A 144,179-nucleotide genomic window follows, 5' to 3' on the forward strand; every position below is an offset into this window, starting at 1 on the left:
GTTGTTCAATCTGTATATTGAGCAAGCAGTAAAGGAAACAAAAGAAAAATTCGGAATAGGTATTGAAATTCATGGAGAAGAAATAAAAACTTTGAGGTTCGCCGATGACATTGTAATTCTGTCAGAGACAGCAAAGGACTTGGAAGAGCAGTTGAATGGAATGGACAGTGTCTTGAAAGGAGGATATAAGATGAACATCAACAAAAGCAAAACATGGATAATGGAATGTAGTCTAATTAAGTCGGGTGATGCTGAGGGAATTAGATTAGGAAATGAGACACTTAAAGTAGTAAAGGAGTTTTGCTATTTGGGGAGCAAAATAACTGATGATGGTCGAAGTAGAGAGGATATAAAATGTAGACTGGCAATGGCAAGGAAAGCGTTTCTGAAGAAGAGAAATTTGTTAACATCGAGTATAGATTTAAGTGTCAGGAAGTCCTTTCTGAAAGTATTTGTATGGAGTGTAGCCATGTATGGAAGTGAAACATGGACGATAAATAGTTTGGACAAGAAGAGAATAGAAGCTTTCGAAATGTGGTGCTACAGAAGAAGGCTGAAGATTAGGTGGGTAGATCACATAACTAATGAGGAAGTATTGAATAGGATTGGGGAGAAGAGAAGTTTGTGGCACAATTTGACCAGAAGAAGGGATCGGTTGGTAGGACATGTTCTGAGGCATCAAGGGATCACCAATTTAGTATTGGAGTGCAGCGTGGAGGGTAAAAATCGTAGAGGGAGACCAAGAGATGAATACACTAAGCAGGTTCAGAAGGATGTAGGTTGCAGTAGGTACTGGGAGATGAAAAAGCTTGCACAGGATAGAGTAGCATGGAGAGCTGCATCAAACCAGTCTCAGGACTGAAGACCACAACAACAACAACACTGCTAAGTATAATACTTCGCCATTAAATGATTGCAGACAATACAAAATAATACTGAGAGAAAATCAGTGATAGGTGAACATGTCTCATAAGTTTTTCTTGCATGTGGTACCACTTTGTCTTAGAAAGAGGGGCGTAATCGTCTTACAAAAAGCCAGATGTTAAACAACCCATCGCAACAACTACTGTATGCTACTGTCACAAGCAGTCTTGGTTCTAGAGGTGCCCACAAGTATCCATGTTAACAGATATACTGACCATATAAATCAAGGTTCGACATTACCTCGGAATGAGGTTGGTTTTTTGTCCAGACAAATATCGTGGCAGTGATCGCTGGAGTATATAGTATCACAGCAAAACTGCACTTACACGTCGCCGATGGACAGTCTCGTAATAAAATAACCCAATCCAGAAAGTGATTCGGCTCAGGAAAGTGGTATGAAACCAGTATTTGCGAATCCCTCACGCCACCCCCAGCTAGATATTTCTAAAGTATTATACCTTGATGATATGTCAGACATTTAGTGATACATCCACTTGGCTATAGGTGATGGTGGATTGAGAAGGATCACAAACAGCAGATGTTATGCTGACTAAGGTCATAAGAAATTTAGACTAACTTTTGAGATATCTAATGCTGCGATATCCGCTAGAAATGCTGTCTGGGATTTGGAATCAAGTCTTTCCATTCTAGCACATACCTGCATTGGATAATATGGAGAAGACTTTTACTGATTACAGCCTATAGTGAATCATATTTCTGGCACCCCCATATCCCAAAACGAGTCACCTCTCTCGAACCTATCTGCTACAGTAATATTCCAGCCTTGTTTTAGATAGTCCCAACGCATCCTGCAACAGCCCTTCCATAATCTACTCTACCACCCTTGCAGCCTTACGCGTGTTCCAATGAAAATTGGAATTGAGTAGAAGTCTGAGGAAACTAATGTACCAACTTCTGCGTACTGTGTAGTAAGAAGCTAAGCTGCGACAGGACTGTGTTTTGACCATTCAATGGAAATGGAAACTGAGAGAATGACGAAGATTTTTGCTACTGCACTTTGGTGCGCCCAAAATCCACATATGAGTACTACAGTTCCACGTCCCTTCAGATATATCTCCCTAACATGATATCTTCGTTATTCTGTACCATCCATCAGAAAAAAATTACGAACTATAAAAGCTCAACTAACTTCATTCGATAAAGAACTAGATAACATTTTTATTGTATCTCTCTTCTCCCATACATCAGAAACAAATACTGCATGTGTGCAGGCATGGATCACATGTGCCGACCCTATTAAATATACAGGTATAGATCAACTGCAAAAACCATTTTAAAGTTTCATCACCTGTACTCTAAGAGAATGATCGTATCCTGCAGAATATAATGTAGGTCGCAAGGGACGCCCCCGGTGGCCCTGTGTCATTGTTTGAAACTTTATTTTTTTCTGCTCTAACACACTTTTTATCCTGCCAAACATTTTGTTTTTCTGCCACGACGTTGATGTCCGTGTAAGGTTCTAAACTGACATTAAAATGTTCTGATCCACTGCCTCTCGCAGATTACAAGGACATCTCCACAAAGTACCTTTATCCAAGACGTCGCACTGTGACGCCATTGACGTCATCAAGGTGGCTGCTGTAACGTCAAGTGATGACACAATTGACGTCATTCAAACATGCCTCTGAGCACTATGGGACTTAACATCTGAGGTCATCAATCCCCTAGAACTTAGAACTACTTAAACCCAACCAACCTGAGGACATCACACACATCCATGCCCGAGGCTGGATTCGAACCTGTGACCGTAGCAGTCCCACGGTTCCGGACTGCAGCGCCTAGAACCGCGTGGCCAAAACGGTCGGCTGACGTCATTCATTAAGATGTTCTGATCCATGGTTTCTCGCAGACCACAACAAGGACATCACCCCAATGAACAGTTATCTAAGAAGTCGCACTGTGACGTGATTGACGTGATTCGACATGGCTGCTGTGATGTCAGGTCATGACACAATTAAGTTTATTCAAGATAGCTGCCATGACGTCAGCTACTGACGCGAGTACCGTTACTAAAGATGGCTCGAAAGTGCCACACCACCCTGCCAAGCCCTCCTGGCGTGAAGTTTGAACTTTGGAGGGAGGATAGGTCAATTGGGCTACCTCTAGACGTCGTTTGGCGTAAATCAAATTGTTACTGCTGTGACCGTAACACACCACACACATTGGATGAGCTTAAATAAAAGTCATTTACAACATAAGGAAATTGGAAGAATTTTTCGGCGTTGGCGTAGGTTTCCAAACTACATTTAAAGTTGTCTGTCACACTGACGGAATAGCTAATGGCTGTGCATTCCATTGCGATTTATTCCTCATATTGCAGTCATATACGCAATCACTGCTTCGGTGCTAGCTTTCGCCAGAAAGTGTCACTCCTACACAAAACTCTTTCTCCAACTAAAACAAGCATTGTCAGTCAGTCATTATGTTGTAACCAACAGCATGCCAGTGGAAAAATGGGATGGAAAAGACATCACCGATGTACTGAAATAATAAGCATCACAGTTGATACTGTGAACAATTTTAGCAATTTTACAATACTTTCAACACCACCCAATGATGTTACACCATGTTTCCCAATTTCAGTGTCATAGATAAACCACCCCTTCTCGACTTTGTGACTATCATTGCGGATGTGGATAGATGACTATGCAGTTCGTCCATTCATTGTTTATTATTAAACACCTACATCATCAAACTATATCAGACAATGCTCTACACTTTTCTAACACCTCGAGCACAGTGCTTAATTTACAATCTATCTCTATGCTTATGGGAGTCACGGAACATTCTCGAAATTTTAGGGTAAAATTAGAGACTAAGAGACCCCCCTTACACTGTCATTGACCAGTCCACCCTGCAGCACCGTTACCGATTTAATCTGCAACCGACCAGAAGTAGACTACGGAATTCCATGTCTCGTGAATGAATGGAGTTTGCCGAGTTCTCAACCATCCAAGTGCTCGAGATTTGTCCAGATGCGCCTATGTCGAGTAGCTTATCACTCCTTATCGATGTATAGCAACAGATTTGAATGCGTCATGGTGTAATAGCAGATAGTTAAAGGGAACAAGAAGCGGATGATTTATATGCACGATGGAGCTCCAGGTGGATGGAATTCGACACATTGTTATGTAAATCAACCAAGCTATCGATTTTAAAATATTATTCCAGAGTCTATAATCAGTACCTGAATGTTGTTTGTAAGAGAGAACATAAACACAAGCACTCCTAAGGCTACAACTTTCTACACTTAAAACGGGCTATAATGTTACATCGCTTGCGTTTCATTCCTATCATAGTAAGGAATGTGCGTTGTTAATATTCCAATGTAAGATATATATTTCAAGTGCATGACATACAACCTTCTTCCCGGTTTCTGTACGATAAAGTATGTTATCGAACCGTAAAAAAAAAAAAAAAAAAAAAAAAAAAAAAAAAAAAAAAAAAAAAAAAAAAAAAAAAAAGTCACAACCGTGATGAGGTGTGACATATTCCTCTAAACGAACAACGATTTTTGGGTTGTACTCCATCCCCCTGTCGCATATTGGAAGTAAAATCGAGACTTCTTCTGTATAACTAAGTTAGCGATGGGTAGTTGTGAGGCACTGCAATCCACTGCAATCCACGTGTATACGTATACCCGACAGAGGTGCTGTTCACTGAGTTATTGGCGGAATGGCTTGCAATTTTCACATGTACGACTGTACTGCTATGTGTTTATCTGTTCCCTTGGCAGAGATATTCCCTCTTACTAACGATCATTTTATATACGGCTGAGCAGGCATAATATAGTTTCTGAACCATGATCGGATGTGAACAGTGGATGCAATACACCAGTGGAACGCCATATTGTGCTCATATCACACAGAGCCAATGTTTTAAGGCAGTATTTTTTCGTTTTAAACCTCGATAACATAGTTTATTGTAGAGAATCCGGGAAGAAGGATGGTTGTAACACCCTTGAAATATATTTCTTACAGGTGAATATGAACAGCGCTATATTCCATACGACTGATATTTCGGAAATGCAAGCGATCTAATATTATAGCCCGTTATAAGTTCAGAACGTTGTAGCCTTAGGAGTGTGTGTGTTTATGTTCTCTATCACTAGTAGTTTCAGATACTGATCCTAGACTCTGGAATAATACTTTAAAATTAATGGCTTGCTTGATTTACGTAACAATGTGTAGAACTCCATCCACCTGGAACTCCATCACGCAAAAAAATTATCCGCTTCTTTTTCCTTTTAACCGTCTGCTATTACATCATGACATATTCAAATCTGTTGCTATACATCGATGAGGAGAGATAACCTCCTCGACATAGGCCCATCTCGGCAAATCTTGTGCACTTGGATGGGTGAGGACTCGGCAAGCTCCCTTCATTCATGAGACATGGAATTCCGTAGTCTACTTCTGGTCGGTTGCAGATTAAATCAGTAACGATGCTGCAAGACGGGTTGGTCAATAACATTGTAAGGGGGGTCTCTCAGTCTCTAATTTTACCCTAAGACTGCGAGAATGCTCCGTGACTCCCATAAGCATTGAGATAGATTGTAAATTAAGCACTATGCTTGAGGTGTAAGAGACATGTAGAGCATTGACTGATATACTTTGATGATGTATGTGTTGTATAATAAACAATGAATGGACGAACTGCATAGTCATCTATCCACATCCGCAATGATACTCGCAAAGTGGAGAAGGGGTGGTTTAGCTATGATACTGAAATGGGGAAAAATGCTGTAGATGTTGAAATTAGTGTGAAATTGCTAAAACTGTTCACGCTGTCAACTATGATACTTATTATTACACTATATCGGTACTGTCTTTTACATCCCACATTTGTGTGAAGTACTGGAAATACTATTCACATAAAAACAAAAAAAGGTTACATATGTCTAGTCGTAATGGAAGGATAGATTGGACATGGTGAATTGTGATTTCAGCGCATTGAGGAGTAGATCCGATCGTAATTGGTAATAGATTCAGTTCGTAAACAGCTGCACAATGTAGTAATGCAAGTGTTAACTGGACCTGCTATAGTGTACAAACAGGATGGGCAAGATGGCTGTAACAACATGTCCCCTCATCGGCACCCCTATGTGTACCCTTGCATTTTCCTTGTTCTATCGATAGTGATGTTGATTACAGTACACCAACCTTGGCAGGATACAGCACCCTCCAGAATCGCTGATTTGAAGACTTTGACAGATAATTTCCTATGACTGACGAGAATCGTGACATATAGCCGGTGGGAGTGTAGGCTTACCATAATTTTTTTGGGCACTGTACAGTTATAAAAGATAACTGCACTGTTTGTGTAAAATGTGTATATATTGGAGTGTAATGTTAGTGTTGCTTATGTTGTGGCATCACCAGGGAAGATGAGTGTGTGTCCTATCGTGAGGGACATATAAATTCAACCCATTGATAACCACGAGCGTATGAGAGAGATTTTTATGTGGAAAATCACTTGCGCTGTAGATACTGAGATTCGTTCCTGAATCACAGCTGTCAGCCAGCAGCAGAAATTGTAATATTTCATTGTATTTACACTGGTAAATATGTTCCTGGCTCCCAATATTCTTGTGAGTCTTGTATGTATTTGATATCTGCAAACATCTTTTGTGAGGTTTCAGTGTCAATGCAATCTAGTGATCTGCAAAAAATAATTTTACCGCTTAAAGACTCTTCTGGAGAAAACAATGGCAGACGGTGCTCCCACACCGGCAGCAGCAGCAGTTTGAAGGGAAATGTCAGTGACAAACTGGCTGTCCTGTTAGGATTTCTAGGAACAATGCACCCTGTTCTATTCTGGGAAGCATTGGAACTTCTCTCTCGGCGCTGGACCCGCACTGCAGCAATGGTGCGTAGGTGAACACGTATTTTGACAGAAATTTCTCTGGTGTCATGTATGAAATAGATGCCACCACCTCATCCTTGAAGGGCCCAAACTGACACCTACAGATCGCTTGGCTGCTGACGACCGCATTGTCACTTCATGGGGACAGCCAGTGCATTCTGACTACTGGGGAGGCATGCAGAGTCAGCAGCGTCGAAGTTGGGTGTCGAATGGTGGGATGTGATGTTTAGTAGCGATCTTCTGTTTAAACTATATTCCATCGATTTCACTGACCAATAGGCTGCTGAGAATTAAAAAAAAACTACCCCATATTTGTGAAGAATATCAATTTAAAGAATTTGCATAAATTTTTTAATATCAATGTGGTGTTTGTTGTACAACAGTTGAGGGGAAGGTGTGGGTGAGTGGGTGACATGGAGCAGAACAGCAGGTTATGTGCAAACCAAACGGTTAATTTCCATAATTTGTATGTAAAACGCAGTACAATAGTTTAAGAGGGCGGGTGACAAAGAAGAATGCGCCAGAAATGGCATGCAAAAGCATGTGAACTTCGAAAAGTGTACCAGAAAATGGTGAGAGGACATAACTAATTATTTAATTTGGTATCAAAGGCGGTACAATGGTTGATGGAATGGGGGGTGACAGGGAAAACCACTTATCAGCACAATAGGTTAAGTGCCGGCAAATGGCTGAACATTAGGTTAAGACACTCAAAGTGCAGCACCAAAAATTAGGTCATGCAACATGTTTGTCCCATGTAATTACTTCTTACAAGACCTTCATGCATCCAAACAGCAGAGAATGATGACCAAGAGAAATCCAACACCCACAAACTGAATGTTTTATAAATAAACAATATACCTTTGAATTTCCTGTTATGAGATCCTTTCTCTCCACCAAAGAGACACCAATTTCCATATATTCCATACATTGCTGTGAATCCTACCTCAATTGTTGCAATAAACAATATTTCACACATTGTCTAAATTGTTTAAACAATACTCCATATCAGCAATCAATTTTCCTCCAAATGACCAAGCAACTGAGCTGTTTCCCACCAATTCCCAGGAGGGACTGTAGGAGGGGAGGGGGGTTTACCAGAGGGGAAGAGGTTAATTAATTGATCAATTTAATTAATTAATCAATCAAATTGATAAGAGTGAGAGGGGCTCTTCCAATAACTCAGACCTGAAAGTGTACCTGTAGCAGCGACACAGAGAGGTGGGTTGGAGGTTTCCTGAGGTGGAAGGGGAGTGGGAGGGGGTGTGGTGATAAGAGGTTAAGTACCTGTCAGTCAAAAGGAAGGATCCTTTTAGCAGAACAATATGTTAAGTACCTGTCAATCAAAGGAGAACAATAGGTTTACCCCTGAGAGCATACATACCTGTGATGTAGGCAACCCATACTAACAAAATTTGCTGATGCCTGCTTTCTTGTACTACTACTGACAGATAGTACACTGTGGTAAATTGCTTACATCATTCAGAGACTGCTTGACATTACAAGGTCATGATGGTTGCTTCCTGAAATACAGTGAGAACAGAAGTAGAACCACTCATTAAAACTATCCTCTGTCTCTTGATGAGATATAAATGGATCAAGTAGGCAATGGTTGGTTGGTTGTTTTGGGGAAGGAGACCAGACAGCGTGGTCATCGGTCTCATCGGATTAGGGAAGGATGGGGAAGGAAGTCGGCCGTACCCTTTCACAGGAACCATCCCAGCATTTGCCTGGAGTGATTTAGGGAAATCACGGAAAACCTAAATCAAGATGGCCGGACGCGGGATTGAACCGTCGTCCTCCCGAATGCGAGTCCAGTGTCTAACCACTGCGCCACCTCGCTCGGTCCAAGTAGGCAATAAATAAGTTGATAATGAAGTTACCGCTGACAGTACGAACAAAATGCACTGATGCCTGCTTTGCTCTACCATTGTTGGTCAGTAAATTATTGAACCTATCATTCTGATGGGCCAGACCAAGACATTTGTAGACTTCGTTTGTTTGTTTTTAGAGCTCATGGCTGATTGTTGGCGTCAGTCATCTAGTAGGGCAGCAGCAGCCGGCCGAGAAACAAACTGCCCCAGCGAAGGAACCAATTTTATCACATTTCACGAGTTCCTAACCATGAACGAATTGTATAAACTATAAGCATTCGGAGTTTAGTTTCTTGACTTCCTGCATGTTAATTTAAAATTTAATAGACACAGTTTTAGCGTTCTTATTGCGTTGGAAGGTACACCAATTTTGTGACATATTAGAAGTTCCTAATCAGGAGCGAATTATTTTGTATCAACTTTGTGCTTTGGTAGTTCAGTTTTTGAATCTCTGCGAGTTAATCTAATTTATTGGTCACAGTTCTTCTGTTTACTCTTATGTCCACAGTAGAGATATGTAGCCCATGTCGACTGTCCTTGTATTTCTGTGAAGTGTAGTTTTCCACCGCCCTTAGGATCAATTAGGAACTGTGAGGGCTGTGTGCAGATACGAGCTCTGTTGGTGAAACTTAGCTCTCAGCTGCAGGCTGTGATGTCTTCAGTTACACAGCTTGAACCTGCAGTGGATGGGCATCAGTGTTGTAGGCTGGCCATGCGGATCCAGAGGACATCCAACACATCTGAGTTCACCGATTGGCCCGCACTGGTGACCACCCCAGTTACTGCTTGCACTGATGTTGACGACGCACCTGTGGTAGAGTGGGAGGTCGCATTTGTGCGTGGCAGGTGCCAAAAGATTTCCCAGGGAGCTGAAAGTAACTCCCCAGGTATTCTGGCAAACAATTCCACGTTCTCTCTGAGGTTGACACTGTGCCTGAGCCAGATGCAGTCGCTTGTCCTGTTTTAGAGGAAATTCTCAACGTCCAAGATTCGAGCAATCAGAGAGAGAGTGGTATTATTGGTAGTTGGGAGCTCCAATGTTAGGTGCATTATGTGGCCCCTTACAGACATGGCTGGCAAAGAGGAGAAAAAAGCCAATGTGCACTCCATGTGCATACTGGGTGGAGTTATTGGAGACGTGGAAAGGGTCCTTCCAGATGCCATGAAGAGCACTGGATGACACCAGCTGCAGATGGTGGCTCATGTTGATACCAATGAGTGTCACTTTGGACTGGAACAGATTCTCCCTGGTTTCAAGCGTCTAACAGAAGTGGTGAAGGCTGCCAGTTTTGCTTGTGTGATGAAAGCAGAGTCCACCATTTGCAGCATAGTCTACTGGACCGATTGCAGGCCCTTGGCACAAAACCGAGTGGAGGGTCTGAATCAGAGGCTCAGATGATTCTGCGACCGTGTAGGCTGCAGATTCATCGACTTGGGCAATAGAGAAGTGGGGTTTTGGGTCCCGCTGAATAGGTCAGGAGACCATTACACGCAGGAGGCTGCTACAGGATAGCAGTGACTGTGTCGAAAACAAGAATAACGTAGATACAGGAACCAGCGGTATTTGAGCAGATAGTTTATGTGAGTTAGTAAGAAAAGATATCATTCTTGGCAACAGGAATAAACCAATAATTGGTACCTTTTACGGATCCCAGCTCAGATGATACAGTTGCTGAAAAATTCAAATGGAAGTTGAGTCTAGTTTCCTGCTTTCAATTTACGCTCGATATGATGTCAAAATACATGTTTAAACCCGGAGGTATGTATGAAACATCACCACAAATTGTGCTAAAAGCACTCTCTGAAAATTATTTCGAACAGTTAGTTCACGAGCCTACGAAAATAGTAAACGATTGAGAACACACGCATGCCCTCTTAGCACCAAATAATCCTGAGCTAATAACGAGAATCAAAAAGGATACAGGGATTAGTATACACAGGGTTGTCGTAGCGAGAATGAATACTGTAACCCCGAAATCCTTCAAAACTGAACGAAAAATATACCTATTCAAAAAAAACAGATAGAAATTCGCTTGACGCCTTTCTTAGTGACAATCTCCACTCCTTCCAAATAAACAATGTTAGTGTAGACCAGATGTGGCTGAATTAAAAGAAATAGTGTCGACAGGAATTGAAATATTTATACCAAATAAATTAACAAGCGACGGAGCTGATCCCTCTTGGTACACAAAATGGGTCAGAACACTATTGCAGAAACAACGAAAGAAGTATGCCATATTAAAACGAACGCGAAGTATCCAAGATTGTCGATCTTTACAGAGACTCGAAGTTTAGCTCCGACATCAATGCGAGATGCTTCCAATAGTTTACATATCGAAAACTGATCTCGAAACCTAACAGTAAATCCATAGATATTTTGGTCGCATGTAAAGTGTGCTAACGGCAAGACACAGTCAATAGCTTCTCTGTACGTTAGCAATGCAAATAATATCGACGTCAGTGCTGCGACAGCATCCTTTAGAAATTCCTTCACCAAAGAAGACGGAATAAATATTTCAGAATTCGAATTAAGAACATCTGTAAACATGAGTAACTTATAAGTAGATATCCTCTGAGTGTTGAAGCAACATAAAACACTTCACAAAAGCAAGTGTTCTAGTCCAGATGTGTATCAATTAGGTCTCTTTCAGAGTATGCTGACGGAATAGCTCTATACTGACAACCATACACAACCGATCACTCGCTCCATGATTGATCGGTACCCAAAGATTGGAAAGCTGCAGAGGTCACATCAATATTCAAGAAATGTAGTATTAGTAATCCACTAAACTACAGGCCCAAACCATTAACCTAAAAATGCAGTAGGATTCTGGAACCTCCGTATATTGTGTTCGAACATTATTAATTACCACGAAGAAAGATGTCTGTTGGCTCACAGTCAACAGGTATTTAGAACACATCTTTCGCGTGGAACATAACCAGCTCCTTACGTACACGAAGTATTGAGTGCTATTGACAAGGGATTTTTAATTGATTCAATATTTCTAGATTTCCGAAAGCCTTTTTACGCTGCACCGCACAAGCGGCTTGTAGTGAAATTGCGGTCATATGGAATGGAATATCATCTCAGTTATGTTACTGGATTGATTATTTACTATAAGAGAGGTTATAGTTCGTAGTAACTGACTGGAAGTCATCGAGTAAAACAGAAGTGACCTCTGGCATTCCTCAAGCTAAAGTTATAGGCCCTCTGCTGCTTCTTATCTATACAAGCGATTTATTAGACAAGCTCAGAAACAGTCTTAGGTCGTCTGCAAATGATGTTGTCGTTTATCGTCAAGTAAACTCATCAGAAGACCAAAACTAATTGCAAAACCACTTCTAAAAGATATCTGAATGGTGAAAAATTGGAAATTAATGCTAAAGAATGAAAAATGTGAGATCATCTACATGAGTGCTAGAAGGAGTCCATTGAACTTCGGTTACAAGATAAATCAGTCTGATCTAAGGGCTGCAAATTCAACTGACTACCTAGGAATTACAATTAAGAACTATTTAAATTGGAAATCACAATAGAAAATTTTGTAGGAAAGGCAAACAAAACAGTGCGTTTTATTGGCAGAACACTTAGAAAATGTAACACATTTACTAAAGAGACTACCTACACTACGCTTGTCCGTCCTCTTTTGGAATACTGCTGTACGGTCCGGGATCGTTACCAGATAGTATTAACAGAATACATCGAGAAAGTTCAAAGAAGAGTAGCACGTTTTGATTTATAGCGAAATAGGGGAACGATTGTCAAGAACGTGATACCGTTAAAACACAGACGTTTTTCGTTGAGACGGAATCTTCTCACGAAATGTCAAACACCATCTTCCTCTACCGAATGTGAAATTATTTTGTTGACGCCATCCAACATAGGGAAAAACGTTTATCAAAATAAAATAAGGGAAATCAGAGCTTGCACAGAAAGATGTAGATGTTCGTTTTCTTTCCGCGAACTGTTCGAGAGCGGAATAATAGAGAATTATCGTGGAGGTGGTTCGATGAACCCTCTGCTACGCACTTAAGTGTGTTTTCCTGATTATCCATGTAGATGATAACAACCTAATCCGGTTCTTAAACCAGTTAGTAGGCACTCGAGATGGGAGGTTTTCAGTAGAACAGATGCTTCAATGTAGAGCAGTATCGGAAGGAGCTGCAGCACATGATCAACATCATAAGCGACCCGTCCCCAGCCACCATGTTAGTACTGACTCTGATTCGCAACGTCTTCGTCAGCCGTAAGCAGAGAACCATTCGCCAATGCAGTCCTTCAGTACCATCGGGCTGTTTCACTGTTAGGACATGAGAAAATACGACGACTTAATTAAAGCACTTCCACTGCTGGTCTGCAAACAGACAGGCACAGAGGCGCTAGCTGATACGTAATTTCTTAAGCGAACCTATTGGTACACCGATAGGCGGCAAGGTTAAGCAGCACAATCGTGTAGACATCGCAGAAAGGCCAAGCAACGGCATATGACCTTGCGTTATATATCCATGCTGGTGGGACATAGAGGTGCTCATCTGTCCATACCCGGAAGCAATGTCATGGCATTAGGGTGTTATTAATCATAGTAAACACCCTCTGTTTATGGAACAGTAATGCACAGTCTGGCTGCAATCTCCACGATATAATTCTTCGTCAGTCTACAACATGCTAAGGGCTAGGTAGCAGCCAATGACAGTCTGGGCAGTTAGCTCTTCCAGCTCACGAGTCTAAATGTGCCCCGTAAGCTTAGGCTACACAGTGGGGAGTCATCTCCCATTATTATAGCTGCAGTGGACGTCTGTCTTGGAGGGCAGCTGCTCACAGCCACCACTCTGCACTACGGCAAGGTTCTAACCCAGTAGCCATGGCCACCTACTGGAATTCAGTGAACGTGAACTTGGCTAACACTGCTCACTCAGGGTCACATAGTGCTAACTCAGGTACGCATTGCTGAGTAAGGTAAACAGTGTCACCAAATCAGGACGCAGACGTCCAACCGCCCTCTCTTCGCTGCGAAATTCCTATGTCACTAACATAAGCAGTGGACTAATCGCCTGCTGAGGATGAATTCAGGCCACCGCAGCATAATGGCGTTGTAATCCAAGACCAAAAATAGTTTTTGTATCTTGCAGCGAAATTTCCTAGTTTCTCTTGGCCAACGTCAGCGCATCCGCAAAATCCCACTCCTATACACAGTAGCATCCCCACTCACCACACGTCCGTATAGCTTAATCACCGAAACTTTCTATTACAAATGTAATACAAGAATCCTCATTAATGTAATGGTCTACAATAAGAACACCTAGATAAACTAATCGTAGCATACATCGTGAATCATCTCAAATCTCCTGCGCAAATATTGTGAAAATGGAAAGTCCTGTTAATGTGTTGCATCGCAGGATAGATTTGTTGTAAGGGGCTTGTACTGTTAGCCAATAAACCGACTGTAAAAAATCAAGAGCATTTCTTGTGCAAACATACACTTTTTTTAATGGAGCAATGCTTATTGACATCAACAGGCTAAAATCAACAGGCTAAAATTAGGGCGTAATGGTATGTCAGTGGTGTTTGTTGCCAGATTTTCGTGCTGGTCGGTTACGGGTTGTCGTATTTTGGAAAGTTTCCTCATCAACACTTGGATGTGCCATTCTCCCCGCTTAGTTTCTGGGTACAATGTTGCTGTGTTTGCTTTCAGTGTGCTTGTGTGTTTCTTGAGTGCACTGCGACTTGTTAGTTGGTGTGTGGCAGCAGCAGCAGGAGGTCACGTGTGGATGATGGGGATTACCAATGCAGAAAATACCAACGTGCTTGTGGTGTATGGAGTGTGTAGGAAGAATGCAGTTCGTTCCTGTGCGATCTATGCAGCATGATATCTCAATAAATGTTAGCCATTTAATCAATTATTTATCAACCACTTCAACCAGTCACATGAAACTTGGTGTGTAACATCTACACAACGTAACAGAAGAAAATAAGTAACGACAGAAGAGTGGGAAATCAATGTTGCTGCTGCTATTGCTGTAGATCTGCACATTAGCTTCCGTGCAATTGCACAAGGAAGTGGTATGAGTTAGGCAGGTGTAATATGCATTCTCCATGCACGTTGGTTCCATCCCTATAACATCACTCTCCATTAAGAGCGGCATGGAAACGATTATGAGAATCGTGTTAATTTCTGTACATGATCATTAAGGCAGAATACTCCAGATGAAGCCACATTAGCCAATCATGGCCAGGTAAATCGTCGAAGCGTGCACTTTTGGTCTGTTGGTAGCCCTCATTTTCTTCGGCAGAGGGAGCGTTAGCGTCCGTGGAGTATAAACGTGTGGTGTGGCATAATGAACCATCAGTTAATAGTCCTGTTATTCACAGACGGCACACTGAATGCCCATAAGTACAGCAGCCTCCTGACACATCGTCTTCAAAGTATGCTAGAAAATGTTCCTCTGCAGACTAGGAGGAACTTGTGGTACCAGCATGATGGGTGTCCAGCCCATACTGGAAGAAGTACTACGGTGTGTCTTCATGAATTGTTTACAAATCGTTGGACTGGACAGAGTGGACCTGTATGTTGGCCAGTCATTTCCCACTTATGAAGACTGTAGACTTTCTCTGTGTGGAAAGCAGAAAGATGTTATCTACACGGACATTCCAAGTGCACCCGATGACATGCAACGTCATATTACTGCAGCCTGCTTGAACATCTCCAGTGAGACGCTAGCAAGCGAGCAGCAATCATTCCACATCAGAATGGATGCATGTATTGCTGCTGCTGGTAGTCATTTTGAACACGACCGGTGGTGGCCAGTTATCTCGTTATTATTCAGAATCCAAATAACTAGTGTATGCATTTGTGTTGTTCTTTAGTGTGTGCTACCACAGGTATTGTACGAGTGTCGGTGTAGAAATTTTTCAAAATACGATTGCTCGTGAACAACTCGCACTAGATTGCTATAAGAAATACCACTGACGTTCTAATCTACTTTACGTTTAATCTGGTAATGTCAACAGACATTGCTCCGTTTAAAAAAGTGTAAGTTTGCTCAATAAGTACACTTTCTAAGTATTATAACGGTGTTTTGAATGGCTAACAACACGAGCCAGAATCTATTCTAAGAAAACCGCGCATCAATGGCAGTTTCCACTTCCGTAATATTTAAGGTGCAAATGTTAGGTGTTTCACCCTGTAAATATGCTGTGTCGCTATAACTAGAACCCCAATTTTGCAAACAGGTGTCTGAATATAACAGTAGATGAGCAGAGAACGTTGTTCCCATAGCATATTTTTGCAATGAAAGTTTTATTCTCTCGGCAGAATACTTCGTGTTCCGCCGGCCGCCGTGGCCGAGTGGTTTTAGGCGCTACAGTCCGGAGCCGCGCGACCGCTACGGTCGCAAGTTCGAATCCTGCCTCGGGCATGGATGTGTGTGATGTCCTTAGGTTAGTTAGGTTTAAGTAGTTCTAAGTTCTAGGGGACTGATGACCATAGCAGTTAAGTCCCATAGTGCTCAGAGCCATTTTTGAACTTCGTGTTCCCGTATTAGCCACCTGTCCTAATCTGCTTCACTTCCTCTTCTGTCATTTCAACTAATGAGTGTTAAACCAAACCGAAGCAAAAGCAGTTTGACAAAGCTGTTGTCGCCTCCATAGCTGAGTGGTCAGCTCTGCTGAGCGCCGTTCTGAGGATACTGGTTTGCTCTCCGGTAGTAACAAAGGTTCTACTATGGAGGGGGGGGGGGGGGGGGGGGGGTAGACTGGAATGGGGCGCACACAGCTTCGTGAGCCCAGTTGAGAAGCTGCCTGATTAGTAGCGACTCCAGGTCATGGAAATCGATAAAGGTCGGAAAAGAATTGTGCTGACTCCACGCTCATCCACACTGCATCCATTGACTCAGAGAATGGTCGGTTGATACTGTTTGGCCCGCCAAGTCTTTTACATTTTACATTGTCTCTCTCTCATCTTAGTAGCCTTGTATCATTTTGGTTGGAATGTAATGATTTCCTTGGCAGATGCACAGTTGGTATCTTTTTGATGTGGACATACGACTTCTACATTTACGGTATTCACTGTCACACGTAAGAGTAGGCTCAGCCAGTACACTGTATAGTCTTAATGCTATTTCTTAACTCATACATCTAATAAAATACTACCTGATACAATCATTTACAGCATTATATTTCTGTATAGTCTGTACCACAACTGAACTAATTTTTTATATATCGGTCTCTGTCGTGATATATTTCAATTAATTTACATGTGCTATTATTTTGTTATTTATCACTATTCTTGCTCTTCTTATGTATTTCCCTTCAGTTGCCATCATTTTCGTTTTATTTATTGTTACAACAATTTCATAAGTTTGTAATACGTTACTGAATTTAAAAGCACTTCTTTGCAAAATGCTCTCACTGTCTACTACGAGACAAAAGGGTCATCTGTAAATAAAATAGAGTTAATAAATTTGTCCCTTTTGGAATATAAAAAAAAGGCTGGCGAGAGACCACATCTTCGGTTTACTCTTTGCTTTACAGTCAACAACTCTTTGTTTTTACTTATCTTATTGTTACCTTGCAGTGACTTAACTGCATTCATCGAATTTACGGGTACATTGTTGTCAGTGAGTATTTCCCATAATTTCATTCCGATTGCCTTACCATAGAACTTCTCACAGTCTAAGATGAGCAGAAATAGTGGCTTGTTGAACTCTTCTCTTTTCCATAAATTGTTTTAAAATAAATTTCTGCTGCAGTATAGATAAAAATTTGTTGATTTACATGTTTTCAATTGTGTATGTACATATTTCACGCTTACGATTTTTTTTGCGTTTTCAACATCCGTAAGGCACCCCTCCCCCCCCCCCCCCCCCCTCTTTTGCCCACTGGTGCAAACAAGTCCACCAACATTAGACTCCATTGACTCCATCAATTCCACACTAATTTCGCAACTGTGTTGTTTTTACATTTATCCCCCTTCAAACGTGTATAGGTTAAATTACTTCAGAGTATCAGCGTTATGGTTATATGACACCGTTTGTACACCCACAACCACTGCAAATATGTGTGGCATGAAATATTCTTGGCCCACAATACTTACACTCCTGGAAATTGAAATAACAACACTGTGAATTCATTGTCCCAGGAAGGGGAAACTTTATTGACACATTCCTGGGGTCAGATACGTCACATGATCACACTGACAGAACCACAGGCACATAGACACAGGCAACACAGCATGCACAAAGTCGGCACTAGTACAGTGTATATCCACCTTTCGCAGCAATGCAGGCTGCTATTCTCCCATGGAGACGATCGTAGAGATGCTGGATGTAGTCCTGTGGAACGGCTTGCCATGCCATTTCCACCTGGCGCCTCAGTTGGACCAGCGTTCGTGCTGGACGTGCAGACCGCGTGAGACGACGCTTCATCCAGTCTCAAACATGCTCAATGGGGGACAGATCCGGAGATCTTGCTGGCCAGGGTAGTTGACTTACACCTTCTAGAGCACGTTGGGTGGCACGGGATACATGCGGACGTGCATTGTCCTGTTGGAACAGCAAGTTCCCTTGCCGGTCTAGGAATGGTAGAACGATGGGTTCGATGACGGTTTGGATGTACCGTGCACTATTCAGTGTCCCCTCTACGATCACCAGTGGTGTACGGCCAGTGTAGGAGATCGCTCCCCACACCATGATGCCGGGTGTTGGCCCTGTGTGCCTCGATCGTATGCAGTCCTGATTGTGACGCTCACCTGCACGGCGCCAAACACGCATACGACCATCATTGGCACCAAGGCAGAATCGACCCTCATCGCTGAAGACGACACGTCTCCATTCGTCCCTCTATTCACGCCTGTCGCGACACCACTGGAGGCGGGCTGCACGATGTTGGGGCGTGAGCGGAAGACGGCCTAACGGTGAGCGGGACCGTAGCCCAGCTTCATGGAGACGGTTGCGAATGGTCCTCGCCGATACCCCAGGAGCAACAGTGTCCCTAATTTGCTGGGAAGTGGCGGTGCGGTCCCCTACGGCACTGCGTAGGATCCTACGGTCTTGGCGTGCATCCGTGCGTCGCTGCGGTCCGGTCCCAGGTCAACGGGCACGTGCACCTTCCGCCGACCACTGGCGACAACATCGATGTACTGTGGAGACCTCACGCCCCACGTGTTGAGCAATTCGGCGGTACGTCCACCCGGCCTCCCGCATGCCCACTATACGCCCTCGCTCAAAGTCCGTCAACTGCACATACGGTTCACGTCCACGCTGTCGCGGCATGCTACCAGTGTTAAAGACTGCGATGGAGCTCCGTATGCCACGGCAAACTGGCTGACACTGACGGCGGCGGTGCACAAATGCTGCGCAGCTAGCGCTATTCGACGGCCAACACCGCGGTTCCTGGTGTGTCCGCTGTGCCGTGCGTGTGATCATTGCTTGTACAGCCCTCTCGCAGTGTCCGGAGCAAGTATGGTGGGTCTGACACACCGGTGTCAATGTGTTCTTTTTTCCATTTCCAGGAGTGTATCATATGACCATAAGAGATAGAGAGACATGCTGAGTTCAAGGTAATGCTGCATCATAATACTTCAGTCAAAATAAGAAATAATAGTCCATATTATGTAATGCTTTATTTACCTGTGAACTGAAAAGCATGTGACTACTTTAGAAGATATACTGAGTACACTGGAAAATATATCAGGGAAAGAGATGCTCAGATTTAATGTTGAAGGGAATTTGACAAACCGACCACAGATATTCGTCAGCCTGAGGAAAACAACAAGTGAAAATACTCTCAAAAGAATAAATTTACTTGGTAAATTTCATATATATCTTACATAGAAGTGAAATTTTATTTACAGTAATTCAGCTTGACACAGGTTGTATATATATGAATATATGTGTATATAGACTGTTACACGCCGATTTCTTCTTAGGGCCTTCATTAGCTCCAGGTTGAAATTGTTCCTACACATTAAACCACATCCATCTTGTGGTGTTGGTGCGTACAGGAAACAGAATCCATTTTGGGTCACTAAAAGAGAAGGAAAAAACGATTATTGAGAAACAATGAAAGGTGTTCATTTTAATTTTTGTAGTAATTTTTCTTCTTTTGGATGTCTGAAATCACGCTCGTAAGGTTTGAATTGCTTCGATGTGTGTGCACTGCCTCGACAGAGACAAGCGAAAAAAAATCGAAATTTTTGCGATATACGGTATTATAAATCAGAAAATGTATTCTGGAGTGGAAAAGAGTTTTGATTTATTTTGGTAAAATTATATTTGTGAAGACTGTATTACAGGTAATGACTAAGATTGTTTTGATTGTGGCAGCGGTTTCAAAATGCAGCATTCTTGCTTCGTCAGATATCCAGATGAGGAAGATTTTATGCTTTTGAATTATTGCTAGGAGAGAGAAATTTATTTGAGAATTAGATTTTGGAATTGCGTGTAACGAGATTATATACACGTGAAGTTCAATTTTTGTAATTCTCAGATTACGTGATGTCAGAGAAAGCTTCACAATTTTTGAAATTTCATAAAACGTTATTAAGTCAAACGAAATGAGACATGAACTGAATTCATTTAAACCAGAATCACTGTCCACATCCCAAGAGTCGATTAATTTTCAATTTATTTAAAAACAATTATTAAAAACCATTAACCAAGGATGATAGTAATGTCTTTAGAGTACGCATTACACCTCTGCGTATCTCCGCAAATAAATTTCGCAACTCTTTTATCGAGAAACGTTGTAGCTACGAGAGCAGTTTTCACCCAGGTAAGACACACGGGGTGGTGAACAGACTCTTCCTTTCACTAAACTTCACAGGGACCAACTTTACTTTCGCAGTAATCAGTTTTCTTTTATCAAAGATAATACTCAGACTTTGTGATTACAATAAGTTCCAGATACGGCATGATTTTCTTGAGGTTTTCGCAGTTAAACTTAGCTATGCTTTCTCGCAGTTGAATTTGCGTCATCAACACAGCGTTAAGTTACCTACATAATCCGATTCTCTTTCACATCAACTTTCACTCTGATTCACAAAAACAAATAGAAAGAGATAACTTTCTCTTGGTTGGGCATCCGGGTGTCTGCTGAGATTTTCTTCAGGTTATCAGATCAAGCGTACTCCTCTCGAAACTTTTCGGAAAAAAGCAGCAGAAGTTACAATACAGACCATCAAGCACTTCATCACACAACTGTTAGCACGAATTCTTCGCAGAAAAACGATGTTGCACTTATGTTTCAGCACTTATTACAATAAACCTACAAATTAATTCAAAAAATTAAAAAAAAGTAATAAAATATTAACTAATATTTTATCAGGTCACATTGAAACGAAGTTACAAGACAACAACAAAATAACTGAGGCAAAATTACAAGGAAGTAACAAAACACTAGCAAATCAATTATCAAGGCACCATTAAACAAAATTACAAGAACACAACAAAATACTTGAAGCAAATCAAGAAGAAGGTAAAGTTTCAATGAGAAAGAAAATAGAATTAAGTAAAATGTCTACAACAACAGAAGAAACTGCCAAAACGCAGATACAATTACAATATCAGTTTTATCAGAGGGTGGCTGAGGTTGAAACAAAATTTAATAAAATTACAGATACAAACTGAAAACAGCAAACCATGTTACAGAAAATCTTTAAAATGTATTTCCAAGCAGCGCAGTCGCAAAACTGCAGCGGAAATCACAAAACTATGCGCAACAGTTACAGACTTTGGAAACAGGAACGATTCAAACTGACACCAGAGCAAAAGTAAAATTTGAAACACTGAAAGCACAGATTGATTAACTTTCAAACTTGGGCAATTCCAAGTAAACACAGACAATTACTTCGCAGACACACTACGATTAAACTATAACGTAACCGAAAAATTTCAATTTTAGAGCGTATTAAGAAAGAATTAATGACAGTAAACAAGCAATACAAACGTGAAATAAAAAGGTTAAGTACCTATCTAGTTGACATTGAAAAGCATTTGACAGACGACCAAGAGACATGTGTTTATAGTAAGAGCTATCACGGACGAGAAAAACATTAAATGCAAGAGCAACGCCGACTCAGACCTGAAAGATAATCTGAAAATCAATGCGAACCGTCATAAACGCATTTCGGCGACACAGTTTTAAAGACCTAACAACACGCGACGGATTTGACTACCAAAATTTTTTATCGATTAGAAAGTTTAAAATTTTTCTCAATGTCGTCCGTGACTTGCATCCCTGAGATTGGATCCAGGAGGTTAGCTTTTTTTTAACACCAGCCTGGCAGTAACACACAAGTTAGAATATCCTTGCAGCTGTTTGGAAGATGAACCTTTGGCACGAAAGCGGCTCACAGCAAGACAGTCCTTCTCTTGAGAGGAGTTTCAAAATGCATTTCTTGCAGCATACTGGTCAGAGATTACATAGCGTGGAAGTAAGGACAAACTCAACAGTTTGCCATATTTTGAAAACTCGCCATTTGCTAATTTAACGCATTTCTTCGAGTACATGGTACTGCTGAAACAACATTTAATAAAACCGTTCATCTAATGTGCTTTTGTGTTTCTAAACTTCGTAGATCTTTAGTTGTTTCTTTGTTGACAGGATACCAGAAAGAAAACATCGATGCATTCCATGACACTTTGAAATTGCTTGAGATTCAAGTATCTGAATGTACGTACAAAAACAGAAATATTTATCAGAACAACCACAATCAAAATGACAATAGCGATCAGGGACATTTCACATCATTCAGCGACTACAGAGACAGAAGGTACGGGAAAAAAACAGTGAAAAAACCAATATCAGGGAAATAAAAATTTCAATAGACAACCACAGTAAAACCAGCAAAAAATCCGAATTTTTATCACAAAAACCAGTGCTTTCGTAATTTCATGGGGAACATGAACAGTCTTCCACAGCAACATTGCAATTTTAAAAACACTTACCGACAAAGGAATAACAATTTGCATATGCGTAGCCAGCCAGCAACCATACAATCACAACTATCATGACAACAGACAACAAAATCACGATTCCCGAGAAAATGATACGAGAAATAAAAATTAGAGCCCACATCATAACTTTGTTTTGAGTGAATCGGACTGTCGCTACACCCATGACAAGTTAATTCTAATACTGCAGAACAGAGACTATCTGTACAAATAGTTCAAGTTTCGTTACCTACCACAGCGATGTGACAGTGGCGGACAACAGTGACTACAGGAAAAGTCTGCAGAAGATTCACACACAGAGACAGGACGATGAATTACCAGTCCTACTGACATTACTGAAAATATCATTTGTTTAGAAGACCTCAGGAACACATTGTTGCAGGATAAAGAGGAATCTCAAAAACAAACTTATCCTGTCATCAGCATAAAAATAGCCAAATATACTTTAAATGCAGTTTTAGGTCCAGGCTCTCCAGCTTCAGTAATTGGTGATGCAGCATTGAATAAATGTAATTCAGATTAAACTTGCCCTACTTTACCATCCCATAGAGCAAAAGTTAGAGGAGCTGTTTCAGATAAACATGTCAATGTAACATCCGAAACACAGTTACAATTTATTGAACAAGGTCACACTTCCTCTGCAAACATCAAGATAGTTCCACAACTAACAACAGAAACTGTGCTTGGCACGGATTTCTTAAACAGACAAAAAGCAATATTGGATTCTAGGAAATCTTATATCTTGCTACAAAATAATGATGCGCAGGTTACATGGCATTTTGAGAAGAGTTTTTCAATGGAGGAACAGGAGATAAACAGGCTACAGTATTTCACATCAAACAAGAACATCAATTAATTTTGCTAACTAATTCTTTTTCCTCCTTTTTATGCTATGTAGTACACATTTCTTAGCATAGTTATGTTTACGTACATGTGATTTTCTCAATAACGAGTGGATCATTATATATATATATATATATATATATATATATATATATATATAAAGTTAAATCATGAGCCTATGTAAGTGTAAATCATAATTGTTTCCTTGGATAAGGTATAACAGATTTATCATTCCTTTGTTTTTCTTCTACCCTATGTATTTCCGTTAATATAATGTACTTTACTATACAGATGTAAATGTGACTAATGATGAAACTTTTCGAACTGTGTGTCTCACGCAAAGATTTAGGTCAAACTACACTCCCAAAAATGATTCACCAACATTTAAACGAGTAGAATTGTGCAATGGAACAAAACTTTGAGTGTTGGAAGGTATCATCGGATACTGCGTTAAGTAATGGAATTTTTCTGGGGGCTGACTCACTGAACTGTGCAACAATTGGCTATTATATGACAAATGTTGTACAATACGCAATTGTGAAGCAGACACAGAATTTTTGTACTGAGCACTTGTCATAATAACTCAAGGTAATAACTGTAAGTGTGCCGTTTATGAACTTTTTTTCTTTTTAATGTATAATCTGTGATGGAATTAATTCTGAATTTATGATGATGAATCAGATGATTTTCTGACTTATGGATTGAGGTGACATGTTTTTTTAAGTTTTCAGGAGCTAAGGAATGATGTTACGGAATGTTAGGGATTATGTGATGATTTGTTTGTAGTCCACACTCTGAGCTGTTGTATTTTAGTAATTTTAGTCTAGAGCAGGAGACTTCTTATGAGCGATGACTAGATGTGTTGGGAAATTTATTAGTTTAACTGAAACATCACAATGAGAACTTTTGGCCTGTAACAATTTTTCTGTATGAGTAGTGATATTTATGAGGGATAACACTTCTGTTCATGTGCTTCACTTGACAAATGTTTGATTTTGCTTTTACTAACAACTCTTCTCTATCATTTAACTAGTTAATGACTTTTTTACTTTTTCAGCTCAGCTTAAGAGATTCGCTTACGTTTACTAACAGTTTAGCACAACAATTCTTTATCTTATTTATGGACAGTTCTGAGACATATTTCGTACCTCTTACTCTTTCTTGCATATGGGATATCCCAAGAATGCTTTTAGATGAGAGTGATTAGGTAGCAACTGTGACCACATTTCCGCTTTCATTTATTTTCTTTTTACAGGTACAACAATAATTTTGTGCTCAAAACTTTATTCCCTCATCCACTACCCTTCTAAACAGTTGCTCGAGCTAAAGGTTTTTATAGGATGTAATATGATTACTATGTACAGTATCTAAGAAAGCTTTTACTTTTGTAACTACTTCGACAGATATTTGTATGAAAACGCTACCATTTTTATTCTCAATTAATGTCGTTTATATACACAATGTTTTTCTCACATTTTCTTACCTAGGATACTGTGAACGACTTATGTAAAGAATTTCGTGTAATGTTAATATTCAACCTTTATGGTGATCTGTCAGCCTTAGCTGTATGTTGTGGACTGGTCTTGAATGCAGCCAAGTAACTCTTTCTCTTATGCAAACTTACTTTAGGTGATCGTTTCTGTTGCCATATGGTAACATACACACATTTCAGTTTTTATTCTACCTGATGTATTTATTATTTTGTAAACGCGTTTCTTATTATGTCTTTCGCTGAATCAGAACATTCATGGACTTGTATAGGCATTCTCTTCTGCCCTAAAAGACTCTTATGTAACGAGTGGACGTATTTTTACAACAACGATATATTAGTTCGCTTCAACTGGATTTATGCAATTATTTCCAAACATTTCGTAGAAAATTCTACGTTTTTGTATTACTATGGAACTTTACAGTACTACGGCCAGTGACTTTAGCTCTGAAATGTCAGCAGAATATTTATAGACCAATACTGCAGTCTCTGAGTCTGCCCATAGCTTACTCGCAGATAAACCAGTACAATAATGTAAATGATTTTGCACTCAATCGTCGACAAATCATGTTTCCTTCAATAAACATTTCGAAGATTTTCTTCAGTGGTGTACTGGGCACAATCAGGTTAACGGCGATTTTCACTGAGTACATATAATTCAACGATGGCCACGTAGCTTTTGCATTGGTGTATAAAACAGTAATTTTACCATATTTGTTTTATCACTGATGCTTTGAGCGCACTAATATTTAAGGACTGTTGGTGCTCCTGTGCACGGTGATTCAAACCAATTTGTTGTGGACTGTTTACACGCCCGCGCTCGATTTAAACCAGTATTTCAAGAACTACTAGTGCCTCTCTGCACAAAAATAGAAAACAGTTTTTAAATTATGAAACCTGTTATCGTTTTACACTATTTCCGGTTATCACTCTTTTACTTATACTTGTGCCATTTTTGTTGGAACTTCGTTAGTGAATTTTGCAATCTAATCTTTGTTAATTGTAGGCCTCATCCTGCAAAATTCTGGCCAAAGAGGCCGACGGACAGTGAAAAGTATTTATGTTAATTTTTGTAGGAATTTTTCGTGATTTGGACGTCTGAAATCGCAGTCTGAATTGCTTAGACATACTCGCGCAGCCTCGAGAGAGATGAATCATAGATCATCTTTGCTCTGCCAAGATGCACTTCAGAGTTATCTGGTGATCGCGATGAGAGTAGAGGAGAATGTAAGTTGAACTCTGTTGTTATATAGGAATAGTTCGGTTTTGGTTTTGCAGCAACAAGAGACAAACAATGAAGATTTTTGAATTATATTATGAATCAGTAGAAGATTTATTCTGGAGAGGAAAGAACTTATTTTAGGTTGATACTATTATATTTGTGAAGAATGGATTACAGGCGAAGATGAAGTTTGCATTATTTGCACAGCTGTTTAATAATGCAGTATTCTCGGTACGTCAGACATCCAGATGCAGAAGCTTTTTGCCTTCGATTTTTTGTTAGGATTTACGAACTTTGAGAGATTTATGGATTTCAGACTTATATTTTGAAATTATACATATGAAGTTCACATTTTGTAATTCTGGTTTTACTGTTACTCGAGTTTACAGACAGCTTAACTGTTTTTGAAATTTCATAAAATGTTGTTAACTCAAAGGAAAGGAAAGTGGAATTGAGTTCATTTAAACCAGAGTCATTGTCCACATCCCAATAGTCAATTAATTTTCAGTTTACTTAAACGGCATGATCAAAAATGATGAACCATGAATGATAGCCATATTTTACAGTACGAATTGCATCTCAGCATTATCTCTGTACTTAGATTTTGCGGTTCTGTTATCGATACGAGCTGTAGCTATGACAGCAGATTGCACCCAGGTAAGACAAAGTGTGTGCTGAACAGATTCTTCCTTTAGTTAAATTTCACAGGGACCAACTTTATTTCCAATTAATCAGTTTTCTTCTGTCGAGGTTCATAGATCTTGCGATTACAACAAGTTCCAGACAGAGAATGGTTTTCCTAAGATCTCGCAGTTAGATTTATCCATGCATTCTCTCAGGTTAATTTATATGACCAACAGTTAACATAAGCTACCTACAGAATTAGATTCGCTGTCAGATCACTTCTCATTATCAGTCACAGAAACAAATCGAAACACGTAACTTTCATCAAGAATTCTCGAATACAATGAGAGATACAGGGCAGAAAATAACAAATGCTTCTCAGACTCCATAGAGAGTATGTGTGGACGAGAGCTGGAAAGAGAGCTAAATAGTCACTCGCAATAATTAACTACAAAATAATGAAAGTCCGTCTTCGATTCCACTTCTATCAGTTTCCTACAGAGTTCTCATTACCTCCTGTGCAGTACGACCGAAAGTCTTAAATTTTCTGCATACGATAATTATCTGGTGTCATCAAGTTCGCATTTCTAATATCAAATGCTGTAGCGACGTTAGATTTTAGTACGTGACCATACAACAGCGTCTAAGTTGACGATGTTGTCTGATAATGTCACAACTTCTCCATCTGCAGCCGACAAGAATTTCCTTTCTTTGTCTGCCTCATTCCACGGACGAATTAGACCATCTATTGTCCCGCCTGTTGGTTGATCGTCCTGGCAGTCTTTTCCCTTGCGATGGACCATGTTTACAAATTTTAATTTCTCTTGTGGGGTTCACATTTACTTATTATCCATCCAGTTTCTTTTTCTTGTCGTCGTCCATTAATTTATATATTGTATTCCACACTGATCCCCTATAGATATATTTCTTCTCTTGTCATGCATGGTTACTGCTTGGATCTTCCTTAGTACCTACATTTCCTTTGCCATTAACTGTTGTTTTACATTTCTTTCTGTTTCCGCTCTTTTTTCTGCTGAATATATCACTGAAACATGCACTGTCTCCTTAATTATTTTCAGATTTTCCTCAGTTGTTTCTTCATGCAGTATTTTGCGTTAACAGAAGCTGATCACTTCTTAAAGTGACACACAATCTACTTCTAAATTACACTTTAAATGTGCTTTTCATGCTACCATACTCTATTGTTTTGTTGATGAGATTTCCATGTTATATTGCTTAGCAGGTAAACTGATTTGGTGAGCCAATTTTTGTAAATTATCTTCTCTATATGCATGTCGTATAACATTTACCACATTTTCTCTCATTTTATATCGTGGTTTCTATCTTGTGGCACCAGTTATATCGTCCGTTATTAAGTTAAACAGGAGTGGGTGTAATTAGTCCCTTTTATCTGCTATAATTTCGTCTCTCAGTTCTTTGTGTGTGTTAATTCTCGCTTTGTTAACTGTATATAAATTGTCACTAAACCTATTGAGATTCCCTTGCCAATTAAGGTTGGAATTTTATCCCTTTTCTGTTTCTATCGAAGGCTTTTGACAAGACGACACAAAACGGGTAGGGTGGGTTGTTGAAATCTATAGATATCTCCACAATCTTTCTTACAGCGAAGACAACATCTATTGTGCTTCTATTTTCGTTAAGTCCTTGATGTCCTTCAGCTATTTTCATATTCTTCTATATTCTATCTCTAATTACTGATGGTAACAGTTTTAAAACAGTAACTGTCTATTAACTAGCTATTACTTATTGATCCTTTCTTTATATGGTGTTGTTGCACTTCTTTGTTTCCATTCTAATGGTATCCCTAAATAATACTGTTAAATAAAATATGAATCTGTTAATGTGTTTGTCTGTCTACCCTCATTGCTTAAGATTTCTTAATGTTTAGAGTAATCTGACAATATTTTTCGTAGGCCTTGTTCATCTGCTCGTTTGTGAACATTCGCAACAAGAGTTCAGTGACGTCACCTATCTACAAACAACTGCTTGTTCTACCGACAGCCTCCTGAAGGGTACAAACGACATCTACAAGGCCATTAATGTATAGGCTGCGGTAGCCAAACAGCACACGCTAAAGGTATACCCATAACGATGAAATATATCGAGTATCTGTGTCTTTGGTACAGTTCTTGTAATCACCTGTGCCATTGAAGCCCATTAGACTGTGCTCTGCTGTCACGCTGATCAAACGACTTACTGGTGAAGACATCAGATAATGTCAGTGTATAAGTAGATATGTTTCTTTTGTGTGTGTGTGTGTGTGTGTGTGTGTGTGTGTATGTGTGTGTCTCTGTGTGTGTGTGTGTGTGTGAATTCCTAAGGCACTAAACTGCTGAGGTCATCGGTCCCTACACTTACACACTACTTAAACTAACTCAGACTAACTTATGCTAAGAACAATACACACACCCATGCCCGAGGGAGGACTCGAACTTCCGACGGGAGGGGACGCGCAGTCAGTGACACGGCGCCTCTAACCATGCGGCCATTATTTATCATAAGAGGTGGAGCCCTTCACACCCACTCCGACATGATGGCCAAGATAAAAGGTCTACTGCCATATCTGCAAAAGGGTTAGTTTTCACGAGAGTGAGGTCTCGCAGGATGTGGGTACTACGATGTTTGCGTACGTCTGGTTAAGTTTAACCGTTAATGCGCACCCATCTGGAGACAGATTGGGTCGAAAGTTGAACTAAGGTTAGCCGTTAGGAGGGCAGAGGTGAGGAAAGTGACAAGGCAAGAGCCAAGGGAAAGAAACATCTGCGATAGTTGGGTCGAGTTTTAAGAGCAGCGGCGGTTTTCTTGCTGTCTGCGACAGGTCATGCAAGGGTAGGCTTTGTTACTAGTGGGTATTATGCAGGTCGATAACTTTAACGTGTTGCGGTGGTGTTACTCTTCAGCTGCCACCGGGGGGTGACGTTGATCTCTCGAACACCGTCAGCATTCCTGTAACAGTTAGGTTCAGCATCGTCTCGTGTCCGATTGGTCATATATCAGATTCACAGTGTAGGGTAATGGCGGGTTATTTCTGCGTCAGCGTGCGAGCTTGTCGGTCTCCCTACTGTAGCCTTTTGACAGCTTTAATAGTAGCTGGCATATCCAGCCAAAGTTGCAGATATGCAGGTGCCTGGCCAGGTTGTCCCTTGTGGGTTTACGTTAGCTTGCCACCTATGGTTGTGATCATAGTTTCCCAGAATAAGGATGAAAGGGTTGTTCGTGTGTCTCGAGTTCCTGTATAGTCGTGTGTCGTGTTTTTTGAATACTTTCTTTAGGGTTTCAAGGCGGTATTCATTGTGAAGATCCACGGTGCGTGCGTAGCGTGGAGCGTTTCTATTAATGCGTACACAACATGTCATTCTTAACGGTTCAAAATCTGCAGATGTAGAGGTAATTTCGGGAGTACCGCAGGGAAGCGTGATAGGACCTTTATTGTTTACAATATACATAAATGACTTAGTTGACAACATCGATAGCTCCGTGAGGCTATTTGCAGATGACACGGTTGTCTACAAGAAAGTAGCAACATCAGAAGACTCGTACGTACTCCAGGAGGACCTGCAGAGGATTAATGCATGGTGCGACAGCTGGCAGCTTTCCCTAAACGTAGATAAATGTAATATAATGCGCATACATAGGGGCAGAAATCCATTCCAGTACGATTATGCCATAGGTGGTAAATCATTGGAAGCGGTAACGACCGTAAAATACTTAGGAGTTACTATCCGGAGCGATCTGAAGTGGAATGATCACATAAAACAAATAGTGGGAAAAGCAGGCGCCAGGTTGAGATTCATAGGAAGAATTCTAAGAAAATGTGACTCATCGACGAAAGAAGTAGCTTACAAAACGCTTGTTCGTCCGATTCTTGAGTATTGCTCATCAGTATGGGACCCTTACCAGGTTGGATTAATAGAAGAGATAGACATGACCCAGCGAAAAGCAGCGCGATTCGTCATGGGGACATTTAGTCAGCGCGAGAGCGTTACGGAGATGCTGAACAAGCTCCAGTGGCGGACACTTCAAGAAAGGCGTTACGCAATACGGAGAGGTTTATTATCGAAATTACGAGAAAGCACATTCCGGGAAGAGATGGGCAACATATTACTACCGCCCACATATATCTCGCGTAATGATCACAACGAAAAGATCCGAGAAATTAGAGCAAATACGGAGACTTACAAGCAGTCGTTCTTCCCACGCACAATTCGTGAATGGAACAGGGAAGGGGGGATCAGATAGTGGTACAATAAGTACCCTCCGCCACACACCGTAAGGTGGCTCGCGGAGTATAGCTGTAGATGTAGTACCACTTTTTTCTGCATTATCTGCGGGCGGCGCAGGCGTGTAGAAGCTGTGTATCCCAAGACTCTTGTATCATCATCATCATTAATGTTCTGCTACGTTAGCAGTTCCTTTGCGAGCGTTTTTTTTTTTTTTTTTTTTTTTTTTTCTCTAGGATCCATTGCTTCCTTCTAATATTGCTGTAGGCGCATACTTCCATCACACCATCCAGAATCTAAAATCTCTTCCTTTATTCCCTCCCCTTCCCTTCCATATAGCCCTCCAACACCGTTTCTACAACCCCGTACTTCCCTCTTAATAACTGTCCAGTCTAGATTCTTTTTCTAATTTACATTACATACAGTAACTGCATTTGCTGTCCCACCCATCTGATTATTTATTCAGTTTGTACTCTATTGAACTTTTTTATTCCATCCTCCACCATGTCCATATTTCACAGGCATTCAGGCTTGTTCTGTCTTTCGTCTTCAGTGTCTAGAGCTTCAGCAAAATACATAACCACACTCCATTGAAAACACTTTATTTTCCAGCAATCTTTAGTCACATTGCTGCAGAGAAATCTCCTTACCGTATAAAACACCTCTTTCCCCATTGCTGTCTTGGTTTCAATTTCTGTGCTGCTCATCCAGTCGGTTTCCCTCATGCTCCATACGTATTTAAAGCCTGGCATGTTCAAATAGTTCACCATGCAACATTGCCTTTACTCTTTTATTTCCAGCTAATGTCATTACTTTGTTATTTATTTTTCAAACCATTGCAAATGGTTCAAATGGCTCTGAGCACTATGGGACTTAACAGCTGTGGTCATCAGTGCCCTAGAACTTAGAACTACTGAAACCTAACTAACCTAAGGACATCACACACATCCATGCCCGAGGCAGGATTCGAACCTGCGACCGTAGCAGTCGCACGGTTCCGGACTGCGCGCCTAGAACCGCGAGACCTCCGCGGCCGGCAAACCTTTGCAATCACTATACAAAAATTCGCTACACTACACGTTTTACTTATTTTTTATGTACGTTGTTGTTTATTGTTCTTTTTCAGTCACTATTAAAAATGTCATGATTATGCAGGTGTGGGTAATAAAACGCGCCAACTAACAATAACGCCAGCTGTTGAGAGAAATGCAGCTAACGTGTAATTAGTGCTCACGCACGTCACTGTGACCCAATTTGAATATGCTGGTTGGATCAGCCAAAGGACTATTCTGCGTGTATCATGTCACAATGCACTTAATGCACTTCACGATTTCCACATTTTGCTCATATCAGTTCCTTCACGATAATTTCCAAAATATGTTACAGTTTGTGATGTTATAAACTCGTTGCATGAATGAGAATGAAGTTAGGCAGATCGCAAGTTCAATATGTCAAAGCCGTCGGGCCTGAAAAGTAGGCGCTAAAGAAGGTAGATGTTAGCGAGCTGGAAGGATGTGCTAAGTCCACGCCTGTGCTGGAGTTGGCGGAGATCGCTGAATGCAAGCAAGTACAAGATGGGACAGTGGCAGTGACGTATCAGAAAATTCGTAGGGTATCAGTAGTGGGTAGTAGCTTATGTTCTGATTGCGACAAGTACAGTAGGACACAATGAATAATGTTGTAGAAAGATATGACATACGTAAACTACCGATCTGGTACGTAATAAGCAAGTACACGGAGGTATAGAAAACGAAAAAACACAAGTATATACACGAGACAAAACAGTACGATTTAACTTCTAAAATGAGTGACACAAAAAGTTCTTATAACATTTTAACGATTTAGGTCTCATCGGATACCTGACGGTAAAAACATCTCCTATGTCCTCCAATGTACACGAGATAGCACCATACATGTTTGCCTTCCAGATTACAAACTATCCGGCATGTGACTACCATCTGCACAAACGACAGCCTGCAAGCACACTAGAAAGATCATAGTCTGTTGCACTTTTCGGACTGTCTATTATGGAATAAATGTTCAGCTGTCGTAAAATAGCTTGTGGACTTCTTGAAGATCGCATATTCGGTCCAGGACTCACAGCTGTGCTAGCAATAACTTCTTCAACACAATGTGGTGCAGTTGGCAGTCGGCTTTTCTCATGAGATATTCCCAAACCGCCATGTTCTTCAGCTCCGGTGTAGATAGAGAAACTCCCCGTATTCCTATAGTGCATCGGTACTCACGAAGAGCAGCAACACTACTGCTGTCGTTTTGATAAAATAGCTTTACTTGTAAAGCTTTGCTGATCTTGTCCACACCGATGTTGACTGCTGCAACTGTAATGTACGCTGATGCTTGTGTTTCAATGCTCAGTCGCTGTGCCACTGACAGGGCAAAGTCTGTACAATATTTCTATATAGTTGGGTACCCATACTATAAAGGGAATTACATCTGGACTGGCTCAGGTAGTGAAATTTTAATTATAAGGACCATGTACTAGTTCTGTTAGTCATCCTTCACTGAATGCAGGACTAGACCAGTGTTCAAAATTAGGATACAGCAAGAGAACTTTTAACAACATTGCCAAGCATCATTTTCGCACTTAAATTCGTCATGTATATTTTCTTTTAGTCATTTATTGTAAATTGTTGCTGTTTTATGCTTCCTTCAATTTTGTCGTAGTTCGGCTGCGTGTCGAGGCTGTATAGATTGTACATGTAAAGAAGTAATTTTAATAATAGCAATTACTTTCAGTGGTAGGGAGTTCTCTTCCTACGACATTGACTTTGACACCAAACGTATTTGCAGAATACAACAAAGTCACTACACCTTCTCAAAACTGCAGTACAATTTAATTGACTGCAGAAGAGTAAAACATATTTCAGTTCCCTACTACATTACCTTGTGATCAAGTATCAATAAAAGTATCAGAAAAAGTAAAATAAAATAATATAATTAATAATACAAAATAGTCAGTCAGAGAACTGTGCAAGATGTCACCAATCAGAATACCTGTGGAGAAACAGGAAACAATTTCCTATAGTACTGTCACTGTACATAGGTCTGTGGCACAAACCGTTGACTGGGCTACTGAACTGCCTGTTGATATAGAACAGGATTTTTTTCTGTGGCACTAGAGGGAGACGGGCTGTGAGCGAAGTGCCCCGCCACCTGTATCCCTCATTGCTTAAGATTTCTTAATGTTCATTGTAAGCTAACAATAGTTTTCCCAGTGCTTGATCATCTGCTAGTTTGTCTAAATTCGCAACAAGTTTCCAGTGACGTCACCGGTCTCCAAACAACTTCTTGTTGTACAGACAGCCTCCTGAATGGTACAAAAGTATTTATCTACAAAGTCATTAGTGTATAGGCTGTGGCTCACACTGTAATCACCTGTGCCCTTGAAGCCATTAGACTGTGCTCTGCTGTCATGCTGATCAAAAAACGACTTTCTCGTGAAGATATCAGATAATGTCAGTGTATGAGTACATATGATTCTTTTGTGTGTGTGTGAATTACTAAGTGACTAAATTGCTGAGGTCATCGGTGCCTACACATACAAACTACTTAAACTAACTCAAACTAACTTATGCTAAGAACAATACACACACCCATGCCCGAGGGTGCACTCGAACCTCCGACGGGAGGGGCCGCGCAATCCGTGACATGGCTCCTCTAACGACGGAGCCCTTGACGCCGACATGATGGCCAACACAAAAGGTCTACTTCCATCTCTGCAAAATTGTTACTTTTCACTAGTGTGAGGTCTCGCAGGATGTGGGTACTGCGATGTTTGCGTACGTCTAGTTAAGGTTAACCATTAATAAGCGCTCATCTGGAGACAGACTGGGTCGAAAGTTGAACGAAAGCTAGCGGTTAGAAGGGCAAAGGGGAAAGTGCCAAGGGAAGAGCCAAGGGAAAGAAACTTCAGCGATAGTTGGGTCGAGTTTTAAGAGCAGCGGCGGTTTCCTTGCTGTCTGCGACAGGTCATGCAAGGGTAGGCTTTGTTACTAGTGGGTATCATGCAGGTCGATACCTTTGACGTGTTGCGGTGGTGTTACTCTTCAGCTGCCACCGGATGCCGGCTTTGTTGTTTCGAACAGCGACAGCATTCCTGTAACAGTTACATTCAACATAGTCTTGTGTCCGGTAGGTCATATATCAGATTCACAGTGTAGGGTACTGTTGGTGGGTTGTTTGTGCGTCAGTGTGCGAGTTTGTTGGTCTCCCTACTGTAGCCTGTTGATCAGCTTTAATTGCAGCTGGAATATCCAGTCAACATTGTTGATATGCAGGGTTCTGCCGAACTTGTCGCTTGTGGGTGTACGTTAGCTTGCCACCTATGGTTGTGATTATAGTTTGCCAGAGTAAGGATGAAAGGGTTGTTCGAGTGTCGGCGTTACAGTCTGGAGCCGGGCGACCGCTACGGTCGTAGGTTCGAATCCTGCCTCGGGCATGGATGTGTGTGATGTCCTTAGGTTAGTTAGGTTTAATTAGTTCTAAGTTCTAGGCGACTGATGACCTCAGAAGTTAAGTCGCATAGTGCTCAGAGCCATTTGAACCATTTTTTGTTCGAGTGTCTCGAGTTCCTGTATAGTCGTGTGGCGTGTGTTTTGAATACTTCCTTGACGGTTTCAAGACGGTCTTCATTGTGAAGATCCACGGTGCGCGCGTAGCGTGGAGCGTTGCTAATGATGCTTGCGTACCACTTTTTTCTGTATGATCTGCAGGCGCGCAGGCGTGGAGGAGCTGCGTATCCCCAGACGGGAGCTACCTACGTCATCAGAGGCCGGCCACTCTGCGCGGCTTCCTTTTATGATGGAAGTCAAGAAACAGAGGAGCGGTGTGATTGTATGCTGAAAGACACTCTGTACCACTCCCTCATGATCTGTCTTTGTATCATCATCATCATCATCATCATCATCATTAATGTTCTGCTACCCTTGTGAGCGTTTTGTTCTGGGATCCACTGCTTCCTTCTAATATTGCAGTAGGCGCTTTCTTCCATCACATCATCCAGAATCTCAAATCTCTTCCTTCATCCACTTCCCTTCCATATACCCCTCTAACACTGTTTCTACAATCCCCTACTTTCCTCTTAATGTTTGTCCAGTCTAGCTTCTTTTTCTTATTTTCATTATATACAGTAATTGTCTTTGCTCTCCCACTCATCAGATTATCTCCTCAGTTTTCACACTATTGAGCTTTTTTTATTCCGTCCTCCACCATGTCCACATTTCACAGGGCTCCAGCTTTGTTCTCTCTCTCTTCCTCAGTGTCCAGAGCTTCAGCACCATATATAACGACACTCCATAGAAACACTTTATTTTCCAGCAAACTTTGTTCATATTTCTGCGGAGAAACCTCCATATCTTATAAAACACCTCTTTCCCCAATTCTGTCTTGGTTGCAATTTCTGTGCTGCTCTTCCAGTCGGTTTCTATCATGCTCCATAGGTATTTAAAACTTGGCATGTTCAAATAGTTCACCATGCAACATTGCCTTTACTCTTTTATTTCCAGCTAATGTCATTACTTTGTTATTTATTTTTCAAACCATTGCCATCACTATACAAAAATTCGCTACATTGTACGTTTTACTTGGTTTTTTATATACATTGTTGTTTACTGTTCCTTTTCAGTCATTATTAAAAACGTCATGATAATGCAGATGTGGGTAAAAAAATGCGCCAACTAACAATAACGCCAGCTGCTGAGAGAAATGCAACTAACGTCTTATTAGTGCTTACTCAAGTCACTGTGGCGGAATTTGAATATGTTGGTTGGATCAGCAAAAGACTACTCTGCGTGAATTATGTTACAGTGCACTTCACGATTTCCACATTTTGCTCATATCAGTTCCTTCACGACAATTTTCAAAATAGGTTACAGTTTGTGACGTTATAAACTCGTTGCATGAATGAGAATGAAGACTGGCAGATCGCAGGTTCAATATGCTAAGGCCTTCGGGCCTGAAAAGTAGGCGCTAAAGTAGGTGGATGTTAGCGAGCTTGAAGGATGTGCTAAGTCCACGCCTGGGCTCCAGTTGGCGGAGATCGCTGAATGCAAGTAAGTACAAGATGGGACAGTGGCAGTGACGTATCAGAAAATTCGTTGGGAACCAGTAGACGGTAGCAGTTTATGTTCTGATTGTGGGAAGTACAGTGGAACACAAAAAATAATGTTGCGGAAAGTAAACTACCGATGTGGTACGCCGGCCGCGGTGGTCTAGCGGTTCTAGGCGCGCAGTCCGGAACCGCGCGACTGCTACGGTCGCAGTTTCGAATCCTGCCTCGGGCATGGAAGTGTGTGATGTCCTTAGGTTAGTTAGGTTTAAGTAGTTCTAAGTTCTAGGGGACTGATGACCACAGATGTTAAGTCCCATAGTGCTCAGAACCATTTGAACCATTTGAACCGATTTGGTATGTAATAAGCAAGTACACGGAGGTATAGAAAACGCAAAAGCACAACTATACACACAATACGAGTCAAAAAAGTACGACTGAACTTCTAAAATGAGTGACACAAGATATTCTTACGACATTTTAACGATTTAGGTCTCATCGAATACCTGATGGTAAAACAATTTCCTGTGTCCTCCAACGTAAACGAGATATTACCTACCATACATGTTTGCGTTCCATAGTACAAACAATCCAGCATGCGACTACCATCTGCATCCACGATATCCTGGAAGCACACTAGGAAGATCATTGTGTGTTGCACTTTTCGGACTGTCTATTATGGAATAAATGTTCAGCTGTCGTAAAATAGCTTGTGGACTTCTTGAAGATCGCATATTCGGTCCAGGACTCACAGCTGTGCTAGCAATAACGTCTTCAACACAATGTGGCGCAATTGGCAGTCGGCTTTTCTCATGAGAAATTCCCAAACCGCCATGTTCTTCAGCTCGAGTGTAGATAGAGAAACTCCCCGTATTCTTATAGTGCATCGGTACTCACGAAGAGCAGCAACACTACTGCTGTCGTTTTGATAAAATAGCTTTACTTGTAAAGCTTTGCTGATCTTGTCCACACCCATGTTGACTGCTGCAACTGTAATGCACGCTGATGCTTGTGTTTCAATGCTCAGTCGCTGTGCCGCTGACAGGGCAAAGTCTGTACAATATTTCTATATAGTTGGGTACCCATACTATAAAGAGAATTACATCTGGACTGGCTCAGGTAGTGAAACTTTAATTATAAGGACCATGTACTAGTTCTGTTAGTCATCCTTCACTGAATGCAGGACTAGACCAGTGTTCAAAATTAGAATACAGCAAGAAAACTTTTATCAACATTGCCAAGCATCATTTTCGCACTTAAATTCGTCATGTATATTATCTTTTAATCATTGATTGTAAATTGTTGCTGTTTTGTGCTTCCTTCAGTTTTGTCGTAGTTCGGCTGCGTGTCGAGGCTGTATAGATTGTACATGTAAGGAAGTAATTTTAATAATAGCAATTACTTTCAGTGGTAGGGAGTTCTCTTCCGACGACATTGACTTTGACACCAAAAGTATTTGCAGAATACAACAAAATCACTACAGCTTCTCATAATAGTAGAACAATTTACTGACTGCACAAGAATAAAACATATGGTTGAAATGGCTCTGTGCACTATCGGACTCAACATCTGAGGTCATCAGTCCCCTAGAACTAAGAACGACTTAAACCTAACTAACTTAAAGACATCACACACATCCATGCCCAAGGCACGAATCGAACGTGCGACCGTAGCGGTCGCGCGAAATAAAACATATTTCAGTTCCCTAATACATTAGCTTTTGATCAAGTATCAGTAAAAGAATTTAAAAAGTAAAACACGTATGTTTCATAATAAAAATAGTCAGACAACTGTAGGAAACAATTTCCTATAGTAATGTCACTGTACATATGTCTGTGGCGCAAACCGTCGACTGGGCTACTGAACTGCCTGTTGATAGAGTACAGGGTTTTTTGATGCGGCACAAGAGGCAGACGGGTTGTGAGCGAAGTACCCCACCACCTGTCACGCCAGAAAAATCGCTGGTATCTCCTCCGATCTGCCGCCGTATTTTAAAACGAAGGCGGCTCGATATTTCGGCGCTCCACATGCCCGCCATCGTCAGGGGAACTCTGCTGCCGCTGAATCCTGCCGAAAACTGAGGTCACAGGTGCAACGGTGTCTTAAGCCGGGTTCACACACGCAACGAAAGTATCGCCACAAGTCAAGTCATTCCGAAGTGGCGCTGTGAGCTACCGTCCACACAGGACGCCACAAATTCTTCGTAATTGCGCAGTTTGCAAAATGGCGTCACCTGTCTCAGCTGATTAAACGGCTGTACATATTACTAAATAAGATGTTTTGGAAACATAATGAATGTAAAATATTACTTACCTAAGTGTTTCTCGTCTCTCTTGTCTCGACTAAATGTTTTAAGAACCGGTCTGCAGCCTCAAACCAAACAAGGCTGGGTTTATAAATACTGTCTGTAGACGCACCACTCTTAAGTGATTTCAGTACTTTTTTATGTTCATTCATGTAAGGATTTCGAATGCTTCGAATTTTTAATTTTGTTGTAGCTACATCAATTCCAGGTACATATTCACGCATACTGTTTACTATTTCAATTAATGCAGCATCTCTCAAATTTCTGTCTTTGTATGATTCGCTTTTGTGGTTCGAAAGGCATTCTCGTTCTTGATACACCTCCAAGAATCTCATAATTGTCGCTGTTGACCACTTTTTCGACATATTGATAGCAAACGCACAAACAAAAGCACTATCTACGAACGAATACGCACTAGAAATGTTTGAATCCAGCCGCAAAGTAGCAATCGAATAACGTTATTCGATTGTGGAGAAGGCAAAATGGCGCAACAAAGTAGAACCAAGATCAAATTTTTGTGGCGTGACAAAAGTTGCGCTTCTTAAATGGTGCCACCGAAAACTAGGAGTTCACACATGCAACTACAAAGCAACAGCAGTTCGCCATTAGCAGTGGCGATACTTTTGTTGCCTGTGTGAACCCGGCTATATGTACGCCATTGTACCGCACACAGTGTGTGCGCCGTCCACCACATTCGCTGCCCCTATGAGTCGGTTAGTGGCGGTGCTCCTAGTAGAAAAACGGCGGCAGTGATATATCGTACTCTTAGGCTCGGGCTTGCCGCACCTAAGAACATGGACTTTTCAGGTGAGATAGTACAGGTTTTAGCTTCGTTGAAATCTGGTTTCGTAGAACAGAGCGGATCAGGTTGTGGAAAGGGGCCAAGATCAAATAGTGTTAGTTATATTAGAACACACACAACTTTATTCCTTAAACAAATGCACAGTTTTCTCTTTAAAACAACAAGGATCAATTCACGGCTGAGGGCCCAAGTAACTTCTCCAATATAAGTTTAACTGATTCCTTCTAAAGCACCAGGATTTAGAGCAGCGGCTGAAGGCCTTACTTAAGTAAAATTGCAATATCTTCTCGGCTAAAGGCCGAAATAATATTTCAGACCAGCCAAGGAAAGTCTTTAAAAGCCAAGAATTTGCAAATTTCGGCTAAAGCCCATGTTAAGGAAAATCCTAATTATTTCTTCGGCTGAAACCCCAATTTTTTTTTGTTACATAATAAAAGAAAGGCGTTAAAGATGAGCTTTTACACTCTACAACAGAAAAACATTTTAAGAATACTTGGAGTATCTTGTCGGTTGAAGGCCCAAACAACTACTCAAGAATAATTTAAAACAATCTTAAGATAAAAATTTACAGAACAAGGCTGAATGCCGTTTCAAGAATTCAAGATAATTAAAGGGAAACTTTAGAGACAAGCATTTACATATTAAAGCCACAGATTCTGAAACAAACGCGGCTGAAGCCCTAAATATAGAGCAACAAGAATTTTAAATGAAGCACGGCTGAAGGCCTGAACTTAAAATAGTTGAGATGAAGTTCGGCTTTAGGTCATATACGAAACATAAAACAGACAACATTAATAAACGGCTGAAGTCCTGGCACAGTACCTGCGACCAAATAAAATGACAGTCACAAATAACAAAAGTGGTACTCAGGAGTGTTCCGAGGGTCGGCCTGGGGAAGAATCTGTAAGCAAGGTTCAGGTAAGACAGGCAGCCAAGCGTAACACTAAACAACCGGGTGGCAACACGACGTAAGGACGGCTGAAGAGCCAGCCAACAGCCTAATCAATTCCCTTCCCCCGGACACACTCCCTGCTCTATTTCAACCGACCGACTGACTACTCCAGTAACCAGTACGCAGAGAGCATTCATCTGCTCAGTGGAAATCACAGAAGCTACACACGGTTTCACGTAAACACACTTGCACAAGAACTCGAACAATCGTAAAGGCCATCACTGTGGAACAATAAGGACGAATCAATTCGACAAACAGAGAATTTCCACAAGCGACCGGTGACCAAATACACGTCGTCCGATGAGATGACCGATCCAGGTCGTTCCCACTAAAGTTGCGTGTGTCGGAAACGGTGGGGCGAGTCTTGGCTGTCCGAAGCTGACTGCAGCACCTGCCCGACTCAACTCGATGTCCGTTTGGAATTCGGAGACACAGCGACCCGGGCACACTGGCATGGACCCGACCGTGCACAGGTAACTCTTGCCCATTGGCCACGACATCTCTGCACAAGGAAGGAACCGACCCACGTCCGGCAAGATGACCAACTGACGAGGCCCAGAAACGGTCAAAGGACCAAATACACGTCGTTCGATGAGAAGACCAACCGAACGACCAACCAAAAGTCGTCTCGCTCCAATCTCCTTCTGCCGGACAGTTCATATGTGTCGCCAACGGTCGGCAAGAAATGGTTGTCCGAACCTCACTGGCGCGCGGTCCCCGACTATTTAGAGGAGATAGGCAATCCAGTATCAGAATTTAAGAGAGCTATAGAGGACTTAAGATCAAATAAAGCAGAAGGGAGAGATAACATTTCGTCAGAATTTATAAAGTCATCGGGGGAAGTGCCAACAAAATGACTGCCACCTTGGTGTGTAGAGTCTGGCGACATACAATCTGACTTCTGGAAAAATATCATCCACACAATTCCACAGATTGCAAGGGCTGACAGGTGCGAGAATTATCAAACAAATCAGCTTAACAGCTCACGCATCACAGTTGCTGACAAGGATAATATACAGAAGAACGGAAATGAACACTGAGGATTTGTCAGATAAAGGTCAGTGTTGCTTTCGGAAAAATAAGAGAACAAAATTCAAATGGCTCTGAGCACTATGGGACACAACTTCTGAGGTCATTAGTCCCCTAGAACTTAGAACTAGTTAAACCTAACTAACCTAAGGACATCACAAACATTCATGCCCGAGGCAGGATTCGAACCTGCGACCGTAGCGGTTTTGCGGTTCCAGACTGCAGCGCCTTTAACCGCACGGCCACTTCGGCCGGCCAATAATAGAACAGACAGGCAATTCTGATGTGGCTATTGATAACAGAAGCAAGACTAAAGAAAAACCAAGACACGTTCATATCACTTGTCGACATAGAAAAAGCGTTCGACAATGCAAAATGGTGCTAGGTGTTCGAAATTCTAAGACACGTATGGGTAGCTATAGGGAGAGGCGATAATATAAAATATGTACAAGGGAACAATAAGGGCGAGCTACCAAGAACGAAGTGCTGAGGCCGGCCGGGGTGGCCGAGCGGTTCTAGGCGCTACAGTCTGGAACCGCGCGACCGCTACGGTCGCAGGTTCGAATCCTGCTTCGGGCATGGATGTGTGTAATGTCCTTAGGTTAGTTAGGTTTAAGTAGTTCTAGGTTCTAGGAGACTGATGACCTCAGAAGTTAAGTCCCGTAGTGCTCAGAGGCATTTGAACCATTTTTTTGAAGTGTTGAGATTAGAAAGAGTTTAATACCAGGTTACAGTCTTTCGCACCGGCTACTCAGTCTCTACATCGAATAAGCAATGAAGGAAAAAAAGAAAGGTTCAGAAGTGGAGTTAAAATTCAAGGTGAAACGATTCGCTGATGATATTGATATCCTGAGTGGAAGTGAAGAACAATTATGTGATCCACATCAGATGACCACGGAATTGCGAATAATAACTACCATCAGCTGTAGAATGGAATGACAGGTGGTGAACCTAACATCAGGATTAATGGTCACCGAGTAGATCTAGTTGAGGAATTCTACTATCTCGGTAACCAAAATAACCAATGACGGACATAGCAAGGAGGATATAAAAAGCAAACTAGCACTGGTAAAAATGGCATTCCTGGCCAAGAGAAGTGTACTAGTTTGAAACATAGACCTTAAATTGAGGAAGATATTTGTGACAATGTACGTTCGGAGCACAGATTTGTTTGTTAGTGGAACATGGACTGTGGGAATACAGGAACATAAGAGAATCGAGGTATTTGAGAAGTGGTACTACACATGAATCTTGAAAATGTGATGGATTGACAAGGTAAGAAATAATGATGTTCTTCGCAGAATTGGAGAGGAAAGTAATATGAGGAAAACACTGACAAGGAGAAGGGCCAGAATGACAGATCATCTGTTAAGGCATCATGGAATAACTTCCATGCTACTAGAAGGGAGCTGTAGAGAGCAAAAGCAATAAAGACGGAAACTGGAATACATCAAGCGAATAATTGAGGATATAGGTTGCAAATGATCCTCTGAGATGAAGCGATTGGCACAGGAGAGGAATTCGCGGGGAGTCGCATCAAACCAACGAGAAGACAGATAACTGAAGAAAGAAAGAAGACACTACCACAAAAGGATTCTACAACCCTTAATGCTGCCCCTGCCATCAGTTAACGATCCAACATTACGGGACACTAACCTCCCCCGATGTAGGGAAGAGCGTTTTGTCGTCCATATACACTGTTGGCCATTAAAATTGTTACACCAAGAAGACATGCAGATGATAAACGGGCATTCATTGGACTGTATATTATACTAGCACTGACACGTGATTACATTTTCACACAATTTGGATGCATAGATCCTGAGAAATAAGTACCCAGAGCAACCACCTCTGGCCCTAATAACGGCCTTGATACGCCTGGGCATTGAGTCAGAGCTTGGATGGCGTGTACAGGTACAGCTGCCCATGCAGCTTCAACACGATACCACAGTTCATCAAGAGTGGGGGCTGGCGTATTGTGACTAGCCAGTTGCTCGGCCACCATTGACCAGACGTTTTCAATTGGTGAGAGATCTGGAGAATGTGCTGGCCAGGGCAGCAGTCGAACATTTTCTGTATCCAGAAAGGCCCGTACAGGACCTGCAACATGCGGTCGCGCATTACCCAGCTGAAATGTAGGGTTTTGCAGGGATCGAATGAAGGGTAGAGCCACGGGTCGTAACACATCTTAAATGTAACGTCCACTGTTCAAAGTGCCGTCAATGCGAACAAGAGGTGACCGAGACGTGTAACCAATGGCACCCCATACCATCACGCCGGGTAATATGCCAGTATGGCGATGACCAATACAAGCTTCCCACGTGCGTGCACCGCGATGTCGCCAAACACGGATTCGACCATCATGGTACTGTAAACAGACCCTGGTTTCATCTGAAAAAATGACGTTTTGCCATTCGTGCACCCAGGTTCGTCGTTGAGTACACCATTGCAGGCGCTCATATCTGTGATGCAGCGTCAAGGGTAACCACAGCCATGGTCACCGAGCTGATAGTCCATGCTGCTGCAAACGTCGTCGAACTGTTAGTGCAGATGACTGTTGTCTTGCAAACGTCCCCATCTGTTGACTCAGGGATCGAGACGCGGCTGAACGTTCAGTTTCAGCCATGCGGATAAGATGCCTGTCATCTCGACTGCTAGTGAAACGAGGCCGTTGGGATCCAGCACGGCGTTCCGTATTACCCTCCTGAACCCACCGATTCCATATTCTCCTAACAGTCATTGAATCCCGACCAATGCGAGCAGCAAAGTCACGATACGATAAACCGCAATCGCGATAGGCTACAATCCGACATTTATCAAAGTCGGAAACGTGATGGAACGCATTTCTCCTCCCTACACGAGGCATCACAACAACGTTTCACAAGGCAACACCGGTCAACTGCTGTTGTGTATGAGAAATCGGTTGGAAACTTTCCTCGTGTCAGCACGTTGTAGGTGTCGCCACCGGCGCAAACCTTGTGTGAATGCTCTGAAAAGCTAATCATTTGCGTGTCACAGCATCTTCTTCCTGCCGGTTAAATTTCGCGACTGTAGCACGTCATCTTCGTGGTGTAGCAATTTTAATGGCCAGTATTGTATCTCCTGAGGTAGAATATGTGACATTTAAAAATTATCTACAGAACAATTGGAATGCTGCCGTTCGAAGTGAAATCTATGTCGTTACCTGTTGGCACATCGGCGTTGACACCGTCAAGTATCCGGACGTAGAACTTATGGACCATCTGTTGTAGGCATTTATCCCAGGTTTATCAGACTGGGTGAGGGCTACTGCGATGTGGCATCCTGTGGAGGACTTCACGCGCCATGAATTGGCAAGAAGACATCATAACTGCCTACACAATTATACGTAACTAGGGCTTTAGTTCACTACTGATTCGCATTTATAACCCAGGTACGCTATGTCTGAAAAAGCTACGACGTGTCACTATTATCGCCTTTCCGCCAAGAAGGACATCTGTTGCATTTAGTTTCCAACTTTCGACACATCGTTTATCCATGACAACACTAAGTGAAACACTTATTCATTCAAATAGCCACTGTGAAAACATACAATGAGGTAACGAATGTCATGGGATAACAATATGCACGTAAACAGATGGTGGTAGTATTGCGTACACAAGGAATAAAGGAGTTGCACATTGGCGTAGCTCCTATTTGTCCTCGTGATTACTGACGCGCGGCAGTAGCTGGGGGAGTTTGAAAGCAGAATTTTGACTCGAGCTATACGTATGGGACAGTGTTCCGAGATCCACAGTGCAAACAGAGTGCCGAGAAAACCAAATTTATTGAATTACCTCTCACCACGGACAACGCAATAGCCGACGGCCTTCACTTAAAAATGGTTCAAATGGCTCTGAGCACTATGGGACTCAACTGCTGAGGTCATTAGTCCCCTAGAACTTAGAACTAGTTAAACCTAACTAACCTAAGGACATCACAAGCATCCATGCCTGAGACGGCCTTCGCTTAACGACCGAGAGCAGCGGCGTTAGCGTAGAGTTGTCAGTGCTAACAAACATGCAACACTGTGTGAAATAACAGCGCAAATCAATGTGGGACGTATAGCGAAAGCATCCATTAGGAAAATGCGACAAAATTTGGCGTTAATAGCCTATGGTAGAAAGCATCCATTAATGCGACACAATTTGGCCCTAATGACCTATGGTATCAAGCGACAGACGCGAGTGCCTTTGCTAATGGCACAACGGCGCTTGCATCGCCTCTCCTTGGCTCGTGATCATATCGGCTGGACCCTAGCGACGACAGGAAACGTGAACTGATCAGATGAGTCCGATTTCACTTGGTAAGAGCTGATGGTAGGGTTCGAATGTAGCGTACAATCCACAAAGCCATGGGCTCCTGTAGTCAACAAGGCAGTGTATGACCTGGTGATTGCTCCACAATGGTGTGCGCTGTGTTTACATTAAATGGACTTCGTCCTCTGGTCCAACTGAACCTATCATTGATAGTAAATTTTTATGTTCGGCTACTTGGAGACCATTCGCAGCCATTCATGGACTTCACGTTTAAATAACTGTGAAATATTTATGAATGTCAGTGCTGTCTGTGAGATCAGTCTGGAAAATTTGAGCGAATGATTTGGCCACCCAGATCACCAGACATGAATCCCACCGAACATTTATGGGACATAATCGAGAGGTTAGAACTTGCACCGGCAACACTTTCGCATTTACGTACCGCTATGGAGACAGCGTGGATCAGTATTTCGGCAGGGAACTTAAATGACTTATTGAGTCCATGCCGTGTCGAGTTGCTGCACTGCGCTGGACAAACGAAGATCCGACACAATATTAGAAAGTGTCTCATGACCTTTAACACCTGATTGTAGATCGTGAACTTCGCCTATTCACCTTACGTGTAAGAAAAGATTGTAATTTTGAGATTTGACAGTATGTGTACTACTAGATCATTTTTAAAACGGAGTAAAGAACTAACAAGCAGAAAATAGAAAAAAAAAACCACTTACACATCAGCTTCAGGTGGTTTATCCAAAACTTTCAGCATTGTGAGCCAATATTTTTCATTCGTCCCTGGCCAGGGTTTGCATGGGAAACTCCTGAAGCCTTTCTCCTGAAATAAAACACCAAGTATTAGGCACCTGCTGAAATGCGATGATAAATCTGTATTCGTTTCGTTTGGAACCAGTTGCTGATTAACTGTTCTATCAATTAAGGTAATGGAATTATTGGGGCAGTAGCTTAATGGCTGCTCACTACAAATTACATGCAAATATATTGTCGATGTACTTGTTGCTATAGTGGCTAAGAGTTGTTCTTGCGCTGAATTATTATAGTTCTTGTCTATTGACGCCAAACTTTGTGTTCAAACTGTCAACAAGATGAAGCATATCTGCATATATTGTTAATACCATAAAATCGTTGTACTGATGTACTTGCATAAGTCCAAGGGCAACTGAGCATTGCGGGTTCTTCCGCCTTTAGCGGCAGTTCGCCATTCCAATGGTCATGAGATGCCCCGAACTTCTCTCTGCTCCTTCACAATCTAGACAAAGTCGTTGGAAGAACGACGGTGAAGTTTTCAATGGGAAGAAGTCGTGATAACTGGTACCAACTGCCGGACATTCACAGGGGTTCACTGAGTATGACTGCAGATGTAGATCAAAAAATTTAGTTATTTGTCAAAGACGCTACCCTATACCACGGTGTTGAATCGGATGTCAACTTTGCTATCACTACACTGTACAATAATCGAGCCGTTCCCATTCGAAAAATTTCGCAGTGAGGTAAGGATGTAAGGGATGATAGATGGTGGATTGAGGGAGTGTGAGGAAACTCTGACTGGAAGAGGAGGAGATATGCAGGTCAAGCAAAAACTCTGAAACAGTCTACTTCTGGCTTTGTAATAGTTGATAGTTACGGAAGAAGACAAATCAACATTTTACGATATAATGTATATTTTCACTTATTTATATCGTATGACATTAGTTTAAGGGCAATATATGTCTCGGAAAGAATAGTGCAGGTAATGTACGTAGTTCGCCCACATTCATACTACTGACAACCCTCCAAGGTATTAGACATTTTAATCACCTTTCACAATACATGCAAGTGCTAATAAAACTATAAAACAACAGTATATCTCAGTTTCAGAATGATATTCATGTCCATGGTTACAACATTAGTAGAAAAAAGGAAGCGTAGCATCAGTAAAGACGACGGAATCGTCATAGAATTTGAACAGTATGATACATATCTTAGGCATAACTTAACGTGAATAATATGTTAGGTATACTTCGAGTGAAAACTTCAGGAATTTTGACTGTATCAACATTCAGACTCAATATGAAATACTCGAAACATCCCTATTGAAACATGTATGTATTCAGTACAGCGATGGCGAGGCATGACAGAATCTCTGACCAGAGAGTTATTTATCGTTGCTAGTCTGCGCTTGACCGCGCGAGAGTTCAGTTGCGAGTTGTACTCTGTCGTAGTCGTGTGTGAGGAGTCGGCGGGCGTCGACATGGGTCTCTGGTCAAGGTTCGGGACGAGGTATATTGTTAAATAAGGTAATGAAGCAGCATTGCGCTCAGCCAATAACATCTGTTAATTGTAATTAATTTGTTCAAGAAATGCCTCAATAATAATTTTGTTTTCAAAGCAATCGTTTTTAAGAAAATAATCATTCCAATTGAAACAATATTTCCTATGCTTTTCCTCCCTGAATCAATTTATCAGATTAATTATTGCACAGGGACTAAGGTCAGCGATGCTGCCCTATTATTGTGGGTTTAATGATTAATGTTCATTTCTTAATTTTTGTGTCGAGTTTACATTTGGGTCATTATTATCCTATAATTTTTGTGGGGACCAATAATTTGGCTCGTTTTCATTATCATAGACTTTTCCTTTATTTCTGCTTGGAGGTTACGTTTAGCACGATGACCATTAACATTTAATTTAATTATTTTCATACATTTCTGCGGAGAGGTTACACTTGGCGACATCCGGACCAGGATCGTATTTCTTTGAGAATCTTCTGAAAAGTTGTCAGATATCTGCTCTTATTTACTAATATAATTAGCATTTTTGCGCAACGTTTTTACTAATTTTGTGACTTTCTTTCCTCAGATCATCGGCAATTCGTTGCTCTTTGTTGTATTTGTGTTTGTTGCTTTTTGCATTGTCTTTGTCTCATTTGTGAATAATTGTGATTTGTGTAAAAATGCCGCGAAAAACTATTAATAGTGCATTGCGAGGTGTAATGAATGAAATTACCGACTTAAACAACTTCACCGATGGTACTTGTGACACGCAGTGTAATGATGACAATCCTGCGTTTACTGACAGTCAGTGCGTTCCAACCACTAATAATGATTTTTATCTTAATGATGAACAAACGAACTCAATTGTGTCCTCTGTTAATTTGACGACAATTGATGACGCGGGGCGCTCTGTTGCAATGAGCGCTGCCCAGCTTAACACACGCGGTTTGCAGGATTTACATGACGAACATACAGAATTTTTTAATGAAAACGAACAGTGTAATCAGAATGGGTCGGATTCACTTAATTCCGAGCGTTTTCAAGAATCACAAAATATCCAAATGGATACACAAAACGTCACAATTGCAGGTACACCATCAAACAACACAGAGAACAGAAATGCTAATAATGGCTTGGATCAAATTGTGGGACTATTGCTACAACAATTTGATGAAAGATGCTAACAACTTGATGAAATTAACGAAAAACTAGACAAAAATTCCAGACAACAGAATGAAAAACTAGACAATAATCATGAAGATCGGAAACAACTTAGTGGACAGGTCAGACAACAGAGTGAAGATAACAAACAAGATGACGAAAAACTCAAACAATATGTTAATGAAAAATTAGACAACAATTCCAGACAGCTTAGTGAACAAATTAGAGACGTTGCCGCGCAGTGTCATGATACTAAGGAACAGTTACGCGAGGAAATTGAGGCTTGTTCACTGAAAAGTAGCGAAGAAATTAGATCGGTTGCTCAAGAATTAAGGGATATGCAAATAGCTGCAACAGAATCACTCAGAGACGAAATTAGTGCAGTCGGTAAACAATACTCTGAGAAGGCAACACAATTACACGACGAGTTTAAATTGATGACAGCAGAACTTTCGCGCACAATGGATGCAAAGATAGACGCGAAATTCGAGCAACAGAACACTCAAATTGACGAACGTTTTAATCACCACATACAAAACAGTGATACGCGTTTCCGCAAATTTATACAGGATCAAAATAAAGTAAAACGTCAAGTCATGGAAACAATCACCACACAGAGACAGGAAGACAAACGTAAATTGTTCGCGAAAGGAAAAACATACGTAGACAACAATATTGCTACAGTGTCCGACGAAATTAATACCATCAAACAGTTGAACACAGAATTACGTGATGAAATTTCCGATCTTAGATCGAAAACAGACACACACACACAGCAGACTTTCAGACTGTAACAGACAGACTCGAACAATTAGAACTAACACAGGATTCCAATGACATCAAAGCTGACGTTAAAAAACTGAATGAAACCACACACAAAATGCAAAAACAGATTAATGCCTCTGACACTAAAACCGATGATCAGGTAAAAATACTGACTGAAAAATGTGATGAATTGGCCAGTCGTATTGACATTATTGAAAGTAATAATGACAGCAAATCAGACGATACTGCACCGATTTTGTTTAACCAAACACCTGAATTCAAAAATTTACAGCAGACAATCAATGAGATCGATTCGTCTAATAACACATTGCGTAGAAAACTGTCAAGTTTACAGCAAGAGGTAACAGAGATAAAAAATATTTCAGTTAATAACACATCACAGCAGACGCCACTTTGCAAACATTTGTCAGACGCACGCAGCGCGTATAATTTAGGTAATCTACAGAGAGTACGTGAGTTAGATTCAGAACAGTCACAGCCAAACAGATTCCCATACAATCCTGAACCTGTTCCATCATACAGAGACGATAATTTTGATTACAAACATTTTCTGTCAGTGAGAAAATTTAAAGTATTTAAAAATGACAGAACAGAGATTCACCCACTGGATTGGATACAACAGTTTAGCTTTGCTTTTCCACTGACTTGGCCCGTAACGCATAAACTTGAATTTATTTGCAGTTTTTTGGAATGCGAACCGGCAACTCATATGAGACCGATCGCGAGGCAATGCTATTCAGTAGAAGAATTTCAGAATGCTTTTCTGTCAGCATATTGGTTGAAAACGACACAGCGCGGAATTAAAGATCAGTTAATTAGTTTACCAAATTATGAGAACTCAAATTTTCCCAGTGTCACGCAATTTTTTGAGCACATGGTCCAACAAAACCGATACCTAAGTGAACCATACAGTGAATCTGCACTTATTCAATTATGTATCTCTAAATTACCATGATCATTAAGAGTGTCACTTCTAATGGGTCAGCAAAAGGAAAACATTTCGGCATTCAGAGATCTGTTACAGCTTCTGAAAGTACAGCAATCGGATTTTTCCTTTATAAACAAAAATTTTTCATATAATAACCAAGGCCAACAAAGTTACAGTAATTACGATCAGCCACGCAATTTCAATAGCAAAGCTAATAGACGCTTTAGGAACGACAACCACCAGAACTTTAATAGCAGACAAAATTTTGATTATCAGTATCGACAAAATTATCAGCTGGAACGACATTTTGGTAACAATAGAAGTTTTTTACGGCAACAGCATGTAAGTCAGCCGGTTAGCATACCTAACCAACAATGCAGTGTGTAAGGTCAACCAAACTTTAATGTTTCGCCGCGTGCACGTATAGTCTCAGCTCCAACAAATAGTAACGCACGCCAGCAAGGAAATAACTACGTACAGAAAACTCAGTATTTCAGTTCCTATCGCAATGCACCGTATAGGAATGACTATCACGATAGACGTAAAAACAATGAGCACAATTATCAGCGTATGTATAATAACAGTCGGTCTTACGAGCAGCAAAATGATCAGCAACAACATAGTCTCATGAATGAACCCGACAGTAGGTATCATCCAGAACGTAATACGGCTGGAAGAAATAACAGAACAGTTCAAATAGTCGAAATGCCACAGAATTGTCCTGAAAATAATAACACGTCAGATAGAATCTGACTAGATACTGTACAGGTCGCATCTTCCAGTAACACAAGCACTACTTTAGACACGCAGAATGTTGTTCAAGAAAATGTTATTACTTTTGACGACATCCGAGACACTCTTTTACAGGAAAGACCAGTTGTTCAAAAAACTGTTTCACATCCTGTCATCGAAATTAAAATTGGTTCATCGAAATTTTCAGCAGTAATCGATTCCGGGTCACCTATGTCAGTAATAAATGAAGAAACTTTCAACGCGTGTAACAAAGAGAATACCTATCCTACATTACCTTTAGGCAAAAAGAAAGTGAAAGGAGCAGTATCGAGTAAAGGAGTAGATGTTAAATTACAGACACATTTATCATTTTGTATTTGCAGGTCACACATTTCACTCAAATTTTTGGATTGGTCCTTTATTGACAACAGACGTTATTTTAGGCACGAACTTTCTGGTACAACACGACGCAGTTATTGATTTTCAAAATTCCTATTTAATGCTAAAGGATGAAAATGTACAATTGGCTTTAGAATTTCAGCACTCATTATCTGCAGAAGAACAAACAATTAATCGCACTGACGTCATTTCCGTATCACGTAGCATAGTCTGTAATTCCACATTGTTAACAGATACGTACGTACATAACTATAATACTCCAGACGAAGCTGACTATGACGTCATGCAGATGATTTCTGATAAAGTTAAACAAAGCAGTGCAAATACAGACGACGAACGGACGCAACTACACAAAATTCTTTTACAGCAAGCTCCAGTTTTCGACAACATTCCTGGTACTATGTCCGGATTTATGTATGAATTTCAAGTCAAACAGCACGACACATTTAAAGCAAAGCATTATCCCATTCCATATATCCACAGAGAACAGGTTAAGAAAGAATTGCAGGATATGCTTGACCAAGGAATTGTTGAACCGGCAGTTAGTCCGTACATAAACCCGTTACATATTGTAAAGAAAAAGGATGGCTCACTTCGCCTTGTACTTGATTCGCGTCACATTAATGACATTATTATTAATGTAACAGATCGACCACAGACACTAGAAGAACTACTACAGAAATTTCATGATACGGCTATTTATTCCACACTAGATTTGAAATCGGGATTTTGGCAAATTCAGCTTCATCCGAATTGCTGAAAGTATACAGCTTTTCTCTGTTTTGGTGACTGTTATCAATTTTGCAAATTACCATTCGGTTTAACTAATTCTTCTGCAGCTTTTATTCGCGGTTTGAACACAATATTTCCGACAGAACTTAAAGACAGGATCACGACGTACGTAGATGACATTCTTATTGCAGAAGCTAACTGGACTGAACACACTCTGATTCTAGAACAACTGTTACAAACTTTTCGTGCACAAGGACTCACAGTTAACCTCAGTAAATCGCGTTTTGGCAAAACTTCTATAAAATTTCTTGGACACGTAATTTCAGCAGCAGGCATTGCGCCTGATCCGGAAAAAATTCAAGCTTTATGTGACATTACTGTTCCTACAACGAAGAAGCAACTACGCAGTTTTTTGGGCTTAATTAACTTTTTTCGTAAATTTATTCATCACTCTGCTTTAGACACACCTGGATTACGCCAATTGACAGTTAAAAACACTATTTGGTCCTGGGATAAGCAAGCACATTCTGAATTTATGAACCTGAAACATGCTTTGTTGAATGCTCCACTTTTATCGCACTCAGATCTTACCAGAAATTTCTCCATTGCCACCGACAGTTCTAACACCGCTTTAGGCGTACATATTTTCCAGGAAATTGAAGAAGATGGCTCAACAGTAATTAAAAACATCGCATTTGCAAGTCGCATTCTGTCACCTGCTGAACGAAATTATTCCGTTACAGAACTGGAAACATTATGTGTTGTATGGGCATTTACGAGATTTAGGCACTTTCTTTATGGAAGACATACCACCGTTTACATAGACCATAGAGCTATACAATTTTTACTTTCAGCTAAATTCACACACGACAGATTAAGCAGATGGAAGCTTTATTTACAGGACTTTAATTTCACAGTTGTTCACATTCCCGGCACACAAAATGTTATAGCAGACGCACTATCTCGTTCTCTCAGCAACAGTTAGCAAGACATCGCAACCAACTTCTGCAAAGCAAATTTCAGCGTCATGTACATTCAGCAAGTTGCATTTGAAAATTTTATTTCGTCGTCATTACAGGACATAGCAAAAGAGCAAAACAAAGACAACGTGTGGAAAGAAATTAAACACCTCTGGCAAGATTGGAATAATGTTACGATTAGAAACCATTACACTGTACGCAATGACATTCTGTTTCGCCGCTTTCATCCTGACAGCAGCAGTTGGTTATTATGCATTCCTGACGAGCTTGTTAACAAATTGATATGGTATACTCATTTAAGTTACGCACATTACGGAGCCAGAAAATGTTTTCTTATACTGAGACAGGACTGTTATTTTGCCAACATGGAGAAACGTATACGACGAGTTTTAGCGTCATGCAAAATCTGCCAGAAAGCTAAGTCAGACACAACTTCACATATTCCTCCATTACATCCAATTGTATCTGTTGAATTGAGACATATGGCCGCTGTAGACATTTTTGGTCCGATTCCCAGAACTAATAGAGGTTTTTGCTACATATTTGTCGCTGTTGAACTCACTTCAAAATTTGTTACTTTCACTCCGTTACGCAAAGCTACTGCTAAAACAGTTTCGAAAGCATTTGTAAAGCATTTTCTATTTCATGTAGGGCATGTGTTGAAAGTAATTTCTGACAATGGATCACAATTTCGTTCTGCTATATGGACACGCATGTTACGAGCTAGAAACATTTCTCCGATCTATATATCCAAGTACCATGCTTCTTCGAACCCTTGTGAACGATTAATGAAAGACATTGGTAAACTGTGTAGAATGTACTGCCACAAAAGACATATTGATTGGGACACACACATATTCTCATTCCAAGATGTAATTAATTCCATTCCAAATGAATCCACTATGCTACCTCCGTCTGTTATACTGAAAAATGTTGAACCACCTAACAAAATTACAGAATTAGTAAACTTTCCTATATCTCGTCGATTACGACACCACGAAATAATCGACATTGCGCTGAACAACATCAAATGTGCCGCAGAGCGCCGGAGAAGACAGCAAAAACAGGTTTGTACACGCCGTGACTTTCACATTGGACAGAAAATATTAGTACGTACACACTATTTATCCAACAAAGGAAAAGGTAGGTGCAGTAAATTTGAACTTCTATACGCAGGTCAATATCGGATTCGCAGCATTCCTCATCCCAATGCTGTACACGTCGAAACTTTGGGAACCAGAAAATCCAAAGGCAACCACCATTGGTCAAACTTCAAACCTTTTATTGAATGAAGACACTTTATGATTTAACATGCTATAATGCCATTTTGCTAGTTTTATGATCACTTATGCAATTATATTCACATGACTACTTATTGATGATTATCGTATTTTTTCTTGGCAAGTGCCCGGCAAGGTAAGGTTAGCAGGTCGCTCTTCTTGTCGTTACATATCAGACTGTGCACATTTTTTTCCAGAGAAACTTACGTATCTTATGAATAATTATGCAATGTTATCTAGTAACATATTAATTTTATTAAATTTTCTCTCCATTAAAGTCTTTAATTCTCGCCTCTATTAACTACACAACATACAAGCTGAACACAACGAACGTCACATTTTGTCTTTCATAGGTATATACGATTGTTTCATGTTTTGTTTGTATGCACTATGAAATAGTTAAGATATAGCAAACACCAGTTGACTTTGACATTTTGCCTTATGATATCTCAACATCGTGACTACTTTACTGTTACACTGTGATACACTGAGTACATTTTTGCCTCTGAACACTATATAAGTTTTTCACATATTACGTTTTCTGTCATGTTATGCTGTATGCTTAATTATGTTACCATAAACCAGTCATTATTTAGCGAGTATATGATGTAAATGCAAGATATTCATCTTTATTCATCAATTTCAGAAAGAAATGATGCGTGAAAGCAATAAATTAAGCAAAATGGGAATTTCACCTTCGGAATGAACGAAAGAGAATGCAATACTTCGTGATGAAGAGTAAATCGATCAGAATTAACTAGCATTAACAAGAATATACTATACACATCGTAGAATAGCAGTCTTAACTAATTTTTTCTTTCAGAATACGAGGCGATTGATGCAGCCTATCAGACAGAAATACACATCTTAGTTTTAGTGATGAAATATGAGAGAAATAAGGAATAGTTGTATAATGAGTAATGAAGTGATTTTTTTGCAGATGATAATGAATGCTGATGAATAATGATGAAGAATATGCTACTATGGATAATGAAGTTTTTCTTTACAGGTGATGATAATAATCGAGTTATGATAATATAGATAATGAAGTGATGGATAATGAATTTTTTCTTTACAGATGAGGATAATGTGGAAGTTATGTATTCATGCTATGTAGTTATTTAAGTATTTGTTGCAGCTCGCTTTGACAGCAGGTGTTATATTGCATAGTATAATGAGTGAAGGTTTTGGAAAGGACAGCTATGGAACGCATTTTTATACACATTTCACTACCCGTTAATTCGAAGTTTACTACTTTTCAGCATAAAATGCGTTTCTTCTTTCCGCTTAATAATCCAATTTTTTATATATTTTTGCAGGAGAAATTATTTATGAGATTAATGTGCTACAAGCAGTTGTTCATTAAATCTATGTCATTTATGAATGTGATCACATATACTCTACTTGTTTCATAACCTTGCTACAGCTGACTCATGACGCATGACGTTACACATCTTCATTTGCAGCAATAAGTCAAATGCAAATATTATTATCCCTCAGCAATTAGTTATCGATCTTGTTTACTACAATTAGATTAATTATCCCATTTATTAACTCATGTTCTCTGTAAATGACTTCTGATGATTGTAATTGGGCTATGAATGCTAATGTTCTCTGTAAATGATTTCTGATGATAGTTAGGCAATGAATGCCAATGTTCTCTGTAAATGACTTTTGATGATTTGTAATTAGTCTATGAGTACCTATGTTCTCTGTAAAGCACCACATGAATATAATGACTTCTGATGATTTGTAATTAGGAAATGAGTGCTTATGTTCTCTATAAATCATTATATAAATATTATTATGTAATGACTTCTGATGATTTGTAACTAGGAAATGAGTGCCAGTGTTCTCTGTAAAGCACCACATGAATTAATGACTTCTGATGATTTGTAATTAGGAAATGAGTACCAGTGTTCTCTGTAAAGCACCACATGAATATAATGACTTCTGATGACTTATAATTAGGAAATGAGTGCCAATGTTCTCTGTAAAGCTCCACACGAATATAATGACTTTTGATGACTTGTAATTAGGAAATGAGTGCCAATGTTCTCTGTAAAACACCATATGAATATTTTGACTTCTGATGATTTATAACTAGGCAATGAATGCCAATGTTCTCTGTAAAGCAATTTATGAAAATTATTCTGTAATACTACATACGTGGTACAGAAATGTTCAATAACTGGGCACTGAATGCCAGCAACTACTAATGTAATTCCCAATGAGGACTAGTATGTGACTTAATGTCCTTCACCTTCTGGCCTAACTATCCTGGAATTACTCCAATATCCGTTGTCCTGTATATCCTCTTGATCATGGAGCACTATATTTGGTTTTGCACTAATTCTACGTTAGTGCACCTTACAAGAGCGTGGTGTTGACACGACATGCTGTTCACCACCGTGAGCGATGGAGACATTATTATGGTCCCACTGTTTGGTGTACTTAATGTACTGCCAAAATGATACCATGGAATATTACTACGACATTTCAGTGTCTTGGCTACGCTGATAAATACTTCTGGGAAAAGAACTTCAGATTGTTTCACTTGGTGTTGTGCTACAGTAGAAAGATATGGACTTTCAGTGCAGCTGCGTGCAACCTAAAGTGCTACAACCATGATGCAATCCTTCCCTTTCCTATCCTAATTCTTGTAAGATAGTGAAAATCATTTTTGCTAAAATGATTTGTATTCATGGCCTATACATTTTCGATTTGCTGATATATTCTGAACTATAGTGCGTGTGTACTTTTGTCATTTTTCTAACATGATCTCTACTCATTGTATGTACATTTTTTTTGCACTACAGTACATGTGCACTTATGTCATTTGTCAATGTGATTTGTAATCATTATGTCTATTTGTTGTGAAGAATTTTTCAGTGCATGTGCACTTATGTCATTGGTTAATATGTTTTGTGCCGAACGTCAGTGAGTGTGCACTTTTGTCATTTCTCAATATGATTTGTATATACATTTTTTGTGATTTGCTGATATGTTCTGAACTCATTGTATATATATTTTTTGTCATTGTCTGATATGTTCTGTACTCGGTGCATGTGCACCATATTTACTTCATGTTCTACATCTGTATATTCTCTGCTAGTTAAGAAAAAATTTGTTGCTCATGGCAAGTCCAAATGACTCACTATCGCTGCCAAATTTTTGCCCCCCCAGTGGAGGGTTATGAAACATGTATGTATTCAGTACAGCGATGGCGAGGCATGACAGAATCTCTGACCAGAGAGTTATTTATCGTTGCTAGTCTGCGCTTGACCGCGCGAGAGTTCAGTTGCGAGTTGTACTCTGTCGTAGTCGTGTGTGAGGAGTCGGCGGGCGTCGACATGGGTCTCTGGTCAGGGTTCGGGACGAGGTATATTGTTAAATAAGGTAATGAAGCAGCATTGCGCTCAGCCAATAACATCTGTTAATTGTAATTAATTTGTTCAAGAAATGCCCCAATAATAATTTTGTTTTCAAAGCAACCGTTTTTAAGAAAAGAATCATTCCAATTGAAACAATATTTCCTATGCTTTTCCTCCCTGAATCAATTTATCAGATTAATTATTGCACAGGGACTAAGGTCAGCGATGCTGCCCTATTATTGTGGGTTTAATGATTAATGTTCATTTCTTAATTTTTGTGTCGATTTTACATTTGGGTCATTATTATTCTATAATTTTTGTGGGGACCAAACATTTGGCTCGTTTTCATTATCATAGACTTTTCTTTTATTTCTGCTCGGAGGTTACGTTTAGCACGATGTCCATAAACAATTAAACACAAATTTCTTTTATTTCTGCTGGGAGGTTACGTTTAGCACGATGACCATTAACATTTAATTTAATTATTTTCATACATTTCTGCGGGGAGGTTACACTATGGTAATGGATTGTACTAATTTACGTAAATATTAGTGTCTACATTGCAGTAAAGTGGTTTAATATTTCATCTGTTGTAGAATTTCGGAATATCTAGCGCAATTGGAGGCCGATTTTACTGCATACAACAAAGCAGGTATGGAGTGAAATGCTTTCTTTTTGTGACAGATGGCGCTGTAATAGTCACAAACATATGGCTCACATTTTTATACGAATACTTGGTAACAGGTGGGTTTTTTAAATTAAAATACAGAACGTAGGTACGTTTGAACGTTTTATTTCTGTTGTTCCAATGCGATACATGTACTTTTGTGAACTTATCATTTCTGAGAATGCATGCTCTTACAGCATGATTACCTGTAAATACCACATTAATGCAATAAATGCTCAAAATGATGTCCGTCATCCTCAATGAATTTGGTAATACGTGTAACGACATTCCTCTGAACAGCAAGTAATTCGCCTTCCGTAATGTTCGCACGTCCACTGACAATGTCTTGACGCATGTTGTCAGGCGTTGTCGGTGGATCACGATAGCAAATATCCTTTAACTTTCCCCACAGAAAGAAATCCGGGGACATCAGATCCGGTAAACGTGTGGGCCATGGTATTGCCTATCCACCTGTCATGAAACATACTATTCAATACCGCTTCAACCGCACGCGAGCTATGTGCCGGACATCCATCATGTTGGAAGTACATCGCCATTCTGTCATGCAGTGAAACATCTTGTAGTATACATCCGTAGAACGCTACGTAGGAAATCAGCATACATTGTACCATTTAGACTGCCATCGATAAAATGGGGGCCAATTATCCTTCCTCCCATAATGTCGCACCATATATTAACCCGCCAAGGTCGCTGATGTTCCAGTTGTCGCAGCCACCGTGGATTTTCCGTTGCCCAAGAGGGCATATTATGCCGGTTTACGTTACCGCTGTTGGTCAATGACTTTATGTCGCTAAATAGAACGGGTGCAAAAAGTCTGTCATCGTCCCGTAATTTCTCTTGTGCCTAGTGGCAGAATTGTACACGACGTTCAAAGTCGTCGCCATGCAATTCCTTGTGCATAGAAATATAGTACGGGTGCAGTCGATGTTGATGTAGCATTCTCAACTCCAACGTTTTTGAGATTCCCGATTCTCGCGCAATTTGTCTGCTACTGATGTTCGGATTAGCCGCGACAGCAGCTAAAACACCTAATTGGGCATCATCATTTGTTATTTGTTGCAGGTCATCGTTGACGTTTCACGTGTGGTTGAACACTTCCTGTTTCCTTAAATAACGTAACTATCCAGCGAACGGTCCGGACGCTTGGATGATGTCGTCCAGGATACCGAGCAGCATACATAGCACAAGCTCGTTGGGCATTTTGATCACAATAGCCATACATCAACACGATATCGACCTTTCCCGCAATTTGTAAAGGGTCCATTTTAACAGGGGTAATGTATCATGAAGCAAATACCGTCCGCCCTAGCGGTATGCTATGTGATATCACGTTTATGACTATTACAACGCCAGTTATCGCAAAGCGGAAAAAATAGTCAAACCAAAACATTCATATTTCTTTACGTACTACACGAATATGTAATAAAAATGAGGGTTCCTATTTAAAAAAACGCAGTTGATATCCGATTGACCTACGGCAGCGCCGGCCGGAGTGGCCAAGCGGTTCTAGGCGCTACAGTCTGGAACCGCGCGACCGATACGGTCGCAGGTTCGAATTCTGCCTCGGGCATAAGTGTGTGTGATGTCCTTAGGTTAGTAGCTTTAAGTAGTTCTCAGTTCTAGGGGACTGATGACCTCGGAAGTTAAGTCCCATAGTGCTCAGAACCATTTGATCTATTTGAACCTATGGCAGCGCCATCTAGCGGGCCAAACATAGCGCCATCTGCTTTCCTCCTTCAAGCTAGACGAGTTTCGTTCTTTGTAGTTTTTTCGTTTGATACTTATTTCGTGAGTTATTTGGCCCGGTCACTATCAGTGGACCACCCTGTATAATGAGGGTTGTAAGCCAACCCCCCAAGTTGGTTTGACGTTGGTTTCGCCGCGTGTTGAATACACTCACGCAGTACTCCTCGAACGCCCCAAAATTCGTACAGTTTCCGAAATGCTCGCTCTCACCCTCCAGGCCATCACAGTCTGGCCTCGGTCAAATTCAGATGCACAACGCACCTTCCTCATTCTACACACGGACAGACACTCACTGATACTATATGCACCATGCATGTGTCTGACTTGGACACATTCCTCGCCAGGTGACTCTGCTACCGCCTGGACGTTTATATAGATAGTAGGTCGGTGGTCATAATGTTCTGGGTGATCGGTGTATGCATAATTAAAGTGTGGACGGCCAATGACCTATTCAGTGCTGGTGCACAGCATGTTCGAACTCTCGTGGTAACCGTCGAAACGCCGCGAATTAAAAGGGTAATGGGCAAGTGGAAATTCTTAGTGGTCACAGCATCTGCCTAGTAAGCAGGAGACTTTGGTTCGACTTCCGGTCTGGCACGAATTTTGACATTCCCAATTGATTCCCAAGGTTAAACACGGTTGGCGGTGGCCTGTTAGTTGCTGTCAGAAGTACACTCCTGGAAATTGAAATAAGAACACCGTGAATTCATTGTCCCAGGAAGGGGAAACTTTATTGACACATTCCTGGGGTCAGATACATCACATGATCACACTGACAGAACCACAGGCACATAGACACAGGCAACAGAGCATGCACAATGTCGGCACTAGTACAGTGTATATCCACCTTTCGCAGCAATGCAGGCTGCTGTTCTCCCATGGAGACGATCGTAGAGATGCTGGATGTAGTCCTGTGGAACGGCTTGCCATGCCATTTCCACCTGGCGCCTCAGTTGGACCAGCGTTCGTGCTGGACGTGCAGACCGCGTGAGACGACGCTTCATCCAGTCAAAAACATGCTCAATGGGGGACAGATCCGGAGATCTTGCTGGCCAGGGTAGTTGACTTACACCTTCTAGAGCACGTTGGGTGCCACGGGATACATGCGGACGTGCATTGTCCTGTTGGAACAGCAAGTTCCCTTGCCGGTCTAGGAATGGTAGAACGATGGGTTCGATGATGGTTTGGATGTACCGTGCACTATTCAGTGTCCCCTCGACGATCACCAGTGGTGTACGGCCAGTGTAGGAGATCGCTCCCCACACCATGATGCCAGGTGTTGGCCGTGTGTGCCTCGGTCGTATGCAGTCCTGATTGTGGCGCTCACCTGCACGGCGCCAAACACGCATACGACCATCATTGGCACCAAGGCAGTAGCGACTCTCATCGCTGAAGACGACACGTCTCCATTCGTCCCTCCATTCACGCCTGTCGCGACACCACTGGAGGCAGGTTGCACGATGTTGGGGCGTGAGCGGAAGACGGCCTAACGGTGTGCGGGACCGTAGCCCAGCTTCATGGAGACGGTTGCGAATGGTCCTCGCTGATACCCCAGGAGCAACAGTGTCCCTAATTTGCTGGGAAGTGGCGGTGCGGTCCCCTACGGCACTGCGTAGGATCCTACGGTCTTGGCGTGCATCCGTGCGTCGCTGCGGTCCGGTCCCAGGTCGACGGGCACGTGCACCTTCCGCCGACCACTGGCGACAACATCGATGTACTGTGGAGACCTCACGCCCCACGTGTTGAGCAATTCGGTGGTACGTCCACCCGGCCTCCCGCATGCCCACTATACACCCTCGCTCAAAGTCTGTCAACTGCACATACGGTTCACGTCCACGCTGTCGCGGCATGCTACCAGTGTTAAAGACTGCGATGGAGCTCCGTATGCCACGGCAAACTGGCTGACACTGACGGCGGCGGTGCACAAATGCTGCGCAGCTAGCGCCATTCGACGGCCAACACCGCGGTTCCTGGTGTGTCCGCTGTGCCGTGCGTGTGATCATTGCTTGTACAGCCCTCTTGCAGTGTCCGGAGCAAGTATGGTGGGTCTGACACACCGGTGTCAATGTGTTCTTTTTTCCATTTCCAGGAGTGTAGCTTAACTTGTCGCGACATTGAACTAGATTACTTCCTGTGAGTTAGTATGGGCAGAGAGCATTGTTGGCAACCGGAATAAAATAATAATTGGATCATTTTAGCGACCTCCCAATTCAGATGATACAGTTGCTGAAAGGTTCAAAGATAAGTTGAGTTTGATTTCAAACACGTATCCGACTCATACGATAATAGGTGGTGGTGACTTTAATTTACCCTTGATAAGTTGGCGAAAATACATGTTAGTTCCGGAGGTACGCATAAAATATCATCCGAAATTGTGCTAAACGCATTCTCTCAAAATTATTTCCAGCAGTTAGTTCATGAGCCCACGCGAATTGTAAACGGTTGTGGAAACACTCTTGACCTCTTAGCAACAAATAATCCTGAGCATCAAAACCGATTCAGGGATTAGTGAACACAGGATTGTCGTAGCAAGATTGAATATTGTAATCCCCAAATCCTCGAAAAATAAACGAAAAATATACCTATTCAAACAACTAGATAAAAATTCACATGACGCCTTCCTCAGATACAATCTCCACTCATTCCCAATTAATAATATAAGTGTAGACTTGATGAGGCATAAATTCAGAGATATAGTATTGGCAGCAAATGAGAGATGTATACCAAATAAATTAACAAACGAAGGAGCTGATCCTCCTTGGTACACAAAACGGGTTGGAACACTGTTGCAGAAACAACTAAACAAACACGCCAAATTTAAACACACGCAAAATCCCCAAGATTGGTGATCTTTTACAGAAGCTCGAAATTTAATGCGGACTTCAATGACAGATACCTATAACAGTTTCCACAACGAAACTTTGTCTCGAAATGTGGCAGAAAATCCAAAGAAGTTCTGGTCGTATGAGAAGTATGTTAGTGGCAAGAAACAATCAATGCCTTCTCTGCACGATAGCAATGGAGATACTATCGAAGACAGTGCTGCCAAAGCAGAGTTACTAAACACAGCCTTCCGAAATGCCTTCACAAAAGAAAACGAAGTAAATATTCCAGAATTCGAATCGAGAACAGCTGCCAACATGATTAACGTAGAAGTAAATATCCTCGGAGTAGTGAAGCAACTCAAATCGCTTAATAAAAGCAAGTCTTCTGGTCCAGACTGTATACCAATTAGGTTCCTTTCGGAGTATGCTGATGCATTAGCTCCATACTTAACAATCATATACAACCGTTCGATCGATGAAGGATCCGTACCCAAAAACTGGAAGGATGCACAGGTCACACCAATATTCAAGAAAGGTGCTAGGAGTAATCCACTAAATTACAGGTCCATATCGTTAACGTCGATATGCAGCAGGATTTTAGAACATATATTGTGTTCGAACATAATGAATTACCTCGAAGAAAACAGTCTATTGACACTCGGTCAACATGGGGTTAGAAAACATCGTTCTTGTGATACCCAACTAGCCCTTTATTCACGTGAAGTGCTGAGTGCTATTGACAAGGGATTTCAGATCGGTTCCGTATTTCTGGATTTCCGGAAGGCTTTTGACACTGTACCACACAAGCGGCTCGTAGTCAAATTGCTTGCTTATGGATTATCGTCTCAGTTATGTGACTGGATCTGTCATTTCCTGTCAGAAGGTCACAGTTCGTAGTAATTGACGGAAAGTCATCGAGTAAAACAGAAGTGATTTCTGGTGTTCCCGAAGGCAGTTTTATAGGCTCTTACTTGTTCTTTATCTATAAAAACGATTTGGGGGACACTCTGAGCAGCCGTCTTCGGTTGTTTGCAGATGACGCTGTCGTTTATCGACTAATAAAGTCATCAGAAGATCAAAACACACTGCAAGAAACCGATTTTGAAGAAATATCGGATTCGTGCGAAAAGTGGCAGTTTACCTTCAATAACGAAAAGTGTGAGGTCATCCCCATGAGTGCTAAAAGGAACTCGTTATACTTCGGTTACACAATAAACCAGTCTAATTTAAAAGCTGTAAATTCAACTAAATACCTAGGTATTACAATTACGAACAACTTAAATTGCAAGGAACACATAGAAAATGTTGTGGGGAAGGCTAACCAAGGACTGAGTTTTATTGCCAGGACACTTAGATAAGGATACTGCCACGCTACGCTTGCCCGTCTTCTTTTAGAATAGTGCTGCGCAGTGTGGGATCTTTACCAGATAGGACTGATGGAGAACATCGACAAAATTCAAAGAAAGGCAGCACGTTTTGTATTATCGTGAAATATGGGAGAGAGTGTCACAGAAATGATACAGGATTTGGGATGGAAATCATTAAAGGAAAGGCGTTTTTCGTTGCGACGGAATCTCCTCACGAAATTCAATCACCAGCTTTCTCCTCCGAATGCGAAAATATTTTGTTGACACCGATTTACATAGGGAGGAACGATCACCAAGATAAAATAAAGGAAATTAGAGCTCGTACATAAAGATATAGTTGTTCATTCTTTCCCGTGCGCTATATGGGAATGGAATAATAGAGAATTTTGAAGGTGTTTCGATGAACCCTCTGCCAGGTACTTAAAGGTGTTTTGCAGAGTATCCATGTAGATATAGATGTAGATGTAAATCCATGCCCACTGATAGCCAATGTCGTCAATTCCTTTGTGCCTTAAGCGATGTTTATTTCGTGAGCCCATTCTGGAACACACCATGCTATGTTTTACTCGGTCTTGTGTAGCTTGAGACCAATATGCTGAGAGGAAGGCATGATTAAATTCTCCTTCACTGTGACAATCGTGAATGAGCGATCGCATTCTTTCAGCTGGTTCATTCTCTAAGTAGCCACACATAAATTCTAATCTGTGCTCTAATGACCAGTTGGGAGGAAAACAATGAGAGAATTGATGAAGCCATGCTTGTGGATGAATGCCGTTGCCAGAATTCTTAAATGTTTTGAATTTATGTGTAGTAATGAACAGCTTATAGTCAAAAATCATCGTGTCGGCGAGTAGCATATGGGTGATTGTTACGTCGTGTCGGCGGTTCCTTCTCAAAATTCGGTGCACCTTGCCAATTTCTTTCATAATTTCCGAAATGCCCTGTGTTATTATTTTGTGGCTTTTCCGTATTTCTAAGTCCCTTTTCCCGTGTTGGAGCGCGAATGTCCTCTGAAATATGTAATTTTTGTATTACTTGTGCCAACTGATCTTGTACTTCCCGGATTTCTCTTTTGTGTTCCGTATTAATTTGATCCTGATTTTGTTTAAATTTCTTAATTTGTTCATACTCTTCTGTGTCAGTGATGGCTATGGGTCTTGTGTCATTCAGATCATCATCTACCTTTGTAGATAAGTTAGTGAACTGATCCGAAAGTTTGGCTACTTTCTCCGATAGTGTACCTATTTCCTCAGTGTGTTTTTCTGAACCAAGTTTCAGAGTGTCCATTTGTGTTGAAATCGTATCTACTGTGTCCTTTAAGTTTTCCTGAGTTTTTGCAAGTTGCGTAACCGAATAGGTAGATGCAACTGAGTCAGTTTTAGCTTGCAAGGTCTCATGAATTTCATGAACAATAGTTTGCAGTTCTTTTATGGCTGTTTCGTGATTCTGTAATGTATTTCCATGCCGCGAAAAAATAGGTTGGAAATGCTCACTAATTTGTGTTTTTACGTCATTACAGACTTTTTGACATTTCGATTCGATTTTATGTTACTCAGTAGTAAAATCTTCACGTGTTTGTTCAAGCGTATGTTCCACTGAGTCTAACTTTTGAAGCTTTTGTTCCATTGCGTCTAACTGTTGCTGTGTTTGTCTCTGGTGTTGTTCCACTGTGTCTAACTTTTGAAGATTTTGTTCCATCGTGTCTAGCTTTTGAAGATTTTGTTCCATTGCGTCTAACTTTTGTAGCCTTTGTCCCATTTGTTGCATTAACTGTAATAACAATCCACTGGTGTCTGAAACATGTTCCTCAGTGCTTTTCGGCAGTGAAGTTGCACCGGCAGCATTCACATTTTGACGAGCAGAAAATGTGTCTTGACTTATTTGAGAAAACGGTGAGGACCCAAAACCTGAATCTGCACTATTTGCAAGATTGTGTCCTATCATTCCCGATTCCTGAGGCGGGCTGTTGCCGACCGATCGATCGATAATGCTTCCCTGTTCATTAATTGTTTAACTGTCTACACCATTGTTTGCCACCCGCTCCATTTCCCTATGCACAATTACCAAATTACTTAGGAAATGAGACACTTAAAGTAGTAAAGGAGTTTTGCTATTTAGGGAGTAAAATAACTGATGATGGTCGAAGTAGAGAGGATATAAAATGTAGACTGGCAATGGCAAGGAAATCGTTTCTGAAGAAGAGAAATTTGTTAACATCGAGTATAGATTTAAGTGTCAGGAAGTCGTTTCTGAAAGTATTTGTATGGAGTGTAGCCATGTATGGAAGTGAAACATGGACGATAACCAGTTTGGACGAGAAGAGAATGGAAGCTTTTGAAATGTGGTGCTACAGAAGAATGCTGAAGATAAGGTGGGTAGATCACGTAACTAATGAGGAGGTATTGAATAGGATTGGGGAGAAGAGAAGTTTGTGGCACAACTTGACTAGAAGAAGGGATCGGTTGGTAGCACACGTTTTGAGGCATCAAGGGATCACAAATTTAGCACTGGAGGGCAGCGTGGAGGGTAAAAATCGTAGAGGGAGACCAAGAGATCAATACACTAAGCAGATTCAGAAGGATGAAGGTTGCAGTAGGTACTGGGAGATGAAGAAGCTTGCACAGGATAGAGTAGCATGGAGAGCTGCATCAAACCAGTCTCAGGACTGAAGACCACAACAACAACAACATGTTGAACATTAGTTAATTCAGTACACGGTGGCGCTAACACACTTCTTTCGTCTTCACTGTCATTTCTCAGTTTACTTTGGAGCCTAGTATTACGTTTTTCACACGCCATAATTGTCACAATATTTCGCACGATAACACAGAAAAGCACAATTTGAAGAGCAAAAATAAGAAAACACATTAACACTGAAAATAATATCTAGTTCATCGCAAGTGCAGCTGCGAAATACTTGGTGCAAATCTACATGCATGCCACAACTGTTTTACTGTACAACAATGAAAGACTGCAACTACGTAGGATATTCTCTCTATAATTACGTGCTACCAATAAGCAAAAGCTACACTAATTAAACAAACTACAAGAAAAAATCGGAAGATTCCAGTGAGGTATCCTCGGCTAAGGGTCGACATATGAAACGTCCCCTTATGAACAATTATACATGACTATGCTTAAACTGACAAACAATATTTTTAGCGCAACGCAATCTGACTTTCAAAAATCACTACAAAAGAATGGCCCTGACTAACATTAACCTATACCTTTCACAAATCACTTACCTCACAAAACTCTTCGTTACTCGAACTACTGCAATACAGAGAGCGCCACTATTGCCAGCTAAATAAAAGCTCCAAACTACTAAAGGCACTAACTACTGATGGGCATAGTTAGCAAATGAAAGATGTTGATAGAGAACAAACAATGTTTCCAGAATGAGATTTTCACTCTGCAGCGGAGTGTGCGCTGATATGAAACTTCCTGGCAGATTAAAACTGTGTGCCGGACCGAGACTCGATCTCGGGACCTTTGCCTTTCGCGGGCAAGTGCTCTACCAGCTGAGCTACCCAAGCACGACTCACGCCCCGTCCTCACAGCTTTACTTCTGCCAGTACCTCGTCTCATACCTTCCAAACTTTACAGAAGCTTTCCTGCGAACCTTGCAGAACTAGCACTCCTGAAAGAAAGGATATTGCGGAGACATGCTGGTAGAGCATTTGCCCGCGAAAGGCAGTCCCGAGTTCGAGTCTCGGTCCGGCACACAGTTTTAATCTGCCAGAAGTTTCAACTAACAGTGTATTTACCTTAATAGTGTTCAAAGGTCATAATATACACTCCTGGAAATGGAAAAAAGAACACATTGACACCGGTGTGTCAGACCCACCATACTTGCTCCGGACACTGCGAGAGGGCTGTACAAGCAATGATCACACGCACGGCACAGCGGACACACCAGGAACCGCGGTGTTGGCCGTCGAATGGCGCTAGCTGCGCAGCATTTGTGCACCGCCGCCGTCAGTGTCAGCCAGTTTTCCGTGGCATACGGAGCTCCATCTCAGTCTTTAACACTGGTAGCATGCCGCGACAGCGTGGACGTGAACCGTATGTGCAGTTGACGGACTTTGAGCGAGGGCGTATAGTGGGCATGCGGGAGGCCGGGTGGACGTACCGCCGAATTGCTCAACACGTGGGGCGTGAGGTCTCCACAGTACATCGATGTTGTCGCCAGTGGTCGGCGGAAGGTGCACGTGCCCGTCGACCTGGGACCGGACCGCAGCGACGCACGGATGCACGCCAAGACCGTAGGATCCTACGCAGTGCCGTAGGGGACCGCACCGCCACTTCCCAGCAAATTAGGGATACTGTTGCTCCTGGGGTATCGGCGAGGACCATTCGCAACCGTCTCCATGAAGCTGGGCTACGGTCCTGCACACTGTTAGGCCGTCTTCCGCTCACGCCCCAACATCGTGCAGCCCGCCTCCAGTGGTGTCGCGACAGGCGTGAATGGAGGGACGAATGGAGACGAGTCGTCTTCAGCGATGAGAGTCGCTTCTGCCTTGGTGCCAATGATGGTCGTATGCGTGTTTGGCGCCGTGCAGGTGAGCGCCACAATCAGGACTGCATACGACCGAGGCACACAGGGCCAACACCCAGCATCATGGTGTGGGGAGCGATCTCCTACACTGGCCGTACACCACTGGTGATCGTCGAGGGGACACTGAATAGTGCACGGTACATCCAAACCGTCATCGAACCCATCGTTCTACCATTCCTAGACCGGCAAGGGAACTTGCTGTTCCAACAGGACAATGCACGTCCGCATGTATCCCGTGCCACCCAACGTGCTCTAGAAGGTGTAAGTCAACTACCCTGGCCAGCAAGATCTCCGGATCTGTCCCCCATTGAGCATGTTTGGGACTGGATGAAGCGTCGTCTCACGCGGTCTGCACGTCCAGCACGAACGCTGGTCCAACTGAGGCGCCAGGTGGAAATGGCATGGCAAGCCGTTCCACAGGACTACATCCAGCATCTCTACGATCGTCTCCATGGGAGAATAGCAGCCTGCATTGCTGCGAAAGGTGGATATACACTGTACTAGTGCCGACATTGTGCATGCTCTGTTACCTGTGTCTATGTGCCTGTGGTTCTGTCAGTGTGATCATGTGATGTATCTGACCCCAGAAATGTGTCAATAAAGTTTCCCCTTCCTGGGACAATGAATTCACGGTGTTCTTATTTCAATTTCCAGGAGTGTATGTAGCAGTTCATGACATCCAGTCTTACAAATTAACTGTCTCTGTCCAGATCATCCGCTCTCAAAAATCAGCCATCTCACTTCTCTACATCCACCACTGCTGGCAGCTCACCTCCAACTGCGCTATTAACATCCAGCTGCCCAACACTACAATGGCCAACAACAATGCAAACCAGTCACAGACTGCACACAGCACTGCCAGTGATTTTCATACAGAGCGCTACGTGACGTTACCAATATAAAAACCTAAACAGCCTACCTACAACCATTGTTGTTAGAGGTAGGAGCATAAACGAAGTTTCCTTTTCTTGTCCCCACGACTTCCAGATTTGTCTTCTTTTATTTGTGGTGGTGGTGGTTAGTGTTTAACGTCCCGTCGACAGCGAGGTCATTAGAGACGGAGCGCGAGCTCGGGTTAGGGAAGGATTGGGAAGGAAATCGGCCGTGCCCTTTCAAAGGAACCATCCCAGCATTTGCCTGAAACGATTTAGGGAAATCACGGAAAACCTAAATCAGGATGGCTGGAGACGGGATTGAACCGTCGTCCTTCCGAATGCGAGTCCAGTGTGCTAACCATTGCGCCACCTCGCTCGGTCTTTTATTTGTCTTGAAGGTGTTCGAGAGGTCATTATCTCAGACAATGGACCACAATTCACGTCTGCCTATTTCCAATAGTTTTGTTTTGCCAATTTCAAACACCGTTTGACTACTGTTCCTTTTCATCCTCAGTCCAGTGGTGAAGCTGAAAGTTTCGTTTGAAACGTCTCACGGGAATACTCCATTTCCCCACACTCAGGAGCAAGCTTTACAGATTTTCCTGTCGTCCTACCACACTTTGCTACGTGACGGGTCGTCGCCAACTGAGTTGTTACACGGTCGTATACACCATACTCTGTTGCATCTTATGCGGCCACTATGGAAACAATAATCGTTCCACTAGGTCAGACAAAGATTCGGCTACAAAATGAGGTCTCCTACAGATGAATTGCACAGAAATAGTGTTGGTAGCTCGCAGGGGTTGCGAGAGGCATCCAGACGTGCTTCTTATTTTATCCACGTTTGTGTAAGGCTGCAGGGGCGACACCAAAACCAGCTATGGTGTTCTTGTGCGTATATAATTGATTTTGACGCAGAATGCCTATCCTCAGATCAAGCACGTCGGCGGAACCCAAACCACCAATCTCATCTGTCTCTCTGCAAATCTGACGTCACCGACTTGGGCACCTGTCCAGCAGCCTGAACCGAAGTCTGCCCCCAGAAGTGTCTCGTGCCGCCACAGATGACCACATTGTTCAAGACACCACAGTGTCTGCGAATCTGGATGCAAGTGTACCCCCTGATCCTGGTTCTTCGACCAGTGTTCCTGGTCACCACAATGTGGATACCATGGTGTGGGCCCTCTTTACGCTCGCTTTGTCCTCAACTGTGTCAGCATTCAGTTATCCCCCCAGCCCTTCTCTCTTCCTGCATAGCGACGGTGCGAAGATGCTGGTGGCGGGGAGCGGCTGGGATGTGTAGTCGTCCAAAGAATAGGGCGCTAAAACAAGGTTGGCACCTCGCACCGAAACCATAGAAAACAATAGTCGCTTCATGCCGTCTCTTCAGGCCGTACCAAGGAATGAGGTGTGTCACCGTAGCGCCACCTCCTAGAGATACGGTACACCACTGGAGTCGATCGTCTAGTTGCAGCTAAACAGAGGGGAAGTTCACCCCAGTTCTCAGTCACCGTTATCTTCTATACTCCGCCAGCACGTTAGATGTCTTAGACAGAACCAGCGTCGGCGCCCAGTTTCAAAATATCCAGAGAATGACAATGGTATTTCCCAAAATATGAGAAACATGTGGAGATAACAAAAATATATGTATAAATAAGTGCAAGCGAACATTTATGCAGCATGCTGAAAAGTTCGTCATATTTCAAGTCTTACATTTCCTACCAGGGAGCTTATTTTCTCTCGGCACAAGAATTAAAGTTGTCGGTCGCCGAAAAGGTGTTCGATATTGCGCCGGATGGCCATACTTACGTAACCTGTCGTTGAGAATATCTCTTAATTTATTATATTTCACTGTATAATTTCATGTTGCCCGTTTTTGACTTCCACACTTCCCACTTACATCCTCTGTAATAAACTGCTAAAGAACTGAAACTTCTTAGCAGATTAAAAGTGTGTTTCGGGCCAAGACTCGAACTCGGGAGCTTTGCCTTTCTCGGGCAAGTGCTCTACCCACAGGAAGTTTCATGTCAGTGCACACTCCGCTGCAGAATGAAAATCTCATTCTTCTAAAGGACTCCTAGATGTTTTTTCCATTGACTCAAAATGTTTGCCAAGTAACAAAACAGATATTAAAACTGGCCTACAATAATTTCTCCTTGCCAAATTCATCTCCCCCATACGATTTTTATCTGCAAGGGGATCACATGAATGAAAAAGTGCAAGAATGAAATGTGAGTGTACCACTGGTTACACGAGCAGTATTCAAGACATACGCTGCATCACGTAGGACGGCTTCCTAATGTTCCCCTGCGCTAGTGATTTGGATCTTAGCGCTATGTTTGGTACTCCTGTCAGACACGTGACCGAAGAGACCTACGACGTGGCGGTGCTGGGGAGAGGCGCGAAGGACGGCAGTCAGTTGGACTGAAGTAGAGAGAACAGACACTTCCTGGAAGCTAGCGCCGAGTCTGTGGGAGAGGCCGCTGCACGGTGTCGAAATTCAGCGAGGGGGAACAGAGGGCTGTGGCGGCCGCCGAGACTGGGAACTCGACCGGTGCTTAGAGATGGACAGTGAATTATGGGACCTTCTGTAGAGACCCCAAGACGAGCAGTTCTGGTGGTAGGTAAGCCCAAGACTCTCACTAAGTTGGCGTGTGCAGCGACACAAAACTGACGTGGTCAGCACGGGCAGCCCTGGAACTGGCGTGTGGAACGCTACCTGTTGTAGCGGGTGCTGTTTCCACCAGTCACATACACTCAATTGGTGGTAGGCGAGGAATGGCTTCATCAGATTGCCGCGAACACAGCGAGAGGGCCTTTGAGTTAATTTTGAGATCCTGATGTCCTTGTGTTAAATTCCATTGACGGTGTTTCACGCAAGGGTGCATTAAGTGAAGTCAGTAATAGCTCACTTCTTCCAGAAGTTGCGATCGTTATCATTTGATTTGCAAACTGGTTCATATCGGTACATGCAGTGCTCGTGATTATGCAAAAGTAACTTAGAATCTTGTGACAACTGTGGATCTCTTCCGTACTCCTTGGTTTTTATGTTGATTCAGTACAGATCCTGTAATTGAACCTGTGGTTCATCCATGTGTACGGCGAATTTCTGTGTTAATACATTCTTAATATGCACTCTAAAAAAAAAGAACTGTTCGCCACTGAATCGGTACATGCGATGTGCATGTAGACATAAACAAATGATTATGATTTCAGAAAAAATTTATGATTTATTCAAAAGAAAAGGCTTCACAATTCAGAAAGTTAATAACGATCTAGTCCACCTCTGGCCCTTATGCAAGGTGTTATTCGTCTTGATATTGATTGACAGAGTTATTGGGTGTCTATGTGAGGGGTATCGTGCCACGTTCTGTCCAATTAGCGGTTACATCGTGAAAATACCGAGCTGATTGGAGGGCTCTGCCCATAACATTTCGCCATTTGCGGGCGGGAACTACATGCTGAAGTTTAAGGACAGAATGGCTTGGCGTGATTGGCAAGAGCGCAGGGCGTGGAATGTCATCTACGTAGCACTGTGTTATAAGGTTACCGCAGACGAAAACCAGAGACGTCCTGCTACCAAAAGAAATGTCACTCCAGACCGTAACTCCTGGTTGTCAGGCCATATGGCAGGCAATGATTAGGCTGGTATCCCACCGCTGCGCACGGCTGGTCATCAATGGAGACCACTCAACTTCAACCAGTGAGATTCCGGTTTTCTGTTGTATATAAATGAATATTTACTTTTAGAAAAAGTTGATTTTGTCATAACAGTTGAAGGCCATAGGCGTCATAATGTAGTGTTAGGCTGCTATTTGGATTCCCCATTTGGGACCATGTATGATGGTTTTGTATTATTTATTGTCTTAAATACTGTCAGCATTTCAAGAAGATATATCGTACTATCCATATTTTGTTGAAGTTTATTCGGGCCTCAACGAGTATTTCGTTTATAATAATGTTTTAGATATTGTTAAATGACTTTCTCATGGTGAATAAAGTGGTAATAAAAATGCTGAGTCCCATATCACTTTTTGAAACCAACAGCTCAGTACATGGAATCAATACTAGAAATAAGAATAATCTTCACAAGGATTTAAAGTCACTTAGTCTTGTACAAAAAGTGTGCGTTATTCAGGAACACACATTTTCAACAACTTGCCAGCAGCCATAAAAAGCTTAACAACCAATGAAATTCAGTTTAAGCGAAGCGTAAAGGATTTATTGGTGGCCAACTCCTTCTACTCTATTGATGAATTTCTCAGTGGAACCAGCTGATCACAATTTCAGTGCAGTAATGTGTTCATTGTAAATAAGTGTATGTGTGTGTGTGTGTGTGTGTGTGTGTGTGTGTGCGTGCGTGTAAGTACAATCTAACTTCGGGACCATTTCAGTGCAGTAATGATTTCTTTGTAAATAAGTATTATAGTACTTGTATTATACGTTTACTACCTTATAAATAAATAAAAAACATATTTATTTTAAATTCAGTGCATTAGTATTTGTAAAATCATCCTTTCATCCATTGTTCATTAAAAATTTACGATCATTCCACTTGGGACCTGTGGAATGATACATTGCCGAGCGGGATTAGCCGAGCGGTCTATGGCGCAGCAGTCATGGAATGTGCGGCTGGTCCCGGCGGAGGTTCGAGTCCTCCCTCGGGCATGGGTATGTGTGTGTTTGTCCTTAGGATAATTTAGGTTAAGTAGTGTGTAAGCTTAGGGACTGATGAACTTAGCACTTAAGTCCCATAAGATTTCACCCACATTTGAACATTTTGAATGATATATTAGCTTATTTGTTTGAGTTGTAAATATTTGTCATGTATTGTTGTCTTTCTGACATATTCTATATCCTGGAGGACCTCCTCACTACGGATCAATTGCAATGAAAGTAAATCTAATCTAATCTAATCTAATCTAATCTAATCATATCTGCGCAACCCCAGTCCGAACACCTAAATCACCATCTACAATAGGTTAATTCTTATCAGATAGCATGTAGAACACTCTTTCGAGACCTTTAAGCGGAAAGTTCTAACGAAAATATGGTGTGTCATTGGCCTCTGATCTGACGCGTTTGACCGATTTTGGTGAACTTTGTGTACGAAAGAGGAGAATAGGTAAATGTTCTTGCTCACCACAGTCTCCTGATCCGGGTCCCTCACCGGTCGGCACCACATCGAGCCGAGGTCGAACGTCTCGAGCCAGTCGTACTTCTGGAACAGCGGCGACACGCATACACGATCGCAGACGAAGAACAATTCGCAGGCGAACCAAACGGACGCCACCCCTTCCTCGAGGCACTGTAACCTCCTGACCCTGGAACAATACAAGAGAGGACGACATGTATACCGACCAACCGAAGTACTGCCAACATGTTGAACAGACACTGAGGAGACCTTCCCTTACGATTAAAGACTTTTAGTACGTGATCTAAAAACAGAAATAACCGTTTCCTCGTCATTATTTATTACTCCACACCAACATGCGTTCCTTTCTCTGACAACTGCGTCAACGAGTATTAAGATGAACAGCTACGTTATGATAGTCTGCCTGGATAAATTTTTGATTTTAGGACACTGGTCACCAGTTTGGAATGCCGCATCAATGTTGGTGTTAGTCAATGACGTCTGAGAACTTGGTTGGGAACTTAACCACATGTTCATTTTGGGATGTATGGAGATCTTCGTATCTGTGTGAGTTGTCAGTTGACCAAATAATTTTAGATCCTCATGTGTAGCCCCTTGAGAGTAAAATGCCTGGATTGAGACGATGAGTAAGAAGTTGACTAACTCATCTTTAGTCTTTCTGGCAATCAGCTATGGTAGTCACTGAATTACATCACAAGGACGTTTATTTGTCTGTCTGAGTGTACTCTTCATCCTGTCAATTCTGTGAACATATGACTTGTACGTGAAGATCCTTGTGAGCGATTAGAGTGGCTTTGGCGCTGCGGAAGTAATCTGCAGGTTTCAGGTGGCTTGTCCTGTTCATTAGTTTGCTGACTTAAGATGAGCAGGGGGCGCATCTACACACGATAATTGGTACTTTCCCACAGCGAGAATTATGGTAGGCTAGCCCCCTCGCACGCAGGTACAGTCTGTGGTTACGCAGTCCCATCACATCCGTGCTGCCAGCAGGTCATACAGAATGAGGTATTACGGATCATAAGCAATGATCCAAGTTACGCATGTACCGAGAATTTATATAATGGAATCCTCCTCGATACTCCCGTAGAGGTATTTAAAATACTCGCCACACGACTTTACAACAACTCGAGACACTCGAACAAATCCTTCAATCTGAATTTGAGGAACCGCGATCATACCCAGGTGTGGAAGTATAACCGCTCAAAAATACTTTCCCTTAGCAAAAGTTAACCATCTATGCAGGGTTTAAATTAAGTAGACAAACTTTGCAGCTAAATGATTGGCACCGCCAGCTGTACATTTATTGCCAACGAGTCAACACAAGCAGGGGAATGTAACATACTGTGCACAAATAAAACTCACGAAACTCTTCACAACAAGCGGCCAGTTTTATAGTCAACGTTAGTAGTAATATGACGAATTGGTGCAATGTAAGCATGCTGACGCTGTTTGTGGCACAAGAGGTTTCGCCAGAAGCCATTTAGACTGGTATAACCTCTCCACTAACATTTTCAAAGACACAAGCATGAGTTGCCGCTACTGGCACAAATTTATCGGAAGTCCTACTTCCTGCCCAGACAATCGCAGTGGTTTCTTTTCCCAAGTGACTTAACGTAGCGCTTCCCCCCCCCCCTCCCCCCCCCCCCCCCAGCGCTTAAAACCGCTACTCTTCAATCGCTTTCCGTCTAGTGTCTCCCTGATGTGATCGTATCAATGGGTACCGCACCCAGACGTACAGATGTTACAGACCCGCATCCTGTGACTCCTCGATTCTAAAACTAAGCCGTAGAGGTGACAGTAGAACGCCCTGTGTTTGTCACCATAATAGTGTTGACTTGATGTGGCTCCACTACTTGTTCAATAACAAAGAAAAAAAGGCTTCATCGTCTTTTCGTGACATATACACAGTAAGAAGGAATGTATTTGTTGACTCTTCTAGGTACGTACGCTCTCGGAAACTAATGTTGGCTTAGCATCCTTCTGATGCTTTCGAATTTACTATACGAACCTTCAGCGGTGCGTGTTGCTTTTTTTTTTCGATCTTCTCTGTTTCCTCCATGAATCCTATCTGTACGGATCCCAGAGTGGCAAGGAATATGTAAGTACTGGTCGGACGCGGGTTCTGTAAGGTACCTCTTTCTTGGGAGGACTATCTACTTCCTGAAGATACTTTCAACGGATCTTAAACTGTCATCTTTCGCTCACAGTTTGTTTTAAAATAGTACCAGAGATTTATTGGATGTGACTGTTTTCATTGATTATGCTGCAATCGTGTAATCATAAAAAATGCGCCTTCCTCGTTATTTATACGTAGTAGTTACATTTGTTTGTATTGATATCACAATATCAGGTTCCTGAAGGAAGTGGTGACGTAACTTCATTGTATTTAGCACACTTCATTGCTGTTTGCTGGGTGGTCTTCTTGATGCAGCTCTCAATGCTACTCTGTCCTGTGGAAGCCTCTTCAACTCCGAGTAACTACTGAACCACACATTCTTCTGAATACGCTTACTCTATTCAACTCTTGGTCTCCCTCTACCATTTTTCCCCCCGCGCTTCCCTCGATACTAATTGGTGATGATGTTTCATAATATATCTTACGAACCGAACCGTTCTTCTAATCAGTTTGTGTCACAAACTTCTTTTTTCCCCAATTCTATTCAGTAAGTACTGATCTATCCATCTAACCTTCAGCAGTCTTCTGCAGCACCACATTCCAAAATTTTCTATTCTCATTATGTCTGAACCGCTTATCGTACATGTTTCACTTCGATAAATGACTACACCTCAGACATATACTTTCTCAAACGACTTTCTAACACTTCAATCTCTACGTTACTCTACGTTAACACATTTCTCTTCTTCAGAAATGCTTTTCTTGCCATCGGCAGTCTACATTTTATGTCCTTCCCATTTTGACCATTATCAGCTATTTATCTGCGCAAATTTCGAAACTCATCTGCTAATCTTAGTGTCTCATTACCTAATCTAATTCCCTCAGAATCGCCTGATTTAATTTGACTGCACTCCACGTTTTGCTTTTGTTGATGTTAATCGTTTATCCTCCTTCCAAGACACTGACCGTTCCATTCAACTGCTCTTCCCAGTCCTTTGCTGCCTCTGACAGAGTTACAATGTCATCGACCAACCTCAAAGTTTATGTTTCTTCTCCCTTCATTTTAAGTCCTAACGCATACTTTTCTTTTGTTTCCTTTATTGCTTGCTCAATATACAGATTGAATAACACCGGGGATACGCTACAATCCTGTCTCACTCCCTTCTGAACCACTGCTTTCCTTTGATGCCCCTCAACTCTTATGACTGCCATCTGGTTTCTGTACAATTTGTAAAGAGCTTTCGCTCCTTGTATTTGACCCACACCACCTTTAGAGTTAGAAAGAGAGTATTGTAGTGAACATTGTCTAAAGCTTTCTCTATGTCTACAATTCCTATAAACGTAGGTTTGCCTTCCTTTACCCTATCTTCCACGAGGAGTCGTAGGGTCAGTACTGCCTAGCGTGTTCCTATATTTCTCCGTAATCCAAACTGATCTTGGCCGGGGTCGGCTTCTACCAGTTTTTCCATTCATCTGTAACGAATTCGTGTTAGTGTTTTGCGACCATCACATTTTAAACTGATATTTCGGTAATTTTCAGTTCAGCGTTTTAACGTTTTCATTTCTTCACTCTCGAGAGAACAAAAGACACCAAGAAGATTCATTGGGTAAGATATTACTCAAGATATCTGTAATTTGGCTCATATGGAAAGTTGCAGCTTGCGCTGAAGTCGTTCCATCTTGATTTGGGCTTAGGATGGTGTGTAGAAGCAGCTTTCAGTTTACAGACCTTAATACATGACTAGTCTCGAAACATACTAGAGTGAAAATTCATTCTCGATCAGTCACACCTCGTTGTAGCGTTGCAGATGTGCCAACCCAGCAGTTTAATGTATGAGGCTTGAGGACACAAAGAGCATTTTGGTAATATGCCGTATCCAGTGCGTGGCAGCGCAGTGGACTCCAGACTACAGTAAGACATACCTTAAGTTGTCAGTCTGTGCTTCTTGAAACCAGCAAAATACTTCGTGCACCGATGAATTCCTGCGTCATTATGGAGAAAAAAACTCGTTCTGGTGGCAGTGCGCTATAATGGCCATCTAACATTTTAACAAAATATCTACCCTCGCAGGCTAGAAAAGGCAGTTGGATGTAAGCATTTACATAATTAAAACCATGTGGAGTCAAGTGGTCTTCTTTATTCTCGCATCATCTGGTAACGTGTTGTGTAAATCATGGCTGATTTATTTCTGACCCAAATTTGTAATACACTGTAAATATCGGCACAAATGTGCAAAAGTCGACATTACACGTTGTGTGTCTTGTATGGAAACGAAGTTGTTTAATTAATTAATGGTTCAAATGACTCTGAGCACTATGGGACTTAACATCTGAGGTCATCGGTCCCCTAGAACTTAGAACTACTTAAACCTAACGAGCCTAAGGACATCACACACATCCATGCCCGAGGCAAGATTCGAACCTGCGACCGTAGCGGTCGCGCCGTTCCAGACTGAAGCGCCTAGAACCGCTCGACCACAACGGCCGGCTATTAATGGTTATTCGTGTGCTCGCGGGTATACAGCCCAGCCCAGTTGTTGTTCAATTTTCTACATACATTTCGACGAGTGATGCAGCTGTCGTGTTCAAGTTTTGTGAGTTGTGCTGCTGCGTGCACTCGCCACCTGGACTCCAGCCACGCTGTTAACTAGTATTAATACTACTCCTCTGTTAATGGCTGATTGTGAATTCGACTCCCGACGCCCAGTACACCCGTTGATGTTCTTTTGTTTTTCAGATCCAATACAGGTACACGCACATTCTGTCTGAGTTTCCCAACCATGATGGATGTGATAGCCGGCGAGATCTTAATAAAGTGCCCTACCTGAATCATAGTTTAAATTGTAACCTCCGATCCCCGCCATTAGATTTTGCATCATCTTCATACAGACACATTACTTTAGACGTGTGTGTTGCTGATGCTCATTGTATTTCGCCTCGACTTCTTTAATTGTATACCCCACAAAAGACGCACCTCATTCGCATGGAATGAGATACACACCAGACTTTCGGCAAATTCGATCGTCTTTAACATTATGTAATATTTTTATCTTTTTATCTGAAATAGAGGGTGGGGAAAGAATGGGAAAAGAAGGGTGGGAATTCATGACTCCCAGTCGCACTGGATATTGTCGTAATGAAATGCCCAAAGTTTAATTTGCGCTTCTGTACAACGGTTTCACTAACTTCCTCTGCCATTCGGACATGCTTACCATCCGAACAAATTCTCAACTTATCGCACTCTGCAATGGAGCGTCTCTCGTCCATTAATCGTCCTAAACGTGATTGTATGATTCCTGTAGGAGTGCTGACAGTACTAGTGCATCCGTAGGTCTACTGAAGCAAACGTCAACTAGTCGTCAGACTCTTTCAAAAAAGCATATTTTTGAGAATCCGACAGAGTAGACGCCATTCAGATCCATGCTTTTTATCTTTTTTGACGGGAGCGAAACACACCTGATGCCATTGTTTCCTATGAGTTCACCAAACTCTCCTGAAATTGGGCGGGCGTCAGATAGATTAGCGATTCGTAGCTTCTCTTTCGGAGCGAGTGCGCATAACATCGCAACTCACAGCACCTGAAGAATAGGACTGGGTCGTCGAAATATTGAGCAAAGAAATGGAAGCTCATCAGTAATCAATGACGCCGAGAAAACCTGAAGGATCACGTCAGTGGCGGTACTTGCCACTGGCAACAGTAATTCTCGTTTTCTTCTTTGCACTCAAGCTTGCATTCGGTACTGCTCGGTTTTCTCTTACCTTTACTTTCCCATTAACAGTGATGCACAGCAGTATGGATAGTCTTAGTTCTGAAGAGTGGGCCGTTATGCACGCTGTGATTGTGTTGGGTGCTGAGCTGTTAACACACCAGCGTCCGGCATGTTGCAGCACTTTTGCAACTCATGCAGTATAGTCACAAGAATTATCTTTATCAGACGGGAACGAGTTGTAGATGTGAGTCTCGCGCCAGATCTGTTTGGGTTCCGGAGGAATGCAGTAAAATGATAGGTAAAATTGACCTATGACGTATTCTATAAGACAGATTGAAGGAAGATAAACCTTCTTTCATAGCTTTAATCCGTCAGATACATTATTTCTCAAGTCAACAGTCCTTTTTCTCAACACATACTAATCGTACAGGGATTAATGAAATATCGTTAGAAAGGTTTTCAACCGGCTTCTGAGAATGCACAGCAATTTTGCGCTACGACTTACTATTTGTGGAAAATTTTAACATAAAATGACTATTAACTACCATAGGCAAAAGGGCGTCATGGACGTCCAGCTTCGTACTTGCTCTTTACGACGCTAACTTACTGATAACGGCCGGCCTGTGTGGCCGTGCGGTTCTAGGCGCTTCAGTCTGGAACCACGTGACCGCTACGGTCGCAGGTTCGAATCCTGCCTCGAGCATGAATGTGTGTGATGTCCTTCGGTTAGTTAGGTTTAAGTAGTTCTAAGTTCTAGGGGACTGATGACCACAGATGTTAAGTCCCATAGTGCTCAGAGTCATTTGAGCCGTTTTTTTTTTTTACTGATAACGAATAAGAGACTGCCTTCTCATATTACCTTATTATAAATACTATTTTATTTGTTCTAATGTAGTTATTAACAGGGTGTTTTGCGCAGACTGTCATCGACAGTGACCGTGACCACTACAGTTGTTCATTATCTCTGCCCGTCGTACACACTGGCATCTCGAAATAAATATATTTTCCGTAATGATTAACACATTTATCATTTTCGCTTAAATTATGATTTACCTACTGCTACTCGGCATAACGTGCTTCTGTAACTTAAAATGTTTGTCGAGCTAAAGTTATAGATTATTTTGCCCTCCTGACAGCCATTCGGCTCATTTTTGAAGTCTTTTTCTCTTCATTTCCACAATTACCGTTATCCCATTCCAAACACTGCCATTATTTGAAACTATAAAAGTTTCCCATGGGCACCTGGTTTTGAGATTGTTTTGACATAGCTGAGTTGACTACACGGTTTGAAATTCTGAACTGAACAAGGTCAAAATACAGGAAGTGAAGAGTTATGTGGTCCCCATACAGAAATCAGATGGCAGTTGCAAGTGTCGAAGAACAAGGGAGTAATGAGGCAGTAGTAACTTATAGCTTCTCCCTCGCATTATTCACTCCGTGCGAAGAGAAACAGTAAAGGAAGCCAAGGAGAAACTCTGACAGACACAGTAAATGACTTGTAGTGTCAGTTGAACGGAATCGGTTGTTTCTTAACAAGAGGATGTAAAGTGAATGTCAATAAGACAGTAGGATTAATTCTGATATGACGGAATGTAATCTGATTAATGCAGGTGAATTGGGGAGTTGGATTGCGGAACGAGAAGCGAAAGTTATAGACGAAGTTTTTTTCATCACCAGCAAAGTAGCATGACAACAGTAATAAAACAGATACGAATTTTAGAATGGCTGTACCAATAGTGGGGTTTCTGAAAAACTTTAACGTTAGATATAAATTTAAGTGGAACGTGAAAGAAAAGAAAGGAATGTAAGAGTCCTGAATGTGGAGTTACGTTTTATGGCACAGCATGACTGAAGAAGGAACAGGGCACAATCTCAGGCGACGAATGATAGGTTTTTTCGCAATGGAGGGAAGTGTGAGAGGTCAAACTTGGAGAGCAGAGAAACCACGTTCACACAGATGTATGGTACTGTAGTCAGCCAGAGATGAAGAGTCTTGCTTGGAGACATACATCATATCCTTCTTGGAACTGATTAGTGCAACTGTAACATGATTGTCCGCAGCTCGTGATCGTGCGGTAGCGTTCTCGCTTCCCACGTCCGGGTTCCCGGGTTCGATTCCCAGAGGGGTCAGGGATTTTCTCTGCCTCTTGATGACTGGGTGTTCTGTGATGTCCTTAGGTCAGTTAGGTTTAAGTAGTTGTAAGTTCTAGGGGACTGATGACCATAGATGTTAAGTCCCGTAGTGCTCAGAGCCATATAACATGATTGGTACGACGTATACTTCCTAATGAAATCGGTTAGCAGTGTTTCAGAGGTACCTTTCTACTAGTAATTGATTAATGCTGATACTTCTTATTCCACGTAAAATCTTTTTTGTGAATTATACGCCCCACTGGCTAAAATTAAACATTTTCTATCAATACCAACAGTTTAAACCTTACCTGGAACCAGTATAACCCTGCGAGAAGAACAGGACCTGTAGAAATAAAAAATACGCGTTAAAAATAACAATATTAACTGTAGTAGTAAGATAATATGCGCCCCAGGCAATGGACAGAGTTTCAATAACACGAAGCGTCTCCTGTTAACAGATGGACACACTATCGAAGCGCTTACGTAATTCGTTCAGAGAATATTTATTAATTAAGTCGGCGCTTCCCTCGTTTTATATACAGTTGTGAGGCAAAGCATTATGTCCACTGTCCACCGCAGGACAGAATACCGCTTGGTAGCGTTGTGAGACGTGTCGCGGTAAGGGACGTATACAAACGAAGGAGTGACGAACGAGGAACTGTCTAGCGACGCTCGGGCCGCATATGAGGCATTTACCAGGCGCAGATTATTATAACACGAAAGATCTACTGAGTCACATATAAAGACTGATCCTACGAACACGGTATCGAGAGGTAATTCTTTATATAGTGCAGGTACACACTAAGAAAATTCGAATAATCAGTGTCTGATGGAATCACATAGTAGCTGTAGGAGAATACTGTACAGTCTTACTGCTGGAGTGATGCTAGTTCCACAGCCAGAGCCGGCCAGAGTTGCCATGCGGTTCTAGGCGCTACAGTCTGGAGCCGGGCGACCGTTACGGTCGCAGGTTCGAATCCTGCCTCGGGCATGGATGTGTGTGATGTGGTGTCCTTAGGTTAGTTAGGTTTAATTAGTTCTATCTTCTAGGCGACTAATGACCTCAGAAGTTAAGTTGCATAGTACTCAGAGCCATTTGAACCATTTGAACCACTGCGAGAGACGACTACTGATCTAGGACAAGGATGTCAAATCTGACGCAAATGGAAAGAACTTAGTAAACTGTTCATTACTTCAAAATTAATCACCGTTTCTGTTAATACATTTATCCCACTGTGAGAGAAGATTGTAAGTGCCTTCACGAATAAGTTTTTGTGGTTTCCTAGGTGGTTGCCTAAACTAGTAGATCGAATAATTAATTAGCAAGCACAGAATCTAAGCCGGCCGTGGTGGCCGTGCGGTTCTAGGCGCTGCAGTCCGGAACCGGGGGCTGGTACGGTCGCAGGTTCGAATCCTCCCTCGGGCACGGATGTGTGTGATGTCCTTACGTTAGTTAGGTTTGTGTAGTTCTAAGTTCTAGGGGACTGATGACCTAAGATGTTAAGTCCCATAGTGATCACAGCCATTTGAACCACAGAATCTAAATGGGGCAAAATGAGATTTATACCACAACTGCGGTAAAGGGAAGGATCGCTTCATGGGCCAGGTCGTATCCTGGTAAACTTGGAGCTGTTGTCTTTTCGTAAATGTGGTTTCCTTCCCTTTTTCGTCGACAAGTAACGTCTTTTCACTATAGAATTTCTCCTGTCAACATTTCCGTGGCAGCGTCGGGCTTATTGTCTTATTGTAGGTTTCCTGCTCGGAATTGCCATATGGGTGTATTGGGTCAGGTGGGAAGTTTACAAACATGAAACAACTGGCGAAAGTTTTGCTTGATTTGACTATTTCTTCAGTACGTTACAAAGTCGAGGCTGTGTTTCTAATTTTGGGAGACACTAATTCACAACACCGGATTTTTACTGTAAATAGCCGCATTACTCAGGAGAAGTTGATAGAAGAGAAAGAGAATTTTAAGGACAGAAAGTTGGCTTACTCCAGCCTGGGGTACGTTAAAAATACAACACCAATATGGCAACTGACCAATTGTAAGTAGGCTGTTTAGGTTTTTATGTTGGTAACGACACGTAGCGCTCTGTATGAAAATCACTGACTGTGCTGTGTACAGTCTGAGGCTGGTTTGCATTGTTGGATATTTGCTATTGTAGTGTTTGGCAGCTGGATGTGAACAACGCATAGCGTTGCGCAGTTGGAGGTGATCCGCCAGCAGCGGTGGGTGTGGGAAGAGAGATGGCAGAGTTTTGAGAGCGGACGATCTGGACATGTGTCCGTCAGAATAACGAAATTTGTAACAGTGGATGTCATGAAGTGATATTTATGTTACGACTTTTGAACACTATTAAGGTAAATACATTGTTTGTTCTCTATCAAAATCTTTCATTTGCTAACTATGCCTATCAGTAGTTAGTGCCTTCAGTAGTTTGAATCTTTTATTTAGCTGGCAGTATTGGCGCTCGCTGTATTGCAGTAGTTCGAGTAACGAAGATTTTTGTGAGGTAAGTGATTCATGAAAGGTATAGGTTATTGCAAGTCAGAGCCATTCTTTTGTAGGGATTATTGAAAGTCGGACTGCGTTGCGCTAAAAATATTGTGTGTCAGTTTAGTGTTGATCAGAAGAAGTAAAGAGAGGAATGTCTGAGTACGTTCAGTTCTGCTCAGCTGTTTGAAAATCAAATAACATAAGAGGTTTAGCAGCACAGTCTTTCATAAATTTTTCTAAGGGGATGTTTCACTAATAGACACAATTCTTGCGTACAGAGAAAGGTACTTCTTAGGCTCAACATCCTGTAAGATATACAGGATTAATTTACTTAGTAAACCTGTTTTCGGTTTACAATGGCGCGTTTACAATGGTGTATTAGACTTTAACTGGCTTTGATCGTCATATAAGTTGTAACTTAATAAATTAATTTATCAAGTAAACCTGTTTTCAGTTTACAATGGCGCATTTACAATGGTGCATTAGACTTTAACTGGCTTTCATCGTCAAAGAAGTTGCAACTTAATAAATTAATCATGTATATCTTACAGAATACTGAGTCTAAGAAGTCACTTTCTCTGTACGTAAGAATGGTAGCTAATTGGTCATTTGCCATATTGGTGTTGTATTTTTAACGTGCCACAGGCTGGAGTAAGTCAACTTTCTTTTCCTTTAAATTCTCTTTCTGTTCTATCAATTTCTCCTGATCAATGGGGCTATTTCCTTTAATAATCCGGTTTTGTGAATTAGTGTCTCCCAAATTAGAAACGCTGCCTCAACTTTGTTACGTACTTAAGAAATAGTTAATCAAGCTAATCTTCTGCTAATTGTTTCTTCTTTGTAAACGTCCCATCTGTTCCAATACAACCGTATAGCAATTTTGAGCAGGAGCCCTACAATGAGACAATACGTCCGACTCTGCCACTGTCGTGTTGACAGGAGAAATTCTATAGTGGTAAGACATTTCTTGTAAGAAATGTTACTCACCTAAAGTGAGGTAAGAAAACAGAGTAAATATTGTTTTTGTCAGTGGAGTCAAAGCTAATACAATTATACGATGAAAAGGAAAGTTCTTACTCATCATAAAACGGGGAGTTGCAGATAGGCAGAAAAAAAGACTGTCACAAATAAGCTTCCGGCCAGCAAGGCCTTCGTCAATAAAAGACGGCAGACATACGCACACACACCCACACGCACACGCACACACAAACACATATGCAAGCGCAACTCACATACACATGACTGCAGTCTCTGACAACTGAAGTGTGGCTTCATACACCAAGTCACACAAGTCATGCGTGTGTGATTTGAGCTTGCGTAAGTGTGCGTGTGCGTGTGTGTGTGTGTGTGTGTGTGTGTGTGTGTGTGTGTGTGTGTGTGCGTGTGCGCGTGTGTGTTTGTGTGTGTGTGTGTGTGTGTGTGTGTGTGTGTGTGTGTTGTCCGTTGTAAGTTTAGCAGAACCAAGTGCTATAGATTTTCCATAAAACGACGAGGACAAAAAATTACGCGCGAAACAGGTGCAGCTTTTTCCCGTAACAGAGAAGGAGTTTAGGGCTGTTTTATACTATAAATTGGCACAGAACTTGTGCGGCCGCAAATATCCTGACTTGGTGAATGAAGCAACAATGAGTTGAAATAGATGGAAGTTTCAGTAGTAGTTCACACAAGCAACCGCGGTTAGATGTAATCAACTAGACTTTTCACTACTCATGCAGTGTATGAATACGTTGTAGTAGAGGAGGTTCGGAAGAACGTGTGATTCCACGGGATTATTTTCTTAGCCTGAGGAATCTGAAACCCCTGGATGGTTTAAGCACGCACAGATGTCTTCCTGCAGCTGATGACAGTAATTATAACTTAGTTGAGCTGTTCATATAATGTTACATCAAGTTCTTCATATTTTCCTGTTATACTGGTCTTAAGACACCATCGAAAGAATAGCGCGGGTTAATGGCCAGAAATCTCCTTTACTCAGATTGCGAGGATTTGACGCTGTTTCAATTCCATGAGCTTCGAAGGTCACCCGATATCGATCGTTGGGTGTTATAATAGACAGCTGTCCGCTATAGATGGCTACGATAAACTGGAAGTCTGTCACGGATAAGATTCAGCGTGCAATAATTGAACACGAGCGTCGCTCCCTCTCACTTCTTCATAAGGTTCGGGCCATGGAAACGTATGTGTTAAGTAAGGCTTATTTTATTGCACAAATCTTTCCACTTCCTGCGATGGTGTCCCGCAAGTTGCAAAGTATAACTGGCAGGTTTATCTGGCGCCACTCTGCATTTCGCGTGCGTTATGGGGTCATGGCGCGGCCCCGTTTGCAGGGAGGTTTGGGCTTTCCTGACATTAGAGTTACGGCTTCTGCCTTATTTATCCGTCGCACCGTGTTAACGTGTCAACGCGCCCCCCAGTCACTTACAGCTCCCCTTTATGACTGTATCTGACCCGCGAGTCCGCGAGTTTAACACCTCCAGTAGCTATTGGTACGGTTAGTTATAAATTACAGCACGTCAGGGAATTTTTTCTTGAGGACAGTTATTTAGGAGTAAATATACCTTCCCAAGCGAATCTCTCCCTAAAAATGTTGTTAAGCCGCTGGCCAGTCCCTTACAGTCTTCCCTCTGTGGAAGCCCTGTCGCCAGAAACGAACTGGAAGATTGTTTGGTCTAACATCAGCCTCCAGATTTTTCCGATGGAAGTGGCGTCCTCGTGGTACCAAGTTGTTCATGATATTGTACCTACCAACGTGCGACTTTTCCGTATTGGCCTCAGTGTAATGGATCGCTGCAATCGTTGTCATGAAACTGATACATTATCTCATCGGTTGACTTCCTGCGGTCATGTCCATTGGAGATGGCTTCGCCGACAACTGGCTTTTCTCCTCAGGGTATCGGAGGCGGCTATCTCGGGGGAGATTCTCTTGCGTCCCGATTCAACCTCGATCGAAGAACAATACCGTCCTGTGGCTTGTTGACCACTATGTCCACTACGTGATGATGAGTGGATATGACGCAGAGCCGTGTGCCTTTTCCCACTATATGGTCCCCGCACATTGGACGTGGCTCCGGATGCCCCGTTATCGCGAATTTTTTTCTAATATGTTGTATCTTGTTTTTCATCGACAACGCGTTGGATGAGTTGCCATGCCCCCTTTTTCTATTTTTTATTTTTGTGGACGCTTCTATGGATTTAGATGTTCCACGATGTAGAAGTGGCGGAAGAAAGAATGTGTGGGAACGTTAAAATTGACGCCCCACTCCTTCCTATACGTTTTCCTGATGTCACCCTTTTGTTTTTGTCGAAATGACTTCTTTTGTTTTATTTTAATTGATTGCCTTCAATAAGTGTTTTGGAAAAAACTAGCATATTTTCGTTTTTTGAAGGAATACACTGGCATTTGAGTGTATATTTCGGTGTGTTTCCTGTGTCTGGAGTGTGATAGGTTGATAATTTATTGCATTTCACGGTTGGCTGGTTTATAAAAATAAAATAAAATAAAATAAAAAAACCCTCCCTGGTGCCAATATTATTTCTTTTTTTTCACTTTATTAAAATTTTTGTCTGTGTCGTGGCATATATTAAAAAAAAAAAAAGCAGAGGTAACCGTTGTGCATTCTGAACCTGTAGTCATGTGTTCGCCTCTAACAATTTGTTTTCACATTTCGGCTAAAAAACAAAAAAGGTGAGTGAAGTGGATAGCGTTTTTGTTTAGCATTCAGGAGGTCAAGGGTCCGATTCTGTTTTATTTGCCAAGAGTATTCTGCTTGGCACGGTATCTGACGTTTTAATCGTCCTACAGCGATTACAGTGAGTCTTCTACAAAACATAAAAAAAAACTTGGTAACGTGCGTTGTTTCCGCCTACGATATCTGTGAATCGAGACCAGCCGGCGCAAAAAATTTTGGAAGCCTCTTCTGTCTCAATGCTGAAGACGTGAATGTAGTGGTAGCCCAGATTCAATCTATTTCACTTTCTGACTCCAGATTCGATCTATTTCACTTTCTGACTCACCGATAACGAAATTTTATCCAGTAACCATTTTGCGGCAGATTTCTTGCAGACTGTCCTCCTCTGGACGCCGTGCGCGGCAACGCTCCGGGATCCATTTGCTGGCTACTCGCAGCGGCCGTGGCGGCAGCAGCTCTCCCCCGTTCTTTGTCGAAAGCGACTGCTACCGCTCATCGCTTTTGATAATTTAAAGCGCTTTATTATTATTAAATGTTGCTCCAAAAAAAAAAATAAAGAAAAGCGCTGCAGTCATGGACTGTGCGGCTGGTCCCGGCGGAGGTTCGAGTCCTCGCTCGGGCATGGGTGTGTGTGTTTGTCCTTAGGATAATTTAGGTTGAGTAATGTGTAACCTTAGGGACTGATGACCTTAGCAGTTAAGTCCCATAAGATTTCACACACATCCGAACTTTTTTTCTTCTGCCTAATCTGATCTTAAGTCCTGCGTAGATCTTTCAAATTTAGGCCCTTAATTCTTCAACGTCGGCTCCACTGCGAAATAAGTAAAATTCAAGAGACAGAAACGATTCAGTTAAGATTGACACGGATTGTCACGGGTATCCTAAGCAAGAATGAGTCACAAAAACTAGGAGATTACAGGAAAGACATGTGAAATTTCAGAAATTCTTATAAGTAATTGTGAAATAAATTTTTAAATAAGTCTGAAACAAATTTCAAAACATGTCGAGAAACGATCTACTTCCTGCAACTTACATTTCGTGTAATGGTACAAACTTTATAATTAGACATGTTCCGGTACACGCGGAGAGGTATCAACAGTGTTTCTTCTCATGGACTATCCATAAATGTACTAGAAGGGGCAAACAATACGCGTACGCTCTCTCCACATCGAGCGGTTGCTCACAGAGTGCAGTTGTATGTATAGAAGTAGACGAAGGTGTCGATGCATGTGCAACATTTTATCCATTGCCAAACGTTAGCGTCAGCGTAACCCCAAAATAGTGTCTGATCTCCACCATTAAAACTAGCGAACAAAATCTCAAGTTACTGAGAAAACAAGGCGACAGACACACTGAGCCATGACTTACCGCTAAGACAAAGGAGAGCGCCAAATATGCGGGTGGTGACATCATGATTTTTGTACCCAGTGCAGATGGCGTCACCAAAATCCAGGAACACCTCCGTTTGAGTGGTTATGCTGAAATGAGATGTCACAGGGTAGGAGAACTGTATAAATCAGATTTCACGAATTTATCATCTAAACAATAGCTGAAGAATACATAAAAAACGAAAACATATGAGAAAATGAACCAAGTAGGCAGATTCGTTGGTGAAGAACTGAAAGACTCACCTGCTTTCCTTGCGCTGGGTGATGTAAGACAAGTACTTCTTCGGGAACAGTTTGCACACGTGCACCCCACGTGGAACTACTCTTCTAGGTACCGTGTCTGCTTATATTGGCGTCCTGGATTCCTACATGGTAGCGTTCGTCACACGGCGCATAATTATCCAAATACGAAATTACGCTCGTACAGCCTCTGGGTTTATAGTACCCATTGTTCTCTATTTAGACAACGGACCATTGCTTGCACGGGTGAAAGTCTTCCGGTTCTAAGAAGTAGCAATATAGCTCGAAGAAAAAGAGACATTGAGTAGAACAATTCAGCATACTAATGCTTGCGAGCGAATGTTAACTTCTCACAATGGCGATTGTTCTAAGGTTATGCTAACGAGTGCTGACCGACGTATTTTTTTTTTTTTACCTCTGTATGCTTCCTGTGTCATTAATAACTCATATGGTACAATGGCTTGATCATGAAAAGATGTTGCATCAAGGCTCAGGTTTTCGTTTTACAATACTGCTAGCAGAAAATTATTATATGCAATGATCGTTCTGCGTACAGCCCACATGTGCATCTACGTTTTTATTTCGCAAGCCGCCTTAGAGTGTGTGGAAAAGGTAGGTGGAGTGACAGTGTTATTCACTCCTCCCATGCTTCCACACTCATACACACCCTCTCCACAAACCCATCCTTCTTAACACTTTTGGCGGTGGTATGTGGGTAGAAATAGTTTGTGCCGTTCACTATGAGCCCCCGGTTCCCTAATTTCGGCATTGTCGTCATTAACCGATATGTACAGGGTGAGGCACCTAAGACAGGCCACCCCAAATACATCCAGAATGAGTAAATATATATGGGTGAGGATAAAATGCCAAATTTCCTGATGTTCGTAAGTATTTTTTGTCGTTTATAGTTGCCGCATTACAACAACGACATAGCTTTTTCTAATGTAACTGTATACCTTTTCCTGTGGCATTTGAAACAAGAGTTTAAAAGAACCTCAGCGACATAACAGTATCACGATAACAGCGCCGGAAACCACTGTCCCACGGTCAGCCGAAGAGATTCCACAGACTTTCACCCTGTTATACCAAAAGCGAACAAAACCGTAACACCAGATTTGGTGCTTGTGTTTACCTGTGTGTTTGAAGACCATTTGCATGCGTTCTGCTGTTGTAGCAAACAAATAACTTGCTCCTAAAGCAACCGCAAAATTGAATATCGTTTGTAGCTAATGTCACAAAACTGTTGGAGCAGCACGAAGGTTTTCTGCTTAAGAGTATGCAGATCATGCCAATCACTCACGCTCTGTCTTTTCTAATATTATAAAAAAGTTCTAGATACTAGAAGTGCGGAAAATAAAATATTCGAAGAAAAAAGTTGAACAACTGATGAAGAAAATGAAACTAGCGTCTTAGCAACAGTAACACATAGAGTAAGTGACACTAAGAGACGATATGGATTCATATTTGCTGCAGCTGTAGCTTCTTGGAAATAACTTCCTATTTTGGTCGCGGTTCTCCGAATGTTTTCTATGAATAGCGCAAAGAGATGCGGCATGCAAAATTTTGTTTAAGGAGAAGGCGATGTTTACGAGCCATGAGCAAGTCAATATTCGCAGTATGTACTAATGGTCAGCTGAAAACCCACGCTGAGTCAAAGAAATGAATAAAAACAACGGTGTTGGTCTATCAAAGCTTGGTGCGTGTTCTTCAAGATCCGCACCATTGGCCTCTGTTTCATTGACGGTAACCTAAATACAAGTATCTCGAGTCCCGAAGATATTCTGCTACCGCAGTGATTTCAGGACATCCCACTGAACATAAGGGAATCAGTGTGGTACCAACATGTTGGATATCCCTTAAATTCCGGACATGTAATGACAGAGAACCTGAAGAAAACATTTGGATAACATTGTTACGGTCGTTCAGGAAACGTTAATGGTCTGCACATTCACCAAACTTAACGCTTCTGTACTTTTATTTGTGATGAAAATTAAATAAGGAGTCTGTTAGGAGATACTGTCGATTCTCGAAGGCATGAAATGCCTTATAACACTAGCCTGTGCTGCCGATAACTGCACATGAAATTCAACGTGCGGTATAGTACCTCCAGAATCAGTTTACAGCGTTCAGTAGCGCTCAGTGTCACTTTTTGGGCACCTGGTATGAAAACCGTGATGATAAACGCAGGAACCATACCTCAGTTACTTGCTTGCTGGGATTAGGAACAGTAGGAATGTTTGTAAAACCCCTTCTTGTGAATGGTGGTACAGTGGTTTTACGCCGCTGTTGTGTAGGCACTATTTGATCAAGTCCCATACATGTTGCATCGTTGAAGTTCTCTTAGAAATTCCTTCAAATGTCACAGGTAAAAGTATAAAGTTCTGTTGGAAAACAATAACATCAGTGGCGTAATTTCGCAACTATAATGATAAAAAAAAAACTTGTGGGCGTCAGAAAACTCATCATACTGTAACTTAATGAAACTTTAAAATAAACCGCATCTCGATATACTTATTCTTTCTGGTTATAAGTGGTTTGGCCGCTCTTAGACGTCACACTCTGTATAATGGAGGAAGTGACATCTTCCTTTTGGAATATGTTCGGGTACGGCTGCCCGGCTAAAAGCAACGCCTTTCTTGTGACGTATCACAACGCCGTTTGACGATCATTTCAATTGCAATCTTCCATCTATTACAGAAAATCGTGATGAATTTTTCAGTCTCTCTTTGAACCCATTCTATCTTCTATGTTAATCGAATACTGAGAATGTCCCAGACCGAATAACAGTACATGAGAAGGGATCAAATGGAAAGTGTGGGTACAACTTCATTCGTAGAAAAACTGTCTTATTTAGTAGTCTTCCTGTTTATCAGAGTCGGTCATCTGCTTTCTCCAAGGTGATACTTATGTAGTCGTTCTACTTTAAATCATACCGAATAGATATATCTACATATTTCAAGGTTTTGGCTGATTCTTGTGACAAATCGCTAATCGTTTAGTCAAACTGTATCAAACCTTTCCGTTGGTTTGTAAACAAGATACGTAGATACGGAACACCGGGACCGGGTGTACTGAAGATTTCCTCGTAAACAGCAGCTGCCTTCACTTTTGACAATGCCTCTCTACTTTGAACTACATATTAATTCTTATGAAGGGGACGCTAACCAGCATTCGGCACGTCCAGAAGGTTGTTAGACCCGTTCGTTTGCCTTTATTGCAACAGGAAGTTGATGTGTTGTTCCAACAGGGTAATGCCCGCCTACACACTGGCCGTGAAACTTAACGTGCCCTGAAAGACGTGCAGCAACTTCCTTGGTCGGCAAATCTCCGTACTGGTCTCCAATCGAACACATGTGGGATACGATGGAACGAGAAGCGTCTCGTGCTTATTGCTAACCAACAACTCCTACAGAACTACGCGAACAGGTCGAGCACGCTTGATATGACCTATTCGAGGACAGTGTTCGCCATCTGTACGATCGAATGATTGCCAGAGTCAGCGCCTGCATTGCCACCCGTGGAGGCTACGCCACGTACTAATATGAGTGTTCCAGCATGGATCGATAAATGAAACCCCAAAAGCGGTTGTGCCATTGATGGTTGGTTGCTTGATTCGGGGGGAGGGGAAGAAACAGTGACGTCATCGGTCCTATCGGATTAGGGAAGGATGAGAAATAAAGTCGGCCTTGCCCATTCAAAGGAACCATGCCGGAATTTGCCTGAAGCTATTAAGGTAAATCATGGAAAGCTTAAATGTGGATGGCCGGACACGGGTTCGAACCGTCGTCGTCCTGAATGCGAGTCCATTGTGCTAACCACTGCACCACCTCGCTTGATTTGTGCTACTGACCTATGAACGTATTTATTTAATGAACTTCATAAGCCTTGTTGCAGCAAGAGCCTTTCAGTGACTTAGAAACTTCTAAAGGGATGTACTAATTATTTTTTCCATACTAATCATTTTTCCCACCACTGTATTTGTGCCAGGACTGACCGGTCCCGCCTCTTCTTTACGTTGTAACCCTAGTGTATGTGCGTATCAGCGACGGTTCGTGCAGTACACCGTTTACGGCTGCTATTTCTTGCCGCAGGTCACTGACCGGAGCAATCAATTATTCTCGCCATTGTGGCGTTTAGCGCTTTCAGTTTGATATTCGTCATTTTGTACCTTATTAAGTCATTAAATGTGCTGCACTCGTGTACTTATTTCAGGATTACATTTCGTGCAGCTGTGCATAATTCTGTGCTTTGCGACTCATTGCGTCCGTATCAAGGACGAAAAGTCATTCGGAAATTCCTGAGATCACCAACAAAACTGTCTATGATATTTCTTTCTTGCTCCACAACTAAACTTTGAAACTGAGTTGTGAGCCCTTGCACAGACGTTTTCATTGTCGACTGATCCCTCTTTAACGCACAGACTTCGTTCAATAGGTGTAATTCTGTTCTTGTGTCCGGGATATCTTGAAACTCTTCTTTTAATGCCGTAATTTCGGAACTTATTCCCGCGCTAAATTCGCGTTGATGTCGTCAGATTGTTCCTTCATGACCTGATCAAGTGTCATTTTAACTCTTCTCTAGATACTTGATATAGTGTTTTTTTATCTGTTCTGACTGTTCTTTGCAATTTCATTGAGTGTGCTTTTAAGCTGTTCTTATTGTTCTTTGGCAGCTTGATTAACATTCATTTTCACTTGTGCGTCTAACCTTTTTCTTAGTGTTTGAAATTAATTTTTGTTCGGGTATCTTGTCCTTTCCACGCTGATTTAATTTCTTCTCAAGAATTTCATAAATGTGGAATGTGATAAAAATTTTTCTTCATCATATCCTCTAATTTCTCTTATAACATCACAAATGGAACTGCTACTGCAAATGGCTGTTGAACTGTTTTGCTTCGGGGTGGGCTCTTCTGTCTCAATGGCAGCCGCGTCAGCAATTTCGACGTTCGGCTCCGTTGCACTGCCGTTTACGACATTTTCTTGGCATGAATTCGACGTGATACATGTTATCTGTTATTTCTGTTGTGGTCTTCACTCTAGAGACTGGTTCGATGCAGCTTTCCTAGCTACTTTATCCAGTGCAGGCTTCTTCATCTCCAAGTAACTACAGCACGCTACATCTTCTGAATCCGCTTAGTGTATTCATCTCTTGGTATCCGTCTACGGTTTTTACGCTCCACGCTGCTCTCCAATACTAACATGATGATCCCTTGATGCCTAAGAACGTATCCAACCAATCGATACCTTCTTCTAGTCAAGTTCTGCCACAAACTCCTCTTCTCCCCAATTCTGTTCAAAAATTCTTATTAGTTACGAGATCTACCCATCTAATCTTCAGCACTGTTATGTACTACCCCATTTCGAAAGCTTCTAACCTCCTCTTGTCCAAACTCTTTATCGTCCATGATTCACTTCCATACATGGCTACACTCCATATGAATACTTTCAGAAAAGCCTTCCTGACACTTCGATCTGTATTCTATGTTAACAAATTTCTCTTCTTCAGAAATGCTTTCCTTGCCATTGCACGTCTACGTTTTATATCCTCTCAGTTGCTTTACTCCCCAAATAGCAAAACTCTACTACTTTAAGGTCTCATTTCCTAATCTAATTCCCTCAACATCGCCTGATTTAATTCGGCTACATTCAACTATCCTCGCTTTGCATTTGTTGATGTACACCTTATATCCTCCTTTGAAGACAGTGTCCATTTCGTTCAGTTGCTCTTCCATGTCTTTTGCTGTAACTGATAGAATTACAATGTCATCGGAAAACCTCAAAGTTTTTACTTCTTTTCCATGGTTTTTATATATATTCAAAGATTTTCTTCAGTTTCCTTTACTGCTTGTTCAATATACAGATTGAATAACATCGGGGATAGGCTACTATCCTGTCTCACTCCCATCTCAACCACTGCTTCCCTTTCATGCCCCTCGACTCTTATGACTGACATCCGGTTTCTGAACAAATTGTAAATAGCCTTTCGCTCCCTGTATTTTACCCCTGCCACCTTCAGAATTTGAAAGAGAGTATTCCAGTCAACATTGTCAAAAGCTTTCTCTAAGTCTACAAATGCCAGAAATGTGGGTTTGCTTTTCCTTAATCTATCTTGTAAGATAAGTCGTAGGGTCAATATTGCCTCACATGTTCCAACATTTCTACGGAATCCAAACTGCTCTTCCCCGAAGCTGGCTTCTGCCAGTTTTTCCATTCTTCTGTATAGAATTCGATGTTAGTATTTTGCAGCCGTGACTTATTAAACTGATAGTTCGGTAATTTTCACGTCTATCAACACCTGATTTCTTTGGGATTGGAATTATTATATTCTTCTTGAAGTCTGAGGGTATATCGCCTGTGTCATACATCTTGCTCACCAGATGGTAGTTTTGTTAAGAATGGCTCTCCCAAGACTATCAGTAGTTCTAATGGAATGTTGTCTTCTACCGGGGCCTTGCTTCGACTTATGTCTTTCAGTGCTCTGTCAAATTCTTCACGCAGTATCATACTACAATTCCATCTTCATCTGCGGCCCCTTCCATAACATTGGCCTCAAGTACATCTCCCTTGTATAGAGCCTCTATATACTACTTCCACCTTTCTGCTTTCCCTTCTTTACTTAGAATTGGTTTCCATTTGAGCTCTTGATATTCATACAGGTGGTTCCCTTTTCTTCTAAAGTCTCTTTAATTTTCCTGTAGGCAGTATCTACCTTACTCCGAGTAATATATGCCTCTACATCCTTGCAATTGTCCTTTAGTCATCGCTGCTTAATCATTTTGCACTTCCTGCTGATCTCATTTTTAGACATTTGTATTCATTTTAGATTGCTTCATTTACTGCTTTTTTCATATTTTCTCCTTTCATCAATTTAATTCACTCTCTGTTCTGTTACCCAAGGATTTCTACTAGCCCTCGTCTTTTTACCCACTTGATCCTCTGCTGCCTTCACTATTTCAACTCTCAAAGTTTTTCTTTACCTGTATTTCTTTCCCTCAATCGTTCCTTGATTCTCTCTCTGAAACTCTTTACAATCTTTGGTTCTTTCAATTTATCCCGGTCACAGCTCTTTAAATTACCACCTTTTCGCAGTTTCTTCAGTTTTAATCTGCAGTTGATAACCAATACATTGTGGTCAGAATCCACATCTGCCCCTGGAAATGTCTTACAATCTAAAACTTGTTTCCTGAGTCTCTGCCTTACCGTTCTATAATCTATCTGAAATCTTCCAGTGACTCCAGGCCTCTTCCACGTCTGCAACTTTCTTTCATGATTGTTAAACCAAGTGTTAGCTATGATTAAGCTATGCTCTGTGCTAAGTTCTACCAGGGGCTTCCCCTTTCATTCCTTACCCCCCGTTCCATATACACTTACTACGTTCTTTCCATTCCTTCGCCAACTATCGAATTCCAGGCCGCCATGACTATTAAATTATCTTTTGTCTTCTCTATCTGAATAATTTCTTTTGTCGCATCACTCATTTCTTCAATCTCTTCATCATTTGCGGAGCGATTAAACCTGTACTACTGTGTCTATCTGAGCAACAATAATGCGTTGTCTGTGCTGTTCGTATTAACTTACCCGGGCTCCTATTTTTTATTTATTATTAAACCTGCACTTGCATTACACCTATTTGCTTTTCTTTTTATAATCCTATATTCACCTGACCAGTAGTCTTGTTCCTCTTGCCACCTAATTCCCACTATATCTAACTTTAATCTACACATTTCTCTTTTTAAATTTTCTAACCTACATGCCTGATTAACGGATCGGACATTCCACTCTCCGATCGACAGAACGCCAGTTTTCCTTCACCTGATTACGATGTCCTCCTGAGTAGTCCCCGCCCGGAGATTCGAAAGGGGGGACTATTTTACCTCCGGAATATTCTACCCAAGAGGACGCTGTCTTCTTTTTAACCATACAGTAAAGCTGCATGCCCTCGGGAAAGATTAGGGCTGTAGTTTCCTCTAGCTTTCAGCCGTTCGCAGTGCCAGCACAGCAAGGCCGCTTTGGTTGATGTTCAAAGGTCAGATCAGTCGATCATCCAGAACGTTGTCCCTGCAACCACTGGAAACACCGCTACCCGTCTTTAGGAAGTACATGTTTCTCTGGTCTCTGAACAGATAACCCTCTGTTGTGGTTGCACCTACGGTACGGCTGTCTGTATCGCTGACGCGCACAAGATACCATACCAACGGCATACTCTATGGTTCATGGGGGGCAGGTTATCTACCTTGGCAATTTTCGTCATAACACAACTAGTAATTCCAAAAGTAATGCTATTTACTTCACTTTGGCTTGTGTGCTTATAAGCAATGCGGTTAACTATAATGCCGGCCGCGGTGGTCTCGCGGTTCTAGGCGCGCAGTCCGGAACCGCGCGGCTGCTACGGTCGCAGGTTCGAATCCTGCCTCGGGCATGGATGTGTGTGATGTCCTTAGGTTAGTTAGGTTTAAGTAGTTCTAAGTTCTAGGGGACTGATGACCACAGCTGTTACGTCCCATTGTGCTCAGAGCCATTTGAACCATAACTATAATGAGATTCTCACTGAATTTTCGAGGGGATACAAGGCACATTACAAAATCCAGAACAACGTAGCGACAAAATTCTAGATTTGCAGAATGTAGAAACTTTCATCTTATGTCATGACCCCCCAACACACAAAAATTTTAAAAGCGTTCATATAATTGTAACTGAAAAGTTTGTAGTGAGATGTAAGTTCACCGTGAGGCCTCAACATTCGTGACATGATAAATTAAGGACATTCTTGACTTATAATACTCTCTTCTTTTTATACAATGACTCTAATATGGTTTTGTTGTAGTGGACAGTATTTTTGGTTTCCAATGAATAAAAATGGATCCGTCATTTTAAATTTTTCTTTCTGGTTCAATTCAGCTACGTATTTTTTTTTCCTATCAGGCGTCGCATCGGCGAACCACATGCAAAAAGAGATTATTTTGTAATACTTGTACACACGATCTTTCCAGTCGCGCGTCCCCAGTTTGAATGCGAAAAATAATTTATTCGAGCAAAAAGTACGTGATGCATGAATGTTGTCTCAGAAAAGGTACGCCACAAATGCCATAGCACGATGCTGTCACTGTTATAGCTAACATAAATATGAAATCAGCTGTATTTTTATAATTTATTACCTTCATTTTATTTTTTCGGTCATCGCTTGTTATTTCTCCTTTGCTGCATCAGACCCCGTCGGCTATTGTACATCATCATAGTTTAAAAGAGTTTTAGATCGTAAAAATGTTACATTGACTTCCACATAAAATGTGATATGTACTAACTCGAACTTTGTAGAAAAGAATATTGAGATAAGACCTCCTAAGAAAGTAGTATTTAAACGACATGATTCGACAAGCTAACGGTCGATCTGACTTCTAAAAATGCCTTTACAACTTCTGACACACTCGTCTGCAACATAAAAACTAATTCAAAAAAATTGATACGTCTTTAGTAAAAGCGTTCTACAATGAATGCACACATATTTACTTTTGATACAACAGTTATTATTACTCAACAAATAAGACAAATTACAGAGTTCCGTCTCACGATCTTCTTTAAGTCCGTAGGCAACAGCAAAAGTGAGCTACAAGCAGAAGGAGCCCTCACTTCCGAATCGTTTTATAAAACTTGGATGTGCTTTACAGGTTTCTCTTATAGATGGTCTTTGAATTATAACAAATAATTATTAACTGGTCTTTGACGTTACATACATATTTTATGAACTGGTTCTCTTACAGGTTAATTATTTCACCGCAAACATTAAAAAATGAAAGAAAAATACATTTTTGGTACGATGCGTCTCAAGCGCTATATTTATGTGGACTTTCTACCTAAAACACATCTAGTCAGATATTTCTACACACGTGAAGAATGTGATGAATGGATAGTGGAAGGTTATCTGACGTTTACGAGTGTGTACTGGGACTACGTTAGATGTTTGAACGACGTGCTGGCATTATACACGACTCTCCATGTTTCTTAACTCTTCTAACGAAATCCACCTTCAACGGCCTTGAGGTTACGCACGGATCCCAATTAGTAACCTGACCTAATATAATCACGACAGTAACAAAAGTTAATTACGTAACTACATTGCGTAACACAATTAAGGGTCGCTCTTTTCAAACCCCGTAATTTCCTCGAACTGCAACGCAGAAGTTTGAAATATGGCTCAAACAAGCCTACGACTCTCCTCCGTAGTGGTGCAAATTCTGGCACACTGCGGCGCCACCTTCGGTCTCAGCGACGCTTCAAACAGCGATGAAACGTCCACTGCTAAGTAGTTCACGTGAGTCGCAAGGTGGATTAATGAGATCGCAGTGGCACAACACTCCACCACAGTGCTATCAAATGGCACCGTGGACGTTACACGCTATGTGGAAAGTGTTCTCACCTGCTCTTACGCAAATTTCACCCTAGGCATCTAGGCACCTAAGCCTCTGCTATGGAGTTTGTAACCGCGACGTACAGCATTAAAAAACACGAGGTTTTCTTATTAGTGACTGACGAAAACATTTGTGACAGCCCGCCACTCAGAATCTACGCACAAAGTCCTCGTGAGGTGGCTTGAGGGGCATCAAAGATACAACCACATCCCTTGGAACGTTGATTGATTCCCACACATTTCGCAGTAGAAAACAACAGTTCTCAAAGCGATTACCAACAGTACGTCATCTGTGGTAGCGTTCGACACTGCTGACATCTCCTGGAAGTTTCAAAACTTCTCCAATTTCGTCATGTAGCGGCAACACCACGTGAAAACGCCCTAACCACTTTCTATTGCAGCGTCATCGCAGTTTTTGCTCTGGTATATACGATGGAGCCACTACGGACCGTTCAGATACTTTCAAATGATTCATTAGAAGATATTTGAACGTAGTCTGAAGCAGCAAAAGGTATTTATGCCTTTTCAACCTTTCTGTGACACCCACCCCACCCCTGGGAGTGATACATTGAGAAGTGCGTGAATAATAAGGCGAACACACTAGGTATTGCATGCGCTCCTTTATTGAGCACATAAGAGAAAGGTAGAAGCGTCCAGGGTGTGTCAGAAGCATACTACATTGTCAGCAATGTCGTCCTGTTGTCCACTGCAGCGGAAACTGTCGTTTTCGAAAGCAAAATATGTGGTCTCATTGATGCCTTTTATGCTACCTTCTAAGATCTTTTTGTGTCGATTCGGATTTGCGATGTTCCTTAAATGTTTTCCTCAGCCAACCATAAGAAAACCACGTAATCGTAACGCTGACCTCAATCGCAAGGGCATCAAAAGAAAGGGTGAAGTCTGAATAAGAGGCGGTGTGACGACCTTCCCATCGTGCGACACATCCACGGTGGCGTAGGGCAGAGTTGGGATGAAATTTGATGCCAATATGACATCATTAGCCTGCCTTACACCCGAAATGAACTTTCGAGGTCTGGCCTTTTTCTTCGCATATGTTGACATCTCGCTGTTTGAAGCGTCACCGAGCTTGAGGGTAACATCGCAACGCGGCACGCTTTTGCACCAGTAGAAAGGATGGTTGTAGCCCGTTGGAGGTAAAATTCAAACTTCTGCAAGCTAATAGAGGATATGTACGGCGTTTCAAAAACTGATCTTTTAATTGTTTTGCGCAGTGTATGTGCTCCAAAATCATGTACCATTCAATAGGACATACTGTTGCTGGGAAGTTAAAGTACAACTGCACGCAACTATGCGAAGATAACCGTTTAGTAAAACCCGGCACTCAATTTCAGTACAGTAAGTTGCAACATATAAATTCACTATAATGTCATCTTTAAGCAAGAAATTTTAAATCAAGTAATCGAGCCTGAATAACTAAATTGGTCGCATTCAATGCTATCCTAAAGAACCTAATACAAACTTTCAGGATCGTTTCATAACTTGGTTTTCTGAACTGCTGTGCCAGAAATTATAGCAGAGGCAGTAGCCAGTTCAACGCACTCCTAGAAATTCCACCTCTAGACCTGTCGTATGTAAAATCGGCTGCCAGTCCCAACAGTAACGTGTGCACTGGTTGGTAGTGAGAAATGAATGAACAGTGGAGCGTTAACGTTTTCTTCTTCTGCACTCTCTGTATTACGCCAATAGGGGTCTGTTATGGTTCCCAACTTTCTGTCAGTCTGTCAGGATCTGTTACCATTTCAGTTTAAACTATTTTGTCTGACGTGGTGGTTCATCTAGATCCATTCTTTGTAGACATTCATTCCATTTACTTTTGGTTTTCATCTTTTTTTCTGTAACACTGCATATTTTAAAGTCTTCTCGAATATCTTCGTTTCGTACTTCATCTATTCTTATACATTCGTATACTACTCTAAGAAATCTCATTTCTGTTCCTTTTACGGTTTTGCTTGTCTCTTATTCAGTACCCACTATTCACGTGTGTATAGCAGTGTTGGAAATGCGACTGTTCTGTAAACTTTCAGTCGTGTTTCATCCCGTTTTTTTTAACTTAGAAGTTCTATTATTTGTTCCACAGACGCTTCCAAATCTATTCAGCTTAATCTGCATATCTTTCTCGCATACATCCGATATTTCATCTCCCAGACAGTAAAAATATTTTACCTGTTCCACTATTTTTTTAAATAACTGCTCGCTTAATTTCCACTGAATATTTTCCACAAAATGCTACTGACCTCGTTTTACTAGAAGACTTTTTCATACTACATTTCGCACGTATTTCATGCAGTTCATAAACTGTAAATCATCCGCTCATGCAGGAAGGACAGTATAAAAACTACAACATGTAGGAGTAATTCTAGCCTTATCGAGTTGTTTTACTGTACCTCAGTGTTTGTCCTAAAATTCTATTTGCGAACAGCTTCGCTATTGTAAATAGTGAGCAAAGTATTATTCAATTGCATCGGGTCTGTATACATTCCTCCTACACCCGGGATTACTGGTGTTTCTTTATATGAAATTTTGATAGGTGGTGTGAACCATAAAGTACAACACCCATTCTCCATTATTCTCAATAAATTTCTGCATTGTTAAGTAACATTTTTAAAAAAAGTACTCTACACTAGGGAGAAAGCAAATGATGTTGCGCTCCTTTCAACGCACGTTTCTTATATTCCGGAAGGTGGAGGCTCCAATTTTCATCCGCCCATCTTTGTCACGGGTTTCCGTGGTTTCTCTAAATTACCTCATTCGAATCCCGGGATTATTCTTGCTATAAAGCCACGGTCGACTGCCTGTCGCCTCCGATCCTCGGAAAACTCGGTATGTGTCTAAATCCCTGTATGTTTGAATAACGTTTTCATTCGTTTGTTCTTCAACTGTAACACCACGACATGTCCAACAATTTCGGAAAAGTTGTGGGGCGGTGGCATAATAATAATAAATCTTAAGTCATAGGAAAATATTGGAATATTGTTTGCCGTCTTTTATGAGAGCATGGAAACTGTTTTTGTGGTCAGTCAGAAAGCGATGGAGCACGTACTGACCACAGTCTCCAGTCTGCAAGTCCACATTCTTGTCGAGCCCACTGAAAGAAATGTTTCTCTTCTCAGTTTACTCATTGGGGTCAGGAAGTATGATTGTAAATGAAGATTTTGAGTTCTAATTGATGGGTAAATTTGACAAATTTTCACATGCACAACATCTTAATATTCATGATATTAATACTAATAATAAATCTCTCTAAGCTAAACAGCACTATGAGCAGGTCAGAGACAGAGACGACCCCTACGGCTGAGTTCCCATTACATGGTCTTTCACCCAGACTTCTGATAATCAAAATCAGTGCTCGCCACAAAAGTGGAATATAATTGTCGCCACTAGCCACGCGGAATTGTTAACACTACGGACCGCACACGAACAGATCCTTCCGTGAACTCTAAACGATCCAGGACGGTGTACAATCCTCGCGAGTTAACTTTCTATTACTACTGAAAACACGCGTTTAGTAACAGTTTGTTTGTGACGTAATCCGAGGCAGCGGGTACTCCGGCGTTTGACCGACGCTGAATATATGGTAGCTGGGTGCAAAGTGAAGTCTTACCTCTCAGGCCGTATTTATATACGGGAGCTGAGGATGGCCAAGGGTACACCTGCTGTCATCTAATCTATCCACCTGTAGCAGCCCCTAAACGGCTGGTTTTCCGGACACACAATGTTTTACAACAAAGTCATGAATCAATTTAGAATCTGCGTAATTTTGTATGAATTTAGTTAATTTGGTTAAAATCACAGAGAAAGTTGTAGCTCGCCTGCATTTAAACTTTGCGTCTAGAATTTTTAGAACGAAATTGACAGTAGAACATGACCTCTGAACTACAACTTTAAGAGACCTTTTGTTTGTTATTATCTACATCCAAGTCTTGAAACTTGTTACAGCTCTATTATTTAATACCTTTCATCATGTACTGTAATCAGAACTTTCAAGCATTAATATACGAGATACTTAACTAACACAAATAAGGCCTTTTTTCTCCAAATTTAGTTTTCAGAAAACTCAAAAACTATTAGAAGTACCTTAATGGGGTCACATAGTTACTATTTTTATCTTGAGCTGAAGCTTTACACAAATTTTAATGTTTCTATGATTAATATTTAGCGCCCTCAATTTTTCTTAACAACGTGGATTCTGACCAAAATATTGCTCTAATCACATTGAGACTTGTACCAGTTAATTTTGACATATATTTGCACATTCTGACCAATTTTTGGCTTCCTAGCTTTATTGTTTAGCGTCAATTATTTTTTTTCTGAAAACAAGTACGGGTGTATGTAAAGTCCGGGAACTCTTTAAATTATAATTATTTAATGTACAAGAACTAAACGTTGTACAGATGTCATACATGTTGCATTTTGAAGAGAAACTCTGAAAGTTTCTTTTTACAAACATTCGATATGCCAATTATGTGTGATCCGGCAGACGTCAATATTGTGATCGGTTTCTTGCCATAACCGCCCCAGCATGGCATCGTCGATTGTGGCAGTCGCTTCCCGTATTCTCTCCCGGAGCTCAGCTACATCACATGGTAGAGGCGGTACACACACCAGAACTTTAATGTGTCCTTGCTGGTGGCTGCTTTCCGTACGTGGTTCTAAACATCCGTTGAACAGTTGTAGCACACTTGTTTTTGTCGAACTACAACACACAGAAAGCTGTCTGCGCATCTGAACCCGCCATGTTTGCGACTAGCGCTGACTATCGGCATATTACCAAACTACGCTGTGGCATTATACATGAAAACGAACTTTAAGGGTTTCTCTTCAAAATGATACATATATCTGATACCTCTACATCTACATCTACATCTACATTTATACTCTGCAAGCCATCCAACGGTGTGTGGCGGAGGGCACTTTACGTGCCACTGTCATTACCTCCCTTTCCTGTTCCAGTCGCGTATGGTTCGCGGGAAGAACGACTGTCTGAAAGCCTCCATGCGCGCTCTAATCTCTCTAATTTTACATTTGTGATCTCCTCGGGAGGTATAAGTAGGGGGAAGCAATATATTCGATACCACATCCAGAAACGCACCCTCTCGAAACCTGGCGAGCAAGCTACACCGCGATGCAGAGCGCCTCTCTTGCAGAGTCTGCCACTTGAGTTTGCTAAACATCTCCGTAACGCTATCACGGTTACCAAATAACCCTGTGACGAAACGCGCCGCTCTTCTTTGGATCTTCTCTATCTCCTCCGTCAACCCGATCTGGTACGGATCCCACACTGATGAGCTATAATCAAGTATAGGTCGAACGAGTAAGCCACCTCCTTTGTTGATGGACTACATTTTCTAAGGACTCTCCCAATGAATTTCAACCTGGTACCCGCTTTACCAACAATTAATTTTATATGATCATTCCACTTCAAATCGTTCCGCACGCATACTCCCAGATATTTTACAGAAGTAACTGCTACCAGTGTTTGTTCCGCTATCATATAATCATACAATAAAGGATCCTACAATGTTTGGTTCCTGTGCAATAAATAATTGAAAGTGTTCCCGGACTTTATGAACACCCTTAGGGAAAGACAGTCATCCGATGACCTTGAGATTTGCCAATTTAAACATTAGTGTACTAAAGCACAAGCTCACAGAGTTTGGAAAAGCAACATTAACTTTTAATTTCATTCTCAAATTACGGTGCAATACTTGTGTGTTACGCAGAGATACGTTAAGGTGACGTGGCGCTACTAGCTGTGAACTGGGGTAAGTCCCGGCACACTCCCTCGCCTCTGTAACTCCCAAATGATACAGCGCTTGTTGGGGCACGAAGCGATCCACGAATGAAAATTACTACTCTTACCTGTGCTACTCACGCTAATAATACAGTTATTTACAGTAAATACACAAACGACACGCCATGAAGGAATCAGCCGAATGTGACTGTAATCGGAACATGTACAGACAAACAATTAATTACAGATTGAGAAAAATTAGACTATTCATTCAAGAAAAAGAGCTTCACAAATAGATTAAGTCAATAACCTGAGAGCCGGTGGTCAAGGAAGGCAGGATTCGGATACGATTGTGGACGGGGCCGTAATCAGTTACTATTGGTTGGTTTTTCTTCTAATCACAGACAACTTATTTAAAATCAACAACAAATTAAAATAATGGCAATAATTTAAGAATTGTTTCACTGCTGAAGGCATTAATGGCAATAAATTAAGAACTGTTTAACTTGTTGCAACTTTCAAACTACAGTTTTTAAAATATTAAAAACAAATCACCAAGGTCTTATAGGTTAACTGCTAAAATACAATTGTCACGTATAAATTTTAAGACAAGTCGCGACAGTCGCTGCTGAAGGCCTTTAACGCCAAGAATGGCAATTATTAAACAATTTTAACAAAAATACTGTCAAACAGCAAGGCAATAGCAAAAGTTAATTTAAAAGACAGGCAACTGATCACCAAACGGGTGAGACAAAACGTTAGTAAACTTGGTAGCACAACCGTCTAAACTTGCTGTAACGCCAAACATGGCAATTATATTAAAAACGATAGTAACTTGGTAATACAATAATAAAATAATAACACAATAGTAAATCACAATGGCTGGTCACAGACGGTGATCCAGGAATCGACCTCGGCGTAGGTCAGGCCAAAAACGCTTTCGCGAGCGATGAGTAAGGCAGCCAAGAGTTGCATTCGCTTCACAAGATGGTAACTCAGCCTAATGGCAGTCTAACGAATGACTAATGATAATCTGCTGAAGCTACCTAACGTCCGACAACCAATCCAACGATGGGACACCACGCCCAAGCCAGCTGTGTTTAGAGCGTCCAAAAGGAGAAAGGAACCGACCTACAAATCAAGGAAACTGTCGAAACTACACGCCTTACTGGACAGCAGCGGCAAGGTGAGCAAACGTACGTTGTCATTCCATACACTAACCTCCAGGCCAGGTCACTGGGGCGTTAGCGGCCCCAAGACAGCAGAAATAGCGCTGGTTGAACTTAACAAATGCTGACACATAGAATGCAGCAATTAGTAACAATAAGTGGAGGAAAGCTAATTAGATCCTCCTTCACCAAGCACTCCACTCCCTGCTCTTCATCTCGGTGACACTGCGAGCAGCCACACCAACCCAAGCCACTGGAGAATTACGAGATCTCACAATGGTGGAGGTTTCACTGCTAGGATAAAATCCACTCAACTTAAAGCTTGTTGCGTCCGGTTGACGACTAGGTGGTGTAACCTCGCGACGACAGCCCTTCCATCTCGCAGTGCATGCATGCCTCCAGTGGTCCTGGCGTGTTCTCGCACTGCCCTCTTGGCGCCTCCAGAGTCCCCCACCGAACTGCTCACTCACACGACCCGGAAGAACAACGATGTCACCCAAAAGATAGGGCCACAGTTGCTACATATCGATGAAGCCGCTGCTGCCACTAGCGGACGGGCAATGCTTGTGAAACCAAGTGGCGCCAGTCAACACAAGAAGAATACAAACAACCTCAGTCGTGTCGACTAAACGATACAGTCTGGCCTCCACCAGAGGTTCGAAACCTACAACTGCACCAACGAGAGCCCCAGCACGGCTCAGCATCACCCTCTCAAGGACAAACTCGAAACTCAGGGAGGGGGAGGGGGGGATGTTAGGATACACATTAGCGGCCTATCCAAACTTATTTTGATTAAGGTTGTCCTGATATTACTTACCGGTATGGTTGTCCTCAAGCAGAAGATTAACTGGGCGTAAAATCCGCATAATCGGGCACGGACCCAGAAAACGGGGCATATACTTACCAAGGTTGCGGAGAGGCACCTCCCTTCCAGGAAAATTACAGACATACATCTGATCTCCCAACTTACCCCTGAAGGCTCGCCGATTACGGTTATAACGACCAACTTGTTGTGGGCCCTGAGAATGTTGCGTCTGGCACGTTTCCTCTTTTCCTTGACGACCTGAGAGGTGATCTCGTCAAGAATTAGGTCTTCAGTCCCCCATAAGCTCAAAAGGAGGGTATTAACAGGATAAACAAAAACCAAGGAAACCGTAGTAGCCTTAAAAGCTTCATGGCTGGCGGTGTTGAAGGCAAAACTAAGCCAAGGGAGACCAGACTCCCGCTCATGCCAGACTTCTGATCAAAGATAATCATTGCGGATTTAAGGTTACGATTGACCCTTTCCTCAAAGGACCCTTGCGGATAATACAGAGTGGTAGTTGTATGCTTAACACCTCTTTTAAAACAGAAGGCGTCAGGGGAGCTGAAAGAAAGGCCGGTGCATTATCTCTAACGATTTGCTTAGGTGGCCCAAACACACTAAATACGTTACTTAAATGCGCAATGGTGGTAGCAGCAGTCATATTACGACTCGGAAGAAGCCTGGTAAACCTCGAAAACGCGTCAATAATGACTAATATATACCGATTGCCTCTTTTGGTGTGAGGTGAGGGCCTCACACAATCAATATAGAGTTTGTGATTCTTCAGTTTCTTCCGGCGTATTTGTTGCTCGAACAGTCCACGGGTATACTGCCGGTTCATAGTGTCCAACCGGCACAATATTTCGGCGATCAGACATGTCGCCATCGTCAGGTGCGCAGACGAACTGAGCTCCTGAGGGGGGGCGGTCCATTTAAATCCCCTCCCCACGCGGGCCGCTCTCTTCGCCGTCCGCGCCTGCGTGCCGGCAGTCGCGAAGACGTGGGCGTCGGAGACTGTTTCTCAGCAGAAATACGAACTGGCGACCAGGGAGGACGTAGCAAAAACATCGACGCTACGACAGATTCCGACGCCCACGTCTTCGCGACCGCCGGCGCACGGGCGTGGACGGCGAAGAGAGCGGCCCGCGAGGGGAGGGGATTTAAATCGGCCGCCCGCCCTCAGGGGCTCAGTTCGTCAGCGCACCTGACGATGGCGACATGTCTGATCGCCGAAATATTGTGCCCATTGGACACTATGAACCGGCAGTATACCCGTGGACTGTTCGAGCATTATAGAGTTTGTCCATAGAGCAAAATCCACGCTCAGAACCAAGGAACCCCTGTTGAAGAGCGTTACTCGGTTTGGCCACACGACACAACTGACACCGAGAGATCATTTCTCTAACGTCTCGATCAATAGACGGCCAAGTCAGGTGCTCCTTAATCTTTGGCAAGGTCTTATAGGTTACTAAATGCCCGCCAATCAACGATTTGTGAAAATAATGGAAAACCGGGCGTATTAGGGTCCAAGGTCGACAGTTCTTAGCCTCCTTGGTACGTCCCACCCTTTTACACAAAATGCCCTTCCTGATAATGTATTCATCCAAATGCTCACCCGCCGAAAGCCTTTTCTTAACCTGATCCTGATGGTCGGCAATGTCACTAAACAAATGAGGAATACCACCTAACACGACACAACTAAGACTGCGTTCCGCAGCTAATTGCGCACCCTCACTAGCTGGTTGTTCAGTAAACATACGGCTGAGGACGCTCAGTGCCTCTAATGTGCTTAACCTCGAACTGAAACGCCGAAATGCGTACTGCCCATCTGGCGATACGGCCAGTTTTACGCGGCCTGGCTAACACCCAGCTTAAGGCTTGATTATCGGTCTCTAGCTGAAATACTCGATGTTCGAGATAAAACAGGTATTTATCCAGCGCGAACAATTCGTGAACAGAATATTTAAGCGCGGAGCTGGTTAACAGACGAGACGCGTATGCTAATGGCTGCCTCTGACTTTGGAACTCCTGGAGGAGGACTGCCGATATTCCTTCATTCGATGCGTCGGTTTGGACAATACATTTCTTATTAAAATCAGGCACTCCGAGAACGGGAGGGTTGGCTATGGCCGCCTTAATATGCTTTAACGCGGCCTCTTGAGCAGGTCCCCAATCAAAAAGCACCCCTTTTCGGCGCAGTCCATTTGGAGGAGCCACCAACTGAGCAAAATTAGGAACAAAAGGCCTAAAATAATTTGCCATCCCTATACACTTGGCAATCCCTCGCTTACCACTGGGCAGCGGAAGGGTTCTCAAGGCCTTAGTCCGCTCCTGAATTAAGAAGGATACCTGCTGCCTGGCTAATGTCACCTTATTGGGTTTAACAGTCAAACCGGCCGCCTGAAACTTAGCAAAAACTTGCTGGATATGTTCTAAATGCTCTTCAAACAAACGACTATAAATTACCAAATCGTCCAGGCAATTGTAAATACAGACTTACTTCAGGTCTCCTATAACATTATCCAGCATAAGAGTGAGGGCGGCTGCGCCAGTAGTCAAACCAAAGCGGACCCCACTAAATTCAAAAAGATTCCAATCAGTAAAAAACGCTGTAACGTGTTTACATTCTTCGGCTAAGGGAATCTGATAATAGGCTTGGTTCAGGTCAAGCACGTAAACCAATTAGCCCCGGCAAACCAAGTAAAGAAGTTATCGAGATCAGGTAAAGGAAACGATTCAAGAACAACCTTCTTATTTAGGAGACGGTAGTCGACAACAGGTTGAAAGTCCCGCCCCTGATCCTTGGGAACGAGGAATATAAGAGAGGCATAAGCGGATGTAGAAGGCCTAATAACTCCCTGTTCAAGCATTTTGGAGGTATTTTCCTTTAGTATCTTCATCTTAGGCGGTGAGAGGCGATATAGGGCCTGCCTGACGGAAATATGGTCAGACAGACATATATGGTAGTCAAAAACATTAGTAATCCCGAGTCTATCGCAGAGAAGCTCTGGGAACCTCTCCAACAAATCCCTTAGTTCAGAGGCCTGCTGCGAAGAAAGATGGGTGAGATCAAACTCACTGACCTTAGCATCAACAGGCAGCATTCCCGCATCTCGCTGCACCTTACGTTTAGTAAACTCACAGAACCCAAATTTCTGACCAGAAGCGAACTTAAAGAATAATGTGTACCCTGAATAATCCAAGACAAGACCAGTTTTACCGATTAAATCACATCCCAAAATCAAATCGACCGGCAGATCCATAAGCAAGGCCAAAGGCCACGAGAAATCACCAACCGAGATACTCCTTTGGACCCCACCATGCAGAGGCAACACCAGCCAATCGGCAACCCGACGTCTCTGCACCAAAGAAGGGACCGGCCTAATTCTCACAAAATGACCAAATTCAAGAAACCATTCCAAACTCAACAATGAAAATGAGCTACCAGAATCCAAAAGGGCACAAATAGATGAGCCATGCTCACTCCCAACTATGCGTTTTCGTGAACTTCGCTGTCTCTCACTCCCAACTATGCGTTTTCGTGAACTTCGCCGTCTATCTGTGTTTGGTTTCCCGCTCTTGTTGCGGTTACGTCGTGATTCTTCTTTCTTCTATGTGTGGCAGCAGTGAATTGTATTGATATTATCGCTGTGTACCATCATTAGTTTGATCCATATAGTTTCCGGCTAGGGGGTCTGGAGGCAGTCGGTCCGTTGTTGCAGACGAGGGAAGTTACATCCGCGCTGTGGCCGCTGGCAGCCCCTGTGCAGTGTCGGAGCGTGTCTGGAGCTATCCGATCGCTACGAACTTCGTGGTTCACCGACCCAGGACGTCAAAGTTGAGTAGTGGTTTCAACTAACCAAGCCAATTCCATTCATGTTGTGGTGGTTCGTTTCGGTGGTTTGCTGTTGAGGATGTTATCCTCTGAGCAACACCGAGTGTTTATACTGCTGAAATTTAGCCTCCATGGGGTGCAATTAACTATTTTTCTCGACTACAATTTGAGTGCACCAGTGGAATTTTCTATCTTGCGGCCGTTAGTGTTTTGGTTACCTGTCCTGGCCATTGACGTAATTTCAGGCAGCATCCTTTCCTCACCTGTTGTCGCTGTCCAACATGGTGTGTAATTTTGATAGCTAATACATACTCCATTGTGGATTATCACGTTTGCAACATTTCCGGTTTGAGTTCTCATGTACTAATTGACAGGAAGCAAGTCGTTGTGTCGGTCGGTCTGTGGCTGTCCCCTGGTTGGGTTCCGACGGATCAAGTACAGTTGGGCTCACCACCTGTCACGCCTAAGTGAACGAGGGCAGACCGACCTCCCTGGAGGCTTCTGAGTGCCACCGGTGTTCAATTATCTGTTGTCAGCTACTTTAAATTCACGGCTCATGGTTTTTCTTATTTTTTAAAAAATTTTGCAAAATTAATTTTTTTAAATTTATCTTTCAAGCTTAAACATTGCGGCCTTCTGCCTTTAAAAGATTATGGTAATATATTTTAAAATTTTGAAACTTCATTATGGCCATCAGGCATTGGTTTTGGAACTTGCATATGTGTGTTCTATCTGCTTAGCCTTAAGGCTTTCCACGTAGCCATGATACATTTTTTTAATTTATTTGATTTGCCTCTTTAATTGCATTTCAGTCATTGACTTTTAAGATATCTTGTTGTTAATCGTTCTGACCTTCTGCCCTTAAAAGTCTATGATAAAATGTTCTAAAATTTTGAAATTTAATTGTGGCCCTCAGCCATTTGCATTGCACTTTGCATATGTTTCTTTTTAATATTTTATTGGTATCTTAATTGGATTCTTTATCTTCTTGGTTTGTTAAGATTTCTTATTTGGAGGCCTTCAGCCATGAAAGAGTTGCATTCAGTAAATGTCCGGCTATGTGCCGACTTGGTTGTAAAGATTATTAAATTACAGTAAATTACAATAATAATAAATGACAATTAGAAGGAGAAACTGACCTCAACCTTTGGCCCTTTCCACAATCCTATTACCTATTCTACCCAGTGGGTTTAGCGGGCGTCTCAATAGGTTCACTACCTACTTGAAAACGAATGTAAGGCATTGAGGGTGATGACCGAGCAGCGAAATGGGCATACCAAGGTTTAAAACCTGGATCCGGGGTCGCTGCCCACCCTGGCGTCATTTATTGACTCGAGGTGTCCGCGGCTGAGAGCAAGTACGAACTAAATGGCCTGTTCTTCCGCACCTCAACAACGCCGCGATTCCCCTTTAGCAGACTCAGCTGATGTTTGTAATCCGGAGTTCCCCTCGCTGACGCCCGCGGGCTGAACCTTAACATCGCGGTATCTACCGTCCGAGAGCGGCAACGCGGATATCGCTACAGCGGCGGCACAAAGTTCTTCCCAAGTAGAGGAACGACCACGAAAAAGGAAGTGTGACTTATCCTCCGCTCGCATCCCCCTCAGGACAATTGAAACTAGCTCAGGCTCTGGCAAATCAACTAACAAGGCCAAGCAGGCCGTCTTAACTCTTTCCACGTATTGATGTAACTCCTCTTTATCCTGCTGCATCTGCCAAATAAAGCGCCACTCGAGTTGTTGGCGAATCCGATAACCAATCCAACGATGGAACACCACGCCCAAGCCGGAACCGGTGGTCAGCACTACTTCCTCAGAATGCTGTGTTTAGAGCGTTCGAAAGGAGACAGGAACCACTACTACAAGAGTAGAAGAAACATCAACCGACCTAAAAATTAAGGAAACTGTCAAAACCACACGCCTTACCGGACAGCAGCGGCAAGGCGAGGAAACGTACACTGCCATTACATACACTAACCTCCAGGGCAGGTCACTGGGGCGTCAGCGGCCGCCAGGCAGGAGAAATACCGCTGGTTGAACTTAACAAATGGTAACACATAGAATGCAGCAATTAGTAACAACAAGTCGAGGAAAGTTAATTAGACCCTCCTTCTCCAAGCACTCCACTCGCTGCTCTTCGTCTCGGCGACACTGCGAGCAGCCACACCAACCCAAGCCACTGGAGAATAGCGAGATCTCACAGTGCTGGAGGTTTCACTGCTAGGATAAAATCCACTCAACTTAAAGCTTGTTGGATCCTGTTGACGACTAAGTGGTGTACCCTCGTGACCACAGCCCTTCCATCTGGGTGGTTCAAATGGCTCTGAGGACTATAGGACTTAACATCTAAAGTCATCAGTCCCCTAGAACTTAGAACTACTTAAAGCTAACTAACCTAAGGACATTACACATCCATGCCCGAGGCAGCATTCGAACCTGCGACCGTAGCAGTCGCACGGTTGCGGACTAAGTGCCTAGAACCGCTCGGCCACCACGGCCGGCCTTCCATCCGGCAGTTCATGCATGCCGCCAGGTGACCTGGCGTGTTCCCGCACTGCCCTCTTGGCTCCTCCAGAGTTCCCAACCGGACTGCCCACTCGCACCACCCGGAAGAACAACGAGGTCACTCGAAATATAGCTCCACAGTTACTACATATCGATGACGCCACTGTTACCACTAGCGGACACGCAACGCTTAGGAAACCAAGCGGCCGCCAGTCAACACAAGAAGAATACAAACAACCCTAGTCATGTCAACTAAACGATACAGTCTGGCCTCGAACAGAGGACGGAAACCTACAACAGCACCAACTCGAGCCGCAGACGGCTCGAACGCGTTTGTCAACGTCTGACACTAATGCAAGCAATTAGACAGCTTGGCGTTGATTCATATAGTTGATGGACATCTTTCTGAGGGATATCGTGCCAAAGGCTGTCCAATTGGCGTGTTATATTGTCAAAATCCCGAGCTTTTTGGAGGGCCCTGCCAATAGGAATCCAAATGTTCTCAATTTGAGAGAGATCCTGTGACCTTTCGGGGCAGGGTAGGGTCTGGCAAGCATGAAGACAAGCAACAGAAACTCTCGCCCTGTGCGGGCGCGCTTATCTTGTTGAAATCTAAGCCAAGAATGGCTTGCACTGAACGGCAACAAAACGTATCGTAGAATATCATCGATGTACTGCTGTACTGTAAAAGTGCAGCGCATGAAAACCAAAGGGTCTTGTGATGAAAAGAAATTGCACCCCAGATAGTCAATCGTGGCGTGCGGCAATACTGCTGGCGGGAGTCACGTTGGTATGCCACCACTACCCGAGACCTCTCCAGCCACGTTTTCACCGGTCATAGGAGCTCAGTTCGAAACGAGTCTCACCACTGAAGAAATCTGTACTTCAGTCGATGAGATCCAGTGTCGACCTCTCGGAAAATAAATAAAACGACTTGTCATATAATGTGAAACACCTCACGCTTTATTGCTGCTTCTACATTGTCCGTATAACTAATTAAAATAAATGTTTATCGTAGCGTAAGCGAAATCGTTGCGAAAATCTGATTTTCTACGTCTTCAGTTACCGTGAACCATCAAATCAAACATAGTTCCTCATGCAAAACTTTTTATTACCACTTTCCATTGCTATAAATACTAAACAAATGCCTCAACAAGCATTAAAGTGATGCTGTTGTCTGTAACATAAGGATATGTAGAAGTAGATGTGGAAGTTTTTGGGCTCTAAAATTTAATGGGTCACAAACAGAAATCATGTTAGAGATTCTGCCTACTCATGTTGCTTCCTCGGCTAAAATATATGCTAAATATCCAGCCCTTAACCATATCGTTCATGTTACGACTTCCAGTAAGCAAAACTTAAACGAAATGGCTGTAAATACTACAAGATTCTGTACCACAAGATTGCAGTGTGACAGCATGACAGCGCCGGGTTGCAGAGTCGAAGATATCAACGTCCGTATACACGGAGACCATACATGAACAGTGTGGTTACAACCGCAACAGCGGCGAGGAATTACCAATAGCTGCCGAAATGACATAATTAAATTCCACACCAGAGTAGTATAAAAGAAGAACACAAGTAGTCGTGTACACAGCTAGACAGTGTTCCACAAGGATCAAATACAAGATCTGTTCTATAGTGGTCTCCAGTTTGGTTCTTTTGCCATGTTCTTTAGCCAAACTAGATGTAAAAAGTTTTCTGTAGTTAATTGTCTGCATGCTTTATAAAACTCTTAAGGTGGTTACCAATAACGTTGCTAACTCGTGTGCTTATGATTGACACATATATTCTGTAAGTGATACTCTACAATTGGAGGTTATCAACGTTAAACAGTCAACCCTAACTGTGTTATCGTATAGTATAAGCCCAAGTGTTGCTTCATAGACGATATGTTACCTCCCACCGAACATTACACTCCGTCTAGAAACCTGATAGAATTATCGAAGCAGGCTGGTTCCGATAATCTGGATTTGCAGAGTTTTATCGTGAGGAAGAATAAAATGTGATTGTCAACTGCTCTGTATATAAATTAATGGCGTCATAACGTATACCACAAAAACTTAGAGGCGAATAATAGAATAGCGGAATAGTTTAACAGCTAATTCCGCGATCTGTTTGTGACAGAGTTCCAAATCTTGACAAACAGACTGTACGACTGCTGGTACTGGCCGGCCGTGGTGGCCGTGCGGTTCTAGGCGCTGCAGTCCGGAACCGCAGGACTGCTACGGTCGCAGGTTCGAATCCTGCCTCGGGCATGGATGTGTGTCATGTCCTTAGGTAAGTTAGGTTTAAGTAGTTCTACGTTCTAGGGGACTGATGACCTAAGATGTTAAGTCCCATAGTGCTTAGAGCCATTTGAACTATTTGAACTGCTGGTACTGTAAAAAACAACACTTATCCTGCTTCAGTACACCAGTTCTGTCTGAGTCGAAGTTGCTTATTACAGCGTTATGCAGATAGAATATAGTTAAAGGTCTATCTGTACACCAGTAGACAAACGCAGAAAAAAAATCAGAAACGTTGCTAAACGTGACACATCAACTGTCTTGAAGTTATAAGCAGGTCGTGCTAATTTTGTGACATCGAATTATTAGGCCTAACTTATAATAATAATATAATTTAGCTTCTAAATCGAGCACTGGAATACATAATTTACAATTTTTGGCACTAATAAGTGAGTATGTGCATATTTGGAAATTAAATCACACTTTCGTTACACCGCAGCTTTTCTTACTATCTTGTCAGATCACATTAATTGATTCGTGTCCTAGAGAGGTTTTTCATGTATTGACCTCAAAAAGCCACGTAAACATCGCACTTCTCGCGCTGCCGCTGTATTGTGGAGGCGTTTTTGATTTTTTCAACATTTAATATGTGGAAAATAATTAACTTACGATTCTGTTGCGCTTCTTAATCGTGCAGCATTCGTGGCAGTAAGAAATCGTGGAACAAAGAACCATGATCCTCCGATTTTACAGTGCAGCCAAATCCTGGTGGTAGTGAGGACTTGTTTTCTACAGAGCAGATATCTGCTGCTGACGGAATAATGTTAGATGCGAAACAAGATTTACTTTCACTTCACATCACTGCGTTTGTGGATAGTATTTATGGTAAAACTCATTTTCAGCTGATACAAATCTGTATTTTATCATTTATATTTAAGAGCAAATGGTTCAAATGGCTCTGAGCACTATGGGACTTAACATCTATGGTCATCAGTCCCCTAGAACTTAGAACTACTTAAACCTAACTAACCTAAGGACATCACACAACACCCAGCCATCACGAGGCAGAGAAAATCCCTGACCCCGCCGGGAATCGAACCCGGGAACCCGGGCGTGGGAAGCGAGAACGCTACCGCACGACCACGAGATGCGGGCTAAGAGCAAATGTTGGGTTGTAATTGTTTGTAGAAAAATATGCTATCTACTCATTCCACTATTCCGTGCCGAATGATATATAGCTTGATATGAAACTTACCAATGTGATGTTTCCCTCGACCTCCACGACACCTGTGACTGTGTGTGGCATTCCAGGCTCCTTTTAAAGCTCAACACGTATGCCCTTCATATCAATTTCATCTGGCTCACTGCCTCACTCTCCTGTAGTTCTTACTGTGTCACCATTCGCAATACCAATTGCCTTACCTTCTATCCAACTAGAGGGTTCCTTTCTTTTTCCTCTCGTGCACCTCCTAAACACCGCTGATATGCCCAAACCATCCCCACCCGTCCATCTCCTCCAGTATGCTGATGACATCGCCTTCCTCTCCCTCTATCCCTGCCTTCAACGGTCCGAGCGCTCCCTCCAAACCCTCCTAAACCAGTTGACCACTTGCTGCAACAAGTGGCTCCTTCGAATAAATACATCCAAAATACGGGCAACCATTGTAGGACTTAGCACCCTCTTCTTCCGGATCCATGATTTCTGACTACCATTATGACTGTCCTATCCAACTTACACCCACCCTGAAATACCTTGGCCTCATCCTTGTCGTCACGTCACTTGGACTCCCCATCTTCTTACCATCTAATGCAAAGCCCACAATAGACTCTGCCTCCTCACTCTTCCTATCTGTATCCTGTCCGTGTCAAGGATCCTTCCCACATCTCCTACTTTTCCTTGAACACATCCATATCCTCTACTATGACCACACCCTGGTCCCCCTAACCCCTTGTGTATCTTTTCCTCTCCACTTCCAGCTTGCTACCGCGCCTCTGCCAATGTGTGCCATCCTCTCTCCGTCTCCACACCCTCCACCTCTGCTCCCAAAGATACTTTCAACGTCTCCACATCCCACGTGATATGTTGACCTCGATATTTATCCTTCGATCCGTATCTGACCCAACTATTTGCCTCCCCTCCTATCTATGGCTCCCCCTCCTTCCCCTCCCTCTCTGCTGTTGCCACCTGCCCTCATTTCCTTTCCAAGTCATCGTGCTCTTTCTTAATCTGCTCTCTCACCACCCTAGCTGTCTCGTGCGACTTGGTGTGCTACCGACTTCCTTCTCCACCCCTTCCAGCAACTCCCTCATCTGCTGACCACTTTCTCTCTCTCCTCTCTCCCTCCTCTCTGACCTCCCCTCCCTTGGTAGGTCCTTCCAATTTTAATCCAACTACTTTGACGTGCTTCGGTGCTCGCAGTGTATGTAACATAAGTGCAGTGTGTGTTCAGATTCGTTGTTCCATGTGGCTCTCATTACTACAGCGTTTTTAATTGGGCTCTTTGTGCAGCCGATGTTTATATGCTATGTCTTCGTCGAGCGTCATTTCAATTATGTGTGGATTTTATGTAAACGTGCCTCATGAGGTTATTACTTTATTTGTATATTTTAAATCCCATTGTTTCCCCTTCTCTTGAGTAAACTTCATCTTTTATCGCCTGTTTTTATGCATGTAATGGTTTCTTTTATACAGTCTCTCGCTTGAAGAGTGGCGAAATGTGCTACTGCCAGCACACCCAAACTCACATGGAACGAAGTATGAAATAACAGTAAAGGAAAAAAAATAGCGATGTGAATAGTTAGCCATTCCTCAAAGAAGGTTTAGATAGTCAGTATTGCAAACGTAGTTGACAAAATTTTCGGCAATTCATATACTTCATTTGGCTGCCGAGCAGGGGTGCCCATGGCATGGAGGCCTCTGCCTCCGCTCCCCGTACATACTCTTGGCATCTGCTGCTGCTGATGTTATGATTCAACGCATAGCTTCGACGATATGGCAGATGTGAAGCTGATATGACTTGAGGAAGTGCCTTTGGTGCAGGAGTAGCGTTTCTCATTAGTAATAAAAATGTCATCGGTCCTGGGTTCAAAACCCGTGACTGCTCATAATGTGATTATTGATCAACATTGGCTTCTGCCATAAGAAGTCACCTTAATTCTGCCAATTGCCAAGTCAAAGTGGGCGGAGGGGTTGTCAGAGGGTCAGGGCACTCTCTTGTCCTAGGAGTGGGAAAATGCAGCACTGATCAACGGCATGAGAACGCAGAACGCAATGGAAACCATTGGACTAATGACGTATAACCTACATGCACAGGACATGTGGCCTGTAACTGAAAAAGTGTCAATTTTGTCTCAAGTTCGGAAGAAGACTCCGGAATAGTTCCTCATTCGGATCTCTGGGGGCAGACTACCACGACAGAAATACTTAATAACCAACAGAAAGACACTGTTCTACGAATCGGGGCGTGGAGTGCCAGAAGTTTGAAGCCGGTTGGGAACATAGAAAAACTGAAAAGGGAAATGCAGACCATCAATCTAAATATAGCTGGGGGTCAATGAAGTGGAGGAAAAAAAATGGTTCAAATGGCTATGAGCACTATGAGACTTAACTGCTGTGGTCATCAGTCCCCTAGAACTCAGAACTATTTAAACCTAACTAACCTAAGAACATCACACGCATCCATGCCCGAGGCAGGATTCGAACCTGCGACCGTAGCGGTCGCGCGGTTCCAAACTGTAGCGCCTAGAACCGCTCGGCCACTCCGGCCGGCTGCAGGGGAAAGAAGACAAGGATTTCTCGTCAGATGAGTATAGGGCAATATTAACAGCAGCAGTAAATGGAAAAGTGGGAGTAGGATTCGTTTTGAATAGGAGGACAAGACAGCGTGGGTGTTACTATGAACCGTTCAGTAATAGGGTTGTTCGTATCAACATCCACAGCAAACAAACACCGACAACGATAGTTCAGGTATACATAAACCGACGTCGCAAACTGAAGTTGAAGAGATAGGGAAAGTACATGACGATATTGGAAGGGTAGTACTGTGAGTTAAGGGAGCTGAAAGTCTAATAATCACGGCGAATTGGAATACAGTTTTAGGGGAAGGAGTGGAAGAAAAGGTTACAGGAGAATATCGGCTTGCGGTAAAGAATGAGAGAGAAATAAGACTAAATGGGCTCAGCAAGTGATAGGGAATACTCTGTCCAAGATTCACAAGAGTAGGAGGTACACTTGGAAAAGACCGGGTGATACGGGAAACTTTCAGCTGGATTAAATCATGGTCAGCAGGGGTTCTGAAATCAGATTCCAGTTTGTAAGGCGTAGCCAGGAGCAGATACAGGCTCAGATCACAGTGTAGTAGTGGTGAAGAGTAGGCTGAAGTTCAAGATATTAGTCAGGAGGAATCAATATGCAAAAACGTAAGATACGGAAATACTAAGTAATGACAGGATGCATTTGAATTTTTCAGAGTCCATGAATACTGTGATTATGAGTAGCTCAACAGGTAGTTCAGTTTAAGTGGTATGGACATCTCTAAAAAGGGCAATCACGAAAGTAGGAAAGAAAAACACAGGTACAGAGAAGCTAACTGATAAATGAAGTAAATAGGAAGGGCAGGGCAGCAAAGACGAAATGGCTGCATGAAAAATGTAAAGAAATTTAAAAAGAAATGATTGTTAAAAAGACAGGCTAAGCATGTAGGAAAGTCGAAACATCCTTACTGAAATTAAAAGCAAGGGTGATTGCCTGAAGTACAGATTCAGCAGATAGGTTAGTCAAAACGACCATCGGTGAAATTAAAGCAAGGGTGGAAACATTGTGAGTGGAATGTGAAGTCCACTGTGAAATGCACAGGAGGGAGCAGTTAGGTGGAAGGAGTACATTGAAGGCCTCTATGAGGAGGACGATTTGTCTGATGTGAAAGGAAAAGAAACACGAGTCGATTTAGAAGAGATAGGAAATCCATTATTAGAATCAGGATTTAAGATATCTTTAGAGGAATTAATATCAAATGATCCAGAACGGATGGTTAACATTCCACCAGAATTTCTAAAATCATTGAGGGAAGTGGCAAAAAAGCGACTGTTGAAGTTGGTGTGTAGGGTTTATGAGGTTGCGACATACCATCTGACTTGCGGGAAAATATCAGTCTCACAGTTCGAAGAGTTTCAGAACAGATAGTTGCGAGAATTATCGTACAAGCAGCTTAAATGCTCAGGCATCTAAGTTGCTGACAAGAATAATATACAGAAGAATGGAAAGGGAAACAGGTCGTGTTGGATGACTAGTTAGTTGGCTTTAGGAAAGGTAAAGGAACTAGAGAATCAATTCTGATGTTGCACTTGATAATGGAAGCAAGACTAACAGAAAAAATCAAATACCTTCATAGGATTTGTCGACCTGGAAATAGTGTTCAACAATTGAAATGGAGCAAGACGTTCGAAATTCTGAGAAAAATATGGGTAAGCTATAGGGAGAGACGGGTAACATACAATATGTATAGGAGCCAAGAGGGTCTAATAAGAGTGGACGAACAAGGACGAAGCGCTCGGATTGAAAAGGGTTGTAAGACAGGGCTGTAATCTTTCGCCCCTACTGTTTAATCAGTGCACTGAAGGAACAATTGTGGAAATAAAAGGAAGGTTCAGTAGTGGTATTAATACTGAAGGCGAAAGGATATGACAGATACGATTCGCTAATGACATCGCTGTACTGAGTGAAAGTGACGAAGAATTACATGATTTACTGAACAGAATGGAGAGTGTAATCCTTACTGAATATGGATTAAGAGCAAACCAAAAAAAGACGAAAGTAATGAGAAGTTGCAGAAATCAGAACAGTGAGTATCTCAACATCAGGTATGATAGTCACGTAGTGATGAAGTTAAGGAATTCTACTACCTAGACAGCAAAATAACGAATGACGGATTGGCAAGGAGGACATCAGAAGCAGAATAGCAATGGCAAAAAGGGCATTCCTGGCCAAGAGAAGTCTACTAACATCAAATTTAGGCCTTAATTTTAGGAAGAAATTTCTGAGAATAAATGTTTGGATCACAGAATAACATGATAGCGAAACATGGACTGTGGGAAAACCGAAGAAGAAGAGAATTAAATCATCTGAAATGTGATGCTACAGACGAATGTTGAAAATTATGTGGACGGTTAACGCAAGGAATAAAGTGGGTCTGTGCAGAATTGCTATGGACAGCACAAACTGTAGAGGGAGACAGGTATTGGGATACATCCGGCAAATAATTGAGGACGTAGGTTGCAAGTGGTACTCTGAGATGAAAAGGAGAGGAATTCACGGCAGCCCTCATCAAAACAGTCAGAAGACTGATGACAAAAAAGCTGTGAATCCCAGTCCCCTACCACTGACATCCTCTCCATAGTCTTGGCACAAGGTTCCTGGGATGATAAGAAAATTTCAACGCTGTTTCAGTGAAATATGCCCATGCAGACTACAGTCGACTCTTGCTCTCACAAGGAATAGCAGAGGGATTTCACTGTTGGATGCTCTTCGTGGAAATTGCAGGAGCGTGGTGGTTGGGGGGGGGGGGCTGTGTTCCGTCCCCTCCCCTCCATTCTCTTCCCCGCCCCAGTACCCTCCATGCCCTTGGCATATGGTTCTTGGTATGGCCTTGAAGATAAGGAAATGCTGATACTGCTGTCAATGAAATAAAACATGTGCAGTTTTCTCATTTGTAATATAACAACACAGACAAGACAGCACACAGGAAAACCTGCTTGGTTACCAAGAAAATTATTAATTGTAAAACCCTTCAAAAAGCAATTTGTAAACTCTTTCCACTCATAGAAGAAAAACCATTAATTAATATACGAAAAAGACACTGAACACTCCCTGCTTAGCAAATTCCATCAAAACAATATTGCTGCCAAACACTTCTATACCGAGCTCCACTATGTGCTCAGTTTGAACAACACTATCTTTGAAATGATTACATTTTTGTTTAGTGTCCATGGTATTCCAGTGGAAAAGTGTCACAGATGAAACGATATGCAACTAATGTCATTTTACAGAAACTCTTCAACAGTAATGTGCACTAAAAGTCCTCTGATCTCTATATTTGTATCCCAAGTCAATTTTTTCCCATTACCACAACCTTATAAAAACATAAACACACACACACACACACACACACACACAGAGAGAGAGAGAGAGAGAGAGAGAGAGAGAGAGAGAGAGAGAGAGAGAGGAAGAGGCACACATATGGAACTGGGGTTGTAATATGAAATACTATGGTTTCTCGTCTTGTATGTGCTCTACTATGGTGAGCTACTTGAAAATTACGTTCAGGAACTGGAGACTGCTTTGGGATGTCGTGAAATTGCAGTTGGCAGCCACTGTCAGTGTGTGAAGCTGTTTTAACGCGTTCACTAGGAGGAATAATTGTTGCAGAATAGTGGTTTTCAGTTTAATTTTTCTCATAATACGTAAATTGTTAATGTATTTTCTAAACAGATGTTTAGCTTATACATTAATGTCTAAAAGGACGTGTTTGTTGCTTATTTGAATTTACTTTTCGATTCGATTTGCGTTTCTGAATTTCAAGGTGGCTGTGTCACTAATATGGAATACTAGTATTCCACTTTGTACCGTACTTTCAAAAGCGAAGTTTGCCAAAGCCGACAATATCCAGAATACGTTTTCGGGTGAACAGGCTGGAAGAGGGTGGTTACGCCTTTTCTTGAAGCGGCACAGGAAGGAAACCTCTTTTAATAATCTGAACGTTTCACAAGAGAAAATGCGACAATATTTAATAACTGAAAAAGGTGTATTTCTTATTTTTCTACTTTGTTGTTATGTTTTACACTGTTTACCATGACAATGAATTATTATGTTCCCCCTTTTTTGTTTTAATATTGACAAACTTAAAATGGATGGACTATTTTATATTTTTACCAAAAATACTGAAGAGCCAGAACGAATTTAGCAACACTCCTAATGTGGTATTATTTGAAAATATAGTAAGTATTAGTACATCCCACAATAAGAACTACAGATATTTTGTTTGCTTAGTAAGAAAAACGAAAATGTATTCCATTATATACTAGACCACTACTTGCCACCAGGATTCTTCTGTATATAATGGTATTACACTAGGCGAGCTGCACTTACCGTTCACTGAAAATTACCTACAGCACTTTCAGAATGTTGTGCTTTACACAGCTATTTATCTAGTGCACAGGACTGTTGAAGAGTTTCTGTAAAATGACATTAGTTGCATATTGTTTCATCTGTGACACTTTTCAACCATAGTGCACTTTGAACGATATTCTTGTATTGTTTCAGGTGTGTTCTGAAACACATATTCTACTTCTTGCAGGAGAAACTGATTTATACTTTCAAGGAGCACAACATCATATATATTTCTGTTCTGCTGAACGTATTTCACCGTAATAACGATTACCAAATCCGACCCATTACCAAGCAATTTAGGTTTAGCCTCATCTCCTCCAATTCCTTGTTTATAGTTTGAGACTTTCTCACATTTAATTTCTGGCCTAACGTTTTCCTTTTCTGTTGATCTCCCACTGATCTTCCTTAAAGCTCACCAATCAATCCAGTTCTTTAGACTCACCACTACCAACACGTACATTACGGATTGAACTTTGTTAGGCATTGACAACTAACGGTGCAACTGAAGTTCGTAAGTCATCAGTCTTCTTAACTGCTTTCTGAATTTAATCCCTGCTCTCTGACACGTTATTCTCGGAACTAACCTTCAGCTCCTGAAAAATATTTTCGAAATTCATTAATAACGTAGTACGATTTGTAACTCGTCCTCCAGCCTCAGTAATAACTTGTTGACTAGGCATGATATCCGAACTCTCTGTCTCACCTTTCTTATCTCCTCACGGTCTTTCTTTAAAGTTAGAAAATCACTGTGTAACTATCTGTTTTATTAACAGACAACTTCCTGAAACTTAACATGATCTCCCACAACAGTAGCCACTTAAAATTCTGTTATTACAGTCTGAATGCAATTTTTCCCTTAACTGTGTACCAAGTACATCAAATTTCTCTGCAACTTCGTCCCCAATGGATTTAGGTTTTTTTTTTGTTCCAAACTGTCTGTGTAAAGTAATAACATTAGCTTATTGTTACCTCACACTAGCTTCTATTGTCTATCCTTGGGAGTGGCTTTCATTCTTCCACCTAATTTCTCACCATATTGTTTATTACGAGCCTCTAATTCGTTATTTTGTTCTTTGGCATTGGCTCTACATTACTTCCTTATAGCTTCCGTTCAGAAAACTGTTTGGTAGTTGGGATAACATTCTGCTGCACAATCTGAACATGCCAAGCAACAGTCACTGCAGAAGCATCTGCTACTAGTAGGGCCGAGTGGCTGAATCACACCTACTCAACTACACTGACTACTTGAGTGATAACATTAACATCACCGCCACCTAAATCAGTAATTGGCACACGAACTGAATCATCATAGGACACCCCTACTTTCTCCTGCTTCGTACCCATAGTCAGAATAAAAGAATCAGAGTCTTCCACCACACTACACATTTCTCTTCTCGATTGACTTCTTCCAAAACGGCATCTTCTGGTCTAATTTTGACTAACCTTCTCCATCATACAACGAATAAGAAACCATCTAAGACTAAAAAGTGGAATCGATGTGAAATCTCGTCACAGAAGCCCAACAAAATATTTCACAGGCAAAAAAATTTTTCTGGGTTTGTGGCCTCATTGTCAGCTATACAAAATTCCGACGTTTTGGCGACTACTGTAAGATGCCTTCATCAGGTTGTATTGACAATGCGGCCTCAAACCGAGAAGAATTTTATAGACTGTGACAATGGCCGCGGAAGCCCACGTTTACACAAAAAGATTTCACATGTTGGTACGTATGAATAAAACGAAAAATATACTCCTAAAACTCCCACAGCTTTTCCCAAAGTACCTAACAATAAAGACAAATAATACCACTGTGCAGGGTCTCTTCTTATTACCGCATTCACGGTCCAGTGTTAGAAATTAAACCGAAGAAAACAAGAGATGGAGATTGCTCAAGAATTAATACAATACCACTTAAGGAATCAAATACCTAGAATAACATAGAAAATTACACACCTGAAGCGTCATCTGTTTGATAACAAAAACCCTACAAATCTCAATAATTCAGTAATTATGTTCATAATTGTATCAGATCAGTTTTACTCATAGTTTCTTCTAAATCCAAGTATACATTTCTCACAGCTAAATAAATTAACAAATAAAATAAATTACAGTTGTTTCAATGTATTTAGTACTGTTTTATTGTCTTAAGGTGCCCCTTACTCAACCTTGTAACACTATTGATTCCCCAGAATGTTCCTGTAAAGGAGGGTGGAGGTTTTCTTATCTTTACGACTCAAATAACAAAAACTAATCTGTATCACAATGAAAATTACTTGACTGGCTGCCGAACAATATAATTAAATCCTGAAGAAGACTAGAATAATTCCAGACTCGTCATTTCTTACTTACATGTGAATCATTAACGTGAACAAAATAAACAGCAGTTCCAAAAATCTCTTAAATCGACAGGGTATAGCTACAATGAACTAACATCCACGATTGAAAATATAAGTTCGAAATGCAAAACACATCAATGACAAATGATGTTTAACACTGAAAGAAAATCTATACCTAAAGCACAGAGTTGCTGTTTTAATACATTAAAAAATAACTATTACATTAATATGAAGAATGAAATTAGACAATTGGCCTGTTTCACATATAATTATCTGATAGTGGTCTGACACTGACATACCACTGTACTTCCATGTATTTTCCCAGCGACTCGCATTCGCCAGAACGACTCTTCAACTCCCCTTACTGCCATCTTATTTGGGGTTTACGTGATTTTCCTAAATGACTCCAGGTTAAGGGTGGAAAGATTCTCTTGAAGACATCGACGTCCTTCGCCAACCTTTGGCAATCTGAGCCTGTATTCCGACTCTAACGACGTAGCCATTGACTGAATGTTTAACTATTATTCCCCCCTTCCTCCAATGCATTTTCAAACGAAAGATAATTAGGCACTTTATAATGAACTTAAAGAAAGAAAATGGTGATTACACAACCCAAACACTAAAATATCCCACAAATTCTCCGTATTATGTTGCTTCAGTTTCCAAAATTGTGTCAGTAAGTGGTGACTGATAGCTTGCACTCTCTTTTAAAATCACATCTGAAAATTAATTCTGTTCTCTCGTATTACACCAAATAAATATAACCTGACCAAGCAGTTTTCACACCTGATGTAGAATGAGATTATAAGACTGTTATCTTCACCCAGTTTGACTGAATGCTGATCCTGTACACTCATACAAGTTGACACAAAACAAGTAAGAGGTAACAACTAACAACAGATCACATAACTGCCTAAATGTTAGTACTGTAAGTTGCTTTCAGAATGTTGGAATTAGTTTCTACAGAGTCCCTTTATGTATATGGACAATTAATACCAGTAAGTTACTAAACTTAGAATATCAATGTAAATATAAAAATATGTACTCTTGCCACAAGTAGTAATATAACAAGAAAGTAATACCACAAAGGGAAAATTCATGTAAAAGGGTGATAATCACTCCATTTAAATAAAAGGTAATACAGGTGAAAAGCAACTTTATTGAACCTGTAAGGCTAAAACAGAAGTTCAGAATAAAATTTCCAACTAACATCATGTTTGGCAAGCCCCTTGCCATCCTGTATGCCACAATACACCTTACAACATATTTTCATGCAAGAGGTTAACAGTTATTCCCAGTAGTTAGAATTTCAGACTGAATTCAGTTGACTGTTTGTTATACATCGGAATAGTGACGTGCCACAGTCGGAATCACGAAGTGGTAGCTAAATGGCAGCATGAAAACTTGACACTAAGGTGTATGAGGTGTCAAAGAAATGACTTTTTGTTTCCTGAGCAAAATAATTCGGAGAAGGATATCATTAATATACTAGTACATTGATTGGCGACTCCACGTTGTCTTGTGCACTACGACCAGGTAACAGGTATACTTGAAAAAAGAGACAGCATTGGTCGTATATTTTTTACTATTGCAAAATCGATTTTCTGTCACTGAGTGACCATCTTCAGTGCTAGAAGTTAAATTGACATTTACAGAAAATCAACATTCACAGATATCATCTTAGATTATCGTTCACAACACCCAGACCAACACAAAAAAGCGTTCTTCCACTTTGCATTTCATCGTATGTTCCGATTACCATTATCTAAGGAAAACCATGAGAAAGAGTTAAACATAGTTAAACAAATTGCAAGAAATAATAATTACCCGATGAAATATGTCATGAACATTTATGAGATGACATCCAAAAAATATAGTAAAAACAATTTAAGGCGGAATGAGACAAGCGAAACTAAAAATCAAAAATTTATCACATTGCCTTTCCATGGTCCCATTAGCAATAAAATTGCCAGTGTATTCAAGAAGAGAAATATTAATGTAGGTTTCTCGACGGCGAACAGACTGGGCGTGCTTTTAAGGAATAACATTCATGAACGCTAAGTCTTACGTGAATCAGGTGTTTACAAACTTGTGTGTGCCGCGTGTAATGCAAGTTACATAGGGCAAACAGGACGAAAATTAGAAACAAGGTTCCGTGAGCACGTTGCACTTGAGAGGAAAGATATTGCTGAAAAATCGAATTTCGCAGCCCATCTGGTAGCAACTGGTCATACAACTCCAGATTTGACATCGCAATTGAAATTGTTGCACAAGGGTAAAAAAGGTCGCCTTCTCGACTTCATGAAAGAGATGGAGATCTTTTTTCATAATAAAGCTCCAGATATCACGCTGCTCAACGAGCAAACGATATCGAGCATACATTTTTGGGCATGCTTCTCCGATTTACCATAAAATAAATTCAACTTGTGGTCATTTATCACAATTTGCAGTTCATTGTCAGCTGCTTGTTATCCCTTATATACAACGCCTCAGTCATAGTCGCTAGGAGAACACGTATAATGGCCGCTATTTCAACTATCTCAACACATTGACACACATGTTTTCAGTTTGTTTTAATAACATTACTAATTTCGGTTTTTTAAATGATGCTTCTTTCTTTTTTGTTCTGTAATTTACAGAACTTATGGACGCCTACTGAACATAATTTTACGACAGTCGACATCTCGTAGGCGTTGACACAAAGTAATACAAACCGGTTATCACTTTACGTAATTATTTTTAATGTATGTTAACAATTCTTTTGCTATTTGAATAAGTGCTGGATATCGTGCATACAGAGGGTTGGATTCCCTCATTCGAAGGCGCCAGTTTCCAAGGCCTGGGCTACTCCCTGGTTGGAATCTTCGCTTTCGAAGATTGTGTCTGTCTGTCTGTCTGTCTGTCTGCCCGCCGCTTACTGTTGTAGCTGTTCGTTCGTCCGTCCGTCCGTCCGCCTGCGTGCCTGCCTGCTCGCTGTCCGTCTCGCCTGCTGTCCGTCCGTCCGTCTGTTCGCCGCCGCCGCCTGCTGTCCGTCCGTCTGTGTGTTCGCCGCCGCCGCCGCCGCCGCCGCCAGCCGGTGCTCGCCGCCGCTGCCAGCCGGCGCTCGCCGCCGCCGTCCGCCCTGGTCGTCCGACCCTGGTCTGCGTCCGTCTGCGTCCGTCTGCGTCTTCGCCGGTCCTCGTCCGTCTGCGTCTTCGCCGTTTCCCAGTTTGTGTCCTTTCCTTCTCGTGCTGTGCGTTTTTTCTTCCTGTCGTCATGTCCGCCCCCACCACCACTGTCACTACTACCACCACCGCCATCGTCTATACATCCCCTTCCGCCGCCTCCACCACTATAACTTGGTGTGCCCAGTCCCACGCCCCTCCTTCCATCCCACCTCTCCTCTCTCTCCCTTTACTCTCTATCTTTGTCGCCCCCTCTCCCGCTTCGTCCTCCCGCTCCTCTCGTTCTGATCCCTTCCCTCCACTCCCCCAGCCTGTCACTGCAGCTCCGGCTCGGGTGGTGGCCCGTCGGGCCACTGCCCACGCCCAGCTCTCCCCTTCACCTTCGCCATCACCGCCGCCACTGCCACCGTCATCGTCATCGACGCCGTCGCCTTCGCCTTCACTGTCGCCGTCACCATCTCCGGCGCCGACTCCAGCCCCGGGACCTGCCACTCCCCGCCACATTCCAGTTGTTCCCATCCCCCACACCTCCTCCGCCACCGTCAAGCGCCCCAGTGGCACTCCTGTCTCGTCTGCTCCCAAAAAGGCTCCGCCTCGTCCCCCTTCCCCCACCCCTGATGCCATGGATGTCTCCCTGCCCGTCCATGCCCCCTCCTCCTCCTCCTCTACCCCCTCCTCCTACCGCTACCTCCTCTCCCGTCCGGATCCTTCCCTCCTTGAAGCCCGGAACCTCACCCTCTTCCTTCGCCAGAATTGTCCTGGTGCCCCCATCTCCCTCCTCACTCCTCGCCGTGATTCGGTACTCCTCTCCTCCCCCAGCCCTACCCTCCACACGGACATCCTTTCCTGCATCCCTATCACCCGCTTTGGCCCTCATGCCTCTCTCACCCCTGCTCCCTCGCCACCTCCCTCCCGCCAACCCCAACCTCCACGTCGCCCGCCGACCCTCACGACCGTGATCACTCGGCTCAGTCCAGTGATCACGGAGGAGGAGGTGTTGGCGGAGCTTCAGGCCCATCCCCATCTGGAGGTACGTGCGGTTCGCCGGATCCATAACGCTGCCGGCCCCACCCGCCTTATGCGTGTTTTTTCTGAGCACGCCCCCTCCATAGACCGTCTCCTGAAGGAGGGTGCCCTCCTTTTTAACCAGCTTCATAAAGTTGACCCCTCCCGTTCCCCTCCTCAATCCCTCCGCTGCCAAAGGTCCTTGCGATATAATGCGCACCCAACATCTGAGTGCCGCGAGGCCCCCACCTGCCCGCACTGTAGGCAAGCCCAATTTTTACGGCAGTGCCCCAATCTCCAGTCCCCCCCCCCTCCTGTAATACCTGTAACCTTCCTCATCCCACCTACTCCCAGAAGTGTAAGGCCCGACCCCCTCCTACCACTCCTGAACTCACCATTCCTGTCCGCCCTCTGGACGCCCCCACCCCTCCCGGCAACTCCCTTCGCCCACCCCCTACCGCTGAGGACATCATCCGATTCCTCACCATTGTCCTGCAGAATGTACATCCTTTTCAGCGCCCACACACCCTCCAACAGATCTCCCTCGCCGCCCGATCCGTTTTCCACCTCAAAATGTACGCCACCTACTCCAACAACCAGGCCCATTTCACCTTCGCCCGTCTTGACACCCTCGTTTAAATCCCTGTCATGGCGCGACAGCACCGTATCCTTTTCAACAACATCCACTCCCTTCCCGCCAACAAGAACCTCTTTCTCCATACCCTTGCCACCCACCGCGTGGACGCCTTCCTCCTAAATGAAACCTTCCTCCAACCCCACCACACCGTCCACACTTCACCCTACCTCCTCCACCGCTCCGACAATCCCCTCCCAATTGCGCGTGGCGGAGTTGCCATTGGGCACCATCGCCAGATCCCCGTTCGGATCCAACCTCTCCTTCCCGACCCCACCGAACACCTGATCCTTAGTCTCTTCTTCCCCGGCCTTACTGTTACCTGCGCCACCATCTATGTCCGCCCCAACGCTCCTCTTCCCTTCGACTTCCTCTCCCACGTCGACCGTACCTTCTCCTCCTACGTGATCACCGCCGACCTCAACATCCATAGTAGTTCCGCTGCCCAGTTACGGCGGTGGCATCGGTTCCTCTCCACCCTTCAACCCGACCTCATCCCCATCCCCCAGCACACCCGTCCTGAATCCAACTCCACTCCCGATGTTATTCTCTCCTCCCCCAACGTCCTTGGTCGCATAACGGTGGATGTCCTGGAGCCTATTGGTAGTGACCATCTCCCTGTCCTCATCACCATTTCAGACGGACGTCGCCCCCGACCCGACCCTCGTACTGACCCTCCCCCTAAGTATGTCCATGACTATTCCTGTGCGGACTGGAATGCCTACCGGGATACCCTCTCCACCCAGGTCGATAGCCACCCCTTCACCTACCACCACCCTGACGATGTCACCCATGCCGCCTCCTTTCTCCAGCAGACCTTGTCTGAGGCCGTGGAGGCCCACGTCCCTACTGTCGCCATCCACCCCCACCGTCCTACCTTACCCCCGCAGGCCGTTCTCCTCCTCCGTGAATCCCGTCGTCTCTACCGTGCCTTCCTCCGCACGCGTGACCCGGACACACTACGACGCCACCGGCAACTCCAGCGACACATTCGTCATTTGCTTGCAGCTAAGAAACGCCGGGACTGGCGACAGACATGCACCCGTTTAAATGCTACCCTACCAATCAATTCGTCCAAGTTCTGGTCAGCCTTCCATCGCCTTACCGGAACTAAACCCTCCCCCTATTATCCTCTTCTCCATGATGATCATCCTTTCCCTGACACCCTTAGTATGGCCAATCACTTTGCCTCCTACCTCTCCGATGTCTTTTCCATCCCCGATGATCCCCAGTTCGTTTACTCCCTCTTCCCGGATGTCCGCGATCGAACTGACACCTCCGTCCCTCCCCTCGCCCCGGGTTTCCAGTACTTGGACAACATTGCACACACGGAACTCAATGCCCCTATCACTACACAGGATCTCATTGCTACACTCCGCACAAAACGCAACACCGCTCCTGGTCACGATCGTGTCACCTACCGTCACCTTCGTGAAGCTCCTGTCTCTTTCCTCTCCACCCTGGCCAGGCTCTACAATGTAGTCCTGTCCACCGGTTACTACCCCGACCTGTGGAAAACCTCCCGTATCCTCATGTTCCTTAAACCTGGCAAACCGCCGTCCGCCGTCTCCTCCTACCGTCCCATCTGCCTTACCTCGGTCTTCAACAAGGTCCTGGAATCTATCCTCACCCGACGCATCCACCAGCATCTCCGCCAGCACCGCCTCCTTCCCGTTACCCAGTGTGGCTTCCAGCCGTCCTTCTCTTCCGACGACCTTCTCCTTCACCTCACTCATCTCCTTTCCGAACAGCTTAATTCCCGTCGCTCTGCAATCTTCCTCTCCCTGGACCTCGAACGTGCATATGACCGTGTATGGCATTCCGGTCTCCTCTTCAAGCTCCAAACCTTCTCCCTTCCCATTAACTACGTCCGTCTTATCGGCTCCTTTCTCTCCCGCCGTCCTTCCTATGTCACCATCCATAACACAGATTCCTACACCTTTTTCCCCTCTGCCGGTGTGCCCCAAGGCTCCGTCCTCTCCCCCCTTCTGTACCTTTTGTACACGGCGGACATGCCGCTGCCGTCAGCCCCCGTCCACCTTCTCCAGTTTGCCGATGACACCGCCTTCCTTGCCCTTGCCCCCACCCTACAGCGCTCCCAACACCTTCTCCAATCCCATCTTGACCGGTTCACCGCTTGGTGCAACCAGTGCTTGCTCAAGGTCAATCCCTCCAAAACCCAGGCGATCATTGTAGGCAAAACTACCCCTTCCTTCCGCCTCCTTGATTTCTACATCACCATCTATGGCCGTCCTATCGCCCTCACTCCCACCCTTAAGTACCTTGGCGTCACCCTCGACCGTCGCCTCTCCTGGACTCCCCACCTCCGGACAATCCAAGCCAAGGCACGCTCCCGACTCAGTCTCCTCAAGCTCCTCTCCGGCCATACGTGGGGTCTGGACCCCTCCACCATCCTCCACACCTATAAATCCCTCATCCGCCCTACCCTTTGTTATGCCCATCCGGCTTGGATCTCCGCCTCCCCAACTTTTATAAATCCCTCCAAATCCTTGAACGCCATGCTCTCCGCCTCGCCTATCGCATCCGTCTCCCCTCCCCTACGCGGATCCTGTACGATCTCATCCCCTTCCCCCACCTCCTCCTTTTCCTTGAAAGGATACGGATCCTGTACACCTCCCGTAAACTCGATCCTCCTCACCCGCTCATCTCCCCGATCCTCTCTCACCCCCGCCTGCTGCTGCGCCTGTATTCCCACGTCCCACCCCGTCTCCATCTCTCCACCCTCCTTACCCTCTCCCAAGGTGGGTTCCGCCAGCTCCCCCTCCCTGATGATGTGCTCCTCCCCTCCATCTACCCCTCCGCCATTTTTGATTGTATTCTCTGTATTTATTACTTATTGTAAATCTCAAGGCTGAAGAGCAGCGTACTCAGCTGCTGACAGCCCGCCTTGTGTAAGGTGATAAAAATTACAATAAAGAAAAAAATACTGTGATTATTTTTTATATATTTAACTCCTTGGTATTAACGTTTGTTACATAAATTACGAACGTTGTACTTTTGACTTCCCACGCCAGATGGTGGGTGTTACGTTTTTTAAGAAAGACCTGTGTTGCGCCTCTTTTTATGTTGTTCATTTATTATTCTTTGGCATTAACTTTTGCTTTGTGTATGTTCTGCACTCTAACAACTTATCATCGATCTATTTTATGTTTTATAGTTTATAAAAAACAATATGCCAATGTATTTTAGATATTCTCCTGCGCCTGCTATGTGTTGTACGCACATTTTAAATTTGAATTACTACACCATTCACAAAAGTACAAGAGTTATTTAGTGTTAATAATTCGCAAAACCAATAACACTATGTCTCCACGTGACACCTGTCACATAGAGGGCGTGTTAAGCCCCGTCACACCGAGGTCTGCTGAACAAGTGCAGGTAAACAGCGACCTCAGTCTATGTGATTGCCGTAAGCTTAGTGACAACAGTGCACCCCAATTTAAGTTATACAATATAGGTTTGTTTCTAACAAGTGTTATGTTCATATGCAGATGTAATTGTGATTTTCTATGTTGTACTCTCTGATCGTAATGTGAAAAATTTTTTTTAACTTCTAGCACTGAAGATGGTCACTCAGTGACAGAAAATCGATTTTGCAATAGTAAAAAATATACGACCAATGCTGTCTCTTTTTTCAAGTATACTAGTACATTGTTAACAAAGGAATGCGGTATGTATCCAGAATAACAAATACGACTGAAAATAATTCGAGTGGAATCGTAACAATATATTCGCATTATACAACTTTAAACAAAGTAACAACTCTTTCATAATTCAAGTGAGGATGATAATTTTGGATCTGCAAAACGAGAAACTGAAAAGATGATATTCACTTCTATTTCGCTCCATTTTACAATAAATATGAATACTATAGACAATTTCAAAGGAAAAACTATTCAGGAGTAAACTGTACAGAAATTTAGGACACAGCACCGACATAACCTTTGCATTCACGTAACTTTTTACCACAGCAAGTAACTGGTACGACCTTAACCGTTCTTTCATCATTGCGGAATCTCAGAAGCACCCCTCACTAGATCAGACAAAACCAGACCATCTAGCGCACCAAAAGAACTGAACTAGACGAAGTACCACCAGAAAACCGAAAGCCTATTTGCGCAAGAAGCACCTCGTTCTCCGAATCAGCGAAGGCTAACACTCACCGGTGGGCAAATTGTCCTCCCAAAGATGCCAAATTCTTCACTGGACATGCATACACGCGAGCGCAGCAGCTTCTGGTCGCTAAAATAAATAAATAAATAAATCGAGGAGCAGATTCATTGTTGATTTTATATTTTAAAAAAATCAGGGAGTGGAAACTGGTAGGCACGTTTCTGGAAATTTCAAACATGAAATGCAGAAAATTCGCCTAAGTAACATCAATTACAAAAGAAGTGGGGTTTGACTAACTTATAAAACATTTACTAGGAGTCGAGTTGGGTAGTTTGTGAAACATGATATCAATGGGCTGTTTTGATGAAGCTGTCTCATTGATGGTGATTACTTTTGTGGACATCAGAGAGAGTTCAGTTTTTCTGGACGTTTAGCTTACGACTTTAGAGGAGAGCACACGTGGTTTATGAATCTGAGGAAAGCAGACTTAGATTAAGGCTTCTGTTCTTCTTCGGATTATGTGGAGAGAATACTGTAGTTTCTGAAAGAGAGTAATCATTGTCAGCGGCTTCTGCCGGCAGTAACTTGTGCTTGATCTTCCACAACATTTAGCAGGTGATAATGGTGACAATTTGAAGCAATCGGGCGATGGATGTCATTAGTCATCCATTGGCGTGTGGTGTGATAGGATTAGGTTCCACGATTTCTACATTTCGGAGGAAGTGGAGTAGATTGGTGTTTAACGTCCTGTCGACAACGAGGTTATTAAAGAAAGAGCGCAAGTTCCGCTTAAGGCACGATGGTGAAGGAAATTGGCCGTCCACTTTCAAAGGAACCATTGCCTGATGCGATCCAGAGAACCCACGGAAAACCTTAATCTGGATGGCCGGATGCGGGTTTGAACAGTCGTCCTCCCGAATGCTAGTCCAGTGCTGTAACCAATGAGCCACGTCGTTCAGTTCCTACATTCCGCTTCACTGGTCGTGGGCTCGTCAATGATTAGCGTATTTACACAGATCAACCAGAATATTAGGACCTATTATCGATACAAACCCGACCAGACGATAGCAGCGTGAAATGGCGATGAATGACTACTAGTCAGACATACGTACAGTGCATGTGGTACCAGTGAGTGTGCTGTCCACTTGTACAATGGGGAAGGCATGCAATCTATCTGAGTTTGGGAAAGGGCAAATTGTGATTGCTTAGCACGAGCATTTCGGAAACTTAACGACTTGTCCGATGATTGACGAGTGTCTTCAATACGTGGCGAAACCAAGGTGCAACTACGTTCAGATATCGTGGGGATGGGTGGCCAACACTCGTAATAGATGTCTCGCCTCGCAGACTGTGCAGACTAGTAAATCAGGACAGGCGCCGAACTGTGGAGGAACAAACATCAGACTTTAATTATGAGCAGAGTGAAAGTGTGTCTGAACATACAGTGCACCGAAGGCTGCCAATGATGGGCCTGCGAAGCCGATAAAGCAAGCATGTACCACTGTGAACACCACGACATCGGCAACTACGACTGAAATGGGCAAGCGGCTGTCGGCACTGGACGTTGGCGGAGTGTCACATTGTTTCTTGATCTGTTGAATCCGTTATCTTCCAAGGAAACAAGCTCCTTGGCACCTGTACTACGGCACGGAGATAAGCTAGCGACGGCTCCATAATGCTAAGACAGCCTAATGGCCCAGGATTATCGTACTCTGGTTGCAGACCACGTACATCACTTCATGACGACCATGTTTTCCTACTGCACGGGGCATTTTTCAAGAAGATAATTCGCTATTTCACTTCGCCAGGGGTGTGGTGGAGTGGTTGGAGGACACAGAGGCAAGTTCCAACGGATGTGGTGGCCTCAGAACCAGACAGATCAGAACCCGATTAAACACATCTGGGATATGACTGAACATGTCGTCGAGCTCTTCCCCTCCTGCCCGGAATTTGTGGAAATTAGGTGCGTGTGTGTGTGCATATGTGGCACCAGCTCCAGACACCTACCAAGGACCCATTGCTTCCATACGACGACGCATCAGCGCTGTTATCTGGCTATTAGTTTGGTGGTATGATACATTTTGTTACCATATACACTTCTGACATCAGAGTCATCATGTGTGGCCCCTCACGATTAGTTTCTTAACAAATGTCTTGTAAGCTTACAGACACTTCCATTTCACTTATCTCTTGCGGAAATTGCTGATTCAATCAATCCTTGGTTTAATATTGTAAATTTGTTATTTATGTTCTATTTCGCTGTCTCTGTGTGTTATCGATTATGATATCGTTTTGTAATTAATTCATCTCAACGTCTGTGTCCACATAGAATCCATATAAATTGTGTATATATATGTTGTTGTCGTCTTCAGTCCTGAGACTGGTTTGATGCAGCTCTCCATGCTACTCTATCCTGTGCAAGCTTCTTCATCTCCCAGTACCAACTGCAACCTACATCCCTCTGGATTTGTTTAGTGTATTCATCTCTTGGCCTCCCTCTACGATTTTTTTTTACCCTCCACGCTGCCCTCCAATGCTAAATTGGTGATCCCTTGATGCCTCAGAACATGTCCTACCAATCGGTCCCATCATCTTGTCAAGTTGTGCCACAAACTCCTCTTCAGCCAATTCTCTTCAATACCACCCCATTAGCTCTGTGTTCTACCCATCTAATCTTCAGCGTTCTTCTGTAGCACCACATTTAGAAAGCTTCAATTCTCTTCTTGTCCAAACTATTTATCGTCCATGTTTCACTTCCATACATGGCTACACTCCATACAAATACTTTCAGAAGTTTCTCTTCTTCAGAAACGCTGTCCTTGCCATTGCCAGTCTACATTTTATATTCTCTCTACTTCGACCATCATCAGTTATTTTGCTCCCCAAACAGCAAAACTCCTTTACTACTTTAAGTGTCTCATTTCCTAATCTAATTCCCTCAGCATCACCCGACTTAATTCAACTACATTCCATTATCCTAGTTTTGCTTTTGTTGATGTTCATCTTATTCCATTATCCTCGTTTTGCTTTTGTTGATGTTCATCTTATATCCTCCTTTCAAGACACTGTCCACTCCGTTCAACTGCTCTTCCAAGTCATTTGCTGTCTCTGACAGAATTACAATGTCATCGGCGAACTTCAACGTTTTTATTTCTCCTACATGGACTTTAATACCTACTTCGAATTTTTCTTTTGTTTCCTTTACTGCTTGCCCAATATACAGATTGAATAACATCGTGGACAGGCTACAACCCTGTCTCACTCCCTTCCCAACCACTGCTTCCCTTTCATGCCCCTCGACTCCTATAACTGTCATCTGGTTTCTGTACCAGTTATAAATAGCCTTTCGATCCCTGTATTTTACCCCTGCCACCTTTAGAATTTGAAAGAGAGTATTCCATTCAACATTATCAAAAGCTTTCTCTAAGTCCACAAATGCTAGAGATGTAGGTTTGCCTTTCCTTAATGTAGCTTCTAAGATAAGTCGTAGGGTCAGTATTACCTCACGTGTTCCTAAATTTCTGCGGAATCCCAACTGATCTTCGCCGTGGACGGCTTCTACCAGTTTTTCCATTCGTCTGTAAAGAATTCGCGTTAGTATTTTGCAGCTGTGACTTATTATACTGATAGTTCGGTAATTTTCACATCTGTCAACACCTGCTTTCTTTGGGATTGGAATTATTATATTCTTCTTGAAGTCTGAGGGTATTTCGCCTGTCTCATTCATCTTGCTTACCAGATGGTAGAGTTTTGTCTGGACTGGCTCTCCCAAGGCCGTCAGTAGTTTCAATGGAATGTTTTCTACTCCCGGGGCCTTGTTTCTACTCAGGTCTTTCAGTGCTCTGCCAAACTCTTCACGCAGTATCGTATCTCCCATATCATCTTCATCTAAATCCTCTTCCATTCCCATAATATTGTTCTGAAGTGCATCGCCCTTGTATAGACCCTCTATATACTCCTTCCACCTTTCTGCTTTCCCTTCTTTGCTTAGAACTGGGTTTCCCTCTGAGCTCTTGATATTCATACAAGTGGCTCTCATTTCTCCAAAGGTCTCTTTTATTTTCCTGTAGGCTGTATCTATCTTACCCCTAGTGAGATAAGCCTCTACATCCTTATATTTGTCCTCTAGCCACTCCTGCTTAGCCATTTTGCACTTCCTGTCGTTCTCATTTTTGAGACGTTTGTATTCCTTTTTGCCTGCTTCATTTACTGCATTTTTATATTTTCTCCTTTCATCAGTTAAATTCAATATTTCTTCTGTTACCCCAGGATATCTACTAGCCCTCGTCTTCTTACCTACTTGATCCTCTGCTGCCTTCAGTACTTCATCCCTGAGAGCTACCCATTCTTCTTCTACTGTACTTCTTTCCCCCATTCCTGTCAATTGTTCCCTTATGCTCTCCCTGAAACTCTGTACAACCTCTGGTTTAGTCAGTTTATCCAGGTCCCATCTCCTTAAATTCCCACCTTTTTGCAGTTTCTTCAGTTTTAATCTACAGTTCATAACCGATAGATTGTGGTCAGAGTCCACATCTGCCCCTGGATATGTCTTATAATTTAAAACCTGGTTCCTAAATCTCTGTCTTACCATTATATAATCTTTCTGATACCTTCTAGTATCTCCAGGATTCTTCTATGTATACAGCCTCCTTTTACGATTCTTGAACTAAGTGTTAGCTATGATTAAGTCATGATCTGTGCAAAATTCTACCAGACCACTTCCTCTTTCATTTCTCTCCCCCAATCCATATTCACCCACTATGTTTCCTTCTCTCCCTTTTCCTACTCTCGAATTCCAATCACCCATGACTATTAAATTTTCTCCTCCCTTCACTACCTGAATAAATTCTTTTATCTCATCGTACATTTCATCAATTTCTTTATCATCTGCAGAACTAGTTGGCATATAAACTTGTACTACTGTAGTTGGCGTGGGCTTCGTGTCTATCTTGGCCACAACAATGCGTTCACTATGCTGTTTGTAGTAGCTTACCCGCACTCCTATTTTTTTTATTCATTATTAAACCTACTCCTGCATTACCCCTATTTGATTTTGTATTTATAATCCTGTATTCACCTGACCAAAAGTCTTGTTCCTCCTGCCACCGAACTTCACTAATTCCCACTATATCTAACTTCAACCTATCCACTTCCCTTTTTAAATTTTCTAACCTACCTGCCCGATTAAGGGATCTGACATTCCACGCTCCGATCCGTAGAACGCCAGTTTTCTTTCTCCTGATAACGACGTCCTCTTGAGTAGTCCCCGCCCTGAGATCCGTATGGGGGACTATTTTACCTCCGAAATATTTTACCCAAGAGGACGCCAACATCATTTAACCAAAAAGCTAATGCCTTGGCAATGGTTTGGCCGATTAATATAAACGAAGTGTTTACGGATGCGGCTAGTAGACCTCCATCGACAAGTAATACCTGATTTAGCAAAATATGTACTATTTTTAATGAGAGATGGGAATATGTGATTCGACTGATAGAACTAGCTGCGGTTTATGAGATAGATGAGTAGTGAAGTATCTGTTTTTAATTGTTTACTTTTGTTTAATATCAAAAACCCGAGAAAAGCAAAATCACGCCACAAGAAGATTATTTGTGAGAAAACGATGTCAGATATAAACATTGGACTTAAAGTTGTTATTGCCCGGAAAATTTCTTTATTTCTCAATATATCATATGTGTTTTTTGTTTACTTATAGAATATTCGCAGCTTTTTGGCAAACATTGATCTGAGTTAGGCAGTCGTTTAGAGGTTGCATAGGGCTGCCATATTTAAGGAGTGTAGTTTGAGCGACGCTAAGATCCGGACGTGCCGCCCATCTGGGTTGGTAGCCACGATTGGAGACAAGTATGTATGTAGCGACGTTCGAAAACGACCAACCTGAGCGCATTGAGTGGTTTAGGACAGAAGACAAG

This window comes from Schistocerca piceifrons, chromosome 4 (assembly GCF_021461385.2).
Source record: "Schistocerca piceifrons isolate TAMUIC-IGC-003096 chromosome 4, iqSchPice1.1, whole genome shotgun sequence".
Classification (NCBI taxonomy): domain Eukaryota; kingdom Metazoa; phylum Arthropoda; class Insecta; order Orthoptera; family Acrididae; genus Schistocerca; species Schistocerca piceifrons.